Source organism: Mirounga angustirostris, unplaced genomic scaffold (genome assembly GCF_029215605.1).
Source record: "Mirounga angustirostris isolate CCGP_5_RB_7025 unplaced genomic scaffold, mMirAng1.0.hap1 SCAF_6, whole genome shotgun sequence".
NCBI lineage: Eukaryota > Metazoa > Chordata > Mammalia > Carnivora > Phocidae > Mirounga > Mirounga angustirostris.
Window position 1 is genome coordinate 140,772,791 of NW_026991714.1, and position 109,238 is coordinate 140,882,028.

Below are 109,238 nucleotides of genomic sequence, written 5' to 3' on the forward strand. Positions count from 1 at the left end.
TTGAATGTGACTGGACTCGAGATTGTTCCTTGAAAGCAGATGGTGGGGTAAGGATAAAAGGAGCGACTGCAGTTAGGGTCTCACGGTGAAGGGCACAAGGTGAGTGCTCAATCACAGTGGTAATGAGGAGGGTTTTGAAGATGACAGCGGTGGTAGGGGGACGTGCAGGATCTTGCGTAGGGGCACCGAGCAGGAGAACACGAAGCCTGGGGCTGAGGCCCCTTTGTCACAATTTTGCCCAGCGCTGGCCTTGAACCCACACCCTGAACAAGGCAGCACCATGTTGGCAGAGAGCTCAATTAGTGGAATGTAGACTCTGCAAACACCACCAAAGGCCAACTCTGCACCAGCTTCTAGAACCTGAGGAAGCAGACTTGGATTCAGTCCTGGAGGTGTGCACAATAGCAGGGAGCCCAGCACCTAGATCAACACCACCATGCCACCTGATAGTGCAAAAAGGCAAGCATGTCCCAGGACAGGGTGGTCCAGGAGCTGGAGGAGCAAGATGAGGAAGGCTCCGGGGAGCTGTTGGTTCTAGGCCCAGGTCTGCAGGAAGATGGCCTACTGAGACTGCAGGCTGGGAGGTCAGCTAGGAGGAGGAGGCCTTGCAGCTATGCAGAGAAGAGGTGATGAGGATCATATGAGGGTGGCAAGTGGAACTGAGTTACAACGGAGTGGGTGGGCCTTTTGGTTGGCCATGAGAGCCCTTCTCTTTGGTCAAGGACAGCCTGCTTCTCCTGCTCCCCAGACTGACAGAAATGGCCAAAGACTTGGGGGAAAATTATTTTAAATCAAAGAGGAAACTGAGAAAAGGTATGCGGTACAGAGGGAGGAAGCCAGTTGGGGAGAATCCTCAAGGCTGTGGACCAAATCATGAGCACTCAGCCCAGACACTGCCTTGAGTCACAGGAGACCTGGGGTGGCCTGGGTCCCACCTGCAGCTACAATGGTGGCCATATGCACCAGGGGCAGGGGAGCAGCTGATGGAGAACCCAGCTGGAGTGGGGCAAGGCCCCAGCTCTCTCCTCCCACGTCCTTTTCCTCAAATGCGTGTCCTATTATTGGATACACAGCTGGAAAAAAACTCCCAGGAAGGCAGAGAACAGCAGGTTCCAAGATGCCTGCTGTGAATTTTGGCTACTTATCAGCGTGGTTATGGGGCATCTCCTTCCTGACACCATGGGGGAGACCAAGCTCAGCCCCATAGATCTGCAACCCAAACATACCATCTCGGGAAGAAAGGGAGTTTGGGGATCTCTGTAGTTACCTGGGGGTCCATCTGCAGTGTCCGTGTGGCCCAGGCCAAATCTGGCCCACTTTCCAGATTTCAGGGACTACTTGGGGCCAGTTTGATTGGGCTTCTTTTGTTTGTTTGTTTTATTGTTTATATAACAAAAGTAGTGCAGTGGGGTGATGAAAATATGCCATATTCACATTCAGTTTATTAGCATAAAGCTCAGAGGACACTCAGTCTGGTTGGGAGCAAGGGAAAAGGCACTGAGCTAACAGTCAGGAGTCTAGTCAAGCCACCTTCCAGTCAAGGTGACCTTGAACAAGGGGTTTCTGTAGAGGCTGCTTTTAGGACCACAGGCTTCAGCAATGGAAACTTGATCAAGACACAAGGGTTCGGGGCGCCTGGGTGGCTCAGTCGTTAAGCGTCTGCTTTCAGCTCAGGTCATGGTCCCAGGGTCCTGGGATCGAGCCCCGCATCGGGCTCCCTGCTCTGCGGGAAGCCTGCTTCTCCCTCTCCTACTCCCCCTGCTTGTGTTCCCTCTCTCGCTGTGTCTCTGTCAAATAAATAAATAAAATCTTAAAAAAAAAAAAAAAAGACACAAGGGCTCACAGCGACCACTGAGCTGGATGCACACAGGCTCATTAAGCGACCCACCTCATAATAGCTATAGGCCCTAACTGACCAACTACAACCAGGCACAGTTCCTAAGATTACCAAAAAAAGGGACCATTCCATTGCTCCCCATCCCCTCTCGCTCTGCCCTATAACCGTGGCCCCTCACCACCGCCTCGTGGTAGTCAGTCTCTCCTTTGCTGTCCTGTCCTTCATTCCCTTGCAGTGTATTCAGTAAACTTTTTGTCCTGCCTTGCATGAATTCTTTCAATGCCTGCACCACTGGCCCCCACCCAATGGGGATGCCCCACATTTGGCGGTCCCCCCATCCGATCAGAGAGCCGCACCGTTTCCACCTGTCAGATGGAGGCCACAGCCCAGAGCCCTGCCTTCCTGGTACTGTTGTCTTAGGGATCTAACCAGAGAAGCAACAGCACCACAGGAGTGCAGGCTCTGTCTTGAAGTCAGGGAGCTGCGAAGTGAGCGAGGCAACCTAAGGAATGTGGCCACCGTTGGGCTGGACTCAGAGCTACCAGAAGGCTGCAAGCATGCCCCCAGGCCCTGAATGCACACGCTCTGTCCCTGGAGCCTCCGAGGACTCCAGCGGGGGCCAAGGCCCGGCCATCCTGGCTGCAAACCAGACTCACCTGCACTCACTTGGGACCTGGGAAAAGGGAGGTGGGGCGTCATCCCAGGCCCCACCCTAGCCGGGAATAATCTCAGGCCCAAGCGTTTGGTTTGTTTCTTTTTTTTTTTTTTTTAAGATTTTATTTATTTTTTTGAGAGAGAGCACAAGTAGGCAAAGAGGCAGGCAGAGGGAGAGAGAGAGAAGCAGGCTCCCCGCTGAGCAGGGAGCCCGACGTGGGGCTCGATCCCAGGACCCCGGGATCATGACCTGAGCTGAAGGCAGCCACTCAACTGACTGAGCCACCCAGGCGCCCCTGGTTTTTTTTTTTTTTTAAAGCTCTCAGGTGATTCTCACATGCAGCCTGTAAAACTCCACCATGACACAGTAGTTTCATGATAAACATGAGTCTCTGGTCAGCTCCCACGGTTCCGGGCATATACTCTTCTCTGAGAATTTATTAATTTTGTGTTTTTATTTTTTAAAGTTTATTTATTTATTTATCTGAGAGAGAGTGCATGAGCAGGGGGGAGGGGCAGAGAGAGAGGGAGGGGCAGAGAGAGAGGGAGAAGCAAGCTCCCTGCTGAGCAGGGAGCCCAATGTGGGGCTCGATCCCAGGACCCTGAGAACATGACCTGAGCCGAAGGCAGCTGCTTAACCGACTGAGCCACCCAGGCGCCCCTTGTGTTTTTATTTTGATGAGAGTCTAGTTTTTTAACCTGTTATAGAGACCAAGTTTTCTTTGTTGTAGTCATTTGCAGCAAGACCTTGGTTGCCTGAGTTGATGTGCAATGAAATGAGGTTGAGGGAATGTTCCAGGGACTTGTGAGAACCTTTAGCGAGGGTGACATCCATGCATTTATTTACTCAGGCCTGAGTATGATTTGGGTCTGAAAACGTGGGAGAGACATCCAGCTTCCCGGCTTTGAGAGCAGAGTTTGTCCCCAGACCTGGAGAGGAGGAGCATCTGCACCCTGAGAGCGGTGGAGGAGGACGGCCTGGGGGGACCTAGGGGTCTCTGGGAGCAGGGGATGCACAGCCATCCCTGACGGGGGAGGCACAGGTGCAGGAGCTCGGAAGAGGACACAAGCAGGTCCGTTCCAGAACCGTGAGCCCTTCCATCCAAACAAGTGCAGGGTGGGAAGGCAGTCTGGGGAGCAGGGGAACAGCGCTGGGCAGAGACCCCTTGGTGGCCATACTAGTCTGCTCCGGCTGCCCTCACAAAGCACCACAGACCGCGCCCTTCAACCACAGAAACTTCTGTCCCGGTTCTGGAGGCTACAGATGTTGCAGGGTTGCTTCCTCCCAGGAGCCGTGAGGGGAGAATCTGTTCATGCCTCCTTCCTTCGGGCGGTTGCCGGCACTCTTCGTGTTTCTTGGCTTGCAGAAACTGCACCCCAATCTCTGCATGTTCACGCAGCGTTCTTCCTGTGTGTCCGCGTCTTTCTGTCCAAATTTCCCCTTTTGGCAAGGACAGCAGCCTGTTGGATTAGGACTCACCCTAATTCCCTCATTTATCTCTGTCAAGATCCTATTTCCAAATAAGGTCATATTCTGAGGTCCTGGGGGTTAGGACTCCAACAAATCTTGTGGTGAGGGACATAGTTCAACCCACAACCTCGTATACCCAGCTTCGGAGTTTGGACTCTGCCAAATTCTGACCCCTGTCCACCAGATACCCCCAAGTTATTCTCTTTACATACAGCCCAAATTACATAACCAGCATACAAGTTCCTCGGTGTGCTTTTTCCTCTTCCTAGTCCTTCGATCATTTGTAATTATGTATTTACTTGTAGGCGATCAGTGCCTGTGCCCCATGGGGCCGTCAGTCCCAGTCCCATGAGGGCAGGGAAGGAGCATGCTCTGTTCACTGTTGTACCCTCAAGGCTGGAAGGGCATCCAGCATGTCGTAGCCACACACAAATGAGCATGAGTGAGCGAGAGAACACATCAAACATGCCACTGAAGGCAGCAAGGAGCCACGCACGGGATCAAAGCCCGGAGGAAGCTGGGGGAGGCACCAGGGAGGGGAGATACATCGGCCTAGAGAGAAGGGAGACCAGTTGCTGCAGGGCAGGCGGAATGCAGGGGAGGGGACAGATAAAGGTGGTGCTGAAGGAGAGGAGGAGACCAGTTTCAACAGACCTCAGGCTGTAGGAGAAGGAGGACCCAAGCCGTCCCCTTCCCCGGGCAGCTGGTCTACCAGCTGGATGGTTCCCCTAGGCCCTGACCCTGGTGCCTGCCAACATGTGGTCAAGGAATGTCTTTTCCCACAGGTGCTGGCCTTCCCTTCCTTCCCAGGGCAGACAGCTGGCAGAATGTTAGAACCTCAGAACCTCAGGCCTCCAGAGAGGAGAGGACAGGAGGGCTGTCTTGGGCCACCCTCCCAAAGAGACTGATCAGGCTCTGGGATGCTTGGGAGCACCCAGTAGGGTCGGCCCTCAGCCACTGGTGACTGTGGAAGGGGTGCCCAGCCCCCCTGGGGGGGCAACTTGGTGCAGGGACAATGTCCCTAAATTGAGAAATAAGTGCAGATATTGCCCAACCATGGCACAGAAGAGAGGGAGCCTGGGAAGAAATATTCCAACCTCTCTCTCCTCCTACCCTCTGATCTCCCTATGGTGCCTCTGGTTGGCTCAACCCAACCAGAAGGCCAAAGTCATGTAGCCTAGGGAGGCAATCCATAGAGCAGGGAAGAGATGGCAGGAGAGATCTAGAAGTTATCCAGCCCAACAACCCAGTGAGTCATTAGCTTCCAATGTCCCATTCTTTCACCCAGCAAATGTTTATTGATTATCCCATAACTACCAGATACCGTGAAAGGCTCTAGAGACAGAAATGCCTATACAGAACTTGACCCTGCCATCGAGGCAAGATCCAAACAAATAATCATGGAAATATAATTACCAACTAGGATATGTTCTATAAAAAAAAAAAAAAAAGGACAGTGATAGATGTAAAGAAGGGTCTGGTTCTGCTTTGGACATTGAAGAAGGCATCTTTGAGGATGTGACATTGAAGGGGAGCCCTGAGGGACAACTGATTTTAAGCAGGGAAAGAGTGAGGGTCATGTGTTTCAGGAAGAAACAGAATATGCAAAGACCCCGAGATGGACACTTTCAAGAGAGACAGCACATGACTGGCGTGCATGGAGTTCAGTGAGCAAGACTCAAGGTGAGGAAGGGGAGGAGAGCAAGGTCCAGGTGCCGTAAGGGCCATGGTAAGGAGTTTGGGTTTTCTCAAGAGTAATGGGCAGCCACACTGGTGCCATATCATGGGTGTCGGGCTTCCATTCAGTCTAATGTCATTCCAGGCTCCTCAGTGGGGTCCTTTATGAGTCTTGGATCTGACCTCCTCTCTAAGCTGCTGGAGACCTCCAGAGGCAGCATTAAGCTGTGGGGGTCACTGAGGCACAGGCATCCCTGTGAGGCTTCATCATCACCTTACTTGTTCCAGAAACTTCTCTGAAGCCGACTCGAGATACGGAAGTTCAGTCCTTAGATTCCCTCAGCTCTGCGCTGCTCACCTCAGAGTTCTCAGAAGGCAGTGTCACAAAAAAAAAAAAAGGAGCCATTTTTCTACACTCTTTCTAAACCTTCAGGAAATTGCTAGCAACCTCAGTGGTTCTGGGATTGGTCCAAGGGTAGGAGTGGAACGTGGAATAATTAGAACTCTCACCGAACTGCCAGTGGGACCCTTTGGGAGAGTGTTTGGCAGCATCTCCTAGAGCTAAGTATACACACACCACAGGACCGGGCAGTTCTACCCCCAGGTATAAGCTTGAGAGAAATGACTGTGTGTGTCTACCTAAAAACTGGATCCAGACTAGAAGGTTTCTAGCAGCATCGTTCATCATAGTCCCAAACTAGAAAGAACCCACATGTCCACCAATGAAAGAATGGATAACCCCACTGTGATATATTCACACAGAAATAAATCAATATAACAGAGTAATAAAAAGCTAATAAAAAGTAATTAAAAGTAATAAGGTAACCAATTAAAGTAAGTAACCAATTACTTAAACATGTAACAACATGGATGAATCTCAAAAACGGGTTGTGGGAAAGAAGCAAGACCTTAAAGTGCACACACTGTAAAATTCCATTTATAAGCAATTCTAGAACAGATCAAATGAATCCACAGTGATAGAAACAAAGCACTGGTGTGGGCGTGATGCTAAAAGATCATGAGAGAAACTTTTGCCTGCTGGAAACGTCTTATATGTTGATCTGGGCCACTAACATAGGAGGACACATCTGTCAAAGCTCATTACGCTGTCCTTTAAACTTAAGATTTCTGCACTGTGGTATATCTAAATTATACACCAATTAAAAAAAAAAAATGGCAGGGCGGCACCTGGCTGTCCTCTCAGCAGTGAAGGAAGGACCTTCTTATCTCCAGGTCAAAGTACAGCTGATACAGCTCAGAAACGGTCTTAATATAAAGACTATGTTTCTAAATAAAGCCAGAGCTGAGCTGTGTTCGTTTTCTTCTTTTGAGCATCTCGGTCGTACGGCCAAGCTGGTGGAACGTGCGGATGTGTTTATGTGATACGTGTTTGTGAGAACCGAAGTTCGAAGCACGCAGGTGCACGGCCCTAGCTAGCCTCCCCTTCCTCTCCTCTCGGGAGGCCAAAGGAGAGGGCGGGTGTAGAAGCCCCAGCCAACCCTTCTGGTGCTGCACGGTAAGTCTCGGCCCCCGTGGGGCAGCTTGGTGGGGCTGGGGCTGCCAGAGGGATGCGGCCCTGGGGGCGGCAGGTGAGGGCCCTGCGGCGGGGAGACCCAGACACTGGGGGTCTCAGAGCAGTGTGTGTGGGGGCAGGGGGAGGCCCCAGGGGGCCCAGGTGCTGGGCTTTGGGTTCCACACACTGTGTGTCCTGTCTGGGCTCGGCTACTGCCGGCCTCGAACCTGTGCCCAGGGGTGTCTGTGTGTCTATGTTTTTATCCATGTAGATGCTGCCTTCCTGGACCATCGGCCTTCTCCTGCTGGCCACCGTCAGAGGTGAGGATGCTGTTCCCCTTCTGTTGGGGAGAGAGTGACACTGCCTGGGTGGGCCTTCCGCCACCACGAATAACAGCATTATCATTATTTCAAGAAAAGCAACTGCCATCCTTCAGGGAGGCGTGACTCTGTGGCAATGGGCTTGACACGGATGATCCCAGGGAATCCTGCTCCGTCCTGTTCTTCCTGCAAAGGCTCTAGGGACGGTGAGGCAGGTGGCAGAGGTGACAGCAGCTGGGGCAGGGGGAGGGGGAGGCGGCTTCGGCAGGCCCCCCACACCCTCGGTCCCTTGAGTGGCCAAGCGCATGCCCGCAGACTAATGTCACAGAGATGACACTGTGTGACAGGCCGGCCAAATGAACCCACCCTCCCGCCCATGACCCCCACTGTCTCTCCTCACATGGTCTCTGTCTCCCCAGCTCCGATCAGTCCCTCTCCTCTGGCCTCTGTTCAGATTCAGATACAGATACCAAGGTCTACTCATCCTCAAACAGAAATAACCTCCCTTACCACCACAGTCCCTGGAGCCTCCGGCCTGCTTACTTCCCATCACCCCCACCCCCGCAGAGGCCGGCCTCACTTCGTCCCATCAGGCAGAACCCCTCACTGCCTGGCTCGGCCCCCCAAGCCCTGCTGGAGCATGCTTCCCACAACAACAGACATGGTCTCCTCGGGTCCTTACTGAGGCTTTCTTCCGCACCCAGACTCCCCCGCCTCGTCTCCTTGGCTTGTCCCCAGGTCCCCTCTGAGCCTCCCATCCCAGCCATGGAGCGAGAGCTGGCTCCCAACAGCAGTCCGGGGTGGATGGGGCTGCATCTCAGGCCTCTCTGGGCCCTCTGGTCTCCTTTGCTGGTCTGCCGCCTCCTCCTGCCCCGGACTCGGGCAGCCTCCAGAAGTCACTCCCAGGCAACCCCACCTTTCTTTCTCTGCTTTCGAGCTTCCTCCTTGCCTAGCCTCTGCCCCCCCCCTCCTGAATTCCAGGACCTCCCAGCATGCCTCAAACTCACTTGTCCCAAACCAGGCTCAGACGTCACCTCCTACCCCCATCTCCCCACCTCTGCCTTAATTTCCACTGTCATCGGGGGTTAGGACACCTGTGACCTCCCCAGGCTCCCTGCCCCTGCACTGCCCCACCCCACACCCCCGCCTCTCCCAGGCCTCCCTCCTCAGAGTCACCTACACTAGGCTCTGCAGAACACCTTCATGAAGCAGGGCCCCCACACCACTCACCGGCTCGACGCCCTCCAGCACTTCCCCACTCTCCCCCAACAGCCCAGGTGTCTTAACCTGGCCCCCAAGTCCCTGCACTGGCCACCGAGGCAAGCATTACTTTAGTCCCCCCGCTTCCCAGAGTGAATTCCCCTCCTTCGTTACTCCTTCCCTGTTACATTTCCTCTCTCTCTCAAGATGGGGTTTGACCCCGATCTGTCCCAGCTTCTCCTCAGCACCTAGCTGTAATCCCAATTAAACTTCACAGGTTCAAATCCTGGCTCCTCCGCTGGCCGTCCCCTGGGGCAGCTTACTCTGTCTCTCTGTGCCTCGGTTTCCTCATCTGTAAAATGGGTGTAATAATACAACCTCCTTCCTCACGGGGCTGTTCTGAGTCTTCAGTGGGACAATACTGGTAAAGTGCTAGCATGGTGTCTGGTGCACAGTAAACAAGTATTAACTATCACCAGTTTTTGAATGAACGGCCAGCATTTAGCACCAGCGCTTTAGGAGCTGAGGAAGCCTAAGACAGAGACCCACTGCAATCCTCCGGATTTGATTATGTCACCCTCAGTGACAATTTCTTGCGGAAATGTGCATGTTGTAGGCAGAGAAAGGAGTGACATTTATGGTTATGTGCCTTATCAGGGGCATGGGTTGAGCCCCTACTCCATATAGTATGATGCAACAATAAATCATCCCTGTTCTTTAAAAAATTCACCTTTTAGGAACAACAGGGAAAATCTGAAATAGCAGAGAATAATTTGGCGCAAAAGTGTGTGTAAAAGGATGACATGAAGTTATGTGCATTGGACAAATACCCACAAATGCCTACTGCGTGCACGGCCGGCGGTGGATGTAATGGAGAGGTCAAGGGGAATCAAGAGGCACCATGCCACAGATTTTCACATTTGGATAATTACCTGATGCTTGATGAATATACATCCAAGGCCATCTGGGAGTTTCCTGGGAGAAGTAGTTCTAAGGCAGAAGGGTCCCAGGAATTCTCAGTGATTCCCCGACTGGCCAGATGATAAGGGTTAAACATCATTAAATGTGCAATTCCCAGCACCCCATCCTAGGGAGTGAGGTGAATCAGAATCTCTGAGGGAGGAGCCTGGGATTGTGTAGACACACATAGTCACTCCCAGCCCCCAGGTGATTCCTATCACCACGGAAGTTTGGGGAACAACAGCTGGCAAAGGTGAAGACCAGTGTTGGCCATAGCCAGGCTTGGGCTCACCCTGAAGAATCCTCTTGTGTAGCTGAGAATACAGTGCTCCTTTCCAGAACCTCACAAGTGCCCTGTTCGTTGCTCTTCCTGCCCCAGGAAAGGAGATCTGTTATGGACATCTTGGCTGCTTTTCTGATGAAAAGCCATGGTGCGGGACCCTTCAGCGGCCTTTAAAGTTATTTCCCTGGGATCCCAAGGACATTGACACCCGCTTTCTCCTGTACACAAATGAAAACCCGAACAACTTCCAAGTAAGAGTGGGTGTGGAAACACTGCACGGTGGGTGGATTTGGGTGCCCACACTGGAGCTTTCACATGGTTGTCTAAAGAAAAAAATGCACTGCCTTGGAACTTTGCAGATGATGCTTCCTCGCCAGTGTTAGACCTAGAGCCAACTTAGCTCTCAGGATCACAGACCGCTATGCATAGCTTAATGAAATCTCTGGACGCCCAACCCAGAAACTAACACATCCACGCACACCCGTGCACAGACCTTCAAAAGTTTCCCAGCTGCAGTTTAGCCTGTTCCTGGGAAAGTATGAGCAGCATTTATGGAGAAGCCCAGGCCTGGCATTCCCTGGGAGGGTCTGTCTTCTTCCTGCACCAGGCAGGGGTGGGAGAGAAGCCCCTCAACGGGATGGAAATGGGGAACTATGAATCCTTCCTGAGGAGCCAGAAGACAGATAGGAAGAGGGGAAACTTAGCCACAAGAGACAAAAGGTGGGGACCCTCGGGGCACCCTTCAGTTCCCAGAAAGCCTACCAGGTGGAAGCAGGGCAGGCTTCCTGCTGGTGGTCAGAAGTGACCAAGAAGGACATGCTCAGAATCCAAGCAGCTCCCAGCTCCAGTCCCTGAGAGGTTTCAGAGAGCTGGTGTCTATCTATAGGTCCCTGAGGTCACCCACTGTGGGGTTCTAGGGGACCAACGCCCTGCTCCCAGCTCCCAACTGGGAGTCTGCTTGGACGCGGCTATGATGCTGTTTTTACTTTGTGATCCTTCTTCAGGCATTTTGCCTAGCACTTTTTTGTAATTAAACCAGCTGATCACTGCCACTGATCTAGCCACGGTCGAGGCTTCCAACTTCCAACTAGACCGCAAGACGCGCTTCATCATCCACGGCTTCATAGACAAGGGGGAAGAGAACTGGCTGATGGACATGTGCAAGGTAGGGATCCCCCCCACCCCGCACCTAGCCACTCCAGATGGAGATCAGCACCCAGCACCCAGATTCAAACCCCGCAGCCCCAGGGTCTCTGAGGCTGGGAAAGGAAATACTCAGGGAAAGAACTGTCCTTTGCAAAACCACCAAGGAAAGCCTGGATTCCCAGGGTATCCATTGTCAAGTTCTCCCAACCCAACAACTTCTGGCCAACCAGCTCCTCTTGAGGCCGAAAAGAACCAGAGTGCAATCAGAAAATTCCAGAGGTGGAGACTACAGCACATTTCCTGACATTTTTCTTTGATGCTTTATGTAAAACCCTTGGGTGACAGGAAAGCACTTAAGTTTACCTTCTAGAGCTTTGCTATCCAATAGACCATTTCTGTGCTGATGGGAATGTTCTGTATCTGCACTATCCAAATGAGGAGCTAGGGTCAGGCTAGAACACCTAGAGTATTGTTGGGAACATAAAAGCAGCACTACCCCGGGCTTCAACTATCTAGTGTAGAGGTCCACAAACTTTTCCTGTAGGGAACCAGGTGGCAGATACTTTAGCATCTGTGTTCAATTTGGGTCATATGGGTCATATGGTTTCAACTCAACTCTGTTTTAGCTCAGAAGCAGAGATAAACAGTAAGTAAACAAATGGGTGGGGCTTTTTCCAAGAAAACTTTATCTATAAAAGCAGGTGGATTTGGCCCTACCTTGATAAGTCTGCTAACCCCTGTTCTAGTAAGAGATCTTTTTGATCTGGGTGTGTCACTAAGTATCCATGAGACCTTAGACAAATCATTTAATCCATTCCGGGCCTCAGTTTCCGCATCTGTTAAGTGAGGATAAGCATACCCAGTGATAGTGATGTGGCAGAAGTGTGGACAAGTGCAAGGAATCAGGCTCTGGCACAACTAGGAGCTTGACGGGTGTGAATGCCTATCTCTGGAGTGTACAACCTGTGGCTGTTGATAAATTGGTTTCTCCCTCTTGCTTGTCTTCCCCAGAAAATGTTTAAAGTGGAGAAGGTGAACTGCATCTGTGTGGACTGGAAACGCGGGGCCAAGACACAATATACCCAAGCCGTCCACAACATTCGCGTTGTGGGAGCACAGATAGCTTTCTTCATACAAAATTTGTCGGTAAAACCCTGCCTGGGCCACATCCTGTGGGTGGCGGGCAGGGAGGAGAGAGGGGGGCACGCAAACACCACCTTCGTCGGACCTAAGACACACCCTAAGGAACCCCCCCCCTCCGCCCCCCAGCCCCGGGCTGGGGCCAGGCCTGGAAGCCCAAGGAGGGCCTTTTCTAAGGTGAAGTTGCACCTTTCCTCCCTCCTGAATTGTCCCGAAGACTCCTACTTATGGGACCCGAGGCAAATTAACCTCTCTGAGGCTCAGTTTCCCCTTCTGAAAGAAAGCCTTCCCTGTATGCTCTTCTGGGGACTCCAGAGCACGCTGGGCTGCCAGCTACTCTCAGGCCAGATGAGTCTTCATTCTCAGACAGCCCAGGACGGAAGGCCCCTTACAGCCTTCTGGAAGGTCTATTCTGGAGAATCCCAGAGCCAGGCCCACTACCCACGCTCTCCCAGGGATCGGGGAGGTGGCCCCGCGGCGGGGTGCGGGTGGCAGCAGGCAGCGCACGGCGGTCCCCGCCCGGGAAGCCTGCAGTTGACTCGGTGGCCGCTGGTCAGCACTGTCGCCCCGCGCACAAGCCGGCCCGCGGGCCACGCAGACTGCCGGGCCGGGTCGCGCGGTCGCAGGCGGTGTCCTGATCCGGGGGGTCGGGGGGAGGGGAGATCGGGGCGGGGGGGGGGGAGATCGGGGGCGGGGCTCCTCGCGAGTTTCCAGCCCGAGTCCCGTCCCCATCCCGAGCCCCGCGCCCGCGCGCATCCCCTGCCCCCCACAGCCCCGCCGGCGGGACCTGACGCGCCATCCGTCCGCAGACCGTGCTGGGCTACAGCCCGGAGGACGTGCACCTCATCGGCCACAGCCTGGGCGCGCACGCGGCGGCCGAGGCGGGCAGGAGGCTGGGCGGCCACGCGGGCAGGATCACAGGTGCGCAGCGCGCGGCCCCGACCGGGTGCGCGCGGCCGGGGCGAGACGGGAGCGCGGCCCGCGCAGGGGCCCCGGCCGCGCGCACCCCTCCCCCGCCAGCGGGAGTGGGGGGTAGGTGGTGCCCCCCCTGGAATCAGAAGGTAACTGTCCGTGTTTTCATGTGTATTAGAAAATACCTGATTGTAAATAAAAATACATTTATTTTTTAAAAAGAAAACTATAACTAGAATATTAAGCACCTGACTTCAGGGTTATTATTGCAGGAGTAATATAATAATAATAATAAAACTGATTTTTTAAAATTAATTCATCCGTTCCACAAATACGTGTGCTGTGCCATGCACAGGCAGAGAATGAGAAGTGGCCACCTGAAACCTGCCACATCGGAGGTGCTCAGTAAATACTGAATAAATGAATGAGTCACTTGGCAGAAATGAACGCATATAAGACAGACACGGACAACTACTTATTTTGTGCCGGCAAATCAGCATGTGGCTTTGGCAAACAGTTCAATTCACAATGTAATGAATGTCTCCTTTGCTCGGGGTGCTGTGCTGGTGTCGGGGGAGGGATAAGGGGATCGTAGTTCATGTTTCTGTAGAGGTTTTCAGTTTGCAAAGTCCTTTCTCTTCCACCTTTTCATGGGGGTTTCACAATAACCCTGTAAGAGAGTGGTTGTTATTCCCACCATCCGGACAAGGAAACTGAAGCTCAGAGCGGACAGGTGTTTGACCTTGAGCAGAAAACCAGGGCTAAATATAGGTGCCTGAGTCCCGGGTGCCGGTGGGTTCCACCCTCTGCCTCTCTTCAAAGATGAAGCGGCCACAGCGCATTTCAGGAGATCCACAGTCTAGTCCAGGAGGCAGACGATTAAGTAGGCAAGTCAATTCAGAGCCAAATTAATTAAACACAAAATAATCCTATACAAGGTTGGTGGTGTGCGCTGAGAAAGGAGAGGCTAAGTTTTCCCTGAGGAGGTGGTGTTTGAGCCCGGTCTTGGAGAGAAGAGATTTATTAGGGGAGGATGTGGGGAAGTGAGCAGCGGGTGGGGGTAGCGTAAGCAGCCGGAGGGGACAGACAGTGTGGGGACAGGAGACTGAGTGGAGCTGGGCAAGGCCAGGGAGCTTGCAGTCTTGGAGAGCTGTGGTCGAATAGTAACAGGTGAAGGTAAAAAGGACAAAGGAGATGAGGGGGCAAGGGGGCCCCCTAGATCCTGCTCAGAGTCAGGCACTGGGGACTTCTGGATGTTTGTTGACAGTCAGTGACCCCACTTCTGGCCTTTCTATCTCAACTTCTCTCTCCTGAGCAGACCGGGAGCTACAGACCCAATTCCCCAAGTCACGGCTGCTGAGGTCTGGGACTCTTGGCCCAGGAATCCCCATGGATTTTGTGGGTAGAGGGTTTAGAGCCTGGTTCGTCTTAGAGTGTGGCCTAACTACTCACCTCCCCCATTTCAGGACTGGACCCCGCACAGCCATGCTTCCAGGGCACGTCTGAGGAGGTTCGGCTGGACCCATCTGATGCCATGTTTGTGGATGTGATTCACACGGATTCTGCTCCCATCATCCCCTTCCTAGGTGGGTTCCCCACTGCACCTCCTGGTGACCAGGTGTGACTGATGCGAGTGGGTCCAGGTGCACCTCACACGCATACCACGAGGCTAACCACAGGACTACCTCAGGCACCAGCCACAAACAGGCAGGACGGTGCCAGTGGGATCGAACTGCCTGCTGGCCCAGGTAGAACCAAAAACACTTCTACAGCCTGAAAGGCTGTCATCAGTCTTCAAATCTTTAGTCCTTTCAATCTGCCAATATCCAGAGGGACAGTTAAAATTCTTATTGATGTTTGACTTGTACCGGCAAAATGCAAAAGTTAATTTTTGAAATTTTTTTTTTTTACTTCTTTTGTCAAAGCTATGGTTACTAACAGTTTGTTTTGTTGGAGATGAAATATATCCTTTTATCTAGTTCTTCTAAAGTCAATGTTCTTTTTTCATTATATTCTTATACAACCACTCACAAAACGTGCCAGTGAAAGCATGTTTTTAATGAAAATTATATCATTTATTGAGTGTTTACCATGCGCTGCTTTGAACATTTTGTATACGTCAGCTCATTAATCGTAACAACCCTAAAAAGTGGGTATTATTATTGCGATTTCACTGCCAGAGGGAAGGAGGCTCCACAAGGTCAAGGCCAAGTAATTGCCCAACATGGACAGAGCCTATAGGTAGAACCAGGTTGTGATCACAGGTCTATATGCTTCAAAAACCAAAACTCCTACCATTGTGCTGGGCTCTCAGTATAGCAACATAATGGAATGTGTCTCAGCATAACAATATAACATAGAAGTAAAAATTTTTAAATGAATACGGTAATAAAAATTGCACTAGTCCTGATATGTATCTGCTGGTACATAGTGGTGTCAGGGCATGACGGTACCGCTCAGGGTCTCCCCAAGACAGACAGACGGACAGACACACATATACATACAATACACCTGTGTGCATGCTCGCCCAGAGCCCACCTTCCCCCTCATCTCTCTTCCTGTGTGCTCTCTTCCCTTCTTGAAGTCTGGCCAAGTGCCCATTTCTGAGCACTTTCTGCAGAGCCACAGACAGGGTGGCTAGGCCGAGGAGAGAATTTGCCAAGAAGGTTCTCGCTGTGGCTGGAAGGAGCTGAACGCTGTCTGTGACCACAGCCTACCATTGGGACCACTCACCTCCCTGCTCCCCTCTGCTTACAATATTTCAGGTTTTGGAATGAGCCAAAAGGTGGGCCATCTGGATTTCTATCCAAACGGAGGAAAGCAAATGCCTGGATGTCAGAAAAATATCCTTTCAACCATCGTTGACATAAATGGCCTATGGGAAGGTACGTAAGTTAGAGAAGCAAGACAGCTGCTGTTCCACTTGGGGAGAAACGGTGCGTGCTCTGTGCCAGGCATTTCCACAACAATGACATGAGATCTTTACTCTCATCAGCCCCATTTTACAGATGAGGAAACTGGGTCAGTACAGTTACAAAACTTGCCCAAGGCTACCCTAGATTTAAGCCCAACTTCTGGCTGCAGAGCCCCGACCTTGTGCCCCTTCCTGCACCGTCGTCCACTTGTCAGGATGCTGAGGCAGGAGGGGACCAGCCCACTGGCAAAGACCCAGCTTGGGCTTTGGCCCTCCGTCCTCCGTGCCTGTTCTTTGAAGGACTGCTCGCTGGGTATAAACAAAGATCTGAGCGGCTTAGACTTTCTTGCCATTTGCTCTGGTCAGGTTCTAGGTACAGAAAGGAGCTGAGCTGGTAGGAAGACAAAGAGGGGGACGTGCTCTGCAGGTTTGGGGAGAGTGTGCTGGAAGCAGGAGGCCTGGGCTCTGGGGGATGAGCCTTGTGTGGACTTCTGTTCATCTGAGAAGGTGGGCTCAGTGCCCCGAATAGGAGGTGACCTAAAGCATCATCTGGGCTCGCTGCCCTTGTTCTGACCTCCGGCTACTCTTGTCGCCCAGCCCTGAAACCGGGCTTCACTGTCCTCCCTGAGAGTGGAGGCTTTGAGTCTGTGATCATTTCATTTTAGGATTTATTTGTCTGAGCTGGGAGTTCCCCGAAGCCAGGGAATGTGTCGGGGACCTCCCAGACGCACCGGGGTCTAGCCCGAAGCAAGCATCCGTGCAAGTCCGTTACACGGGGCTCAGTGACCTTCGGTGGCATTTTTATATTTTATATAGCATCAACATTTATATATGTTGATGTTAAAGAACAGGGTTGCTGAAGCCACAGGCGATATCCACTGACAGTACATGGTGCTTTAACCTCCTCTGGGCTCCGCGCCAGGTTACTCCGGGGAAGACGCAGCTGTTCTGCTCCCTGGGAGCCCACCAGAGTCACAGGGAGGGCTGCCCCCTCCCGGAAGTGCCGAGCAGGCCACACATAATGGGAGCCCAGGTTTAATTAAAAAGGCCGTTTAGAGTGAAGAAGCCCATGAACACTGGAGTGTGTGTGGACTGTGTGGAGCTCCTAGTTACCCAGGCTGAGCAGAGGACAGTGCAAGTTACTTGCTCCTGTAGGATGGGATCCCAGGGCAGCAGTTTCGGATGAAAGAAACAGTTCCGTTTGAAACAAGTTCTGTTGTCTGGAGATGAGCGTTGGTGTGGGGCACACGGAACCAGCTTCTGCAGGAAGTTTCTGGGCTGGGGGGCATGTAGAGCCCAGAGCTGTGGGGAGCTAATCCCACTTCTGCTTCCCAGTGTGCCTTTCTCCCTGGGCAGGGAATGAAGCCACCAGACCCCCGCCCCCGAAGGGACCCCCAGCTACGTCTGCTGTTGCCGGGGATCACTTCATAGGAAGTTTTGTACCCAGTAGCTGGAGAAGTGAAAAAACAATTTTCCAAACAAGAGGGCTTTGGGTTAAAGAAAAAAATGGTGAATAAAATGCAGTGACAGAGTGGCCAGAGGCCACAGTAATCGCACTGTCCATTGCTTTTACCTTGTGCCTGGAATAGTAGGAAAGAAAGAGTTCTCAGCCTGGAGCCAAAGACATGGGTAAGCCTGCTTCACTCAAAAGGCCTGTCCGGCGTGTCCAGCTCGCAAACTGAGGCCCAGCCTGCAGGCAGAACGCAACCCCCAGCAGTATGTGATTGGCCTTCACAGTGACTATTTAAAAGTTGGAACATACTGCTCTCATGTGAGCATGGAAAGATTTTCATGGAAAAGTCAAGATGCTAGCTACTCGTGAAAAATCAGAACAAGTAATCTGGGCCTTTACCATGCGATGACTGGCTGGGCTGTGTAGGGTCCCCTTAAAGGCTATTGCTATCCCCACCCCACCCCACCCTCTCTCTCTGCATATACATGTCTCACTGCCCCCTGCATGGCCCCCAGCCCCTACCATTCCTTCACATTACATGCCCGGCCCCAGATTTCCTCCTCGCGCCTACGTATGTCCAAGTCAGTCACAGGTATTTCAGACACTCATCTTGGAGGGGATTCCTCGATCAGTCAGAGTGGTTCAGCCTTCAAAAGTGAAATGCGTCCTGTGAGCTCCGGTGGCCTTTGCTTCCTCAGGGACCCGAGACTTTGTGGCTTGCAATCACCTAAGGAGCTACAAGTATTACTCAAGTAGCATCCTCAACCCCGACGGCTTCCTGGGCTACCCGTGCGCCTCCTACAATGAGTTTCAGGAGGTAGGTCACACCAGGGCTGGGGGAAGATGCTGGTGGCCCTGTGGGCAGTGGGGGTTTTGTCCCTGTGGCTTGGCACAGAGCAGATCTGTAACCTCATGAGGAACGGGAGGAGGGACCGGCCATGCTGAGCCTCAGGGAGACCTTCTCCCAGAAGCAGGGTGGGACCTGACCACTGGGCTTTCCCTAGATCCCAACTTTTTGTTCTAGAAGATTCCCAATCTACACAGGAGCCAAAAGAAGGATGCACCAATTGTTAACATGCAAATGTGTGCATATGTATAGTTTTCTTCTAAATTATGTGAAAGCAAACTCAAGACTTTACTCATAAATACATCCATCTCCTGAGAACAAGGTCATTCTCCTCTAGAACAATGTTTAAGAAAGTTAACATTGATACACTAATATTTTCTAATATATAGTCCATATTCAAACTTCTCCAAATATCCAAACAATGTCGTCTAGAGCTCTTTCTTTTTCTTTCTTTCATTCGCCCTCTCTCTCTTCCTCCTTCCCTTTCTTCTCTTCTCTGCCTCTCTCTCTCCCTTCCTTTCTTCCCTTCTTTTTCCTGCATTGCATTTTTTTTTAATCTCCTTTAATTTCTCTCTCTCTTTTTTTGTTTTTGAGAGAGAGAGAGTGCACATGCGCAGGCAGGGAGGGGATAGAGGGAGAGAGAATCTTAAGCAGGCTCCACACCCAGCATGGAGTCCGACGTGGGGCTCAATCTCACGACCCTGAGATCATGCCCTGAGCTAAAACCAAGAGTCGGACACTCAACTGATAAGCTACCCAGGACCCCCCTTTTTAGGCTCCTTTAATCCAGAACAGCTCTCCATCTTTCATTGGTCTTCCAAGACATTGACAGTTATGAGGATTCCAGACCAAGTGTTTCGTAGAATAGCCCACAATCTGAATTTGTCTGGTTATTTCTTCGTGATTCACCGGGTGTTATCGAGTCCTCAGTGTATCACAACCAGAGACATTGGCATTCATTTAGTGACACTTTGTCTTATTATTTGATGACTTGCAGTTTGATTACTTGTTTAAGATTAAAAAAATCTGCCAGATTTCTCCACTCTAGAAGTCCCATTTCCCCTAAGTGATCTCTGAGGTGATACTGTTCTGAAACAACAAACCAGTGCGAAGGGTTGAGCTTCTTACCCGAATCAATTAGCACTTTGGAGTTGCAAACGTTTAAGGCTTCAAAATATTTTTTTCTCAAAAGTAAAAACAAAAATATATTTATACTCACACGTTTTCCTTTCAAAATTGATTTCGACCTTAACGTTCTTGGGTTGAACTAAGATCAGAAGGGCATCATGTTCAATCCCCAGGGTCTGTGAGTATTCGTTGTGCAGCCTTGGCCATGCTGGTTATTGCTGGGGCATGGATAATAATATACCCAGCCTCCAGCACGTGTCTTGTGCTTTCCAAATCGCAAAATAGCTCTGCATATCATGGAAGATGGATTTGGTGAGAGCAAAGAACAGAAGACCAGTGACACTGTACTATAAAATGTTAGTCTGATCTGAACAGAGCAAACCACCTCCTCCATCCCCAACTAATGAGCTACCATTTGGGAAACATCACACAGGGATCAATTATATAATTCACATTAAAGTGAAGATGGTCATAGACCTTCTCTTCCTCTGCTCTTTTGAAGTAACTTATTTGTCCCATTTATTCCTCCTGGAAGATGTCTTGCATTTCCCTTCCATATTTTAATATTATTGCTTCCTGGATATGACTTGTCTACGCAACTATACTCCAAGTTTTCTGGGTACTTCTTTGGGTACATAGCAGGGCTTCATACAGTTCTGTGCATGATTCTGAGGATGAATGCATGGATGTATGGGTAGATGAATGCATGCATGTCAGTGAAGGGGTGGAAGGATGGATGGACGGTTCAATGGGCAGGTAGATGAGAGGATGGATGGGGGATAGATGGGTGCATGGGTAGATAAATAGGAAGATGGATGGGAAGATGAGTGATTCCACGAGTGACTGAGTGAGTCGGTCAAACAAGCAGTTTGTCAGTCACTAACAAGCAAATTATGTTTTCTTTTACCAGAATAGCTGTTTCCCTTGTCCAGCTGAAGGATGCCCCCAAATGGGGCACTACTCTGACCAATTTCTGGGGAAAACCAGTGCTGTGGGACAAACCTTTTTCCTGAACACAGGAGACAGTGGTAACTTTACTCGTAAGTTTCCATTTTACTCATTTAAAAACTCTTGCAAATAATTTGGAAGGTGTATCAGCCTAATTAGTCAGGACCCCTGCTAGCAACTGACAGAAACTCAACTCCAACCGGCTTAGCTGTAATAGAAGGTCATTATTTAACCAATAATCCTGATCAACGGAATGAAGTGCAGTGATTGGCACAGGCTGGTCACATTTTCACCCACCCTGGTACCAGAAAGGGTGAATCCATTAACAGAAGAAGAGGGTCATGTGGGCAAAGCCACTGTAAGTCAAGAGGTCATGCCTGTGATTATCTGCCATACAGATAATGTAGTCTCCCTACACAATCACGCATATATGCACGTGCACATGCACACGCACAAACACACACACACATAGTGTTTGTGTTGTTGTTTTGCCCAGCTTCTCACCAAAAACGTACAAGATAGTAAAATCATCAAGATTCATTTGTCATAAGTAATAATACATGGTGGCTAAATAGAAGAGTGTTATTTTCCAAGGGAGTGATAAATTTAAAAATATGTACGTATAGCACTTTACAAAACACTTGTCATGTAATCCTTACAATAGTTAGGATGGAAGATAGCAGTTTGGCAGTATCTATAATGTCTCATGTGCATATTTCTTCAACCCAGTCATTCCACCTATCAGACGTACCTTAGGGCAATGCTTGCATAAGAAGGTGCGCTCAAGGATGTTCACTGCAGCACTGTTTTTTTTGTTTTGTTTTGTTTGTTAAGATTTTATTTATTTATTTGAGAGAGAGAATGAGAGAGAGAGAGCACATGAGAGGGGGAAGGGTCAGAGGGAGAAGCAGACTCCCTGCCGAGCAGGGAGCCCAATGCGGGACTCGATCCCGGGACTCCAGGATCATGACCTGAGCCGAAGGCAGTCACTTAACCGACTGAGCCACCCAGGCGCCCTGGAGCACTGTTTTTAATACCAAAAGTTTAGTGAGGAGAAACCTAGATGCCCACCAACTGGTAAACAACCAATCCTGTATTAACCATTAAAAGCAAGGAGATAGTTCTATGTACTGAAGAGAAAAATCCTCTATAGTAAGTGAAAAGGCAAATGACCAAAAAACCATGTATCCCACAACATGTATCAGTCAGGGTCCCAACAGGAGAGAAAACTCATCGAAGAGGCTCAAATGAAGAGACTTTATTGAAGGGTCTACTTTGAGAGGTGTGGGCAAGGTTAAAGGAACAAACAAGGGACGCTGAGGCACCCAGAATCTGGTGGCTGTGGGGCTCCTGGAATGACACGTTATCATAGAGGGGGGAGTTACTGCCAGACATCCGGTACTAGAGCCAGGAGACAGCAGGGGAGCATGAGAGATGGGTCCCCCTCTTTCCTCCTGTCTTCTGATTTCCTGCACACATCTCTTACCAGCTGAACTCAACTGAACACCAGTGGCAAGATCCCTGGTGGGGGTGGCCTTCCAGAACACGGGGTAGGAGAGAGAAGGGTGGTAAATCAGTCTGGGATGAGGATGGGTGGAGACAATAGAGAATAATGGTGCATCCTATTTGTGGAAGGGGAAAAAAGCCTGGGTATTCTTTTATAAACTTATCTGTGTGTGTGTGAATGCTCAGAGAAAGCTCTAGATTAGGGTTTCTCTATCTTGGCACCACTGACATTTCAGGCTGGGGATTCCAAGCTAGGAGCAAGAATCCTTCCATGGGATGATTTTTTTTGTTTCAACAAGATTAGTTCATTGAACTGATTATATGTCTTTGGACAGGTTGGAGATACAGGGTATCGGTCACACTGGCTGGAAAAAAGAAAACGAGTGGGTACTTCAGGATTGCTTTGTATGGAAGTAACGGAAACTCAAAACAATATGAAATTTTCAAGTAAGTTTGATGGTAAAGTGAAATGGTCAGACTTTTCATCACAGAGTATTCATAAGAGATTGGGTATAAAATGATTTATAAATCTGACCATCTACTCTATAGAGAACCATTGAATCCTAGAATGTCAGAGCTGGAGGAAAATCTTAGCGTCTGATCCAGTCATCCCATTTTACAGATGAGAAGAGTGAGGCCCAGAGGGGGAATTCACTATTTAAAATCAAATACGTGCTAACTTCTTTTGGAATGTCCAATTCTGACTTCGGTTTTATTGATATCGACTTCTCCTTCGGTGACGCACGTTTATGTGGCAATTCCCCCAACACGTGCCCTCTCCACCCCCCAAAACAGGCATCCCTAGCTTCTTGTTGCTGTGGTGGTAGCCTCAGCACCTAGCTTTTGCTGGGCAGATGAGGTGCTTGGTAAATATGTGTTGGATGAACTGTAACTGTGCTGTAAAATTATATTCTGTTTTTTGTACTTTTACATAGTGCTTTTCAAGTTAAAGCTCTTTGACAACTTTCTGTGCCCCATATGAAATCCTAACAGAAGACCTCTGCTGAGCCACATGCATCTTTAAACATAAGACATTGCGGGGCGCCTGGGTGGCTCAGTAGTTAAGCGTCTGCCTTCGGCTCAGGTCATGATCCCAGGGTCCTGGAGTTGAGTCCCGCATCGGGCTCCCTGCTCCGCGAGAGGCCTGCTTCTCCCTCTCCCACTCCCCCTGCTTGTGTTCCCTCTCTCGCTGTGTCTCTCTCTATCAAATAAATAAATATAATCTTAAAAAAATAAAAAAATAAAGATAAGACATTGCATTAGTTAGTCTTGTAGCGTAATTATAGGGTTAATATGCCTCCCCAAATATTTGATTTCCCCTAAGGACAAATTAAGACAGTAGAAATCTAGAGTCCTATATTTTTTGGCAGATGTGTGCTTCACAAATACATTTGTGTTTTAGCAGCCCCTGGATGAACATGAAGTCGTTCAAGGTATTTGCAGAAAACCTACAACGGCATTGTTTAGGGAAACATTCGATTGCTATCATGCTTTGTATTCATATATCCAGCTGATATAACATTCTATGTCTGTGTTTTCAGAGGATCCCTCAAACCACATGCAAGTCATATGCGTGACATTGACATGGACCTCAATGTTGGAAAAATCCAGAAGGTTAAGTTCCTCTGGAACAACCATGTGATAAATCTTTTCCGGCCCAAGCTGGGGGCTTCGCAAATCACAGTGCAAAGCGGTGAAAATGGGACTGAGTGCGTATCTCTTATTCCACCTACATCTTAGTATCTATACTTACCTATCAAGCTATCTATACATCCATCCATCCATCCAGTCATCCACTTACCCATCTATGTAACTATTTACCCGTCCATTCATCCATCCCTTTCTGTCCATCCACTTAACCTACTCACCTATCCATTTATCCATCAGCCATCTATCCAGTCTTCTGGTCATCCAGACATTATCTACTCATCTATTCATCTCAACTCCCCATCTGTCCATCTGATTTACTTTGAAAAATCAAATATCATTTTCCTTACGCCAGATTCAACTTGGCAGGAGCAAGGCATCAGTTATTTGAGAAACAGGCAAACATGAGACTGTTTTATCTCAAACACTAAGGAAAACACCTAGGCAGAACTTGAAGGAAATCGCTAAGTTAATTCCAGTTGGGGTGCAGTTATTAATGTAAACTGGTTTGTTTGGAGACTATGGCATGAAAAGGATAGAAACTGGGTTGAGATCTCACTCACAGGGGCATTCTCTTCTCATTCAAGGGAACAGAATCTTACTTGGTTGGGGCTGGGAGAGGATATAACTGTATTTAAAATAAGAAGGCCACCTTCAAAGAAGATCCTCATAAATAACAGGCTGTTAGGGTCTGAAGGAAACCTAGATAACCCCCTCAACTGCTCTCATTTTAAGATGAGGAAAGTGAGATATGGCGAGTCGGGCAACTTGTTTAAGATCACAGAGGGAAGCTAGAGAGAAGAATACTAAACCTCAAAATGTGTTTGAAAACACACATCAAGACCTTGCTCAGCAGCATCATTTAACTGTGCTGGCTGTCAACCATACTATTCCCAATTCCTCCGCATGTTGTTGGAAGGATCAGATGTCACTCTGGCTGTGTCCTTCCTTTGTATACTCAAGAGCAGAGCAGAAGCATAAAGCGTAGCCCAGACTTGGGCCCCAGGTCCTCTGACAGCCAGTCTGGTCCTCCTGCCATGGGGCCTGTCCTGCTCACACAGCCAGACGTGGAGCTGAGGATCTGGCAGGCCTGGTGGTGGGATGAATTGTGAAACTGTCTGGATTTCAGAGTCATGAGGTAGGGGTTGGGTGGAGTCATTGTTTTCAAGTACAGTAGGGCCCACACACAATATTTTGCAAGTACCAAAGTCATCCCCTCACATAAGGGATCCCTCATCAAGGAGCTACATTCTGAAGCTGAGCCCTGAGGGAGGGCTGGGTGGTCAACCATCCTCCCCTAGCCAGAGATACCACCAGGGCTGGAAGAGGCCAGGGGTGCCCTGCATCTCATGTCTGGGTACCTGCCCCACCCAACCAGGCTTCACGCCTCAGGAGTGACAACACTTCCCAGTCTTTTTTTTGTTTGTTTTTTAGCATCTTTATTGAGAGATCATTCCCATACCATACAATTCACCCATGTAAAGTATGTAATTCAGTGACTTCTAATATATTCACTGAGTTTACAATCATTTCTGCAATTTTAGAACATTTCCTTACCCCAAAAGGAAACCCCACACCCATTAGCCATCACCCGCTCATCTCCCTATCCCTTTGCCCAGCCCTAGGCAACCACGAGTCTATTTTCTGTCTCTGTAGATTTTCCTGCTCTGGACATTCCATACACATGGAGCCAGATAATATCTAGTCCTCTGTGCCTGGCTTTTTTCATAGCACAATGTCTGCAAGGCTCCTCCATGTGGTAGCCTATATCATTCCTTCTTACTCATTCCTTTTTATTGCCAAATAAGATCATACAGATAGACCACATTTTAGTTATCCATTCATCAGTTGGCAGACATTTGGGTTGTTTCCACCTTGGGGCTTTTATGAATACTGTTGCTTGTATCCAAGTTTTCATGTGGACATACGTTTTCATTTCTCTTGGGTATATAGGAGCAGAATGGCTGGGTCGTAGGAGAACTTTAGGTTTCACTTTTAGAAGAACTGCCAGCCTGTTTTTCCAGAGTGGCTGCCACATTTTATGTTCCCAGAAGTAGTGTATGAAGAACATTCATGATCTTGACTCAATAGGGAAAGTCCCCTCTGAGCAGGCTAGGGTGCCCCTGGGAACGCATTGCCAGGCCCACAGCTGCAGGCCCATCAGAGACTCTTATTTTGGGAAAAAAAGAAAGAAAAAAAAAAAATCCTTGGTCTAACACAGCTGATTCACTCCCAGCTCATTAAGAAGCTACAGGAGAGGAGGATGTTGTTTGAGTGGTTTTGCTTAGTAAGAATCACCTGGACTCTGCTTGGTGTAGCAGAGCCTTTCGGTCAAAGAGATCTGAATTCCAGGGGGCTGGCTAACTGCTGTTTGCTCATCTGAGGTCCCATTTCCATAAGCAAATGAGTCTCATGCTGAAAATGCTTTCTTCCACAGGTCTAATTTTTGTAGCAGTGACGTGGTCCAAGAAGATGTTTTACAATCTCTTTACCCTTGTTAAAAACGTGGTCATCTCTCTTGTATCTTTGCTGTAATAAATTTTTTAATGCCCTCGGTTTGACGTTGAGGTGTTCAATTTGGCATTCTCTGTGTTCTGGGGTCACATTTCAGAAATGATTTGTGGGACTGGAGCCAAGTTTAATCAGAGGTAATGCCTGAAAGCTCCCACCGGCTCTCCCCTGCCACCATCTCTCTCTTTCAGGGCACATTGTGGGGCCTGTTCAAATGTATTTTATTTCCTTAGGCAACGAATTTCTCTCATATTTGATAAAGTCATCATTGCTCCCACGTGTTGCCCACCCAGCTTTTAACATGCTAGGGGAAGAAGTGGACCCCATGCAAGAACAGCCTCTAGCAGGACTCAGATCAGTCATTATTTAGATTAAAGCCTGTCCGTGGCATGAAGGAAGAGGGGCTTAAAAAAATTAATACATGCACGTGGTGCAAAATGCAAAAGATCCAGAAGAATATTCTTACACAAGGTATGTCTCTGTCCACCCTCACCCTCCAAGTCTCTGGTTCCTCTTCCCAGAGACAACCAGAGTTGTTTGTTTGGGGTTTTTTTCCCAGAAATATTCAACTTGTACACTCATGGGTGGCCGTCTCACACAGCCAGCCCCAGCCCCACCGTTTTTATTTCAGACAAATGGTAGCAATAGGTACCATCCTCACTTTGCTTTTTGCACTATCAATAAATTGGATATTATTCTCTAATGGTACAGAAAAGAGCCTCTTCATCCTTCCTACAGCTTCATAGATTCCACTGAGGAGTGTTTGTGGTGTGGTTGTCTCTGCTAATGGACATAGAAGTGTTTTCCAAAATTTCCCATTATGAATATTCACGCAACCACTCTCCTTTATGACTGTTTTACATTGTAAAAATTTGTCCAATAAATGTTTCAGATAGATTTCCTTTGGTCAGGATTGCCAGATTGCCTTCTGTAGCCAATATACCAACCCACACTCCAACCAACCTCATGGCGTGGCCGGCCCATGCCAAATTGCCAGCCTTATAGGCCAAGAAGCCAAATACTGGTAATTTCATTCGGCTCCTTCTTTTTTTTTTTTTTTTTAAAGATTTTATTTATTTATTTATTTGACAGAGAGAGACACAGCGAGAGAGGGAACACAAGTAGGGAGAGTGGGAGAGGGAGAAGCAGGCTTCCCACCGAGCAGGGAGCCCAATGTGGGGCTCGATCCCAGGACCCTGGGATCATGACCTGAGCCGAAGGCAGACGCTCAACGACTGAGCCACCCAGGCGCCCCTCATTCGGCTCCTTCTAACAGAAGGGGGCTTCGCACCTTTTCCAGCACAGTGAATTGTCTAATCATTTTTTAATTTGGTAGGTTAAAGTGTTGTTCCCTAAATTGTAATTTGTGTTTGTTTTACTATGAGGGTGAACATCTTTTCCGTGTTTAATGGCCCTTTGTCTTTCTCTGTAAATCATCCAAATTGTTTGCCAAGTGTAGGCATTTTTTTCATCTCATTTTTACTTTAAAGAGCACTTTAAAATTAAGAAAACTGGAATATTCTGTCAAATGCAAATATTTTCCCCAAGTTATCCTTCTCCCTGGGAGGAAATGGTAAGTGAGTCGAAGGGCCTGGACCCAGCTCCTACCTGGAAAGTTCTGCAGGTGCCGTAATCCAAGGGGCTGCCCAGAAGGATCAAGCCACCTGAACTCACACTAGGTTAAGGCCAGGTGGTTGAACCAGGCCCAGGTCTCCTGCTTTCCCTCCCAAGCCAGATACGGGCCTGTATGGTCTTCTTCCGAGGCCGCTGAGCAGGCAGAGTCTGTGCCCAGGTCCTGGGGTTCTCGGTGCCACCCAGGCAGAGCAGTGGGGGCCTGTGTGGAACTCAGCCCTTCCGGCCTGGCCTTCTGCCCACACGTGGCCTCCCACGCCCCCTGGCCAGCCTGCCCACTTGTTCCCGGGACCCTAGTGACAGGTAGCAGATGTTACTTTCGGGGCCTGAGGCATGGTGGCATGGGGTACAGGAGTTGGGCAGGAGTTGGAGTATTTACTGTTCGAGTCTTAGAATCCAGAAACGGCTCCAATTAGCAATTCTGGGACTGGCGTCATGACAGAGCACTGCAGGTGATTCATCCCGAGATTCCAAGAATGAGAGCAGAAGGAGCTCTCCCTCCCCTCTCCAGGGATGCCTCGAATTTCTAGCAGAACAGCAGTGCTCGAGCTCAGCACCCGGGAGGGTTTCTTTACTAGCCTTTTCTCTTTGTATTTTCGACATTCTTTTCTTGAAACCCTATCCAGCATTTAAAATCTTGCCCTAATGTGGTGAAATAGGTCCATATCTGAGACCTATGAGGCTCCCTAGATCTTAATAAAGCTACAAATTCTAGAACAGAGGTTCTCAGCCCTGGCTGTATATCAGAATTGACCAGGTAGCTTTAAAAGAAACCCCACGTCCAGGCCACACCCTAGGCGAGTTAGAATTTCTGGGGTGGAGCCCAACACCAGTACCCTGAAAGCTCCCCTGGAGATGAACAGTCAGGGTTGAGAACTACTATGTATGTTCCCTTCTAGGGGTGCATAAGGACACTTGCTAATCTTTTACCACTTCTCACCTGGTGATATTGGGCTGTGCAGGAGGGCAGAGGTGACTTCGAATCCTAGTGTCCTGTCTTTCTACCCAAACTACCTGGGCTGGTTACTTCCTACCTCCAACCTCAGTGCTTCCCCGGGAATAACAGTAGCCCTCCGGTACAGGGTGGATGGGACGATGAAACAAGATAAACCATGCAAAACCCTCAGTGCAGTGCCTGACGCTTGACAGACAGCCAATAAATGAAGCAGGACAAGCAGGCGGGCCTGAGTTATTCACAGAGACACCACGACCAAGATTGTAGACAAGTGCAGCCTCGGAAAAGGTATTTGAAGTGGAGACAACAGAGAATTAGTATCCAGCATACATAATAAAAAGGACAGCCCAATAGAAAAATGGACAAAGGGACCGAGCAGGCAACGCACAAAGGAGGATCCGAATAATAAATATTTGAGTTACCAGGGCGCCTAGGTTGTGCAGTAGGTTGAGCGGTTGAGCGTTGGACTTAGTTTCGGCTCAGGTCATGATCTCAGGCTCCTGAGATTGAGCTCCACATGGCGTTCCGTGCTCAGTGCAGAGTGTGCTTGTCCCCCTCCCTCCCCCTGTGCTCTCTCTCTTGAATAAATTAAAATAAAGTCTTTAAAAAATTTTAAAAATTAAAAAAACAAATGTTTGAGTTACCTTTGCCAGTAATGAGCAGAATATAAATGAAATTAACAACATGACATTTGTACCCATCAGACATTTTTAGCAATAAAAAAGAAATGAAGGGTCCATATATAGCAATATGGGTAGGTCCCCCAAATGTCCTGTTGGGGAGAAAAGCAAATGTTGGGAAGATACCATTTAGATACAGAAATTACCATTTATGTACATTATTATTCCCCAAATACTGCTACCTGCTGCATATGCACTACAAAATATCAAGACATGGGCATTCAGAATCCTTCCTTTTTTTTTTTTTTTTTTTTAATTTATGAAAGAGAGAGGGAAAGCACGGGCAGGGTGGAGGGCTGGGGAAGAGGAAGAAGCAGGCTCCCCACTAGCAGGGAGCTCAATGAGGGGCTCGATCCCAGGATCCTGGGATCATGACCTGAGCCGAAGGCAGATGCTTAACCGACGGAGCCACCCAGGTGCCCCCCAGAATCCTTATCAATAATGTCATTTATTTTTTGTTACAATAGGATGTAAAGCAAATATGACAAAAAGTTCATCTTTGCTAATTCCACATGGTGGTCACAGAGGTGTTTGTCAATGCTATTTTTTATAGTTTTAATTTTGTATCCAATTTTAAAAGAAAAAGGAGAGAATTAGAGGTTTACAATATTTTGGAGTTCAGAACCTGTGGCTGATAGGAGGGGTTGCCGGTGAGAGGTGACTGAGTGGTTTCTGGGACCCCAAGATGGTTCCATGTCTGTATTTGCATTCAAATCCTGATTTATCAGCCACTGTTCCCGAGACACACAGCAAGAGCCTCCCTCCCTCCCTCCTGCATCTGTCACATCAAAACCCTCCATCTTCAGCCTCTGACAGTCTTGCTACTCGTCCCCAGTGTCACGCCCATCATGCCTGGACCAAATGGCACTACCGAGGAGGACAAAACCCAGGACCTGGGCAATAGCCTGCCAGAGACAGCAGAGACCACAGTTGGAAAGACAGCTTTATTTCTTAGCATTTACCTGCCCCCGGCACAAGCCACGAAATTACTACGAAGATCTCACTGAATCAAGATGTAATGGTAAGAAAAGTGCGATACAAAGCCCTCCATTAAGAACCAGGCGTCTTCATCTTGTCTTCTCAGCCTCCGTGGGGGAAAAATAATGAATACTTTACAAAGCTATTTCGTAACATGTTATGTTAAATGAACAACAAATTACTTTTTCTTTTACTAGCTTTTAATGCTAATAGTCCCATTTATTCCTGACCTTCAGATATATGAGCTATTTTAAATGACAACGTAAAGAGTTCTTGTTTGAAAACGCAAGCTACTTTAGACTGCATATTACTCCTTCTAAGTATAGCGTATGGCAACATCACACATTTATATCTAACTGGTATATATTTCAGTTGACATTTATTGTTCTCCTGCATATGTGTCAAATTTCTTAATGATGACTCCGACAAAAGCATAGAGCTTGGTATATATAAATTACATTTGCTACCATATAATCAGTGTTATCTATTAGAATGCTATTTGTGACAAATCATGTTCAAAATAAAAATTGAATTGATTTGTCTGTTATTTTAACATTGTGCCGCTCACAGCAAGCCTTTGATTGAATCTTAAACACTTTAATGTTCTATTTTTGTTTCAGGCAGATCAGAAATGGGGTTTGCACCATTCTCAAAGCTAAAACAATCTGTAAAACAACAAAATCAAATTTCAAAAAGCATCTTTGTTTTCCAGCCACAGGAGTAAATTTGGTGAAGCTATCGTGACAGGGTCCACAACTTGGCGGCCAAAGCCTCACACGCACATTTAATTTCTGTGCATCTATTTTCATCTAAATTAGATTTTAGCTGTAATGCAGAGTATGAAAAGCCTCGGCCAGGCCTTTGTCTCTACATTTTCTGTCGACCCATTGCAGGATTCCTCCCAGCTAATCTGAGCTCCACATCACCTCGCCCTGCTCTGTTTTGGCAGTGGATCTGGATGATGGTCTGTGTCCTGGGAGCACGGCGGTTCCATTTCCCAGAGCCCCCAAAGGGGTCTCTCTTAAGAGGGCACCTGCTTGACCCAAATTACTTATGAGATGCATCACTTATGACTAGCTCCTGGCTAGCATCATCCCCTTGGGTTAACTCGTTGTTTAGGGCAGGGGTTGGCAAATGAGGGCCCGTGGGCCACCTGTGTTTTTAAGGCCCTCCAGCAAAGAAGAATTGTCACATTTAAAAATTTTTTTTTACGAAAATCAAAAGGAGAATACTATTCCGTGATGCATGAAAATTATATGAACTTAACATTTTAATGCCTATAAATAAAGTTTGATGGGAACCCAGCCACACTTGTTCATTTACATATTGTCTGAAGCTTCTTTCCTGCTAAGATGGCAGAACTGAGTATTTGCGACAAAGACCAGATGGCCCAGAAGCCTAAAAAATTGACTATCTGGCCCTTTAGAGAGAAAGTCTTCAAACCTTGTTTTAGAAGGAAGGGCCTTAGTAATTTATGCTTTTATTAAAAGGGTTGTCACCCTCAGGGCGGGAGGCTGAGGGAGCGTTCAAATAAAACGCCGCGTTCGCGACAATCGATTTCATAGAAAGCTTTATAGACGCATTGGCTGAAAGGTCCTCAAAATGTTAGATAAAAGAAGTTAGATAAAATGAGGGAAAAAAGGACAACCAAGGAAATAAAAAAACCCCAACCTTCACCAAGCCACAGATGTGATCAATGTGTATACAAATTATAAAATAAGTCCAAAATACCCTCAGACAAATGGATTGAAAAATAAGCAATCACCAATTGTGTTGAGTTTAAGCAAATGGGAGTGGCTTTGGGTCAAATGGCATTAAGCCAGAGGTCTGTTAGCACCTGCCAGTCACCCAGACCCTGGAGCCAGGGTCTGAGATGATGGAAGGCAGGGAGTGCCTCAGCCAGATGGAGAGGCCTGGGGAGAGTTGCCCTTGGTGTGACCTTCAGGAGAACACATACCAGAAACAAGGCCTAAAGGAACTTGGGGCTGGGTGTTCGGCCCGTTCAGGTCATGGAATGCCTGGTGCCCCTTCCTGATGGTACCCCTGGCTGGTTGGGGAAGGTGGGGTATATGCTCCCTCTCAGCCTTTGGAGAATCCAAATAAATCTGGTTTGAATCCAGATATGAACACAGGCTTTTGTGGGGGACACATGAGCCTCCTTTGGGGGAGCCTATTGTTGGAAGACTAATGGAGGCTGGTGTACCCCATTCTCTTCCCCCCCCCCCCAAGGCCACCTCCATCAGCAGAGAAAGAGGCTTTCAGGGGAGGGCAGGTGGGGACTCTGCCTGCTGGGTCTTCCCATCTAATGCTGGCTCACATTGTAGAGTGCTGATTCTGGGCTGCGCAGCAGGGGAAACTTTGGGTATTTGTTGGGGGAGAAGTAATTTGCTTGAGGAACTCAGAGGCCTTTGGGAAAAGAGCCAAGACCCCAGCTCTTGAAACTCTTGGGGTGGGAGAGAGTCTGATGAGCAAGGCCTAGAATAGGGCAGGGAGATGAGGGCCTCCAGTCTCTGGCCTTAATCCAACCTCTCAACTTCTGCTTTTGGTGGTGGTGTTCCTTTCTAGAGCCTTCAGCTCAGTTAAGGGTAGCCTCTGAGTCTTGGGCCAGCAAAATGCCAGGCCCTTTGTGTGCATGATTTATTTAATCTTCTCAAATAACCTCACGACAAGGCATCATCATTGTATAACAGGAAACTGGGGCTCAGAGTGGGTGAGATTCTCACACCAAATCACACAGCAGTCCCATGGCACAAACCAGTGTGAGCCCCCACCCCCAGCACCTAGCTCTCAACATCCTGAACCCCATCATACCAACTCTGTCGCTTTAGTGTACTTGCGGGTTTCTCATTAATCCTCTCATCTCTGACCTCAGACTGCCTGGGTTCAAGTCTGGGTCTGCCATTTACTGGCTGTGTGACCCTGAGCAAAGTGCCTCAGTTGGTTCATCCATAAGACGAAAATGTTCATAATAAAGAATACTAATTAAATAAGCTATTCCAGGTAAAGGACTTAGACCAGAGCCTGACATAAGCAAGCACATTAGCAGCTGCTGCTGGTTTTATTATTGGTCAGTGATGCCTGATCTGCCTCCCTCCTGGGGTAGAATCCCTGGAAGAAACGTACGGCAGTAAAGAGCACTTCATTAGTGGCCGGGGGTCCTGGGTGCGGGACCGTTTTGTGTTAATGATTCACAGTGTGGGCTCAGAGACATAACGCCCCCATCCCCAACCCATGTTGGCAACATTCCTGGGTCCCTCTGCCCCAGTTGGTAATTGACAATAACAATATTTCCTGAGCACCTGGGGGCCAGATTTACCTGCCTAATCTCTCTATTCTCATAACCAACTGGGCCCTGAGTGAGCTGTTTTGTTATCTTCATTTTACAAAGTAGGAACTTGAGGCTCAGAGAGGTTAAGGAAAGCGTCCAGAGTCACACAGCCAGAAAAAACAGAGTTGAGATCCGAACTCAGGGAGTCTGCCCCCTGGCCACAGGCTTCACAGCGGTGCTGGAGCAAGTTAAAGCCGTGACTGAGATCCTGTTTAGAGGCAGCCCATCACGACTCCGTGGGATGGGGAGTCAGCACAAGCAACCGGACATGCCCTCCCAACAGCCTGCCCCCGGGGCATTCTCACCCAGGAAGATAAAGAAGTGACCGCAAAAGAGCACTTCAATGCTAGGGAAGCCAAAGTATCCCCGACAAAAGACCCCGTTGTCATAAGCAAATGCACAAACCCTCACCCTCAGTTTGTTTCTTCACGTCTCCAGATCCAGGGACATTTGTCTTATCAGGTAATGGAATTGTTTTTAGTGGCAAGAATGAGCTCATTACGGATGCAGCTTGTGCTAATAATGATAATGTGGTCGGCAGTGAAACCACCCCTCTGCTTCCCCTGACAGACGACGCTCCAGAAATTACAGGCTAGGGAGAAACAGCCCCGGTAAAGATTAAGGAAAAGAATTACAGTGGGGGACCGCTTCCACAAAAGGAGTTGCAGATTTGCACATTGAACTTGGTGATCTTAATCACGAAGTTGTGGAAGAATTAGATACTACGAAACCATTTTTAATGGCGTTATTCAATTTTGTTACCTCTGTCACTGGGTCGCTATTTTTTGCTTTTGTTTTACAGTTCAAGCCAATTTTCAAAGGCAGTACCAACTGATTTAGTCGGTGACTTAAACACTGATGCACAATAGGATCCCATGGATAAGATCAAGATGAGAGCTCCTTTCAAGGAAGCATTTCCATCCTGGCCACCCCTCAATTTCACAGGTAAAGAGCTCAACAACCTTGAGTCCAGAGCAGTCATCTACAAATTCTGTGGGTTTGGGAGAGGCGGCCAGGCAGAAACGGCTTCCCCCCCTCCCTCTAACGAGGGGCAAGCAGAGCCATGGCGGGCTGGACCACCTGTCCCGGGCGGGGGACCCATCTATCTCCTGCTTTCCTTAAGGATGGATGCGGGGGTGGGGCGGGGTGGGGGGGAGTCAATCTCCCAGGTCTTAACAAAGTTGGAAAAAAATCTTAACTATATTCACTGAGGTTTGTCCCAGCCCTTTGAACAAGATGCCAGCTACCTTCTACTAAGACATGGCTTTTTTCCTGTAAACATATGATCTCAAGAAGATTAAAATACCTAAAATAAAGATTTTTTTTTTAAGATAACATCTTTTTTCGTGATTATGAAAACAATACCTATGGGCTGTGGAAAACTGGAAAGCACTCAAACAAGAAAATAAAAATAACTAATGATATACCGTCATCCAAATAACCACAGGTAGCATTATGGGCTAGCATCCTCTCCGCTCCCCTCACTGTTTTAAAAATGAAAAACATGATCATAGTGTGTGTGTGTGGGTACACATGGGTTTGCTGTTATTGCACAGTTTTATGGCCTGTTTTTCATGTCCTATATTATAAATATTTGTCCATAAAGGTATTCTTCTATCACATTATTGTTTGGTAATGGGGATAGATTGTAATCCCAAGTCCTGTGGGGTTTGGGTTGCTGCTTTGTTTTGTATGACAATCCCCCTGTACACACATCCTTGGTTGTTCCCCTGGACGAGGAAACCTATCTGGGCCGGGGCCCCTCTGGCTGTCTGGTGAAATATGCAGGCCTCTTCTCACAATAAACATTTTTAAATGCAGAAAGCAAAATACATGACATTACAAGGGAAACTAATTATATTGAACTATGATCAAAGCATTAAATAGGATAATTTTATGAACTAATGTATTTCTTTGTACATAGATTGAATAGCAATATGTTAGGGTGTAGATATAGTCACTCTAATAACTACATAATTATAAAGTAGTGATCAACACTAACATTATGTTAAGCTGTATGTAACAAAAGTCATGGTACGACCGGACCCCGGCTTCTATTAGGCCAAGGTGACAGGTACGGCTGTGGTTTGTTGCGTAAATGAAGGGAATACTAAATCACACTTGGAGGTTTGTAAAAACAAAGAGGTAACTCTTTTCTCATCAAAGTTCTTTATACTCATCGGAGTTAAAGATTTGACACCTGATTTTTCTGCCCAGGGGACCCCAGTGAAAATTCCCACCCTGCGCAAGACTCCCAGGAGTGGAGGGTGCTGTATTGTTTCAGCTCTGCCCATTATTGAGCCTTTGGATGCCTGCAATGGTCTCTCAGCTCCGGGAGCTGCATCTGATGTCTTCTGAGGGCCAGTGGATGCAGAGCGAGGGCAGAGAGAGTGCCTGTTAGTGGCAACAAGTATTAGCCAGCGCTATGGGCCGAATTGTGTCCCCACAAAACGCCACGTTGAAGTCCTAACGCCCAGTACCTCAGACTAGGACTTCTTTGGAAAGGGGCTCATTGCAGGTATAATGAGCTAAGTTTAGACACGCTCATCCTGGAAAAGGGTGGACCCTAATCCAGGGTGACTGGCGTCCTTATAAGAAGGATGTGAAGACACAGAGACACAGAGGGGACGTCATGTGACCATAAAGACAGGGATTGTAGTTATGCCCCAAGGAAGGCCGAGGATTGCCAGCAAGCCACCAGGAGCTGGAGAGAGGCAAGGAAGGATTAAGCTTCTGAGGAAGCATGGCCCTACTAACACCTTGAATTTGGATTTCTAGCTTCCAGAACACTTCTGTGTTCTAGCAATATGCCTCTGTTGTCTTCTGGCGTCCAGGTTGAGGTACTGTTACAGCATTTGAATCGTGAAGCAAATGCGTCTCATGTCTGCCAGTTGGGGTCTCCTGAGGAGGGGGACTCTGAAACACCAGGGTGGGGTAGGCATGGCATTGTGCCAGCGCTGGGAACTGCCACGTCAGGACCCAAGACGGCTGACAGGGACCGCTGGTTAGAGGGCGGGGCTAGGGCTACCTAAGAGCCTCACCCAGGTGCCCAATGCTACCTCAGGGTAAGGAAGAGAGCGGCCTCACCCTGGCTCTTCTCCAGGTCAGCATAACCTAGAAACCCGTCCCCCATAAAAACCTTCAGCATGCTGAGAAGTATCCTCTTTATTCCCACACAATGAAAGATCTTTATCATTGATGACACGCTATTGCCAAACAGACAGGGTGCAGGTGGCCACTGAAAGGATTCTTAGGTTTTGAAATTTCCCTAGTGCCTGTTGGGTGTGGGTGAGGGGCTGGTTCTCATGCAAGAATGGTGAGCTTCTGAGTCCCCCTTTAAGTTCACCTCTCCCTGGGAGGCTGTCTGCATCAGCTTTCTGCATGCTTTGCTGAGGACAGTGGCTCGAGATAAATCTTCCCGTTGCACGACATATTTGTCCTTTGGGCACAGCCACACGTCACTGGAGGTCCGGGGTCCTCTGTCAGCAGTCTTCCGTGGCCAAGACAGCTCCCACCTGGAAGAGAAACCATCCTGACCAGTTGCAGGCCGATGGCCCAGCTAAACCAGGAAGCTACTGTAAACATTTCATCCCCTTTTTAAAAGTAGTGGGAAAGAAAGAAAGAGCACTCCCTTACCTGGGAGAGAAAAATCCAGATACTTGGGCAGCAGCCCTCCATGCTGCAAAACTTCTGGAGAAGGGGCAGGAGGAGGTTGTGTGGACCCATCTCCATATATTCTAAAGGACAAAAGTCATAGGCTTACTCCTCTTTTTAATAATAAAGAGAAGAAGTTTAATCTATGTAGGTCCTGTGTGAGCACAGCAGGTTACTTTCTAGTCCTGACGATTTATCCTAAACTTAAAGGATTATCATATCTCCATTTTGCAGAAGGGAAAACTGAGGCCAAAGAGCCGCCCTCTGCAGGGCCATACCATGCCCCTCCCTCAGTGCCCTCGGGCCTTAGGTTGCCGCCAGGACAGGTGGCCCTGTGGGTTTTTACACCCGGCTTCTTCCCTGCGAACCAGCAAAGGCCACAAGCAGGGCTTCTGGAGAATGCTAGGTGAGGTGGGATGGGGAGTGGAGGGTGCCTGCTTACCGTGAAGGCCCTGCTATTACCAACAAGGCCCCTTCTGTACAACAAACCAAACAAAAAAGCAGCCCTAGAGCTGGGATGGGGTATCTGCGAACCCCCTGGCCCAGCATCTGCTCTGGCCCTGGTTCTTGTCACCTGCAGCTGCGCCCCACGCCGGACTCACCCCTCAAATGGCTTCAGGTGTGCCCTCTTGGCCTGCTCCACGATGCCCAGGAAGTCCCTGTAGCAGTTTCTGGCCATGACAGCATATCGCGTGGCACAGCCCAATTCGGTGACCCTGGCTCTTGGGAGGTAGCCAGCCCAGCCAGGGATCGGGGGCTCCTGGAAAGGTTTCTTTATGTTTTTGCATTCTGTAAAAAGATACCATGCTTCCTGAGGGCTTTGAGAAGCCACACAGGGGGTGGTGGTCCCCAGGCAGCTGGCACCCCAACAGTTACCCAGCGAACCCCTAGGCTTCTAGAGGCCCTAAGATCAGCTACCCCTGGTTGGTTGATTCTGTGTGCCAGGCACCTTGGTAGGGGCTTTACCAACACCCTCTGAGTTCCTGCTCTCACGCACTTTGAGGGGCTGACACCATTATTGCCTCTACCTATGGAACAGGACACTGAGACTAAGGTCTTTAAGAAGAGGTTAAGAGAGTCTTGGCCAAGGTCACATGACAAGGAAGTGGTAGGGCCAGGCTTCAAACCTGCGTCTGAGTCTCAAGTTCTTTCTCTTCAACAGATCCTGCTCCTCTCTCAGATTAATAAAAAAGCTTCACACATTGCTCTTTTTCAGTCTACAGAAAAGAAGCAGGAGAAGCACCCAGGTCAGAAGAAAATACATCAGACTGAGCCCCAGGCATCTGCCTTCAGGTCATGAAATTGACCTGGCGGAATTTCCCACCGGTGAGATGAAAGACCCTGCCCGCCTACCTCCTCCAGGGGCTGTCAGAACAGAATCAGGCCACTGAGTCCCAGAATTTCAGAGCTGGAAGGCACCGTGGGGAACATCTAGTCCAACCTTCCCTGCACTTGGATGAAGGAACTATAACCCAGAGAGGGGAAGCGATGTGCCCTAGGTCACACAGCAAATAGTCACAGAGCTGGGCTAAATCTCAAACTCTTAGGCAGATGTTCTTTGTTATGGTTCAGAAAACTTTAAAGCCCAATAAACATGTGAGTCAGCCGCCCCAGACAACTATAGTAATAGTAATAAAGACAGTTCTGGGGGCGCCTGGGTGGCTCAGTCGTTAAGCATCTGCCTTCGGCTCAGGTCATGATCCCAGGGTCCTGGGATCGAGCCCCGCATCGGGCTCCCTGTTCGGGGGGAGGCCTGCTTCTCCTTCTCCCTCTCCCACTCCCCCTGCTTGTGTTCCCTCTCTCGCTGTGTCTCTCTCTGTCAAATAAATCAATAAAATCTTTAAAAAAAAAAAAAAAAGACAGTTCTGGAGTCCATTACTTTTCCTATAAGACTTTAGACCTTAAAAAACGGTCCAGGGCAAATCATCGTGGTGATTAGCCTTATAGAATCACATCGTCAGTTGTTTTTGTCATTGTTATTGTGGTTGTTATTCAGTGCCTGCCAGAGCTGGGTTCCAGCTGAGGTCTGACCTCAGATGAGGACCACTGCCTCTGCAGACTCACTTGCCCCATCTCTAAAATGGGAATAATAGTATCAACGTCGTGAAATAATGGTGCCCGGCGCAGAGAAAGCAACCCCAAAGCGTACATACTGAGACAGCAGGTGCGGTCTGAACGTTCATGGCCACCTGCAGGGGGGAAGGGGGGTCCCCGTTTGCAGCCCCCTCTGGCCTGACCAGGACCGTGTCCCTCTCTCCCAGGAGATGTTTCTTTCTCATCCTATGAAACCAAGCCCTTCCACCTTGCACCACACCGCCTGGGGATGCAGACGTGGGTTGGAGTCCGTGCTCCTGGGGCGGCTCAGCGGGCTTGCAGGGCCCTGCACTTGGGCCCCAGGAGAAGGGGACTGGTTTCCGGGGGACCTGTACCCAGACTCAGGGGGTGGTATTGCCGATAGTATTGATGTAGCGCCCGCAGGACGGTCTGCTCGGAGCAGACGGGCTTCAGCCTCCGGGCAGTGGCCGTCGAGCAGCGAAATTCCTCCATCTGGTTTTTATAGTGCTGTGTGCTCTCCTGGAAGATCTTCAGACAGTGGGCCATGTTGTCCTTACTGGTGGCTTGCTGGCAGCTAAGGTAGGGCACGAAACCTGCAAGAGCCAACAAATTGCAGCCTTCAGCGAGGCTGTCGGAACCTCCAGAAGCTCCCGAGAATCTCAGCCCACGCGTTGGCATTTCTTCCTTGGCCGACAACACTGCGTTTTCCCAAAGGCCATTAATTCAAGCAGGGCTGCTGTTTGCGCTGCACTGGGCCCTCCCAAGGCCACAAAAAGAAAATGACCTTGGAGCTGGGGAGGGAAGGCCCATTTCAACAAAGACGATGACAGTAATATTCTTTGATAGCAAAGCCCCTGATGTCAGTCTGAACAGCAAATGGGGAAAGCATTTAATGGGCCAAAATGATAGTCTGAGGAGTAATTGAAATTATTCATCTTTTTAGAGAGAAAGCTTATTTTCCTTGACACTTCCCAAATGCAATTTGGGATCTCTTTTTGTTGGACTATCGGGAAATTGCGGGCTTATTAAAAGCTGAGACCTATTACACAAAAAAAGGTAAATTCATTATCTCTGGGGCCGACCCCCTAGAACAATTTTTTACCATTTCCCACAAAATAACATATAATCATTACAATTAGTATGGGTAAAACACAAGTATTTATTTAAACTGGAGGCTGAATCCCAGGGCCTACACTATGGTCACAATAAACTATTTTTTGAAAGAACAAAATGAAGAAAAATTGGTTAAGAACTTGGTTTTCAAGGGCTAAATAAATAAATACCCCTCGCTCATTACTGAAGCCCAACATTGTGCCTGTGTCCCTAAAGAAAACCTGACTTCAGAGTCAAAAAGCAACGACCCTGCCTCCCACACCCTACAAGCAGCCACCTCTCGAAGAATCTAATTACTCGACTATTCTCGAAGTCCTCCCCCCACCAGCCAGGCTCCTCAACCCTGGGGCAATTAAAAGATACCCTCGTGTTGCGAGGGGTGATCGTAGAAACCAAAGGGTCCTGCCACCAGGACCTACTGGGGCCTGGAAAAATTTTATGTAATTGTATATATGCACACACACAGAGGAATTCAAGCTACCTTCGAGAAGTCTTACTAAGGGCCAGGACGATCTTAGGAGAAATCTATCATTATCCCGTGGAGAGGGTTAAAGTTGTGTCTCTCGAATAGATATGTCCAAGTCCAAACCCCTGGGTCCCATGAATGTGACCTTACCCGGAAATAGGGTCTTTGCACACGTCATTAAGGATCTGGGAATGAGATTATCCTTGACTGGGGATGGGCCCTAAATCCAACCGTCTCTGCCTTGGTCCACTGTCTACATCTGGCCGGCTGGCTGGGCCAGGACAGGCACTTTTGATTTTTAGGACACTTGTTGAAAGCACTCCGTTATAAGAGAAGGGAGAGGGCGATCTGAGAAAGAGACACAGAGGTGCAGGGCAGAAGGCCGCATGAAGAGCCATGTGAAGACAGGGGCAGAGAGTGGAGCCATGTGGGCCACAAAGCCACGGAACAGCTGAGGCCACGAGAAACTGGAAGAGGCAAGGAAGGACCCTCCTCTAGAGCCTTCGGAGAGAGCATGGCCCTAGCAACACCTGGGTTTCAGACTGCTTGCCTCCAGAACTGTGAGAGAATAAACATCTGTTGTTTTAAAGAGCAGCCCTAAGAAACTAATACGCCCATTTAATAGACATTTTTACTTACCACAGAAAGTAAGCAGCTCTTACAATCACATACATCGAGGCCGAGCAGGGACTGAAACCTCGGTTTGGTAACAACTCAAAGCTTGTTCTCTTAACTAACCAGTAGGACCAGGGGTGAGGCTGGGCGACCTTGGAATAGTCCCCGTGCCTCTCCTCTCCTAAGAATACCTTATGTGAGAGCTGAGGGCCCATGAGGACCACCTGGTTTGTCACAGAGATGTGACTTAATAAGTTCTCAGTAGCCCAAAAGTCCGAGGAGGAGAATCTTTAGGTAGGGTGGCCAACTGTTTGCCACGGACTTAGGGGTTTCCTGGGACTGAGGACTTTCCAGACAAACCGGGGCACTTGATCACTCTCCCTCTAGGGGACCCAGGAAGGAATGGGACCCTAAGAACAGCCCTCGTGCAAGACTTGAGAAAGCTCAACTTGGGAAAAAGGACAGGGCCTCGGCTTATTCATTGTGTCTATCCCTTATCTTGGCCCCGAAACCCTGAATACATATTAAGTGCTTCCTGCATACCAGGCCATGTCCTGCAAGATCTGGCCTAAGTTCTATCTCTCCACTCGTCAGAACTCAGTTATCAGCCATCTTCAGCAAGGGAGGCTTTAACAAGTGTATTAAAAAGCTAAAGTGCCCATAATGCCCAACCAGTCAGAAAGACAGGGACGGTGACCAGGACCAGGCACATCCCCAGGGCACACCACCACTTACCACTGTAGCCTGGTGTGATGGGCAGATGTCTCATGAAGGTCTCGGAAGACTCCATGATTTCGCTCGCTGTTAACGAAGGGAAGAGGGAATGAAACGATCTCATCCAATGTCCCTGCCTCAAAACTCACTGTGTGTGTGCTGGAGCCCTTGGGAGTAGAATGACCCCAGCAGGGGGCTGGGACAGAGAGGAGCACCTCCACCTTCACGCAGAACCGGAAGACACTGTTGGCGTCAGTTATAAAAACAAGGGGCGTTCACCTTTTACACGAACTTAGATACAGGTGTGCAGATCCCCGTCCACGAGCGTCTCCCCTCCTGGGACCTCCTCCACCCACCCAGCCTTCCAGCCAGCGAGCCAGCCTGCCCACCGTCATGAACTGTACACACAGAGGCCAGCAACTATGATGAGGTTAGGAATGTAAAGACGAGCGGGACCCAGAAGCCCCCCTGTGAAGCCCCTGACCCTCAGAAGAAGGAAGAGATGAAGCACTCCCACCCCCAGAGCCTTTCTTTCTCCAGGGGGAACAGGTCGCACTGGGGATGTCTCCTGCCCCCCCCCACACACACACCCCCACCTCCACCACTGTCAGGACAACGGGCAGTGTCTGGAGACATTTTTGGTTGTTATGACAAGGGGATGGGGTGCTATCTAATGAGTTAGAGGCCAAGGATGCTGCTAAACATCCTACAAGACAGAGGGCAGCCCCACAAAGAAGAATTAGAATAGTTCTGGCTGGAAGGGCTCAGAAGTCCCCAGAGGTCGGCATGGAGTCCAAGATGGGTGAGCAGAGGGTGGGGGGGGGGGGGTGGATCACCTGACATCGGGTTTATGTGGCTGCTGCATCCCCAGCCAGAACCCGTCCCCCTTCCAGGATGGCTTCCGGTCCCCCCCAAAGGGACAGGTCCTGCATCTGGGCATCTGTTGATGCTGCTGCCAAGCCAGTTCATCTCTCAAAAGTGAGGCCTTGGGGGCCACGACCGGTGGTCTCAGGGGTGGTGGGGAGGGCCACGGTCCACGTTCAGTCCGCAGTGCTGGGAACTATAAACACGCTCAGACACAGAGCGCTCGCTCCGGCGCAGCTGACGCGGACCCGCACTCCTGTTCCATCCTCCGTGCCCTAAGGGTCAGTTCCCGTTTGAGTCCCCCGTTTATAGAGGAGAAAAAGAAGGCACGGAGAGGCTAACTTGCTTAAGGGTTCTCCCAGCCAAGGAGGTATGAACGGACGGACGACATCTAATTCTGAGGGCAGCATTATGTTATCCAAAGGCGTGGCCCTGGGGAGGGGGCTCAGTCCGGTGAGGGTGGGTGGCAGCCTGGGCAGCGGCCTGGAGGAGGTGAAATCCGAGGGGAGGAGCGTGGAGAGGACGTGTGCTGGGGGTGGGGGCCCGGAGGGGTCGGTAAGCTCCACCCCAGCCCCCCCCCCCCCCCCCCCGCCTCCTGTCCCGGGGCAGCCGCACTCCCGCGTCCTCACCTGGGCCCGCCGGCCAGGACCTCTGCCAGCCCGGCCTCCAGCCCTCCAGGTCTCCCGGCCTCCGCCCGCGCTCCTGGCCTTTGTGCGCTCACCCCGCCCCGGGGGGAGGGGAGGGGAGGGGCCCGGACCCGCCCCGCTGCCCCTCCCCCTCGCTCCCCCGCCCGCACTGGACCGGAGCCCGCCCCCCCAAGGGCCAGGGGGCTTGGGGCAACCCTAGTCCATGTGGGGGCGCTTCCCCTTGCTGCCCGCTCAGCGTCAGCCCCAGGCGTGAAGTGCAGGGGTTTGCCCAACCAATACTAGGCCTCTGAAGCTGTTCTCCGTACATGGTCTCCCCCCACTTGGGCCCTCTGGGTTTGGGAACTGGGGGGAGCCCTACGCGAGAGGATCTAGGTCAAAGTCGCCTTTTCTGCTGTCGACCCTGGGGCGGCCTGGGGCGGGGGGAGGGGAGGTAAGAGGGTTGGCAACCGGCCTTCCTCCCGGATTCAGGGCGGTGTGAGGGGCTGGCAGGGGGGCGGCAAGCAGCCCGGGAGGGAAGGAGAGGCCCGTGTGGGTGGTGACTTCCCTTCACACCCCTGCCCCCCCCCCAGTCCTCTGTCTTCAGATGGTGGGGACAGGGAGGGGGATGGAAAGGGGCCAATGAGCCAAAATGAAGAGGGGGGTGCCAGGGAAGTGGAGCCAGACCATTTTCTAATCATCCTCATTTGATGGGAGCTACAGGGGACCTGAGGCTTCCTCTCCCTGGATTGAAACCAGGATGCCCACTGAGTGACCGGGACAGCAGGAATGAGGGCCTTTCCAGACAGCTAGTCCCAGTGGGGCCCTGTACTCCAAACAACTGAAACCTGATCACCCCAGGGCACTACTTTCCCACAGATTTGTTTGTGTCACTGCCTCTCCCAGCCTTACCTGCCTCTCTACTTCCAGGGAGCTGAAATTCAGATGAAGACTGGTGAAGCTGCCCACTTAGGAAGAACCCCTTTGAGTCCCCTTCAGTGTCCTTAGGACTCCACTACAGACTCTCTGGAAGCTTCTAAAGCCAGCTCTGGAGGGTGACCCAGACATAGAGGCTGGAATAAACTCAAGATGAAGCAGCCAGCGGGCCATGCCTGCTAGGATGGGAGGGCTAGGCACCAGGCCTCGGCCCTTCCGCGTTGTCTTCAACCACCTGCATCTGGGTCTGGTGCAGTTGTCTGCCCCCACCCAGGCTCATCTGCCTTCTGTCTGCCTAGACCACTTTCTGTAGCTTGGAGGAAAAAGGGGCTCAGGAACATGGATGGAGCCTTAGTTCCCAGCAAACAAAGGAGCCAGTCTTGTTGGAACTAAAGTTACTTTTAAAAAGCTTTTAACACTTGAGAAAAGACCTGAAACTCAATCTCCATCTGAGTGAGATGGGGCAGAGGGGGAAGTCAGCAATGATGTATCTATAATTCCATTCACAAAATCATAGTGCAAAAAAAAAAATTGGGGCCACACGAGATCCAGAGTTTTTGCTTTATTAGACGTCTGTGAAGACAGAGTTTGCAGAGTTGTGAACAGCTGTGAAGTTTGCAGAGTTGTGAACAGCTGTGAAGTTCTGTGGAGTGTGAATTTATCTTGTAGTGAACAAGACCCCAGTGGCTGATATTTTAGAATAAAGTTCCATGTTCCAAGCAGATGAGAGGTGTGACGTAACGGACAACAACTTTTATACGAGTCATCCACTTAGTCATTTCCCAGCATAAATATGCAGCTTACTCACAGCTACTTCAACTCTACAGTGTGAAATTTGATCTTCGACTAATAATGCATTTGGACCTGTTTATATTGGCGCATGCGATTCTTTGCCACCCTGGCAATTAACCAGACCTAGACTCTAAAAGCTAAACTTGATCTAAATAACATCCTAGGGGGCGGGCAGGCTCTGCAATCTGGACTCAATCATAATCCAGACTCAATCTGGACTCAATCTTCAACTCTGCGTGAGTGCCTGTATGTCTCCTTCTCTCTCCTATCTTGTCTGTCTGTGACTTGTCTGTCATTCAGCATTTACTAATGCCTGCTGTGTAGAGAGAGGGCAGTTAGAAAGGCGATCCTTTGACAGGTCTGCTTCCAAAACATGAACATCAGATAATACTCCAGGGACAGCTGAGTAATGGTCAAGAGAACAGGCCTTTTAGAAACTTTCTAAGATTAGAAAATGTGTCCACGTGTATCTTCCAGTGTTCTCATTCTACAGTATTTCCGGGGGCAGGAGGGAGAGGAGGGATGGATTGGGGGCTTCCCTTTAAGAAGCTCGACTATTGGGGCTGCATTTCTGGGGCCAGAAGAAAGTCCGGTAAAGTTATCACCCCTCTCCATCACCTGCTTGCCAACAGCGCAGAATTCAACCAACTCGCTAAAGAGAAATCAGACAAGGAGACAGCCTCAGTGCAAGGTGGGAAAGGTCTTACATTAGCCAAAAAAAAAAAAAAAAAAAAGACTTCACTAAATTACTCACACTTACACTTAATCGAGTGGAACAGCTGGATTTGTGCCCCACTTGATTCCTTCCTGGAACCCTCTTGTGCAGACAACACGGCACATGGGGACCACATCTCGCCATTAGAGTGACCCAACTCTGCCCCACAAGAAGCTGACAACCCTGCAGGGACGCAGAGAGTTTTTGTAGGTCATCCTGCACAGTCAGGTGGCGTACAGAACCAGAATGTTCAGCTCTCAAAGACTGGACAGGAGAATCGATACATGATTATGCTCCTTTCAATGTAAACTGTGAGCTTCTGGGAAGGATGTGAGTGAAGCAAGGTCTGACGAAGCTGTTGATCCAGCTGTTGTCCCTTTTTTTTTTTCCAGAGTATTCGGAGCCTCCGCACCTCTGACTCTTGCTCAGTCTCGCATACATAGTCCATAAGCTTAGTATCGGGTACAAATGGATAAGTAAGCGCAATTAAAAAATGAAGCCATGGGAAATTAAAGGCAGCAATGTCATCAACAAAATTCAAAGAGCATTTTCCTTTTGTTTTTTTTTTTTTTAACAAAGCACATTGTAGAAATAAAGATTCTGTACAATATTCTAATACTGTATGTACATAAAATTATATTACTTATAACTAAATTGAGAAGTCTTATTTGCAGAGTATGGCTGGCAACACCAAAGAAAGACCCAGAACACTTAGCTTTTGAAGCAGAGCAGGCAGCAAGAGAACCCCAGCAAACACACCTCTGTGCCTGGATGCGCAATCCTGCTACGAAGTTAAGTTACATGACTAGCATTCTCTAGGTCAGTGGTTTGTTCGTGTTTCACATTCTAGCAGGGAATTCTGCAGCAGGCGGTGTGGAAAGACATGTTCAAATGAAACTGGAAATGCTATTTCGAATCTGCATATTGGCTATGGTAATGGGTTTGTGAATCCAGCTTGCCTTGAAGTGAGTCCCTTAGCTCATCCTCCCTTCGTTTATTATGCATGCCTCCAAGGATTTCAAATAGGAATGAGTTCCAGCAGAGACACCAGTTGGTTCCTCATCTGTTCTTAGGGTCCCTTTCTTCCGACCTTCCTCCTTTGCAGGCTATTCCTGTGAGGGCTAAAAGCGCCACCCCCAAGCCTGGTGGAGCCCCAGCCCCACTCACAAAGGGCAGAGTGTGGGACCCCGGTTCTTCACTTGAAAATCCCTCTCCCCAAGGGGGAGCCTGCAGGCGCTGGTGTGTGCTTCAGCTTCCAACAAAACCTCAAGTTAGGAGTTCTCAGATTCCCATGGAACCAGAGTCCCCCGTGGTGTCTACTGAAAATGCAAATGCTGGTCCCCTCCTCCCCCACCAAGACCCAAATTCAATTTGTAAAAGGAACAGGATCCAGAAACCTGCTTTTAAGAGGCACCCAGGCAGTTCTCACAAGGGGATCCACAGATCAGCTTTGAACCGACCTGGCTGAATTCATCAAGTACAAATCTATGAATTCCTTTTAGATACGCCTAAAAAACTGAAGATTTTAGCGAAACATTTCATAGTACAGATTCTCTACCCACGTATCACCAATGTATTCTTTTTGAAATGTGGGAATGCGGGGCCAAAACTCTTTGGGAGATGAGGGGGAGAAGGGAGTTAATTTATAATAGGGACGCTTGTCAAGGTGAGGGGCTGTTCCAGATTCCCGGGCTTGGTGATGTGAACAAGGCAAACTGCAAGCCCATTTCCTCACACAGAAGCCTACTAAGGTTAACTTGAGTTATTTTATGAATTCAGAAATCAGGATCTGGCATCCGGGGAATGATGTCCCAGCGTATGATTTGGGATAAGTCAGCAGCGCCTAAACCACCCACTTCGCTCGAAGCCAGCTTTCACCTGCTGAAAAGTGAGGGCATCAGCTCTCCCACTCACTCGAATCCTAGTAGATTAGCTCAGGCGATAGTTACTCCTCACTGAAGCTATTCAGAATTGAAATTATGAGAACCTAAAATAGTGCCCAGCGTGGGCAGGCCTCTCCCACCAGCTGCACATGCTCCCAGCTCCCACTGAATCACCGCTTTTAATCACATGATGATGAAAAGAAATTAACTGCAGATGGACAGCATTTTATATTGACTGCCATCCAAAAAAACGTAAAAAGAAAAGTCTCAAATAGATCAGGGCATCCTAACAGAGATCCGTTCAAAGCAAGCTGAATCGCCGCTGCAGAAACAGACTGACTCCCTTGTCGGGTGGCTGTCTCACCACTGGGCACCTATGAAAACTAGCTGCTCTTCCAGGATCCTCAGATTTCTTATTCCCAAACCTCCGACAGTTTTTTCTGATTCCTGTGTGTCCTCAAAAATCCCTGTTTCTAGCCCTAGTCGTTCCCATCTTCCCTGCTGAAATTCAGGTGGGCGATGCTGAAGGTCAAGGACAGAGAAAGAAGAGTCAGGGTTGAGGTCAGCAGATGCAGGGGAACAGAGTCCAGGGGTGGGGGCGGGGTTCGCAGGCGGCGGGGCGGGTCTGTTAGTAATTTAAGAAGTCAATCCCAACCTTGACGCTCTTCGAGGTGGCTATGTCGATGGCCGTGGCCTTGATCTCTGTGTCCCCGAACTGCATGAGGGTCTGGATCTCCCTCCGGGCGGGCACGGCTGTGCTGCTGGTCCCTGTGAGATCCAGGCGGAGCGTGCCGCACTTCTTCACCCCCGGGTCGGTGATGAAGCTCACGTCGTCGTGCTCGCAGCTGTAGATGTTGATGACGATGACCAGCTGGGAAGGCTTGGCCGGGGTGTAGCTACGCTTGACCAGCTCCCCCAGGGCCACCGACTGGTCGGCGGAGATGAACTTATCAAAGACATCGGTGCACCAGCGAGTACCGTCCTTCACCAGCAGCTTCTCGGGTGGGTGCTTGCCCTCCACATAGCGGTTCAGCACGCCCACCCCATATGTGAGCGGCGACCGGCGCACCTTGATGACCGCGGGGTCCAGGCCGAAGAGGACGGCGCCCTTGAGGATGGTGAGGCCCACGTCCTGGGGGATGATGATGCGGCACTTGTCGCCGAAGGCAGCCTGGACCGCTTGCTGCAGGAGGGGCGCCTCCGCAAAGCCTCCCACCAGGAAGAGGAACTTGACAGTGGACACTTCAGGCTTCTGAAACAGGTCCCCTGAAAACAAAGAGGAAGGGACAGCGTTCTGTCACCAAAAGCCAGCCGCCAAGGGGGACCGGTGGCCTTGAAGACGTGGGGAACAGACATGGCTGAGCTGGTTGGGCAGAATTTTCGTAGAGCTGGTCTTTAAAAGAAAGGGGTTTGCACACCAGTATGCTCAGGAATAAAAACCAAAGCTGCTGGTAAGTAGACTCTCATTTTTACGGCTAGATGGTGATGGTTCTAAGTAGTAATTTGTTAGGCATAAAGGAAGACTGCTAACGTTCTCCAAGCCTGTGGACCTGTTAAGTCAGTCAAGGCAGGCTGTTCTAAAAACTGTCCTGTGGGGCACCTGGGTGGCTCAGTCGGTTAAGCGACTGCCTTCGGCTCAGGTCATGATCCCGGAGTCCCTGGATAGAGTCCCGCATCGGGCTCCCTGCTCGGCAGGGAGTCTGCTTCTCCCTCCGACCCTCCTCCCTCTCCTGCTCTCTGTCTCTCATTCTCTCTGTCTCAAATAAATAAATAAAATCTTTAAAAAAAAAATTTTTTTTAATAAAATAAATAAATAAATAAAAAATAAAAACTGTCCTGTGGTTTTCAAAGGGGTTCTGATTTGGTAGGTGTGGAGTGGGAAGTGGATGGGGGGCCGGGATACTGAGAAAGGTCCCCAGTGAGTCTACCGCGTGTCCCCAGTGAGGGCCACTGAGGTAGCATAGTAACCTCATGGCCGGATTCTGTTTGCCCCCTCGCAGGAGACCTTTCTTTGGTCCACGTAACTGTCCCTCCTCCACAGCAGAGGTTATGGCTCCTAGTGCATCCTGATGAAGCAAAGACTATACATTCCCTAGGCCCTGTCACTCCAGGAGAATATTACTGCAGAGCTCCCAGCATCCTGACTTTGGAAGTCAAACTCAAGGCCCAGGTGAAGACAGGCTCTGGGCTGCTTTATAGTACCTGAAGGCAAGGATCTGGAGAGCCCATGCCCAGAAAGCTCCCCCATACATGCCCAGGCCCTGTCTGCTCCTGCCCAGGCCCCGACCTGTGGCTCCCAGCCCCAGACCCCCTGCCAACCTGACTTCACACACACTACCTAGTGATACCAGAAAATTCAGTCCCCATTCCTGGCTCTGCCCTACTGAGTGGCCGAGCCCTGGCTGATACTTACGGAGATGCTCAATGATGCTGTCAATGGTTGGCTTAAAAAGAGCATTCATGGCATCTGGACTCATCCTCAGCATCCCTTGTGAGGACCACTTCACGAAATCCACGCTGTGGGGGGTGTGGCACAGAGAGAAATAAGCACTGAGTGTGTGAACGGTACCCAGTCTATGTGCACAGAGATGGGCCCTGTCAGAAGAGCTGTCACACTGGAGTGGGCAGAAGGGTTCAAAAGTCCTTGGAAATATCCTCAACTGCCAGAACCTGGACCCTTAGGTGCTCAAAAGCTAAGACACAGCCTCTTCTGTTTCTCTTTGCTTTGGGCTATGGCCCTTGGGATGGTGGAAGCCAAAGTCTAGTGCAAAATATAGGGAAAGAATTAAAGGGACCTTTCTCGTTTGAATGACATTTTTTAATGGCACAATAGTCCGATTCGAGTCCATTAAAGGCTCATGTGACCTGTCCAATGTGCTACTGCATAAGGCTACAAGCCTGGATGCTCAGGTGCGTTTCCTTCAGCCCTGCAGGCACCTGTCCCATGACCGTGTCGAGCCTAAGCCTACCAGGATGCCCCTTTCTCTGTCAAAGGCATAGAACGTCCAAAGCAATGGCATGGAACAGAAAGAGCACTGGACAGAGATTCAGGATCACTGGGCTCCAGGGTGGCCTCCACCACTCAGAGGCTGCGGGACTTTGGGGCAAGTTGGGCTGCGTTTTCTCTGAGCCCCAGTCTCTTGTCTGGAAATCAAGGATAGCACAACTTGTCTTACCTCCCTCGCAGGGGTTGTTGTGAAGATGAAGTTACATACCACGTCTGTGAAAACACTTTGGAAACTTTCTGGCACTAAAGGAATGCCGGGGACTGTTTACTGCAGCATGTACCCCGCCCATTCTCAAGTTCAAAGAGGCCAAGCAAATAGTGTCTCTGTCCCTGAAGCAAAGCATGCACCAGCTGCTTCCTAGCATCACATTCTAGATGCTGCCAGGGCTGCCCGACCAGGCGGTCTTTCTGTGGCCTTGGCCAAAGGACAATGTGGGATGGTGTGGATTGACCCAGTGGCTGGCTGTGGCCAGTCTCTCCAGAAGGAGAGTGGACCAGCCCCAGAACTGTGTGAGCAGGACTTGGGGTTCAACTCGGAGCAAGCACCTCTGGAGGGGAGCTGGTGGACAGAGAGAACATGAGCCTGGTAAGAGTCTGGCCAGGACCCTGCTCCAAGGGCAAGAAGAGCTAAAATCATATCTACTTTGTTTCCCTTATACAGAACCCAAGCTTTTTAGAGAAATGGCTGATTGCAGGTCTGGGATAGGGAATATAGAAGACGAGCCAGGAGCATCTTCTCTAACCAGAAGTCAGACCAAAACGTCAAATCAATGGGACTCGGGAGCCAACTTGAAGAGGCTCCTACTGGCCAAGATGGGGCATTTTGACTCTCAATCAGGATACAACCGCCATGGTTTAAAATACATCAAATATGCCTATATCTGTGAAATCTTAATGATACTCCCCTTGAGTCCCCACAAAAGAAAAAAAAATGCATTTGTCACTTAGGAGAATGCTAGGAAATCAACAATATTTCTTAACAAAAAATTTATAAATGAAAGGAAAGAACCAAGCATTTGTCTTGTCTTTCCTATATGAACTGTACTTCAGGGCAACCAAACCACTGAGGAGAAGAGTTTCTCTCTCCAGAAGCATGTAGCTAACAAATGCAGATGGAGTGAGAGACTAAGGGGCCACTCCTTAGCATAACGGACCTAGGCAACAACCCTCCAAGGCTGCTAGCATCTCAGAAGAAGCAACCAGCAAACAGCATGTGCTCCCTGATGTGAAGCAAGGGGGAAATATTACCCCCGCCCCGCCCATGTAGTGGGCTTGCCAAAAACTTAAACTTGACTCTGACCAAACATCCAGCTCAATCTGCCGATTTGTAAGAAAATACCAGGGGGCTGAACATGTTACATGGGCGTGCAATGAGCAAAAACCCCAGACTGGAGGAAACGCTATGGGACAATCAGCTTTATCATCTAATAAACCATAAGGAAAAAAACAAGAGGGGGACCTATATATTAAGTGGGATGTAGGGGCAGGGGCAGATCAGAGAATTGCTGTGTATAGCCATCTTTTGGATATTAATGCAAACTGAAAAAAAATTGTAAGACAATGGGAGAGATTTTAATGTTAACTGGGTATTTGAGGACATTGAAGAATGACTCATTTTAAGTGTGCTCGTGATAACAGTGTCAGGGTTATGATTTTAAATTTATCCCCCTTAAAGATACATACTGACATATTTATGGATTAGATGAGGATCAGATTTGCTTTAAAATGCTTGGGGGAGGTTACGTGAGGATTTAGGTTGGCCAGGAACTGACAGTTGTTGCAGCTGAATAATGAGGCTCATTTTGCCCAGAAGATGTTTGAAATTTTCCACTCTAAAAAGACTTTGAGAAACCTATGATTTTTGTCTATTAATTTTGTAATTCAGCTTTAAAACAGCTTCCAAATGTTCATTTTGCAACAAGCTGAACTACAAACACTTGCCTGCAGCCAAGAGACTCAGACTAGCAGGAAACCCAGAATCCCATGGGATTCATTCAACAAATATTTACTGAGCACCTTCTATGTCTGTACCAGAATCTGTTGTAGATACTGGTACAAAACACACAAAATTCCCTGCTTTCACAAAGCTTATAATTATTAGTACATAATAAAAGCTAACACAAAAATAGTACTTTCCAGGTCCCCGGCATTGTGCTAAGTGCCTAACATAGGAATTCACGTCATCCTCACGACAACCCTTTGAGGTAAGTGGAAACATCATCTCCATTTTCCAGATGCAAAACTGAGGAACAGAGAAGTTGAGTCACTTGCCCCAGGTCACACAGCTTCTCTGTAGGACTGGAAGTCAGAGTCCACACCCTCTTCTTCCTTCCCATCAACGTGACCCACCCTCTAGAATGACCTAAGCCATTGGTGAGTCCGACTCACTTGCTCTTCCTCAAGGCATGCTCCACGCTGTGCCCACGGAACTTCTTGTAGTAGTCAATGAAGGAGAAGGGCAGGGTGATGTTCAGTGGGTTTGTTCGGTCCGGGGCTGCTGCCCTTTTACGAGACTCAAATGCAATCATTAAGTCAACCCAGGCCGCGGGACGCTTGATTTTGAATTGTTCGATAAAATCCTCTCCGAATATTTTACACAGAAGTTTTTCAAATTCATAATCTACTCCTAAGGATCCATAGGGTCCACCTGGGTCAAGAACAAAAGGAGAGACCCCCCCATGTCAGAAATTGCCAGAAACTGAATCCAAACTCTGAGAAACAGCCTACCCTGTGTTCTTCTCAGAAACATCAAGTAGAGTGACTTAGACCCAGTTAGCAGATTGTAGCTCTAAATTTTTACTTATGCTTTAAAACCCTTAGGTTCTTCTGGGTGGAGAAACTTTTTCCTACAGAATCACCTGTCAACAAGCTGTTTAAATTCAATTACATTTTATTTTATTTTTAAAAGATTTTATTTTTAAGGCATCACTACACCCAACATGGGGCTCAAACTCACAACCCCAAGATGGAAAGTCACATGCTCTACCAACTGAGCCAGCCAGGCACCCCACAAAATCACTTTCATCTTAAATAAAATGGATACATATAACTAAGTATGAGCAACATAGTATTCCCACCCAAGAAATCTAAGGACAGGGTCTGAAAATCAGCAGGCCCACCTAGACCCCGTGATCTGTTAATGACTCATCATCCCACCCCCACTGAGGGAGAGAGCCTGTCGCTTGCTTTGGCAACTTTGATCCAAGACCAGGTGGCCTGAAACCTCCCTAGAAAGCTTAACCAGAGCATGAAACCACAGGTGACAATCAGATCTTTCCAGAACTTTCAGAAAAAGATTCCCTTGTCTAGGATCTAAAACAGGCTCATTTTATGCCAAAACCCAAGTTACAGTCATTTGTGTTTTAAAGAACATTTAAATGCATTCTGCTCCTCAGTTCCACACAGGAACCCTCTCGGGCCTAAAATCCCACGTGCTGGTAGCAACCGAGAGAAGGAAGTACCAAGAGAAATCTGACATGAGAGAAACGGCTCGGGAATGAGAAAATCAGCCATGCAGGGGCTCACCTGTTGCTTTATACAGTTCTTTCAGGTGTCCCTCCGGTAACCGTATCTGATGGACGGTCAGGTCTACGGTGCCCCCGCCACTGTCCACGACCACATACTTGTCACCTGGGACAAAGACAGCCATCTTTTACACAGACCGCTTGTCAGCCCCATCGTGAAACAAGCTGGGGGGTGACGACTTGGTATACCCAACAACACCCATCAACCCTTCTCATTAGCACGATGGTTTTGCAAATTAGCTGCACAGCCAAGTTATTCGTGACTGAAGAGAATGCAGTAATGTCTGCCCAGGAGTGCCAGTTAGCATGGATGGTAAAGAACCCGGAGGAGTGGATCTGTAAGACAGAAGCTGTCCTGTGACACTCAGCTGCGTCGCTGGCACGTACAAGGGGACAACTTCCTGCCAAGGTTTATAGCGCCGTAAAATGACCTGCTGTTTAACACAAGACTTACCCCGGAACTGGGGAGCTCCAATTCCCACTTTTCTTCTAAAGAGTCTGTATGGTTTTATAACATGCAAAGTTATAGCTCCGAAAGAGCTCTCCTTGAGTGGGTGGTCTTTAAAAACCACCTGATTCTGAACATTTTCCACACGTGCCAAAGGAACCAACAGGAATGCATTTTTGCCAACAATATAGAATAAATCCAGCAAGGGCAAAGGACATTCAAGGACGCTACCTTCCTCCAGCTCGGACCAGATTTCTCCTATGACATTCTCCACCAAAAAGGTCCGACTCTGCCGATTACGCCGTATGTGCTCCTTAGCTAGTGGCCGACAGAAAGAAAATGACGGGTAAGAAAGCACGAACAAGTGGGCAGATCATCTGCAGTCCGTGGAGGCAACAGCATGAGGAGGTTTAGGGACAGAACATTTAGCAACACTTGACCAAAAGGATTACATAAATACAACATTGGGAAACACAAAGCCAGACCGGTTCCACCAGCCTCCATCTCTTCATTGCATGGCAGCCTGGCCTGCGCCCTGCTGGAAAACTCGCCTTGGAGAAGAAGCAGCCCTTCCCCCGGTGACACTTCTTAGGGGTTACTAAATGCACCAGATTCCTGGCTTTGCTGTCCCGGGGAGGAACTTGTCTGCCAAGAAGCTTGCAGTGCACTTGGTTAAATTTCACCAATTTCACCTCAAGGAACCAGATCTGTCTGATGCCAGGAATGTCGGGGATGTTTTCCTAATCTGGATCCCGGATGAAAGGGACTGGAGCCATTTCCCGACCCAGGGGAAGCCAGTATGCTCTTCAGCCACAAGGCGGCGCTTCAGCCACAGGGCGGGCCCTCGGAACCTCGCGAAGCCCTGGCCGCCTTTCTGCTAACGCTGGGGAGCAACGCGGCTGTGGCTCAGGCCACTTAGTGGCTGTGAGGCTTTGTGTGGGGCGACTGCATCCCTCACAGGCCGCCCGCAGCCCTGGGAGGCAGACAGGGCACAGATCATCGTCCTTGTGTTCAGAGGAGGGAGGAAACCAGGTCGGACGAGGTTAAGGGGCTTGCAGTTCCCACGACTCTGTCTTGCAGCTCCACATCCACCCTTGGACCACAGGCCCTCATGCCTTTGAGATTCAACAACTTACAGTGACAAAGCAGAACACGAACGTTAAGAGATGAGAAAGGTGCTGCGAGAGGGTATCTGGGGATCAGCAGGGCACAGCCAAGGTGCCCATTGGGGCAAATCACGTAACCCCTCTGGGCCTCAGTTTCCACATCCATAAAATGGGGATAATAACACTTGGCCTAAGTTCCTCACAGGCAGAGCAGGGACTGGTTCTCTGATTTTATCTCAGCACCCAGTGTGATGCCCAGCACACAGGAGGTGATAATGAAGGCAAAGCACCAACTATGAGACTCGGTACCCAACAAATGATCACTGCAATGAACAATTTAGAGCAACGCCTGATTTTACAGATAAAGGTTCTGTCCACTGCTCTGCTGCCCCATCCCACAACCTTGCCTCCCCCGCCACCACCAATTTTTCTAGTTCCTAAAAACTGGTGCTGCTGACTTTGAATTGCCCTACAAATCCATCTGTTGCTGGTCATCCACTTAAGGACCCTTGACCCTCTACCCTCTTCTAGCAAGGAGCACCGTGTTTGCAAAACAGTGTCTTCTCTGGGGATTAGAACAGCAAGAGCCGTCAGCTCTTAAATTCTTCGGGCCTTGGCGTTCAGTGATGAGGCCGTCTTGATTAAAGAGTTTCTGCAGGCCTGGGAGGGGTCCTCAAACTCAGGGCCTCTCTCCTGTTCCCAGCACTGGCTCCAGATGAACTTCTATTGCAGACCTTATAATGGGCATTTGGTTTGCTAAAACAATCTAGATGTCATTTATAAAAAAATGATCAAGCCAGACTAATAAAACATGTTCTGAGCTCTCAAAAAAAAATTACCATGTTTTTAGGCAAATTAAGCCCAAGATTATAAAAAGGGGATCCTTTACTGATCTCATGAAATCCTTTTGGTGCAAAATAATATGGACAGCAACCCTGTGATGCCGGAGGCAGAGGCCAGCCCCGTTCCCCTCAGTAGTGTCCACTGGGCGTCCGTCATGGAGGAGCATCAGAGGGCAGAGAACAGCCCGGGGGGCTCAGGGCCCTAATTCCAACCAGGGAGCTCCTGGTTAAGGGCCCTGCCAGGCCTCCCCAGGCAGCGCCCCCTCCTTCTGGGAGACAGGCCGTAACTGTAAAAGAAGGCTGAGCTAGAACCCCTGCTTCTCTGCCCCTCTGAGGGGTCATGGCCAACCGTGGGAGGATTTCAAAAACCAAAAAGACCTTCGGAGCGCAAGACGAGAGCAAATTCCACAAGGCACAGGACACAGACATGGAGCAGTGTGGAGGCAGACAGGATAAGTTAAAGGAAAGGAACCCCAAAACTGAGCTCTCGGGGAAGGCAAGCATTCAAAAACAGTTTCCCCTTCAAATGTGAGTGTTACACTTAGGACGTATTAAGAAAAGCTGCACTACGATTAGCTAGTTCTGACCTGAGTGTGTGTGTGTGAACCAGTAAGAGCACGCACGTAAGGCAGGAAGCCCAGTCGGTCGTGTGTCTCTTTTCCCATGAAAACGATGAAGATAATTTAAATAAATATGTCATTCTGAGTATTTAAAACATTAATACATTTGATTTAGTTAGCAGGAAGGCTAGCCTTGCCATACTCCGGTGGAGGCCAAGCATTGCCCAAAAAAAGGCAAATCAAGTTGAAAGGCAACAGCTTCCATTTGCCCGGGTGAGTCAGGCGTGAGGTGCTAGCCCTCAGCCCCGGCAGCCTGGGGACCAGACCAGCGAACTCTCTGCCACTGCCTTATGGCTGAGGTTCACCGACTCCTCCGTCTCCGGTTGAAAATGCAGAGTGGCGACCTCTGGGGCAGTGTGACCGGGTGAAGAGGAAGAGGAGAATTCTGGAGGAGAGGACGCAGGGCCGTGCGAAGGCGGAGCCAGGGCCCCTTTGCCGTGGGAGAGTGCAGACACAGGCCTCAGGTGTGGGGACCCAGGAAAAGTTGGACCCAGGCTGTCGGGGGAACAGGGGGCGGTAGTTCCCGCTAATGTTCTCCCTCCTCCTCCTCCTCCTCCTCCTGGGCCTTCCAGGATGGGGTGGGCACGGGGATGGGTGGCTTTCTGCCCCGAGGTCTCCTCTGGGAACAGCACCCCCAGCACTCCCATCAGTGCCTGTGCTCACTCACGTTGGTAGCTCTGACCCTGACCTAGGGTGTCTGCACCACTCATAGAGCCCCAGATAGAAGGGAAAACAGATCTGAGGACCGAAACTGTGACCAACTTGCATACAGGTGAATGTTAAAGAGGAAAAGTTCCTGGGGCGCCTGGGTGGCTCAGTCATTAAGCATCTGCCTTCGGCTCAGGTCATGATCCCAGAGTCCTAGGATCGAGCCCCTCATCGGGCTCCCTGCTCCGCGGGGAGCCTGCTTCTCCCTCTCCCACTCCCCCTGCTTGTGTTCCCTCTCTCGCTGTGTCTCTCTCTGTCAAATAAATAAAATCTTAAAAAAAAAAAAGAAGAGGAAAAGTTCCTTAACGCCCATCCTGGCTCCCCCTAGGCAGTACTATGTCCCACAGCTAAATGCGCATCAGCCGGGTCAGGAAGACTCAGCCCCGTTCATCTGTATTTTCAACTCTGCCAGGTTCACGGCTAAGACACATAATGAGCTAACCACACACAAAGCGGCCCCAGTGAGTGAGTCAGCAGTAAATCAACAGTCTTAATGGAGGAATTAATAACAGGCAAGTGGGATTAGATTAAGAATCAGTTAATGAACAAGAAAAATTAAGAGCCTAGTAAAATGTAAGGCCAAGAGCTGCTCTCAAGGCCACTGTCAGGTACTTAGAGAGAAGCACCCTCCCCCAGCCCAAGGCACACGGGCGGGCAGGTGATAACCCTGGGGTAACTACTGCAGAGTCTCTGAGGGGCCCTGGGGAGGCCAGGTCGAGGGGCCGAGGACAGAGGTGCTTACAGCTGACCTCTCTGGGGGCATCTTGATTCTTCATTACGGTGCTAAGGATCTTTCAGTAATCAGGGCCAAGAACCATGCAGGGGTGGGAGGGGAGCGAGCAGGGAGGGGAGAGAGAGAGCAGGAGGTACCCTGTGCAAACCCAGCTCCCACTGTGTCACTGGAGCTGTACCCGTTGACCGCGGCCTTGCTGCTCAGCTCGATCATCTGGTGCAGCCGCAGCTTCCGGCAGTAGATGGAGGCCGCCTCGGGCTCCAAGGCAATGATGAGCTGCTCGGCGGTCTCGGGGGAGGCCAGGCCTGCCTGGAAGACAGAGGCAGGACCACTCTGAGGACACACACGCCTTGCGCTGACGCCCTCCAGGAAGGGACACTTGTGCTCTGCCTGTCTGGGAAATTCCCTCCACAGACCCCTGCAGGGATTACATTCAGTGGTGATGGGGAGCTGAGCCCCAGGCCGGGTCCCCAAACACTGCGGAGGAGCCAAAGAAAATGTGTGGGTGCCTTTGGGAGATGCAAGGCTCTCTGGGCCCTGCGGCCTCTTTCATTTGGGACTTGCTTGGCCCAGAACTGAGCAGTATGAAGAGGGAAATGCCCCAAACTCTGAAAACTGTCAGAAGATGGAAGGCAGGTGGTCTGTTTCTGGTTACGATCTAAAGGCAGACCCCAATCTTTGGTGGCCCAGGAAACAAATGGGCCATCCCTGGACCTCAGCTACGTGAGCATCGGATTTGGCTGTCTGGGAATCTGACGTGTCTCCAGCACACCAAGGAGGGCTCCGGGGCTCTGGGAGAAAGCTCTCCTGGAATCCCACACAGTCTCATGCTTTCTAGAATATGGGTCAAAAGGCAGCTGACAGTTACTTTATTCAAAGCCGTTACCCCTTTAATAGCAGACATGCTTCTGCTCTGTGACATCTGGCCTATTCCAGTCACAGCCCCTTACAAGAGCCGGCCAAGGGGCTCTGGGACCACCCTTTGGAGGGCACATGGAGACCTGAGCCTGGCATGGCCTCTACCAGGTCCCTGCCCACTTCCCGTGGCCTAGGAACTAAAGCGTGAGGCCTTGCTTGCTCGCTGAAGCCGTTCAAGCCCCGAGGGTTTCCTGGTCGCCAGCATGACGGGACAGAGACACGCTGTGTCCTTCACCACTGTGTTTGCTTTGTTGCTATTCCCTAGGGAACTTCGGGGTGCTGCCCTCGCACCATACCCACTTCGGAGGAGACTCTGGTTCTACACCAAGCCCATAAGGTGTAGTGGACTCATCTTGTAGATCAGGGTGAACAGTCTGCCTAATGTCACACATGTACGTACAGTGACCTCTCTAGAGTCACAGCCTAGAGTCACAGATGGAAGGGGCTTAGAAGATTCAGTTATTGGACAAGGAAGGGAGAGGGTTCCAGTTAGAATATTAAAAATGCAAAGGCCCTTCTTGGCCTTTTGTACAACACCTTCACTTTATGCAGAAAGAAACAAAGGCTCAGAGAGGTAGGGTGACCAATGGTCCTGGGTTTCCTGGGACATGGACTCTCAGTGCTGAAACCCGGACAGTCTCAGGCTCAAATGTATCCATCCTGTATGTGGCCGAGCAAGCCCAGACCCAGTCTCAAGCCTCGAAGACCAGCTCTTTAATTGGTTCTTGGTTCTCCTGCTCTCGTTGACTTCAGGTACCAGGGTGGGACCCAGGCCTTTCGGCTTGGACGAAACTCCCAGGGTGTCTCTAATGCTCCTCCTTCTGCTGGTTTCAAGGTACGATCTCTTTACCCAGTAAATCCAGGACAGCACTAGATGGTATCCCACCTCTAATTGCATGTAGACAATTCTCCGTAATAACCGTACCCCCAAATGAACCAGTTAACCGTGTCTTAATGAGAAACCATTGGCAGGCAGGTGACTTAAATCTCCCCCCTGCCGATACCAGATGCCTCACAAGTGGTAGAACCCCTTCTAGAAGACTGACTTTACAAAACCTACACCATCCACAGAAAAACTGCCTCCTTACTGCTTTGTGCCTTCAGCTGTTAACCAACTACACATGGGCAGCATCTATGCCCATCAGTTTGGTCCCTGGGTGCAGAAGGCCTGCATGCCCATCAACAGGCCACTGACCCAGATGCATAACAAGATTTCCCACTACTCCCAACCCAAGGGACTAAAAGTCCCTCTCCCCCAGCCTCCCACAGGGTCACTTAGACATCCTTAGCGCCAAGACAGCTGACGCTGCAGTGCCCAATGACAGGGAACAAGGTTTACAGACCTAAGTGTCACCAGGAAAGTTGAAACCTCTGAACCTTAAGCCCCAGGATCCCAGAAGAAATCCAACATAAAACCAAGAGGAGCCCCCTTCTAAAGGACCGCTCTCGAAGACTGACTTTCCCTCCTTCGTGGGTTTGTAAAGTCAAGGGCCTCCTAGAATAGAAGCTAGCAGGTCCAGCTTTCCAGAAAATGGTGTGAGGAAGAAGGAAAAGCTAGCAGCAAAGAAACAACCAGGCCAAACTGTTTAAGATGCTTTTCCAAAGTTCAGAAGGGAAAATAGCCCAGGAGGAGGGGCGAGGAATGCAGAGCGCCAGGGCCGTGCCAGGGCCATTGGGAAGGAGGAAAGGCTCACTACTGCCCTGTGTCCCACTAGGATGTCCACCGGCCCGGCAGTCTCCCTCCACGTGGCCAGGAAGAGCACCGGCCGGCCTGGACCCAGCAGTGGGGGACAGGAGGGAACAAGAAGAAAAACTCAATGCCTTCATCCCTCTCCACACCTTCCCTGAGACCGTGAGCAGCCCCTCTGAGGTAGACATGAAGTATCGGGGGGCCGGGGGGGCTCAGTCAGTTGTGTTCAACTCTTGGTTTCGGCTCAGGTCATGGTCTCAAGGTCCTGAGACCGAGCCCCGAGTCAGGCTCTGTGCTCAGCAGGGAGTCTCCTGGAGATTCTCTCTCTCCCCTTCCCTCTGGTCCTCCCCCTGAGCTCCCGTTCTCTCTCTCTCTCTCTCTCTCTCAAATAAATAAATAAATAAATAAACAAATAAATAAATAAATCTTTAAAAAAAAAAAAAAACAGATGTGAAGTATTTAAATAGAAAGCCAAATCAGGAATTCCAGAGAAGCGAAGAGCATTGAGTACAGTTACACAACTTGAGGTATGTGATTTACACAATCCAGCTTCCCCCTGGGATGCTCCCGAATCCTGAAGACATGAAAGACACACAGGCTGCCCCAAAATGCCCCAAACAGCATGGCTACACCCCTCAGGGGAGGCCTTTCATCTGTCCCTCCCCAGCTGGGTTGGCCTCAGCCCTGAAGCAAAAACTTTGACCCATTTCCACAGAGGGTTCCCCATGGTACCCAGGAGAGGATGCAGATGGGGAGCAGGGGGGCAGAGGACCTCCAACCAGCAAGGGTGGGGAGTGGGGAAGGTAAGCTCAGTGAGAGGCCCAGGACAAGCTAACCACACTCCTTTCCTCGAACCAGCCCCCATCCTGCTCCCCAGAGAGAGTGAGGGGCCATGTCCCAATAGCAACTCCCATGAGGGCCATAGTGGAGAGCTGAAGGATTGAGGCAAGAGGCAGCGGGCTCTGCCAGGTTCCCTCTCCCCAGGAGGGGTCCCAGAGCTGCTTATGGACTCCAAGAAAAAGAGGAAATGCAAAAGCATCTGCCAGATGCTCAAAAACTCAGATGTCTTTATCTCTGGGCAGGAGGACCCAGTGCCTGGAAGGGTAGGCTTTCTGCATAAACACTTGCAGTCCTTCTCAACAGAAGCCCACAGCCTGGCAACTGTCAGGAGCCCTGGGATCAGGCCTGGGCCCACCAGAGCAGGGGAGCACTCACTGCTTTGGCTAGTTCTGCCTCTGAAGCTGGTACCTTGCAGCCGCTGTTCCACGTAAGCTCTCCCTCCCCTGCGCCCCGGCTGGCCAAGCACTTAGCCTATTCCATCTCCAACTACAGATCATGCAGACGCGCCGAGCCTCTCCTGCAAGATGCCCCTTTCCAAGGTCAGCACATAGCAGGTGCTCGGGGGGTAGCTGCTGAGTGCATGAACCCGCCATCCCTCCAGGCAGCCTTCATTCTGTGATTTCCTGGCCCTTGTCTCCAGAACACGAATGAGAGCCTATTGCTGACATGACCTGGGGAGGCTACCAACAGAAAGGGTCTGCACCAAGAATGCACTATCCCATTTGAGTCCTCCAGGAACCTGGGACAGCGGGAGTACCACCATAGCCCCTCTGAGAGCCCTGCTTCCTGGTCCCGAGCCCCACTTGGGAGGAGCAGAAAATCACACTCGAGGAGGTTGGGGACGTGGGCCCTGATATCGACTCGTCTGCCCCTCAGCCCTGCTGTCAGCCAGGGAAGCCGTCCAGGGACGCGTGCACAGCCGTGAAGGTGGCCAGACGGGGGGACGCTCTGCGGGGCGCACGTCCAGCCGCCTGGGGCTACAGCTGCACCAGGTCTGGGTGTCAGCCACCGTAGTCCCCCCCACCCCCCGATGTGATTATTTTTCACTGCAGTACCAGCTGTTAACTCCACGTCAGGGGAGATCATCCTCCGTGAGGGATTATCTTTTATTTGACAGGTTTCCAGAACCCACTAGAGTTACACGTTTCCGGCAAACCACCTCTAGAAATCAACTGGACTATCTCCTACCCATAATGACTATCCCTCAAGACTCAGTGGAACTGTCGCCCATTCTAGATGTTTCCTGAAGGCCTCAGAAGAGGGATCAGCTCTTCTTCCTGCTACGGGCTATTCAGCGAATGCTCTGAGAGGGTCTAACGGGGCCCTGAGGCCATGAATTATAAAACATAGAGATTGAACCTACTTTTTCAACAAGCATTTGACACAAGAGGAGTTTTTGGAGTTTCACAGATAAAACTGTATCCATAAAGTGCTCTGCAGCCCCCACCAACCTCAGCACTGAATCCCAGACTTCTGAGTGGAGGCCCCAGAACCAGCCCCTCCAGGCTTGCTTCTTCCATGAGAGATGCTGCCCAGAGCCTCATCTCTTGCTCTGCATCCAGGTCTCTTCCCCCTCCACCAGGCCAGTGGAGGAATGAAGCTCAGCCCCTATCTGACTGTGCCGTGAACTTGGGCTCACAGGGCCGCCAACAGGCCTGAAGGAGGGACTCCATTTCCTGCATGCAAGCAGGGGAGATGTGACCAGTTTCCTAGCTGCCCTGACAGAGTACCATCCTACCTCATCCTTCCAGCTCTTCCTTCTGAAGCCAGGCTGATGGGCAGCACTCTGGGTGCAAGGGATGGTGGGCATCCTCAGATCTCAGAAGCTGGCTGACCCAAGAACTATGTTTTGTGCTCAGGTTCTGTATTAGCATTCTCCAGAGAAACAGAACCAGTAGGATGTATGTAAACACAGAAAGAGATTTACTGTAAAGGATTGGCTCACACCATTATGGAGACTGACAAGTCCCAAGATCTACAGTCAGCAAGCTGGGGAACCATGAGAGCTTATGGGATAGTTCCCTTGCCAGCAGCCTCAAGACCCAGGAAGAGCTGTTTCAGACTAAGTCCAAAGGGAGGAGAAAAACAATGTTCCAGTTTGAAGGCAGGTGGGCAGTAGGAATCCCCTCTTACTCTAGGGAGTTTTGTTCTAGTCTGGCCTTCAACTGATTGCATGAGGCCCACCCGCCTTAGGGAGGGCAATCTCTTTATTTAGTCAGTCAATTTAAATGTTAATCTCATTCAAAAATACCCTCACAGCAAACACTCAGGATGATGTTTGACCAAATATCTCAGTACCCCTTGGCCCAGTTGAGTTTACACATAAAATTAACTATCAGAGGTACACATTTTTCTTATTCTGTACAATTAATGGAGGATGAGGAGAGAGAATTGAAGAGATACTAATTCTGGCCACGCTTCATTTCCATGTCGTCATGGGGACTCTTCCAGAAGACGAGCTAAAAGATACCATAGACTAGTCGGCAAACTGTTGTGCCCCACAACTCCCTCTGCCCCTCTCTCTGAAGTACAAAAGGCTGCGATGAGCCACTCAGCTATGAGCAACCTGAGAGTGGGGCCTCATCTTGGTACACAGGATATGAATCTAGCACCTACATGTCCCAGCACACAGACGACCCCAGTATGGGTTTGTTTAGTGAATAAATGAAGGAGTAAACCAAGAATGATTGAATGGCCCCTGCCATCTTGAAAGCCGTTCAGTGACTAAACTCGACACAAGTATCAAATCAGAATTACAAAGAGCCAAAAATTAAGCTGCACAAACGCCACACCCATCAGAAGTTACCCAACAACCAAAGGATGGGGCAGTCTGCAGAGTATCTCTGGGCTTCACAAAGAAAAGTGCCCACGTCCATAAATGCTGGTTACATTCACCCCTCTGAGGTGCCATTTTGATTCTGCCAAACCCTGGAGGGCACCACACCTCCATCTGCCTGGTTTCCTCCTCGACCCAAGAACGAGGGGCCTCCCCGCCAGGCCCCACTTCTCAGAGAGGCAGTCCTTAGGAAGAGCGAGCCCGAGGCTCCAACGGCCCTGACAAATCTCCCAGTCCTTGCACCTCTTTCTGTTTCAGGCTAAAATAAGAACTGACCCTTTTCCGGGTCACATGTTTGTTGCTGCAGTTTTCCTGTGGGAAAACAAGAGTCAAAGCCCTGAATCCTGAGTCTCCTTCCTGTGCAAAGTCAGAACGCTGGCTGTGTCTCCACAGACAGCCGTGTCCCAGCGTCCCGTCTTTGGATGCTGCCTGAAGGCTGGCACTGAGGACAAGCTCCAGGATGCCCAGGGCTTCTGTGGACAGCAAAACTGCATTTGGGTTTCTTCCTTTTTAAAGAAGTTGCCTCTTTCTGGAACTTCCACCTTCTTCCTTCATCCCTATAAAAACAAATCTATTTTTGGCAGCTACGTAGACTGAGCCAGATTCTCACGCTGAAGGGGAGAGCAGAGGAGAGCCTGCAGCAGAGGGAAGAAGGGGAAGTGGGGAGATTGGGGGTGGGGGTGGAGCAGGGACATTGCTCTCCCTGGAACTCTACCTGTCACCTGGGGTAAAGCTCCAAGTGGTGAGTACAATTCATGACACCAAGGTAACCATGGCCATTTTGCTGCATTTGGTACTCAGGGTTGATTGGTAGGTATTTTGAAAGGAAAGTTCATACCTATGGCTACAAACTCAACATCAGAGACATGTCCCCCAGGAGCAGTGGCTGTCCCCTGGGAGGTGTGGCTTCGGGCAAGGGAACATATATTACGTCATACATATATATGACTTTCCCCAGCCCAGCTCAGGTTGAAGGCTCTGGAAACTGACTCTCATTGCACAGAGTGGGCCCAGGCCCCAGGGTGGCCTTTCATTAACCCAAGGGATTAAGTACAGCGGGAGCCAGCTCTGACCTTGGGGTCAGAATGGCAGGTCAGCACGGCCAGCCATTCTTGCCATGGAGTCAGACCCTCGTGGAAGCCCCGTCATGGCACACGTGGCCTGCGGACAGTGTGAGGCTTGGCGGCCATGAGGGTCCATGGTACCAGGGATGCCCCCAACGCCCAGGAGGAATGGGCTGGCCACTGGCACTAGAATGTTCTATCCATGGCGCCATGCTGACTGGCACACTCCTCAGCCATGCCACTGCCCTCATCCAGGTGTCTGCCACCACACGGGTCTGGTGGCCTCACCACCCCCTGACCCTTGTGCTCCCGTGTTACTCACAAGGTGACACGTGCAGAAGATCATTCTATCTCCCTTATGACCCAGCTGTACAGATGCAGATTTCAACCTCTATACCAAGCTGCTGTGCTTGGTCACAGCCACTGGCTTTCTCTTTATTCCTTTCTTCTTCAAACATTCTTATTGCCTAAGCTTTTTCCTGAGGGTCCATTCACCCACGGCAAAATGTCTCTGTACCCCAGTTTGCAATCCTAGCCCTGGGGAACTTACGGTGTAGAAGGTATAATGCCAGAAAGAAAATTGAGCCCAGCCCAACCCTTATGGACCTGACCCCCATTCCTCCCCCAGGAGGAAGGCTTCATGTCCCCTGGGCAGTGGGAGACCCCTCACTGCCTCCCAGGGAGGCCTGTGAGTGCTGGAGACACCTGAGTGGGGTGACAGTCACCCCCATGGGCATCCTGGGCCGCCACCCGCCCCACCCCCACACTCACCTGATAGGCAGCTTGTCTCATGAACTGCTTGGCGGGCTGTTTCCAAATGGCAGGCACTGTGATGACCCATCTGACATCAGAGTTCTCGAACTCCGACCCCGCCTGGTCACTCAGCTCCTAAAGCCAAGGGAAATGCAGCAGGTCAAGAGGAAACAGCTGGTCCTCCTACAGCTTCACGGAGAATTCCAGGCTTCCTGGCCATGAACTCTTGGGGCATCTACTCTACAGCCTCCTGAACTTACTAGTGTCAGGGAGCAAGGGTCTGTTTCCTGATTATTCCACAAGCAGGGAGCTCTGCTCCTTTCACTCACTGAACGTGACTGCAAGCAGGAAGCAGGCAGGTCAGAGGCCTTTGGCCACTTCTGAGTCATGTGACAGGGCAAGTAACAGCCTCCCAGGCCTCAGTTTCCTCATCTGCACAATGGGGATAATAATACCTAGCTCACACTGTTGTTGGGAGGAGTGATAATTTTCTGAGAGCTACATTTACTGGGAGCTTACTCTGTGTTAAGCACTTTGCATACCTCATCTCCATTAGTTCCAGGATCCCACTAGGAAGGGATGATAACTATGTGTCTTTTCTACAGATGGGAACCTGAGTCCTAGATACGTGCAGTACCTTCTGATGACTGCACATCTGGAAAGTGACAGAGCCAAAATTTGGACCCAGACCCAGTTATATCTTAACTCTAAAGGCCAAGGTCTTAACTAAGTTGTTACATGTGGTTCATATCTAGAACAGGGCCTGCCCCATAGCACTGCTTAACACCTGGTGGCAGTTGTTGTCAGAGTTGTCACTGTCCTCTGCCTTATGGCAAGGTCAGCACCTCAGGGCAGTTCTCCTAGCAGGACGGGAGGGATATGAACATGACCCAAGCAAGAACTATGCTGCCCTTAGCTTTTGGTTAAGATTAAAACCACATCAGCAGGAACCACACAGATAAAAGGGATTGGCAGAAGCATCAGAGGTTCACACCAAGTCCATGCAGACAAAATACGTCTCTAGAATAGTTCTCAGACTCAGTATTCCCATCTGTAAAATGGGGAGAATAACAGTAATGCTCTGTGTTTCTGGGGAGATTGAGAACACCTGGAAGAAGCTCGCCCAGAGAAGACCTCTGATAAAGCTTGCTTCTTCCTGCCCTTCCCCTCCAGTTGCCACATTCACCAGACAAATCTGAAATCAAACCTAAACATGCACCAACGCGCATCTGCATCGGAGTCAGTTCTGGGGACAGGTTTCAGAAGATTAACAGGCTGGCAATCTGTTTCTTCTGATAGGTATCTCATTTCCTCTCTTGTTTCAGTAGATACCTTGGGACGGAGCTACCATGTCACGGAATTAACTTCCTATGTGATCAGTCCGTAAACCCTTTTTTTTGCCCTTTAAAAATTTTTTTTTATTTCTAATTGTGACAATAACCCATAATGTAAAATCTACCACATGAACCTTTTTAAAGCACATAGCTCAGCAGTGTTAAGTACGTCTAGTATACTTTTTTTTTAAACATGTTTTTAAAAACACCTCTGCGTGAAACAGCGGGGTTTGTTTTGTTTTGTTTTTATCATGTTTTATTTCCTTGCAGGTCTGCATTGGGCTTTAAAGGCAGGCAAGTAGTGATGTGTGTTGGGAAGTGTTCTAAGCAGGCCGCCGAGCACCATCCAGGCTATTTTAAACTCTTTAAACAGGAAAAGGCTCAAAAGGTGAATGATGGGCTTCCCTGACCGTAGGGAAGGTTGTTTAAAGCTGTTTGTTCACCAGTGGATAGAGTACAGCTTAGAAGGTAAAGGACCCTGCCATTAATTAAACATCTCAGTATGTCAGGCCCTTTTCACTTGCTTTCCTTCATGAACGATGAGCCTGCTTCCTGCCTGTGATTCCTGAGATACGATACTTTAGTAGATACTCTATTTTGCTTATCCTGGTCCAACGTGCAACAGTCCCCTCCTCTGAACCCATCTGTCCTTCCAATACCAGCCAGCCCTCTCGTGGAGGGCCCGGTGCTCATAAATCTCCTCAGAAAGCTTTTCTTCATGGAATTTCTTTATAGCATGCTCCCTGCTGGGAGAATGTGCAACCAGGTTCCCAAAGCTCTTGGCTGAGCTGACATGTTCGAAACCACACACCCTCCTACACTCCCTGTTGGCCCTCTGCCCCCCTCCATCTCTCCCCTCCCCTTCTGAGATGGGCTGTTCACTCTTTTCCCCTTGACCAACCTGAAACACAAGCCAATGTCATGGACTTTCTCAGGTCCTAAATTTTCCCCAGATCCCCATGCCTCTTCCTCCTAATCCAAAGGCCCTGCAGTCATGGGCCTCCCTCTGCTCCTTCACCTTTCTCCAGATGGCTACAGACACGATAGGCAGACAGTCCTTCATTGGCTGTCTGGGCTACCAGGTGCTGAGCCCATGCCTCTGAGATCCCTGCTCTTCGGGCTGACAGAGGTCCACATCTCTGTGCCTCCTAGTCCGCTTTGTTGCCGCCTAGAATCATGTGCTCTCCTTTACACTCCGTCTCCCTCCTACTCCTTCCTTCTGTCCTCTCCCCTCTCCGTCCCCCACCGCCGGTGGAAGAATTACTTCCCAGAATCTACTTCTTCCCTCCGCCCTGGCCCCCTCTTTCTTCTTGGTTTTCACGTTCCCCAAGTGACCCCCCACTCTCCGAGTCTCAGAGCCCTCAGAAACACCTGCTTCAGGATCTGAGTCCACTGTTTCCATAGGGCTTTCCTCCACCCTGCAGGCCCTGGGGATGCTGTGGTCTCCCTCCCTCAAATGTTATCTCTGTGGCCATGGCATTCCCCTATTAGAAATCCTTGGATGGCTCCCCGTGACCCAAGGAGTTCATTAGCTTGGCATTTGAGGCTTTGCAAGATCTCGACCCAAGCTTGCTGTTCCCACTCGATCCCACAGCCCTGCCCTTCTCTCAACCCAAACTGCCCGCTTTCCAGAGCTGTCTGCTGTGTTTCCTTTCCCCTGCAATCATCTTGTGCCATTCTACCAGCTCAAAACACCCACCCTTCCAGCTGCTGCCAGTGAGAGGCCCCTGATGCACCTCCACCAGGGAGCCTTCCCTACTGCAGCCCATTGGGCAGAACCTCTGTCTTCACCAAACACCAAACACCCACAATGACCCCCTCACAACACCAATCTGTTGACTACATACTCCTTCACACTCTGTTGATTTCAATGCTGCCAGAACTATCTGGCACACAAAAAGTACTCCAAAAAGAAGAAGGAGGAGGAGAAGAAGAGGAATAGGAAGAAGAAGAAGAAGGAGAAGGAGGAGGAGGAGGAGGTGCTTGAATGGATGAAAGCAGTATTACATTCTCATGTCTTTGTTTCCCTCAGGCCCTATTTCTAGAACTCTATTCTATTTCTAGAGTTCACTAAATTTCTTGTAGTGATCATATAATACCAAATACTTCTAAAGTTCCCAATTCTTTTTGGATAAAGCTCAGTACACAAGGTTCTTTATGCATCTGACTCACACCCACTCATCACCATGCCCATGGACAGAGACACCAAGTGGACAGCTGTATTCCACTTAGAAATTAGCCAATTCTTCCCCATCCAGGGCCATCTCTGCCCAAACTTTGCAACAGTCATCCAAGCGGCTCACTCAGGCACCAGCTTCTCCCCTGGGGCCTGGGGGGACAGGGAGAAGGGATGACAGCAACCATTTGCCAGGAGTTTACTGTGCCCAGCTCTGAGGGAGGTGCCTCATGTCTGGTAAAACAACCCACAAGGTACACGACCTGCCCCACTCTTCTGGTTAGGAATGTGGGTATCAGAGAAATTAAGCACCTCACCTGAGACCCCACAGCTGCCGCACATGTCTTCTGCCTATCTTTTTTACTGAGATGTAATTCACATCTCATAAAATTCTCCTTTTTCAAGCATACAATTCAGTGGTTTTAGTATATTCACAAGGTTGTGCAACCACCACACTCTCTAATTCCGTCACCCCAAAGAGAAGCCCCATTCCTATAAGCAGTCACTCCTGTGCCCTCCCCCAGCCCCGGACACCTGCCAATCCACCTCCTCTCTCTGGGGATTCACCTACTGTGGACATTTCTTACAATGGAATCACACAGGATTGGCTGGCTTCTTTCACTCAGAGTAACGTTTTCAAGGTTTCTCCATGTGGTTGCAGGCGTCCGTGAGTCACTCCTTTCTATGGCTGACTAATATCTCCTTGTAGGGATAGACTCACTTAGTAACCCATCCATCCATTGATGGACGTTCATGTTGTTTCCCCTTTTTAGTTATTACAAATACTGCTGCTGTAGACGCTCATAGACGGGTTTTCATGTGAATATGCGTTTTCATCTCTCTTGGATATATGCTGAGGAGTGGAATCACTGGGTCATGTGGTAGCCCTGTGTTTAACCTTTGAGGAACTCTCAGACTTTTCCACGGCGGCTGCCCCACTTTCCATTCCTGCCAGCAGGGCATGAGGGTGCATCCTGCTTTCTGAATGTAAGTCCTACGCTTCGTCCCTGGAGGCCGTGCCTGCTCGCCTGGCTGGCAGGTGCGCCTCCCCCTGCCCCAGGGCCCTGGCACGTGTCCTACCTTCAGCGCCTGCTCCTTGAAGTATTGCAGGGCGTACGCGAAGATTTCAAGGGCTTTGATTTTCTTGCCGTTTGCTGCCGTTAGGTCTGTATCCATGGTGAGGTCCTGATGGGGGAGAGGAAGGAACAGTAAGATGAGGGAGGAGAGACATACCTTGTGGCTTTGGGAACTGCTACTTGGAGATCTGGGGAAGCCAGTGAACCACATTTCTGTTTCCTGATATTTGGTAGACTGGGATAGTGTGTCTTCCACTATCTCCCACTAAGGGGCCTGGCAGCATTGTCCCCTTATTGTGTCAGGGGCCCTGGCTGTTTCCTTCAGCCTCTACCTCTCACTTTTCCCTCCCTCCCTCCCTCTCATTCTCTCTTCCCTGGATCCTCACGAAGCGGAGGTTTCAGGGAGGCGACAGAGCCCAGGAGAAGAGAAAGGAAGCAAGCACCATTGCTGATGCAGTTGACATACTATTTCCACACCCAGACACACATGGTCACCCTCGGGAGCCTCCAGCAGAGGCCTAAAGCATCACGCCAACTCGCTGACGTGCATGATGCTAAACAGACATGAAGCCTTCATTCCCCGATGAGCTGCCAACCGAGTCGCCAAAATAGAAGAGCTCCTATTTTAAGACCTGTGCTTAATCCTCTTGGGAGTGCAGCATCACCACCTCCCTTCCTCCGCCAGTAGCTAAAGCAGTCCGGTCCCTTGGGTGCAGGATGCCTGTGAGACACTGGCTGGACTGGGGTCATTCAAAAATGACAAGAAAAGTGCTCACAGGGTGGCGATGGGCAGAGAGTGGGAGCGAACATCAGGAGGAAGCCCCCAAGGCAGCCCGAACCCAGAGGCTCATTACTACCAGGGGGGAAAAAAAATCAGCCTCCGGATTGATCCAGCTGGCTAATGAGGCTTGTGGTTAGAGTTCGAAGGGGCACAAAGCTACTAAAGTGGCCTCGTGGAGCCTGTCGGCTGTCCTGACGCATCGGCACAAGCCCCCCCTTCCCAACCAGCCACCCCACCCCCAGTGCTCAACAAAAACACCCCAGATTTGGGGGCAGGGCAACTCCCAGGTTCAGAAAGGGGACCAACCACCAGGAAGCCAGAGGGTCAGAACTGAAAAAACTCAAAACGGAAGAAATTCCCGTGTTCCACCCCACAAGACTGCTGTTGGGCGGTGACCGCCATCAGGTGAAACGGGGAGGATGCATTTCTAGCAGGAACCTGTCTGCTTCACAGAGAGCCACGCTGATGCACACAGGGCCTCGGAGGCAGGGTGCTGGCTGCAGGGTCTCCATTAACATGGGTTTTGTCATCTGCAAGCACGTTAACAGCAGACAAATGAAAGCAATAACCATAGGAGCGAGCAACTGACTAGAACTTAGTACCAGCACAGCTCTAAGAGCTTTAGGTATTTTGATTCCTTTAATCCTTACACCATCCCCACAAAGAAGGCCCTGGAGTGTCTCTATTCCACACAGGGCCCAGAAAGGTTAAGTCACTTGGATTAAGCATCTTGCAAGTTTTAGAGGTAGGATTTAAATCTAGGCCATCTGGTCCCAGGGTCCATGGTCTTAAACACCCATTGCCGTCCTGAATCTCTAAGTACCAAAAATTAAAGAAAATCTGTGGGATGTAATGCTCACACTGAAAAAAAATCCTATCCTGTGATCCAAACTTTTCCATGAATCTTGGGAGAAGGGCCTAGCTGATGTAGACAGCTTACAGAACACTGCATGCTGGGAGTTGAGCCTCCAATAAATTGGGCACCTGATTTCCTGAGCTACCACTTCCCCACACAGGTTTACTTCTAAACTTGTTAGCTAATCGCCACTGCCCTGGGTCCCCCAATTGCCCCCGGCCCCCAAGGCCTGCCTTCAGAATCCCCGGATCTCCCAACAACCCAGCAACTGCAGAGGGATCTCCTGGCATAGCAGGGAGCCCCCAGCCCCCTCGGCCGGGGCTCCAGCCAGTGTCCACTCTGACCGGTCAGTTGCCAAGGCACACACGTTGTTAAATATTCTGAATATCTCCCTGCCCATGTGTGTATCAGAAAGTGCCGTGTATTCCGCAAAAGTGTTGTGTGCTCCAGGTTGCTTCTAAAATCAAGGCAAATGGATGTTACTTTCTACTCAGGAGAAGCCTGAGGGTTTCCTGGGTTGGGAAGACCTCGGGGCTGGAGGAACCTTGGCTCTCCAATGCGGAGGACTTGGGGCCAGGGAGAGGCTCGCTTACCCCCGTGGTATGCAGCTTCATCTTGAACTTCTCCAGGTACAGCCACTGCTTGGCCTCGTTGGGATCCAGATCATGGTAGAAGTCCCTGGCGGCATACCCAAAGCTGTGGAATTTCCTCTCCGGAGTCAACAAGATAGTGGTCGGAGTCTTCTGGTTGGACACCCCAGGGTCGCCCCCTTCCCATCGCCTGACATCAAGGAAAGGCAGAGGTTATGAGAACCTTCCTTCATAATCCTAGTTCAGGCGGCACTGACTGGAGCACCTACTGTGTGCACGATTCTTACGGATGTGGGTGCTCACGGGAGCCGCGACAGGTGCACTCTGGTTCTGTTGGTTGAGTGGTGATCAGAGACCCGACTTCAGTCAGAGAGAAGAAGGAAAGGGGCAAGCACCAGGGTCTTGCTCAGGAACGAGGTCTGCTTTGACCATCCACTCCATGTTCACTAAGCACCTACTGTGTGCCGGGTGCTGGCGACACAGACACGAAACCTTTATGTCTCTGCCTTCAAATAACTCACAACCTAGGAGGTTATGTCTTTTTGTGGGGGGCGGGGTCTTTTTTTTAATTTGCAAGCCCTCAAAACAAATGTATAGCTGACTTGTGTCCTCTCTAAGACAAGGTAGGGTATAAACAAATACATAAATACCTGCCTTATCACATGGGAACGAGGGACCCAAGAAATGCCCTAGGGGTCAGAGAAGGCAGAGGTGCCGGATGGTAGGGCAAGGGGAGGAATGCAGGGCTAAGGAGAGACTCGAAGGACTGACACAGAGCTGCCAGGATCTTGAAGGATGGAAGGGCACTGCAGGCTGCTCAGAGGTAGGAGAACATGGGGTTTGTGCGGGGATGCTAAGTGATTGGCTTGGGTGGAGAAGGAGTGTATAAATGGGAAGTGTGAGAAACAAGATTGGGAAGGTGTATGGAACCAGGCTGAAGAGAACCCTGGGAAGGGAGAGAATTAATGAGTGAGTAACGGGAGGCCACTAAAGGTTGGAGGGCAGGGGCATGGCAGAATCAGAGCTGGGGTTGACCAGAGCACACTGAACTAGACAGGAAGCCAGGAGGCTGAGGAGGAGCCTCAGGCCTCATCTGGGAGCAGAGGCAAGGGGCCTTAAACAAGGGCAGAGGAAAGGGATGGAGGAGGATGAGCCATCCCGAGGGAGAACCAAGCCAAATGGCCATGGTGTGAGCAGGAGCCAAGGCACCAGAGGCCCCCACTTGGGAGCCCAGAGGAGAAAGCCCCCTTCCCAGAAACCTGGAGCCCTGGTTAACCAAGGAGACTGCAGGGAACGAGGGAACTCCAGGTGAACCTGCTGGCACTGAACTCCCAGGAGGGGGCTGGAGATGGAAGCCTGGGGTTCACAGGAGAGATCCAGGAGGAGAGACAGACTTGGGTGCCTCCATACCAGGGTGACAGCCATGGTGACAAGGAGGCAGGAGAGCCCTGATGGGAACAGGGAGGTGGGAAAGGACTATTCCTGCAAGGCTGAGTGCTGAAGAGGCCCCAGAAGAGGAGAGAGGTGAGTATGGACAGATTAGCGGAGACCATGGGAGTCCATCCTGGAGCTCATGGGGGGGTAAGGGAGTGGGGCAGGGAGTAGGTGGAGCCCCAGGGAAGCTTCCTTCCTTCTCTTAGGTAGAAAGGAGAATAGGAAGGAGAGTGAAGAAGGCAAGTGACTTGGTGCCTCCCCTCCTCTGGAAGAGAGGAGAAGCCGCATCTGCCAAGACGGCCAGGATGCTCTCCTCTCCCAGGTTCTGACTCTGCAGCACGCTCCCGTACTGCCACTAGCCACGGGACCACCACGAGAAGCCTCTGGTGGCGACACGTTGTACTAGAGGAAGCACGCCTCTCCCTGGCCTCCTGGGAGGGTGGCTGAGCTCACCTGCTCCCAACATAGCACCATTAAGCTTCGGTGGGACCAATCACAATCCAGGTGGAGAGCCAACCTGGATTTGCCACACAGCTGGGTCTGGAATCATCCCTGACAGGTTCCCCAGTCAAGCTTCATCAAGATGCAGGCTTCTACCCAGGGAGCCAAAGTCCCCATGATGAGTGCACTGAGACCAGGGATGCTCACCACCCCAGACGCCGGGCACCTGGGCACTCCCCACATGACCGCTCACAAATGGACTTTCTGTTCCCATTAACAACTGACATTTTCACTAGGCGATGAACCTCCTGAGTTATTTCCCTTCCAATTTTTATTCCTTCATTCCTATTAAAATACATACAAAAAAATTGAATTTTCTCAACCATAATTGTGTCAGTCTGTATCAAGGTTAACATGTTCTGATTGAACTAAAATCCAGGTAGGGCCTCCCTCCAAACTCTCTACAAGAACAGAGATGATCTCTCTAGAGGCCTGAGCGCTGCTGATACTGTGTGGATCCCTCCCAAGCAATCTCAGTGTTATGTCTGCTCTTCATTTTTTTTTTTTTTTCAATTTCACTGCAAGACGATCCCTTTGAAATAACATTTCTCAAAACAACTATGGAGAAGTCTAGCTTTTTACAGCATGCTCTTCTCCCTTCGGGGTTTCCATCCCTGGGGACGGCAGAGCAGACCTCGCAGCAGGTATCTAGCTACCCAGATGCAGAATCCTGGTGGCGACTAGACAAGAGGGCTCTGCTGTCATCGGGGCTCTCTACCAGAACTGGCTTTCCATTATTTCCTGAAGATATGACACCCAAGGGGCTCTGGAGCCTCTTAGGACATCCAAGCCAAGATTGGGGTGGGGGGGTCACTTTTATTATGACTTATGTTTTAAGCAGCATACTGCAAAAATGCGTAAGATCTTACTCTGGGAGCCATAACTAAATTCCACAGTTGCCAGGTAAAGGAGTTGCAAAACCCATCACAATCTATCTTCAGAGCCGTCCTTGGATTTGGAAAATCAGAGTGATAAACGCCTGGCCCCCCAAAGCTTTGAGGGGCCACAGACTCTGCGGGAGAGCCCCGCACCAGAGCTGGAGCCCGCGTGGGGGCCAGGGTAGACCAGAGTCCTCGCAGACAGCCCGTCACGCGTGGATGGGGAGGACAAGAGGGCGGTTTTAGGCTGCTGTGTGCATGGCGGGGCGAGATGGAGGAGGGCAGCAGTGTCCTGAGCACAGAGTGTGTCCCAAGAGACCCCGGGCAACTTCAGGGTGACCCTGAAATTCACCCCACTCTGCTTTCTGGTTACTCTCACTTAAGGGCTAGCACCTTCCCTGCTTACACTTTACTATGTACTAAGCTTGGCAGGAAATCTCATTTCATACGCACACACACTCTGTGAGACAGACATTGCCACTACCTCCATTTCACAGATGAGGAAACTGAGGTTTAGGAGGTCCAGCAGTTGCATAAGGTCACACAGTACGTGGCCGAGCTGACGCCTGGACCTCCTCCAGCACAAATACCCTACACGTCAGTACCTCTTCCCCGGGATGCATGCTAGAATAACCCAGGCCAGGTTTCAAGCACACTGTCCAGGCCCTTCCCCAGACCCACTGAGTCAGAATTAAAGCAATGCTTTTACAGACCAGGAACCTGGAGCCCAGAGATGAGAATGGTTTACCCAAAAGGGGCACAGGGGGTTTGGGCTGAGCTGGGCCAGAATCTAGGACCCGCCTACTAAATGCCATTCACCCGCTTCTTAAACGAACCCCCTCCCCTCCCCCAGGGCCCTCCTCCAAGTCTCCACAGGTACAGTGACTGGTGCCCACACACGGCCCTCCGCACCCACAGCACTCACCTCATCACGTGGATACATTCTGGCTCCTTGGCGAAGCTGTAGGCATAGCCACTGGACGTGGTTCCAAAGTCAATGGCCACCACCACCAGAAACATCTGCTGCTCTGAGACGTTTGGGTCAGCATCATTCTGCGGGTGTTCGGAGTAAGGCATGAGGGGTGGGTGGGGGTGGCCGAGCCTGGCCTTCCCGCCTGCCCAGCTGTGCACCCCCTACAGACAGAACTCTGGCTCAAGTGTGCCGCGTGGTGAGCCCTACGGAGAGGCCAGGCCAGCCTCAGCCCCCACATGGTGGCTCAAGGAGAAATGGAGGGCCAGGCTGCCAGCGAGAAGGCACCTGCCCACAGCCTGCCCCCGCCTTTATCAACTGCTTATGAACACGACTAATTGTGGAAAGTCCATCCAGTCTGGAAGCCCAGTGGTTCCTCGAGTGACACAATCCTTCCCTCACCGCCCTCCCCGAACTCCTGTGCAGACACTGTCCAGAATGCCTTACCAGCTGTGGCCCTGCCACAGCCCCAGTGACCACTCCACCTGCTCAGGCATGTTGTGAGTGGGAGGAGGGCTCTGCATGCCAGGGGCCCTGGCCATGCGATCCTACCAAGTCCTGTCCCTTCAGGGGCCAGAGCCTTTCCTCAACATCAGGCAAGTGAGTCAGGCCATTCCAGGTTTCCAAACCTTTGTTTGTTTGTTTGTTTGTTTGTTTGTTAAGCAGTATAGACTTTTTTTTATATCCACAGAACTTCACATTATAAACCAATCAATGTCGGGCTTGAAGTGTACTGCTTAGAGCAGGGGGTGAGAGCCCAATCCATCTGGCCTCTCCTCACGCTGCCCCCCACTCCCCACACACCCCGAGGTTACCCCGAAGCTCCTACAGGGACCCCTCAGGGCGCCGTCTGGAAACCCGCAGTGTGAGGACCAGGCCAGAGGAGGCCAGCCTCCCAGTCTCCCAGGACTGATGGAGTTCCGGGACACTGAGTGAGGTGAAACCCAGCCAGTTCCAGGAAAACCAGGACAAGCTGGTGCCCCCTCCTGCAAAGCCACCCCTCCCCGGGGACTTTTCTCTGGTCGGCTATGTGTAAATCCCTTGAACAGCTGCCCCACAAAAAATCCATCTTCTCATTGAGGGGTAGGGTGGGAACAAATGCCCAGTCTGCAGCCCCCTCCCCATCCAGGCCTTCTCTCCCGGGCCAGCTGATGCAGAAGCCAGCCCAGCCACAGGCTTGCAGACCGGGCAGTTAACTGCAGTCAAAAAGCCGCTGCATTTCACCGATGCCCCGGCCAGAGGTGGCTGCTCCCTTCCAAAGGGACGCCTCGCTGTCTCTGGGCCCTCAGCCTCCAAATGCACCTGCTAATGCACCCAAGCCAACAGCTCCGGAAGCACCAGCCACACCACAAAAAGCCTTCTCAGGCCGAGGGTGGGGAAGGGGCTTGGTGGGCTCACAGGACTAGTCCCGGGACCATGTACTCCCCACCCACGAAGGTGAGGGGCTGCCCAGCAGCCTGGCTCGTGAGAGCAGATCCAGAAAGCAAAGATCGTCAGCACATAGATACACATTTCTTACCACGATATGGGAAGGGGACAGCGGCGTGATTCCTGTGTCCCCCAGACTCCGGACTGGAGAGGAATATGCAGACGTGGGGGCTGTTTCTGAAAGGAAAGACAGAGGCCCTCCTTAGAAGCAGTGTGGGCTGAGCCTGGGGGCAGGAATGAGCCGTGGGGCTTCCTGCTATGGGCAGGTGCTGCTGTCGCCTGGAAGCCTGAACCCCGCCACACACGTAGTCTGTCTGTTCTGGCACTCCCTTGTGTTTGGTATTTAGAACGACCAAATGAAACACTCTTTCTCTCCCCGTGACCACCAGGCCTCTCACTACGTCCCACCCAACTCCCACTTCGCAGAGACACTGCCCGATCCCCACATGCCTCACCTCCAGGCTTGTGCTCTCTAAAGGGCCAGACCCTCACCTGGGCACCATGATGGACCAGAGGAACCTGTAGCCACCTGAGCAAATGTTTGTGTGCATTTTTTTGGAAGATATTCCAGGTTCCTTGCCCTACCCTACAGATCAACAAGCCCTATTATAGGAAAAAAGGACAAGAATACAGCTTCCAGAAAGAACTTCCTTGCTTAGTGGACACATCACCTCCTCCCTCCCTCTGGCAGAAGGCTGCATCACAATGTGGGAAACTCCTCTCTCTTCAGTGATCCTGATGGCTCTTGACATCCAGTAAGAAAAACCATGGCAGAAAGTCAGGTAGCTCAGCATCCCCGGACCCCGCGCCTCGGGCCCCACAACAGACATGAGGTCAAACCAGAGAAGAGCCAATAGCAAAGCTGCCTGAACATCATTGTATCGATTGCCCTGCTAATCTCACAGTTACGCAGGCGCTGACATTTGTCCTGACACCTTGCCAGGACCCGGTGGCCCTCCCCCAGGAATGAGCACCCAGGGAGAAGTCACACTGTCCCCGCTGGAAGCTCCACGCTGGCCTCCCTGCCCACCGCCCAGGACTGGCAGGGCCGGCAAGCAGCGGAGCACCGACGGTGAGTGACCCTGGGCACCCACAAATCCCGGGCGCTGACTGGGATGCTCTGCAAATACAGCTCCATCTAGCACACAGCCTACTACCTGGTAGGAAGGAATGGGTAGTTTGCTAAAACACACCGGTGGTCAAGGAAACCCAGAGGGTGCAACGTGACTGAGAAAGGCCTGTCTGCTTCTAAGGGAGTATAGCAGTGGCCCCATCTGCCCCTGCTGCCACATCGCTTTGGTTAATCCCACACACTTACTGGTTTTTGTGTTTTCCTGCTCGATGAGAACTCAAATAGCATCATTACCCTGGGTGCCAAATGGGCTGAGGGAATGAAATGAATCACGAAAGGGTGATTGTGAGCCTTTGAATCTGCACAGCCACCCCCACTCTCTGTAGGCATCTGGACTCCCTCCTCCTGGAAAGGCTCTAGTTCCAACCCCTGGGAGAAACACGGAGAGGCGAGTCCGTACAGAGGTCCGAAACCAACTTGCTGGGCAAAGGACTTCACCAGACATTTCTCCAAAGAAGACACACAAATGGCCAATAAGCATGTGGAAAGATGTTTAACATCATTAGTTATTAGAGAAATGCAAATCAAAACCACAATGAGTTACGGCTTCACACCCACTAAGATGGTGGCTATAAAAAAAAAAAGAAAGAAAGAACAGATGTTGGCAAGAATATGGAGACACTGGAACCCTTGTAGATATCCGGTGGGAGTGCAAAATGGTACAGCTGCTATGGAAAACAGTTTAGTGCTTCCTCAAAAAGTCAAATATAGAATTACCATATGACCCAGCAATTCCATGCCTAGGCGTCTACCCAAAAGAACTGAAAAGAGGGATTCAGACACTTGTATGTGCACGTTCACTGTGATATTATTCATAATAACCAAAAAGTGGACACAGGCCAAGTCTCCATCAACAGATGAGTAAACAAAATGTGGTGTGTCCATACAATGGAATATTACTCAGCTGTAAAAAGGAAAGAAGTTCTTTTACACGCTACCATATGGATGAACCTAGAGAACAATACGCCAAGTAAAATGAGCTGGACACAAAAGGACAAGTATTGTATAATCCCACGTACATGAAATATCTAAAATAGGCAAGTTCATAGAGACAGAAAGTAGATTAGAGGTTTCCAGGGGCTGGGAGGGAGGAGGAAGGAATGGGAATGCTGAGTTTCTATTCTGAGTGAGGTCAAGGGTCTGGAAATAGTAGTGATGGTGGTTGCACAACACTGTGAATGCAATTAATGCTCCTGATCTGTACACTTAAAAATGATCAAAAGGGCAAATTTTATGTTATATATACTTTATCAAAATATGAAATTTTTCCTTAAAAAAACTCAACTTGCTCATCTTAGAGGGAGAGCAATTTCTGATTCCTAGGAGCACCCATGGCTTGGTGCTCTTGAAAAGAGAACAGAGACGTAAGCCCAGCTCCTGGCCCAGCCTGCTGAAGTCCACTCTCTTTGCGAATCTCCCAGCTAAGGGCACCCCCTTCCATAAAGTAGGGGGAGTCCAGCCTCTCTGCCAGGGAGCCCAGCCAGATGGTCTTTCCCACCTGTTGGCAAGAAGTCTGCCCTGCCCACGGCCCCTTGGGCAGCCTGCAGAGAGATGCCATCCAGCAGTGGGAGCCACCTTCCCTCCACCTGCTACCTGCAAGGCCCACGGCCATGTGTCCACATTTGCACAGAAGGTCTTGGAAGACACCAAATGTCTAATTGCCCAGTAAATCTGGTGTTGGCAATTAGCAAACAAGCTATTATCTGCAGACAAACCATCCACCCTGCTGTCTGCTTGGTTCTAATTATCCCATCACTCAGCTCTTCTCAGAGCACGTCCCACTGACTCGCAAAAGAGCATGTGTTGGGCCACACGTTGAACACATGCCTTGGGCCCCCAGAGGACTCCAGGATATGTGAGGACAAGAACCAAGGATTTTCTTGATTCTCTCTGTCCCTCCCTCACCCAATCCCTTGCTGATCACTTAGCCAGGCCTAGAGGCAATTAACCCTCATGGACTTCCTCCATCAGAAGTAAAAATGCAGCTGTACCATGTGATACTTTAAAACTGATTTGCATAGAAGCATGGAGGAGTAACATTTTTATAGATGCATGCATATCATACACACCCACATCTAGAGCTCTACATATCCCAAATCAAAGATAACTCACCAGTTAAGGTGTACCAATCCCGCACAGGAATACACAGAGCCAGGACTGACAACTTTGTTCTATTAGCTAACTATTTAGGATGTCCAAGTGGTGCTCAAAAATTCATAGGGGAAACAATATGGAAAAGGCTATTTCAGGCCCTGAAGGGTATGGGCAATTTCTAGCATGCTAATCATCTCAACCAAGCCAGAGAGCTCTCATTCAATAGGTAATTAATTAGGAATAAACACAATGGGGTCAATGGAATATTATCTATTGATCTATGGATATTTGACAGATCTGAGATAATAGACAACAGAAAAAAGTTGATATATGGAATTTCTATATGCACAAGGTACCTACTGCGTGTCCTGCCTAGCTACCGACCGCTTCCACATCGGCCATAATCCACAGTAAGAAATAACAACTGTCACTAACTGTGGACAATGAAAGCCAATACAGTAACATCTGCCCCGTGAATACACCCACCTACATGATATTCCAGTTCAAGGACAGAGGGCCTGAGCACATGGGGGATGGACAAACAAGGCAAAGTGAAAGGCCCAACAAGGATAGACATTTTTAGAGTGCAGGCTTGGGGGCCAGAAAGGAAGCTGATGGAAATTGAACTGAGACCCATGAGTGGCAAATCAGAGATTAAAGAAAAATACTCCACCAGAAAGTGTCATCAAGGGCAGAGCTGAGGGACCTGGGAGTTCTAAGAAATACCTACTCCACTGTTCCAGCTACATTAAATAGACACTCACAGCATCTTCCATGTCCAGCCCTATGTCCCCCTGAAGTGTGGTAACACAGAGGGATCTCATGATTTCACATCACAGAATCAGAAAAACACCGAACATTTCAAGAATGCAAACAATCAGCCACAGAACCATGGTCAAGCTGAGGAGAAAGAGACCCTGAAGCGTTCTAGTAAACCAACAGAAAACAACTGTCCGGTCTCCTTTGTTATTCATTTCAGATAATTTTACATCACTTCTGTCTTGTGTATTTACTATGCAGTTGGGTTTCTTTTTTAGTTTGTGGGAATATAAAAATAATTTGATACGGATTTTTCTAGGTTCACTCAACCCAGAACCCACCTTCCAACACATTCTTCAACCAAGTCACTTTTAGAATAATTTTTGCAGCAAAGAGGGGTATTGAAAATATCTTTGAATCGAAGTAGAGGATATAAATAAGTAAAAGTCCGACTCAACCAACAAGTCTCCTGCCACAGGATTTTTTTTTAGAACCCCAAACCAGATAATGGAGGCGAAACTAGTTGAACTTACTAGGTTAATACTCATCACTCGCCTTAGGGTTGTGAGAATTAAGACAGGTTTCGTCCGGGCTCCTGTTATAAAATGCCAGACATGTGAAAATCAGACACGTTTTTATTTGCTCCTGGTTCTAATGGCTTTAATCAAAGCAGAGGTTCTTAAAATAAAAAAACACTCTTGATAAGAAACGTCAAAGCCAGCCGTAATTCATGAACTTGCTTGTCGTTCTCTGCTGGAGACATTAGTCAGCAAATGGCCGTGAGCACAGAATTGTAGACTTTCTGAGATACATAAAACTGATCCTGCTCCATAAATACAACATTTTAAAAAAATGAAGACAGAACCCTTGGGCTGACTTTCTCCCACAAGGCTCTAGCCTCATGTGAAATGACAAGTGGTCTCAACAATGGTGACGCCCCAGCTTTTCCGAATAGGCCTTCTTTCCAGCTGTCAGATTTATGTATCTATCAAATAAATGGTGGATTTCAAAAGGATTTTTAAGGTCTGGTCCTTATGATTTAAAAAATGCAATATATATTTTCATTTCTTTCCCCTCCTAGCTGTGAGATAACAGGTATTTGCTGACAATTGCCTAAAATCAGGCTATTTGAGAAAAGCTCTCCCTTTCTCTCTCTCTCCTTATATGCCTTCCCTGCACTGTCATCTTTGAAAATTGATCAGCTCAAGGTCATGTGTAGGTTACGGGCAAAAATCTTTTAAGAAGGAAAATAAAAAATTTTTATTACCCTATAACAGGCTTCATGGCTAGCTGAACTAATGCATTATTACTGTAAGCTGAACTTCCATTTCAGTAAATAATTTATGGGTTTTTTTTTTTTTTTTTAATCACCATGGTTGATGTCCAGAGTAAATGGAAATTTTATTGGCGTGAACTGGAAGGCCCTTCTGGCTACAAAGAACACCAAGTGTAAAATAGCTGCTCTCCAGATGCTAAATAATAATTATGGAAATAAGTATTTATAGTGGCAGAAGCCACAGCACCAAGCCTAGCTGAGAGTGGGGGGCCGCACCAGGCCCATCCTGACACTGGGCAGCATCTTCCAGTTATCTACTCCCTGGGATGGTTCAGGAGATGAGGTGCCCCAACGAGGGAGAACTGGAACAGCTGGATTTCCTGAGAGACAGTGAGCCCCACAAGTCCCTGCAACCCCAGACCATGGTTGGGGCGGGGGTCTCACATGCACATGTGTGTCCGGACCACTGCTAGGGGAGGTGAGGAAATGGTTTCTAGACCAACAGTTCTTCCCACAACCTTCATGAATTACATCCAACAACCTCACGGCCCTGACCCCTGGAACCCAGCATTTGGAGGGGCTCCACCAGATCACCCCATACAGTATTAAGATACTTCTGTCCCCCTGGCTTCTGTTCCATGGACCTTGGGCTCATCTGAGCAGGGCTATGTTTCACTTCCTCTCTGATTCCTCAGCTCCTGACATGTCACAGGCATTCAATAAATGTTGAGTAGGCAGATGGATGGATAGATAAAAGAATGGATGGATAGATAAAAGAAGGGATAGATGGGTGGATAGATGGGTGGGTGGATAGGTGGGTGGATAGTTAGGTGGATGGACCGTTGAGTGGACGGATAAAAGGATGGATAGTTGGGTGGATAGATGGATGGGCGGATGGATGGGTAGATGGATGGGTAGACAAACAGATGGATGTTTCTATGTACACCCAAAAGTGGATTCAGTGACTATCCACAGATTTGGAGGATTACAGAGGTCTTTCCCAACAGAGGCATTGACCCCTCTCAGTCAGAATATTAGTAATACATGTGCTAAGTTACCTACCTCTAACAATGTGTGGTCAGCTCTCAAAGCACCCAGACCTGCCTCTCTCCTTAGACGTCCCCTTTGGTCAGTGCAACCACCATGGCTCCCAGCTAGAGCTCCTAGACTCCTCCCTTCCGTCTTACCGCATTCTCAAGCCAAGTCATTCCTGTGAGAGATTCTGTTTCTACTCTGACAGGTCTGGGACCACTGAAAACTTGCATTTCTAGTGAGTTCCTGTGTCATCCTGATCAGCCCCAGAGACTGACTCCTACAGCTTAAGACACTTAAGAGACATCACGACTCCAGTCATTGCAATGCACGGACCATACTGGATCGTGATTCAAATGAACAAAACAAGAGCAAATAGAGGGGGCAGAGAGGGCCACCAGCTCGGGCCGCAGAGCCCAGGGGCAGGTCTCCTCAGAACCAGGACAGCTTAGGAAGAGGAAGGGCAAAGCCAGAGTTGGCTCTTTGGCTGTTGTTCATAGAGGGATGTAAGGAAAACAAACGGCTCCCACTGATGATGCAGACTTTGGGCGGGCTGGGTAGCTGGAGAACCCGTAGGTGTGAACGTTCACCTCTCTCTGGACACACCTTCCCCCTCTGTGAAGTGGGAGGGCCTCTATCACTATGTTTCAATAAACAAAGGACATAATTCATGAGAAACCCTCTGAAATAAATAAATGCCCCACCCACCATCTGCCGCATTCCTTCCTGGGATCAGCTATTTAGGTACAATTTTGACTCCAGGCTCTTGTACAGGTTTATTCAGACTCACATTATTAATTTGAAATTATTAGAAATGTATAAACCCAGAAATCTATCAGGAAAACTCTCCTAGTCAACAATCACCGAATGTGAATTTCATGCCAAGCTCTGAGCTTTAGAGGTGTAACTCACGAAATCCTGCTGTGTGAGGGGGCTGTGAGGTGTGGTCATTCTTCCCATTCCATGGATGAGAAAAGTAAGGCCCAGAAGGTTACGAAAGAAGCCCATGCTGTCAGGATGTCGCCCAGCTGCACAGAGTTCTCCAGCTCTGAGCCTGCATGCCTGCGCTGTGCCCAATGTCATGTCTCCAACAGGTGCCACTCATGATAGATGAAGCTACAAGAGAGATGTGACCCATTTCACAGGTGAGTAAACAGCGTGAGGAAAATCAGGAGGGCACAATCACAGGGCATTGTCATGCCCCAGCTGGCTAGCTCCACCTCTGGGCTCAGAAGACTGTGGAGCTCCTCCTTCTTTAGGTTCTGAAGTCCATTAGGGCTCTGCATCTTGAAAGCCTTAATTCTTCAAATCCAAAGATCAGGGCGTGGGAGGGGCTGCTGATAACATGGGAGTTAAAGGTACAAGTTCAGGGTCAGGAAAGCTTGAGTTCAAATCCCAGGATGGCCACTTCCCAGATGCATGACTTTGGGCGAGCTACTTTATTTCTCAGAGCCTTGATTTTCTCTTCTGGAAACTGGGGGGCGGGGGGATCATGATGATGGTGATATATTTTATAGGGTCGCTCTAAGGACAGAATGAAATGATACCTATAAACCCTGGTGCATGGCAAGCACTCAGTAAATTATAGATGTTATTTATTTCATTACCATCATCATCAAATAGGTCCAACAGCTGTTGCAAAGTAGGCCATGTGTCTACACCAGGGGACAGGCCGAGTGCCCACAGATGCGCAGTCAGCTAATGCATTTCCTTTCAATGGTGCTTCCAGGCTTGTTAATCAAGGATAAAAAGACCCACTGGACAGAAACTTGGCACATGGAACCCTCAGGGAAACTCTTAGCGATGGGAACGGGGCTGTTGTTGCCACGGGTGAGAGAGACTGCCTGATCCCGACTTCACTGCTCAGCCCATCTGCTCACCCCAGCGGCACGTTCAGAAGGACAGAGGAGAATCTGGGAGGCCACCTGCCCCACTCCCACCAGGGAATGAAATGCAGGCTTTCCTGTTCTCTACAGTGAAGCACACTTCAAAACTGAACAAGTCAGTGAAAAAGCTCTGTCCCACTCCAAGGAGAAGATGCTACCTGCTTGGGCCCCGGGAAGACCCTGGCCTTCCCCAGTTTCCATCATGAACAGCCCTGGGGCAGCTCAGTCCACAGTGGTGCTTACTGTACTGAAGTTACAGACAGAGCCATTCTGGCCCGCTGGTCTCACACACAGTGGAATCCTTCACCTCCCGAACATTCGCCATCTGTCCCTGGGGAGAGGTGAGGGAGAGGCAGAACAGGAGGTGAGGGTGGGGGAGACAGACAGCTGAGCCTTCCTGATGAGGGAGAGCTGTACCATCTCCAGGCAGGAAGGGTGCCCTTAGCCCAGGTGTACCCCTAGCGGGGGAACCCGAGCATGAACTTCCCATTACAAACCCCTCTGGAGAGTGTCTTAACAGAAGAGACACCGTGCACGGCACAAAGGCGCCTACGTTAGGGGAAGGGATGTCTCCCAAGCAGGGCTGCATCCACCCATAGGCAGGGGTGCCATTTTCATACCACAAAGGTACCACCCGAAGCCAAGAAATGAAGAGCTCTATCACCTAGAGTAGGCACCATTTTCCAATTTTTGCACCCAGAGCAGATCTTTTTCTAATTCATCTGAGAGCACTCTAAAAGGTAGCCGTGGCACTTAGTAGTCAAATGAGAAAAAATGGCTGGTAAGGCACTGAGTTCCCCATCACTAGAGGGGTTCAACCACTCAATTGTAGAAGAGGAACAGAGGGTCGGAGAAACCGGGGGTAGGTGGGAACTAGACTGTATAGATTCATGCATTCTGCCTAGATTCACTATGCACTTACTACCCATCAGGAGCTGCGTGGAGGCTGTGTTGCAATGTGGTGAAGCCCAGGGGAGGGCTGGTCCAAATCCCAGCTCAGTTACTTACTGGCCTTGGTGGATCCTGCTGTGTCTACCCACAATCCATTTTGTTCTTCTTAACTAAACCTCCATTTTACATGACTATCATGGAGGCGGCGGAGGGGGACCTTTCCCCAGACCCAGGGCTGATCCCGGATGATTGAAACCGATCATGGCAAACCCCCTCCCCTTACCAACGACAGAAGTGGGAATGGGTGTGTGACTCAGTGTGGGCCCATGGAGCATGAAGGAAAGTCACCTGGGGGCTTCTGGGAAAGAAATATTCTTACTCTAAAGCCAGTGCCCTGAGGAAGAGCCCGTGGGCACCATCTTGCCACCAGCCTGAGATGCAGATACCACCGAAAGAACCTCCATCTGTTCCTGATGGGGTCCGTGAGCTGCCAAATCAACCTGCTTTGGGGCTTGCTGGGCTTCTGGACTTTCTATTCAGAGTTATAATTAATTTCCTTTTTCTGGAAACAAGACAAAGTCAGGTTTTCCATGCTTTGCTGCTAAAAACTGATTCATAGCTGTGCGACCTTAAACAAGTGACTAAACTTCTCTGTGGCTCTGTTTTCTGTCTGTATTAAAGAGGATAATAATAGCTCTTACCTCTCAGGGTTGATAAGGATTAAATAAGAATGCTGCAGGCAAAGATCTTAACAAGTGTAGCTATTATTATTTATACGGTGGCTCATTTTATCCTTACAAACAAACGTAGAAAGTAAGTCGTTATTAGCCCCATTTGACAGCGAAGGAAACCATGGCACAGAGAGGTTAAGCATCTTCCTGAAATCACACAGTAGTGAGTGCCTGCCCCAATGCCTGAGCTCCTTCGCTCCATCACACTCCAGCCGCGAGGTTCCAGGACTCCGTGACTGGCCAGAGTCTGCACCCGGGGCAGCTGGTGACACTGCACAGCGAGGAATGAGAGCTGCGAGGTTGGGGGGGAATCGAGGAGGGCCTGCAAACAGGCACGAGCTTCTTTTCAGAGTGATGAAAATATTCTGGAATTTGACAGTGGTGATGGTTGCACAACCTTGCAGATGTCCTAAGAGCCACCAAATTGTATACTTTAAAATGGTAGATTTTATGGTAAGTTAGTTTTTTTATGATATGTGAATCTCAATTAAAAAAAAAAAAATCAAAGAGCTGCTGGAAACCACCCTGTAAGGAAAACTGTCCCCCGTCCCGCCGGTACTCAGGAGCACAGCCTTCCTCCCTGGAAGTAGACGTTAGTCACCCTCCCCCCCACACACACACACCCTGGCCACCACTCCCTCCCGCCCTCCCTCCATCCCTGGGCAGCCGCCAACCTCTCCCCTGACACCCTGCTCTTTGGCAGCATGTGAACCCGGGCCCAGGGCAGGGCTGGCGCCCCAGCCACCAGCTGTGTTTTCCCTTTCCCCCCAGATGCTCCGAAGCTGCGGGCTGGACCAAACCGAAGGCCACGCTCCATCCTGATGGAGAGCCGCTCTCAGACGACTTGTCGGGGCTCCCCCCGCAGACAGGCAGGCTCGAGGTGTTCTGGAATCCATGCTAGAAGATGCCCAATAACCTGTGGCCGGAACTAGCCCTCAGCTGAAGTCACCGCCCCATCTTGTCAGGAGGGCAAACTGCATCAGCCTTGGATCATTGTTCTGTGTAACTACTTATATGTGCCGTCACCACTGAGCGAGGGTCCTGGGGCTGGTAGGTGTTCAGGAACCTGCCTGAGAAGTTGCTGCTTCCAGAAGATAGAGAAAAAGAGAAGGCAAGTGTGTGAACCATCCACTGTAGCCCGGACAGGGGGGCTTCCAAGGGGGTGACTCATAGGAGGAGCTCCCCAGGATGCTGGACACCCCCAGGAACCAAATGCCCTCTCGGCACTGGTGGCCCGGCTCTGTACCCAGAACATTGCTCACATGGTGGCCAAATATTTCCATGTTAGCAGGAAGGACAGAAAGTCCTTTCCAAGACTTTTAAAGACTTTTTAAGTTTAAAATCCCTCATTCTTACTCTTTTTATACAAAACCTTCAATGAGGGATTGGCATTCATACAAAGAAAGAATTAGTAAACTGGGTTAAGATATTAACTTTAAATTTTGCTAAGTTAAGCAGGCATGGCAAAATTTCAAGAGAAACTCCCTCTTGAAAGGATTTAAAATAGAATATCTACATCCAGAGCTAGAGAGGGAGATCAAAACAAAGAAAGAAAACCAATGAACAATTCCCCCAGGACCAAATTTGCTCAAAGTCTTTTCCCAGGGAGTAGAAAGGCCATGCAAAGGTACTTTCTGGGGAATGAGGCTGACTTCCTCAGGCGAGTCCACGGAGCAAGGGCCAGACTCCGAGCCACGGGACCCAGAGTGTCTCCCAAAGCATCTCAAGGCCCACCTGAGACCAAGCAGCTTTGATGAGGGGAGTAGAGCCTTAATACACTATATGAATATACTCCATGCATCCCCAGGAAATGCTGCACACTCTGTGTTTAGGAGCCACAGGGAGGCCACGCAGATGGTCCCAGCTGCGCACACACCCCAGAGCGTGTGTGTCGCATGTGCACGAGTGGGCACACAGCCTCCAGGACCCCTGTCCCAGCCACTGCAGTGCCCGGGTGGGTCAGAACTGAGGCCCAGGGAATGGGACTTCGCACCCCCGCACACACCATCTGGAGAGGGCCAACTGCCCAAGCTGGGGACTAGGAAGGACCACTGGGGCATCTGTAAGCCCAGGTGGTCTGTCTGTGGCTTTTTATTACCGTTGTCCCACAGGCCTGTCCCTCCCAGGATGCAGGCCTGCCTGCTTCATTAAGCCCAACCATGTGCACGGCAGCTTCTCTGACACTTCATTGTTATCTTTAACAGCTCCTTCTGGAACTCAATTAATCAACAGCCATCTCCTCTGCAGAGCAGAATGCTCCAGACACAGAGTGACCGGCCTGACTCACGGCAGGCACACCCCCACTGAGACGGAATGTCCGAGCGCAGAGCAGTGACCTCCCCCTCTGGCCGGTGACTCACGGAAGTGACCACAGGAATGCTCCCGACAGGAAAAGTGGGAGCTGGTGACAGGGACACCTGGACAGGTCGCCTCCCTGCCTCTCTCTCCCCACAGACCCAGTCTAGAAGGTCTTGACGATGTGGACACAACGTTGAGGACATTCTGGGTTAGTGAACAAGAAGATTCTAGAAGCCAAATATGCAGTGGGGAATTTCTACCCAAGCTGAACACATCCCTGCCCTAGGACCCAGCAACTCCATGACTAAGATTCTACTCAAGAGAAGGGAGCGTATACAGGCGTCCACAAAAAAGATCTGTTCCAGAATATTCACAGCAGCTTTTTTTTCATAATCACCAAAAACTGGAAGCAATCCAAACATCCATCAATAAAAGAATGGATGAACCAGGTGTGGTATCACCGTAAGATGAAGCAGGACTCTGCAGGGCAATCACTTCAGCATTACCTGGGAAGTTCATCCACTAGGGTGCACGTGAAACAGCGCCCCCGTCCCCCTCAAACCCTGCATGTCTGTCCGTGCTCTCCTTTGCCCCATCCCCATTGGGCTGCCATGAGTCTTGTCCAGAGGACATGTCTCACATGCATATTTAATTCATGAGAATCCAACTCTGAATTATCAGGCCAAAACAGGGTGAATGATTTCAATTCAAACATTGTAATTAAGAAAACTGTAAAATTCTATTTGCACTCTTTATTAGACACTGGGGTAAGTGCCACAGGGGCATTGGGGTACGGGAGGCAGTCCCAGGGTGGTGATGCTTGACTGGCATCTTCAAGGGCAAGTTTGCTGAGTGAACAAGACGGGGAGAGAACACCAGGCAAAGGGAACAGCATGGGCAAAGGCAGAGAGCTGTGGAGAGAGTCCCGGAGGGCCCCACACTCTGCCTCCAGGCTGCTCCCCTGGAATCATGTCACAACCACCAATTTCATCAGGTTACTCTAAGCCTCAAGCACCTACCGTGGCTCTCTATTGCCCTGCCTATCAGATCTAGCTTGTTAACCCATCAGACGCCTCCCTTAGCCCCTCACCGCTGCCCCATCATTACTGTCCCCACAAACCCCTGCACCAGCTGGACTGTTCTCTGCCATCTGGGAAGCCATCTGCCACCCCCAGGCCTGGCTCAAGCACCCGTCGGCAGGGAGAAAAGGCCCCATTGTCCTTCCCCCACCCACTCCGCCACCGCTGTCATTCCCATGGGAGGAGCTGACCCTCACAACTGCTCTCCAACCCGCCACAGCCCCGGGCTACTCTTCCAGGGTTGGGGATGGGATTGAAAACCTGAAGTTGGCCGGGCCTGGGAAGACACCCGTTCCACCCTCACCAGCTCTGCCACAGACAGAACTGTGTCCTGGGCCTCAGTTTCCACAGCTGCAAAGTGGGTAACAACTATTGCCCCTCACAGGGCTGTGTGAAGATACAAGGGAAGACCTGTAAGAAAATTCCAGCTCTGAGCTGGGTCCAGAGCAGGTGCTCAAGAAGCACAGGCTCTTCTGCTGTCCCAAGACCCAGAGCACCCATGTGCTGGCTGAGGATTTCTACCTGAATCTCCACCAAAGGGCCACGAAGCCCCTGCCTGGACCAGAGGAGGCCCGCACCATCACGACGCACCCCCAGAAACCACTGCAGGCCAACGGGGTGACCACCAACCCCCAGTCCCGAGGCTGGTCAGGCTGACTCATGCTGTCCTTCACAGCCCCACAATTTCCACCCAAGCTGAACGCATCCCTGCCCTGGGACCCCGCAATGCCACAACCCGGATTCTACACGTGAGAAGTGAGTGTACATATGCATCCACAAAAAGATCTGTTCCAGAATGTTTACAGCAGTTTTTTCGTCAGCTCCCAAAACTAGAAATGATCCAAACATCCATCAGTAGAATGGAGGAACCAAGTGTGGTATAGCCTGACCAGGAAACAGTACTCAGCAATAAAAAGGGAACAAAGTATCAATACACTCAACAATATGAATGAACCTCAGAAGCACTGTGTTGAGTAAAAGACCCCGGACCTGAAGGAAGATTCCATCCATGTGAAGTTCAAGAACAGGTAGGTACATCTGAAGCGAAAGATGTCGGAACAGTGGTTCCTCACAGGGTGGGTAGATAGAGCCTGGGACAAGGCACAAAGGAATGTCCTGGAGTGATAAAAATATCCTGTATCTTGCTTGGTGCAGTGGTGACACAGTGTATCAGCTTCCTATTGCTGCTAAAATAATTTATTACAAACACAGTGACTTAAAACCAGAGAGTTCTGGAGTTCTCCTGGTTCTGGAGGTCTCAAGTCTGAAATGGGTCTCACTGGGCTAAATTCAAGGGGCTAGCCGGGCCGTGTTCCTTCTGGAGACTCCGGAAGAAAAGCCCTTTCCTTGCCTTTTCCAGCTTCTCGAGGACATCTGCAGTCCTTGGCTTGGGTCCCCTTCCTCTGTCTTCAAAGCCAGCAACAGAGCATCTTCCAATCCCCCTCTGTCTCTGACTGTCCTTCACTTAGAAGGACCCTTGGGATGACACTGGGCCCACACAGATAATTCAGGATAATCTCCTCTTCCCAGGACCCGTGATTTCATCACATCTGCAAAGTCCCTCTGCCATGCAAGGTAACATACCGTGAATGTTCCAGGGGAGTAGGACATGGACATCTTCAGAGGGCATTCTTCGGCCTCCCACACATGGTATGCACGCATGTGGACATTCATCACTTCAGGTGCAGGCTTCACAGCCCGAAGCTTCACTGTTCGTCAGTTATACTCATCACCACAACTCTAAAGAGCACACGGGGCAGGCTGTGGGTGTCACTTCCCAAGAACGGCTTTGCAGGGACCCCCTCACTTGATCCCTAATCCACCCTGCACCATTGCCCTGCTCTACAGGAACTGAGGTGCAGGTGAGTGAAAACCTCTCCTGCAGCTGGAAGGACACAAGGCTCTTCTGAGTCCAAGTCTGAGGACTCCCAAGCCCAGCTCCTCGAGGTCACCGAAGACCCCTCCTACGGGAGTCAGGACAGTGGCACCAAGGAGAAGGGGTTTCCTTTAATGCCCCCCTTTTACTGCGATGTGGGTACAAGAGTTTCCCCCTAACTCTGCTCTAAGAAAAACAACGGGACCAGGGGAATGAGAAAAGAAAAGTCGAGGTAGGGACGGTGGAGCTAGGGACACTAAACCAGAGAGCCCCGCCTGGTCTGGAGGGGCGGAGACCCAGACTTTCCTGGTAGATCTCCCATGCATTGCAAGTATAGTGAAGGCAATGAAAGGCGTGAGCACTCGTTTATCTGCAGGTCCCCCTGCCCGCCCCCGCCGCTTGCCACCTGGCACAGCCCACACTGCCCCTCCCCCCTGCCCCTCCAGGCCCACCAGTGAGCACCAGCCTCGCCCCTGCAGGGCATGGGGCACTCGCGCTGAGCCTGCTGGAAAGAAATAAGACTGCTCCTGTGAGAAGGAACCTGACAGCTCCTGGGGCAAGACCACGGAGGCAGCTATAATGAGGCGTCCTGCCTGCAGCCAGTGCCCCTTCCAGATGGGACCAAAGGCGCTGCTCTAGCAGGGAGCCGCTCCCACTACCTCCACTCCTCCCTGCAAGGAGAAGGGTTGGGGCTTCCAGGCCTATTCGCCATTTTGCCAGATGTCCACCTGGGGGCCCCTGACCACACCCCAATATCTGGGGCCTGGATCACCTTTATCCAGGTTCTAGCAGAGCTCTGGGGGAGCAGCCATGGCCAGGAGCACCCCAGCCAAGAACCTCAGGAGCTCTGGGAAGAGATGGTGAGGACTACTCTCCAGCACCCCCAACACACACTTGCACAGAGCCCTGCCTTGGTGAGTGCCCAACCCATCCTGCTCCCAGGGTGTTTGGTACAAGGGAAGCAAGGCTACTTGGGGGTGGCTTTCTTGCAGCTGGGGACAAAGGATATGAGGGAGCGTGACAGAAGTGATCCAGGACAAAAATTTTTGAAGAACCCACACTTTGGCCTCAGAAACCAGCAGGCCCACCACCCACTCTCTCCCTGTGGGACCTTAAGCAAGGACCATAAACTTTCGAGCCTCTGTGTTCTCATTCATAAAAGGAGGGTAGCACCCACTACCTCGTGGTGCTAGGTTTCACGAAAGCCCATCTATTAGCTTTGTCTCGCTATGCCTGGCAAGTCTGGAATTTCTGAACACCAAGGGATTAACGGGCATGGTGACGTTGACTCTGGGCTTGGGGTCCCGGCTGTCCCTTCTTTTCTTCTTTTGGATGCTATTTTCCTTGATGGACATGTAATGGTTTTGTCATGAGAAGCAGAGTTATCTTTTTTTCACCCAGTACCTACCCAGAACAACTGCATGGGGCAGAGGAGGTGGTTGGGTGGGGTGGGGTGCTCAGAGGTTGGCTTCCACACATCACTTCCTGCAGCCTTCCTGGGGGTCCTGCTGTCCGGCCACAGTGCTGGTCCTGCCCGAGGCCCCTGCCTGCTCCTCTGTTTCCTGCACCAGGACCCCAGTGATCACCCAGTGATCAGCTCCCAGTGATCACCCAGCTCCCACCTCCTGGGGGCCAGCTCTCTGCTAGGCCAATCTCCCCAGCAGCCCCGTGGAGTGGGCTTTATTCCTTAGCTCCATCCTACAGATGAGGAAACACAGCCCCATAGCAAGTACAACACAGAGCTGAAACTGGAACTCAGGACCTGAGCTCATCCTGTAGTCCCATACAGCCTCCCAACAGGGAGCAGAGCTCAGGGACCCTGCCTGGAAGGGGGTCTAGAACTGCCTTGGCCTCAGCCTCCTCCAAGACCAGGAGGGGAGCTACATTTTATGGGTGTCGCTTCTGGCTTCAATACTCAACCCTCCCCGCCCCCCCACAATGTCCCCAAATGTTCTCTGCCTGAAGTGGGCCATCCTGGTGCTGAGACAGAAAATTTGCCACCCTGCAGGGTCGGGAGGGAAGGGGGAGGTGCTCTGCGTGGGTTCCAGGCCTCACCCTGGGCTCCTAGGACCTGGCTCTACCCGCTGGGCTCCAACTTTTCCAACCAACACTGTCCGAGGCTTTAATCATTCACATCTGGTCAGAGCCTGGGTGTTCAGTTGCCAAATGTGAGCACGAGCCTGGAGCTGGCCATGTCCAGGAGATGACCATCTGGCCCCCTATGGGTCCTGGGCCCTGAGGCTTGGGGGAAGCGGGCAGGGAGGGTCACCTTGAGTTGTAAGCATATTCACAGATGGAAACCAATTTGCAAATTCTCTGTGAGAGTGGCACTGGCTGTGAGCTGGGGCTGGGGAATGGCACGAGAGAGGAGCTCCGAGGGCAGAAGCAGGTGAGGGGCTGCGTCCTGGGAGGGGAAATCCTGACTGCTCTTCAGTGAGTCACTGGATGATCAGGGCCATCCTTCTGCCACGATCACTGTATTTTGGGCTTCTGTGTTCGTTCTGGGGCTTATTTCAATCTCACTGCTAATACTTCATTAGAAAGGGGCCCTGCCACCCTCCTCCACACTAAGATTTTTTAGGGCCAATCCTAACAGGACGCCCACTGCCTTCTGCAGCATCTTTGTATTCTCTTCGGGCCTTACTCTACAGGAAGACATGCCCCTTCCATAACATAACTCGGTGAGGAGGGCTGTTTTCCCATATGAATATGCATTCAACACACAAGGTATAGATACAAATAATAAGCAGGACAAAGAACATTCCTACTGCTCCTCGATAAATTCCATCCTGCTGGTTCGTCGTCTTCCTTCTGGAGGACCTCAGGCTCTGGACCCCAGAATGTGACACTTTGGGATTCCACTACCGAATGTTTGGGAAGACCCAAGGAGTGCAGTGTTAGGGCAATGTCTGTGACCTGCTGAGTTCTTTGGGCTTCATTTCTGAATGAACCATACGAACCCCAAGGGAAGACCTATCAGAAGCTTCTAACATCTCTTAGTCTTTCCCTTCTTTTGTCTGTCTCTATCTCTCTCCCTCCCTCTCCATCTCTGCTACTGCCTTTCTCCCCACGAATACATACATGTGAACACATGTGTACACACACACACACACACACACACACACACCCCAGCCTCTCCTGGGACAGTTCTGATGGGACCCGGCAGCATCAGGTCTTTGCTGGGTCTCTGGCACCTCTGCTCACCACTCTCCTTCTGACCGGCCCCCAGGAGCTTGGTGCCCTCGGTCAGACAATCCCCTGCTCCCCAAATCCTTCCAGGGTGCCCCAGACACCACCAGGCACCAGCGGGGTACTGCCACCCTGATGTCCCTATCCTCAGCCCACCCCCATCCCCAGCACCCCAACCCAAACGGGCAGAGTTTGAGTTTGCTCTAAGGGACAGCATGACCGTATCCTGTCACTAGGTCACTGTGGGCTCTCAAGGTCACTGTCACTTGCTAGGCTTCTGTTTCTTCATCTGGCTGGCAGAATGCTGAAGGCCCCCATCGGCAGCCTCCAGCTGTACCCACTTCTCTCTGATCCCCAAGCCACACTAATAGCTGATAAAGACCCAAAGCTATGAGCCCTTCCCTCACATCTCCACCAATTCCACGTTCCAAGTTCCTCAGCTTACCAAGCAGTAAACCTCTGCCCCAAATTGCTGACAGAGTATTAGGAGGTTTTTAGTTTGCCAAGGACAGACACACACTGAAACTTTTTATTTATTTATTAAGCCTATCATCTGCTATTATATTTGATTTGTAGAAGAAAGGAAAATGGGACTGCATCAGATATCTGTTGCTATTAGAAACAAGAGCAACATTTCTCACAGGCTTATGTCTATTCTCTGTCTACACAGCCCTCACCTAGGAACCATCTGCTGTGAATGACTTACTCCATGACTCACACTGTAACTGCAAGAAGCAGCCGCTCCCTGACCACTGGCCAGGGCTCCCCCCCGCTGGCTCCCCCCACCCAGCAAGTGACCCCAGCCCTGGGCCAGGGCTAACAGTTCCAGGTAGTCATCATGCCTGGACCCAGGGGCCTCCCCTGGCAATCTGGGTCGGAGTGAAAAAGACAGATTGGGGAGCCCATACGGTGGGTGTGCAGGGAGGGAAGGAGAGGCTACAAGGAGGGTAAAGCAGAAGTCATAGAGACTGGGCTGAGGAGGACTCTAGGCTCCCAGCGCGTTCCCTCCTACACCCGGCACAGAGGGAGTTCTAGAAGCCATCCTGGGATCCTCTCTCTAAAATCTCCTTCTTGACTCCTTCTAGCTAGAAAACGTTTAGTTACCCGCCACTAAAAGCCCTCCTTAATGCTGTCACAGAAGATGGGCCACCACCCATGTCAAGAACGGAGGGACAATGCAAGGAAAGAGAAGAGGCTGCTCCTGGGGCAACACCACCCACAGCTCTGTTTCCTCAACAGCTTCTGTGTCCGCTTTGGGAACAGGACTCCTGACACTGGTGCTGTAAACACCTTCTTATCCCAACCGGCAGAGACATTCCCTCAAGGACAATGAGGAAAGGAAAAGAAAGGAAGGAAGTGACCAGAGGAATTTAGCCTTTAGTCCACAGAAACCTGAGGCCAACGAGGCCAGCTTGTGGCCTCCGAGGCAGCAGGCCCGAGCGCCGGCCACTCATGCACCAGCAAGCAGAAATACCAGCCCTTCTGCCATAACGCGCTGTGTTTTCCTGCAAGTCCTCACATTCTGCAACACCGCACACTAAAAATAAAAGGATTCATGGGAAAGACAGGGTTGGTGCCTATCACTCAACACTTGTAGGTCCTTGTCACTTGAGCCCTTCCCAAAACAGTCACGGCTCTAGTAACATTCGTTCACAGTGAGCCGCACTGGCCCCTGGACCCCAAGCCGCAGGGAGGCAATCGTTGGCTGGTGCTCCTCCTTTGAGCTGACAGGCCTCGGGGGGGCCTCACTTCTTACAGAGACCACGCTCACCAAAGTCAAAAAACCCTACCCCGGGTGTCACCTGCACTCGCTGTGTTCTTACGGGGTAACGCCGATCATCGGCCCCCTCGGCTTCCCCATTCAGCGTGGGGGGGAGGAAAGACACTAAAACGGCCACAGCTTGCACGAGAAGGTGCACCTGTAGACTTTCAGCATTTTTTTTTTAGTTCTTCTGTTGCTCTTTAATCTGATCTATCAAACCACAAACACACTGGGAAGAATTATGAGCCAACACGTCTACACATATACCGACATCATGCCCCCATTTATCAATCATGGAAACACATGCTGTTGACCGACAACCAACTAGTCTCTTGCCTTTTTTTTTTTAAGATTTTATTTATTTACTTAGAGAGAGCACACGTGCATGGGAGCAGGGGGAGGGGCAGAGGGAGAGAATCTCCAGCAGACTCCACACTGAGCATGGAGCCCGACTTGGAGCTCGGTTTCACAACCCTGAGATCATGACCTGAGCCAAAACCAAGAGTCGGACACTGAACCGACTGAGGCACGCAGACGCTCCCCACCCTTTTTTTTTTAAGATTTTATTTGACCAACAACGAAGTAATTTCAAGTGTAAGATACCGGAAGTTGCTTTTCAGAGAATTTGACTATGAGGAACATCTGATTGACAACGGGTGGCCTTCCTGACATCACAGTCACAGGAAGTTGTAAGAAGTGAGTGACTCTGACCTGCAGGCTGTGTTTAAACGTAAGGCAATTTTTTAAAGTTTGTACTTTTATCACTTTCGTCAAACTGACTCAGATTCAAAGCCGTCACAAATTCTCTGCAGCACCTCCCATGAAGAGGGGGATCTGCCTCTCTACGCCTTGAACCTGGTGGGCCCGTGACTTGGCTTTGACCTCCAGAATGCAGAAGTGACAGCATGCAACTTCTCAAGGGGCCTTCCTTGCTACCTCCTGCTCTGCTCCTCCTCTTGCCGCCCTGAGACCACCATGGAAAGCAGCCCAGCTGACAGCCAGCACCGACCCCATCTTGGACTTGCCAGCCCAGGGGAGCCAGCAGAGGCAAGACCAGCAGAAGAAGCAAGCGGCACAGAATCAGCACAGAATCATGAGCAAATAAAATGGTTACCGTGTTAACCCTTAAACTTCTGGGATGGTTCGTTACATAGCAAACACAAACATAATATGACATTTTGTTGACATTTCGCCAATTCTTTCATATTTTAATAGTTTTCCCCACTTGGGAGCCAATCAACCTTTTACTTAGGTCTCAGGGATTTCATAGACCCCTGAGAAGGGGCTAAACCAATCCCAAAAGTGGCTGTGTCTCCACAGACCCTACCAGGATTGATGAAAAGCCAAGGGCTAACCAACAGCCCCAGTCCCAGGAAGGTATCACGGAGCCGGCCAGAGGAATCCAACTGATGTAAAACACCAAGAAGGAACAGCTCCTAATATTCTAAACCACTCCTGAGGGAGGCTGAAGGCTCTCTAACTAATGCTCCTGATTCTAAGCAAGACCCCAATCTTTCTGGCTGTAGTACACTGAATAATAGCACCCCACCAAACACACCCCTGGCCCAATCCCCAGAACCTACAAATATGTCACCTTACATGACCAAAGGGAATTTGCAGATGCAATGACACTAAGGATCTTGAGATGGGGAGACTGTTCTGGTTATCCAGGCGGGCCTCAATAGAGGTCTTTACACGAGAGCCCTTATAAGAGGAGGCAGGAGAGGCAGAGGCAGACAGAAGGTGTGATGGTGGAGACAGAGGTTGGCGTGATGTGTTCTGAAGGTGGAAAAAGGGGCCACAAGCCAAGGAATGCAGGCAGCCTCTGGAAGCTGGAAAAGGGAGCAGAGTCTCTCCCAGAGCCTCCAAAGGAAGGCTCTGCCACCACCTTGATTTCAGCTCAGTTAGACCCACTCTGACTTCCTTCCAACCTGCAGACAATAAGTTAATACGTTTGTGTTGTTTTGTGCCACTGAGTTTGTGGTAATTTTTAGGATGGCAATAGGAAACTAATACAGCGGATAATTCCTCCTGCCTACAAGAAAGTAGCTTAAGATTCTTACTCACGATCACAATAACAGCTAATAATAACTACTAACATTAATTTAGTGTCTACTTTATGGCTGACCTTGTTCTAAGTGCTCTTCCTATATAAACTCATTTAATCCTCACAAAAACCACATGAAGAAGACTATTACAATCCATATTTGACAAATGAAAAAAACTGAGCTTTCCAGAGGTTTAGTAACTTGCCAGGGCCACAGAGCAGGTCAATGATACAGCCCAGGCTTGAACCCAGGCAGTCTAGCTCCAGATCCCACGTTTCACCCCTACAACTCCCAAATCAAACCAGCAGTGGTAACAGTCAATTCCAGCCACTGAGCGAGCACCTTCTACGGACCAGGCTCATGCTTAGCACTTGACTTATATTCTCTCATTTGATTCTCACAGCACCCCGTTGGGGTAGGATTACCACTCCTCCTTGTTTACAGAAGAAGAAATGGAGACGTGCAATGTTACACCCAGGAATTATACACAGCTGAACCCAGGAGTGTCTGAGCCCGGAGCCTGGGTTTAACCGAAACATCCTCCTGCCTCTCTTGTCCCCCTTGAGGCCCACGTGGCTGAGGAAAGGACAGAGATAAGTAGCACGACCACAGAATTTATCTTTCAAACTGGGATACCCAGAAAGTGAAAGGAGTCACTATTAGGAATTTCACCAGGATAAGAGGTATAAACCAGAACTGTCCCAGCAAACCTGGACACATGGCCACCCTCGAGATAAGGGGACTGAAACCTAGGCCCATATGCTGCAGTTCACAGTTCCCTGGTAGGGACACTGTGCAGCCCCAGCTGACATCCCTAACTGCTTGGAAATGGGTACTATTGATTATTCCCACTTTACAGATGAGAAAACTGAGGTGGGGTGGGGGGAGGGGCTAAGTGACTTGCCCAGAATCCCATGCCTGGTAAGTGGTAAAGCCAGAACTGGAATCCAGGCTGACTCTCCCTATAAAATCGCATGGAAATGTTCTCTCCTCCCCACATGGCCAACGTAAAGCAGCACATCCTAGTTCAGAGTCCCTGAGGGAGGGCCCCGTTCCCCTGGTGGGCAGAGATGTCTGTGGTGGCCCGTGGACTGGGCACTAGTTCTTGCCTGATTATACGACTTACTGGCAGGCTTTGCAAATCCACTCCCAGGTCCCCTTCTCCAGGGCGGTCCAATTCCAGAAGGTCTGGGAGTGAGAATCATAAGTACCTCCCCTCAGGTGATTCCTAAAGCATTTCTCTTCCTGTTCAAGCCCCTCTGGAGAATGACTTCCAGAAAAGAGAATGTCTTAGTCTGGTGCTCCTATATCCTTGACCTCCTCTAAAACCCTCTGGTCTCCCTCTTACCCGGAGTGCAGCCTCAGCACAAAACCTTCCAAGGCAATAGCATTTGCCTAAAGCATTTTGACTGTGTTTGAGTTGCCATACATTTTCGCTGTGGTCCCCTTCTGTTTGTGGCAAGTGACACAGGTTTCCCATTTATGGAACTGACATAAGTAAGACTCTTAAATTAAATGCATTTTTCAAAAAACAGCATATCAATTTTAAAAGTAATCACTAACTCACGGTTTCGGTGGTCAGTACGTATGGCGGAATCAGGAAGGTGAATCTCAAGTGGCTGCAGACTGAGAAAAAGTTCCCTAAGGATAAGATGTGCCCATGAAGGTTCTGCTGATAGCCCTGAGCTCTCTTCTAACATTCCCCCTCCCCCCTCCAGCTATCTCATCCTGGAGCATGTACTCAATTCCTCTGAGCCTCAGTTTCCCCTTGTGTAAAATCTCCTACTTTGTGGAGTATTTATGAAGATTAAATGACACAATACAAGCGAAGCATTTAACACAGAACTGGTGCTTACAAACTCTGCTGACTCAGTCTAGCACCAGGGAATGAACCGTGTCGGATGCTCCTGCCCTCTACCCCTCTCATGCTGAGGTCCCAAGTCTGAAGTCCAGATATGTAGGTAACACACGGATTCCCAAACTTGGCTGTTCACATAAAGAAGTCCTGATAGAATAGTTCTGGGAGGAGGCCTAGGCATCAAGACATTTAAAAAGTTCCCCAGGTGATTCTAATAGGCAGCCAGGATTGAGAACCAACCCCAGGGGATGTCCAGTGACCAAAAAGTGTAGCTTCTCACATTCCATGCTCCAGGACCAGCCCTCAGCCACCTTCATTCTTGCTTCCCACCAGTGGGCTCTGCAGAGATGGGGGAAAGGCACTCAAGAAGGGCTGACTTCGTGTTTGCCAGGAAAGAGGTGTTCACCACTTCCAGGGTCTTGCTTCAGGGCCTGAACATACTCCCCACACAGACCCAAGTCAGAAAAACCCGAGCAGAATCTGCCCTCCTTCTAATGCCTACAAAGAAAGCAGATTAGCTGGACCCGCCATCATGCCACACAAGGCAATGGCCATCCCAAGGAGCATCTGGGAGGTAGAGACAGGAAGGCCAACTCTCCCTTCCTCCAATGGGGAAAGAACTTGATAAATTCCAGCCCCCCTGATATCTGCACTGTTCCCACAACAGACCGAGGCAGGCGTCATGTGCCCCTTGCCCAGACCAGCAAGGTAAAGCTTAGCTGGAGTCGACATGCACTTTGGGCTCCAAAGCCACATTGCCCCTTTACCACCCCCACCCCCCGCACCTGTTACTGCCCATCTCGGGATGGATTAGGAGTCATTTCCAATAAAGGGGGGCAGCAAGGATTTGCAGAATCCACAGCGGTGGGGTCAGTGTCAGTTCTTGGTCCCCTCTCTGACACCCCCCACCCCCGCTCCCCTGGCGATGCCCAGACATGCTGCAGGTGGAAGGCGCTCGCTCCCAGCCACATGCCGCTCATTCATTAAAGCGCCTTGTTCCTCCCTGCTATTCTAATTATGTGCAACAATAATAAAGAAGCTTTCTCCCTTACCAGAGGCCTACTTATGCAATGAGAGAGCATTCTGCCCGCACAATACTGAGTCATCACCCAAACCCTTGTTGGAATCAAGGTCGCATCTCTTCAAGGATTGACTGAGCCCTGCCTACCCCCCTTCAGCTTCCACCCACTCCTGAGCATCCACGTTTCTAGAAGCACCACTTCGCTGCAGAGTGGGCAGGATGAAGATGCCATTCCCCACTGCTGTGTTCCCTTGTGGATTACTGACTGATATTCATTTGACGCACAGGGAGGTGTTTATTGAGCACCTACTATGTGCCCTCACTAAGAGTATGGAAATGAAAGACACAGTCCCTGCCCATGTTGGGAGAAAAGGCAAGAGAAAAGTCCAAGCTTTTAGGGTCAACGACTGATTCATATCCCAACTCAAGCATTCATTGGCTCTGTGATTTGATCCCTTGGCCGGGCAAACTACCAAATTTCTCAAAAGCCTCGTTGCCTCATCGGCGAAATGGGGTAATAATAACCAAACCTCATAGGGCTGTCAGAGGAGTCGATGGAATATACACATACAAAGTTGGAACATTGTAAGCGCTCAGTGAACACTAGTTGAGATTACCAACGATCAGTACCAAAGGCTTTGGGGCACAAAGGCCAGATAGATCTCATCAAGATAGATGAGTCTATGAAGGCTTCCTGAGAAGTGATAACGTGCGCTGAGTTTTGAAGGATAAGCTGGAGTTTGCTAGAGAAAGGGAGGATGTTCCTGGTCGGGGGGAACAGCATGAGGGCTAAAGGAGATCACAGGGCTCTGGGAAACGGGACACTGTGTGGGGAGCACGCACAGAGCGGCAGGGGACACAGCTGCAGACGCACACATGGACGTGAAAGTGGGTCCATGGCCAGAGCCCTCACCAGGCACGTGCTCAGAGAGGCGGGGCAGCCTGCTCACCTCCCACCCACCCTTCACTCAAGCCCACTTCCGGCTGTGCCGTGTGGGCCTGCCAGGTCCCTCCCTGGTGGAGTCGGGGTAACAGGACCCTCTGTCAGCCATTCATTCAATCACAATTGTGAGCAGGGCCAACTGAAATAATTCAGTATTTTCCCATTTCAGCATAAATGGAGTCCTCAGAATCTCACCTCCAAAGCCCAACGCAATGCTTCCAGAGGCACCCCCAACATGGGCAAACCTCCTGACCTGCTGTTCCTCTCCCTAACGCCATCCCCGCCCTGGAACAAATTACTAGATGTCCGCCGCCCATGCCTACCCCTGACTCGGGTCACCGTAAGAGCTAGCCCGGCCTGAACCATCCCATGTCCTCCCCACCCCGTTCATCTCATCCTTCTAGGGCTCCCTGTGGCCAACCAAGGCAGGTCTTGGTGGGGACAGGACTGAAGGTCATCTCAGCTTTTGCTGTCCAAAGCTCTAAAGATGAAAAGTGGTCCTTTGTAAATTAACGGAAATGTTCTATTAAGGAAACACACACACAAAAGGAATAGTAATGAAGTGCCGTGTACCATCAGCCAGCTTCCACAACTACCAACTTTCTGCCATTCTTGTCTCATGAGTAACTCTGCCCACACCCCACCTCCACTTGCTCTGTTGGGAAACATGCTATGGCCAGCCTTCCTGGCCCACACCACCATCCAGGGCTCTCACTGCCCACAAGTCCCAACACAGTTTGATCTCTCCACACTCATCCTTTGGCACCAAAAACATCCTTGAAATAATCCCCTGAAGAACACCATTTTTATGTTCCTCATAGAGTAGTCATCACTGGCCACACCCACAGGGGCTACATAGGATGGCGGCAAAGGGCCAGAGGCCTGGAATCAGATGGCCTGAGTCCAAATCAATACTTGCTAGATGTGTGACCTTGGATAGGTCGTTCAATTTACATTTAGATTTCCTACCTAGGGGAAAGGGCAATGCTGGTAACAGATCTGTTGTTGAGGCTTTAACAAATGCTCCTTGCCCAGCACAGAATATTCAGTGAGGAAATCTGAGACATAGATGTGTTAGATGATGGGTGAGCAGGCTCTGCTCCCGTGAGATACTATTAATATGTCTCATTTTAGAGATGAAGGGATGGGAACCAAGAGAGAATCAGCAAGTTGCCAGGGACAGCCTGCTCTGTGTCCCAAGTCCATGTGTTGGATATTCTCACAGGCTGCCTTGAACTGCTGATCACTGGAAGTGAAGAAACACTCTAGGATAGATAGACGCGAACAGTGGCAGGTGGCCCAGCACCACCCAGCATGTGTTTCCCCATCCTGGATGGGGAGCTCTCCCAGCCTGAGGACAGACAACCACCCAGTGCCTCTGTGTGCCTGTGTGTGTGTGTGTGTGTGTGTCTAGGGTAGGGGTGCTGAATTTGATTTTACAAGACAAATGGTGTGGGGGAAGCATATTCCTGCTCACTCTTCTGATTTCACACACCCTATGGCCAACCTTGCATTTGATCCAGCCATCCGCTGTTTATCATCCCAGCATGAGAGGCAAGAAACTTAAGCTTTAGAAATTCTTAGCAAATCTGATGTGCCTCCCTATCATCCTACATTTTCTTTCCAATTTAAAGAAAGGGGGGGGGCAATGAATCGATCCAGTTGCTGAGTGATATCCAGACAATGCCGCCAGCCCACTGCCCCCGTTTGCCAGCTGGGGAAGGGCAGAGGCGGGGGCAGATTTGGATGCGCGTTTGGGCCCGGCCTGGGCTCTGGCCTGGGCTCTCCAAGGCCCCTCCCAAGAGTGAACCCTGTCAGGATGCCCCCTCCCCCCCGCACTCCCCCACTACTGCAGTGCCGCGTGGGGAGGCACCTCCCAGATCTGCAGGAACAATGGGCTGGGGAGGGGGCAGGTGCCGCTCAGAGCGCAGCAGAGGGCAGGGGCCGCGGCCACAGACTGCACGACTGCAAGCACCCCACCCATGGTGGCTGCGCAGCCACCTGACTCAGTTTCCCCAGCTTTGAGGTGCCCGCAGATCTTTTCCTGGATGAATTTCCCTTACGTCCCAGACATTTTAATTTCATCCTCGCCAGGCTCATCCTGCCGCTCGCCGGAAGCCACTGGGCTACGCTCCCCTCCAGCGGCTGCTACTGCTAAAGCCCCTCAGGTCAGGGACGCGCGGCATCTCCGTGCGCCCAACTTTCCCCACTTGGGACCCACGATCCTGGTCAGGCCGTCCCCTCCGCTGGCGAAACCATGATTTATAGCCCTGGGCTCCAAAAGCTGCTCCTCCTCTTCCCCTGACTCCCGGGTCCTCCTCTCGGTCCTTACCCGGCACCCTCGCCCCATCTGAGCCCTAACCACGCTCCCCAAAGAAAGCGGCCATGGCCCATTTGCAGAACGCGAGCGTCCGTCCTCCGCACAGGGCGCCACCTTCCTCTCCCCTGCCCGGGCAAGGAGGGGACAGCCGAGCCCCCGCCGCTTCGCCCCTCCACGGCCCGCAGAACCCTGGGGATGGGCGGGGCGGGCAGTGCGCGCTGCAATTCCGCCCGGAGCTGCAGCACCCACGGCCCGCACGTACGTCCGACCTCGGCAGGGCGAGGGGACAGCTCCAAACCCTCGATTTGCCCCCAGGGTCCCACCCGCGCCTCGCTGAGTCACGGAAATGAGCCGCTGGGGATACGGGGCCACCCGGCGGCCGGCCCTTTACTCGGCCAGCGCGGGCGTCCCCGCACAGTGCGCGGGGGATGGACACGGGGGGGTTGGTTCTCACCCGTACTCACCAGGGGCCCCGCAGGAGGCGCCACCCCGGGACCGGACGGCCAGGGCGCCTGGGCGGGGGCTGCGGTCCCCGCCGCAGTGTCCGCACCCCGGCCGGGAGCGCAGCACGTGACCGGCGGGCCGAATCGGGTCCCCCGGACGCCCTGCTCCGCCGCGGCGCTGACCCTGGCCCTCCCGGCTGGGGCAAGCTGTTGAGGGGTGCGCGCCCACTTTCCCGCGGCCGGAGAGGGAGCTGCGGGGCGCCGGGCCGAGCGCGCCTCAGCCCTCCCCGGCCCGCCCCGCCGCAGCCGCAGGACCCGCGCCCCGCGCTCACCTCGGGGCCCCGCGTCGCCGTCGCCGGCCTCCTTGTCCGCCATGGTCGCGCAGCCCCGGCCCGCGAGAGGAAGCTCCGGCGCAGCCCCTGTGCCCGTGCGGGTCCCCGTCCGCGTCCTCGGCGGCGCTCGGGCCGGGTCTGAGGCGCCGGGCAGCGGGAGCACTGCTGTGACGCGGCCGCCGCCGCAGCCCGGACTCCTCCCCGCGCTCCTCCCGGGCCCGCCCCGCGCCCCGCCCCGCGGAGCCCGGCCGGCTGGGGGAGGCCGGGGAAGGCCGGCGCGGGGCCGGGCTCGGCGTCGGCCCGCCACCACCTCCCCCCGGGCCCGTCGCTCCGGGGCTCGCCCCCGAGCCGGCCGCCGCCGAGGAAGGGGTGCGGCAGGGGCTCGGCGGCTCGCCAGCCGGCCGGACGCCGGCGCACTGAAGGCGCAGTGCTCGGCGAGCGGCGGCGACTGGATTTCAGGTCCCCTCGGCCCCGCCGCGCGTCCGCCCCGCGGAATAGCCCGGGGCCGAAGCCCCGCAGCAGGCACCGCACGGAAACCGCACTCTCCCGCGGAAGCCCGCCCCACTCTCCACCCACCCATTTCGCTCCCCCAGGGCCCCAGGGGAGCGGGCAAGGGCCACGCAAAGGAGGAACCCGGCGCGGCCAGGACTCAGGCCGCAGACCGAGGACCTGCGCGAGGGGCCTCGTTCCGGGCACTGCCGCGGGCGGCTGCCTCCAGGTTGCCTGCGGGACTGCATGGCAACTCGGGACCCCGGGGGGCGCCTGTCGCGGAGGCTGCGACGCGCCTTCCATATATGGGCTCCCAAGGCGGCCCTCGTTAAAAGTCTGAGAATAACGGCATTAATAATGCAGAGCTTCGGTCAGCGATTCATCCTCCCGGTCCTCTGGCTCTGCCACACACGCGCGCGCCATTGGCACCTGTTCGCGATTGGCCAGGTGGCTTCTGGGTCCTCTGTGCAAGAAGGCAACGAGGTTGGTGATAGGACTCTAATGACCACCGTTACTGGGCCCTTCCCTTATGCCTGGCCCTATGCTAAGTGCTCAAGAGCCTTATCTCATTTGCTCTGCATAGCTCTAAGAGGTGG

General features: G+C 50.6%; 3 protein-coding genes across 7 annotated transcripts; 1 reads left to right on the plus strand and 2 right to left on the minus strand.

Annotated features, from left to right (window-relative positions):
- The first annotated feature begins 7,387 nt into the window (after positions 1-7,387).
- Positions 7,388-27,634, plus strand: LOC123845563 (pancreatic lipase-related protein 2-like). Its single transcript, XM_045876305.3, has 12 exons — positions 7,388-7,472; positions 10,012-10,166; positions 10,955-11,080; positions 12,073-12,207; positions 13,011-13,122; positions 14,580-14,699; positions 15,879-15,998; positions 18,179-18,297; positions 20,366-20,495; positions 22,245-22,356; positions 23,451-23,618; positions 25,994-27,634. Exons 1-12 carry the CDS (start codon positions 7,424-7,426, stop codon positions 26,055-26,057), a joined length of 1,410 nt encoding a protein of 469 aa, XP_045732261.1. The 5' UTR covers positions 7,388-7,423; the 3' UTR covers positions 26,058-27,634.
- Positions 27,635-36,706: 9,072 nt separating this feature from the next.
- On the minus strand, positions 36,707-48,846 carry SPMIP5 (sperm microtubule inner protein 5). Of its 5 annotated transcripts, none has more exons than XM_064595313.1 (6): positions 48,726-48,846; positions 42,279-42,344; positions 39,724-39,942; positions 37,897-38,083; positions 37,277-37,377; positions 36,707-37,155 (listed from the first exon to the last, which is right to left on the minus strand). In XM_064595313.1, exons 2-6 carry the CDS (start codon positions 42,331-42,333, stop codon positions 37,010-37,012), a joined length of 708 nt encoding a protein of 235 aa, XP_064451383.1. In that variant the 5' UTR covers positions 42,334-42,344; positions 48,726-48,846; the 3' UTR covers positions 36,707-37,009. The 5 variants fall into 5 exon arrangements, with proteins under 5 accessions (XP_064451383.1, XP_045734888.2, XP_064451381.1 ...); XM_045878932.2 differs by lacking the exon at positions 48,726-48,846 and adding an exon at positions 43,094-43,677; XM_064595311.1 differs by lacking the exon at positions 48,726-48,846 and adding an exon at positions 46,233-46,473 and having other exon boundaries at positions 36,709-37,155.
- HSPA12A (heat shock protein family A (Hsp70) member 12A) lies at positions 46,584-108,348 on the minus strand. Its single transcript, XM_045878936.3, has 12 exons — positions 108,154-108,348; positions 79,275-79,360; positions 77,711-77,838; positions 73,976-74,162; positions 71,750-71,854; positions 67,178-67,294; positions 59,196-59,367; positions 55,281-55,367; positions 54,603-54,707; positions 53,466-53,724; positions 50,484-50,587; positions 46,584-49,336 (listed from the first exon to the last, which is right to left on the minus strand). The coding sequence occupies exons 1-12, from the start codon at positions 108,194-108,196 to the stop codon at positions 48,699-48,701; spliced, it is 2,031 nt and encodes a 676-aa protein (XP_045734892.2). The 5' UTR covers positions 108,197-108,348; the 3' UTR covers positions 46,584-48,698.
- Positions 108,349-109,238: the final 890 nt, after the last annotated feature.

What these genes read in the sequence shown, in the direction of transcription:
- LOC123845563 (XM_045876305.3), top strand. Translation starts at nt 7,424, where the DNA reads ATGCTGCCTTCCTGGACCATCGGCCTTCTCCTGCTGGCCACCGTCAGA. An exon ending in CCACGCGGGCAGGATCACAG is followed by an intron (nt 13,123 to 14,579) that starts GTGCGCAGCGCG and finishes CCCCCATTTCAG; the next exon opens with GACTGGACCCCGCACAGCCA. An exon ending in AGCGGTGAAAATGGGACTGA is followed by an intron (nt 23,619 to 25,993) that starts GTGCGTATCTCT and finishes TTTCTTCCACAG; the next exon opens with GTCTAATTTTTGTAGCAGTG.
- HSPA12A (XM_045878936.3), bottom strand. Translation starts at nt 108,196, where the DNA reads ATGGCGGACAAGGAGGCCGGCGACGGCGACGCGGGGCCCCGAG. An exon ending in GGGAGCTGGGTTTGCACAGG is followed by an intron (nt 55,368 to 59,195) that starts GTACCTCCTGCT and finishes GTCGGCCACTAG; the next exon opens with CTAAGGAGCACATACGGCGT. An exon ending in CATGCCTTGAGGAAGAGCAA is followed by an intron (nt 50,588 to 53,465) that starts GTGAGTCGGACT and finishes CACCCCCCACAG; the next exon opens with CGTGGATTTCGTGAAGTGGT.
- SPMIP5 (XM_045878932.2), bottom strand. Translation starts at nt 43,226, where the DNA reads ATGAACTGGCTTGGCAGCAGCATCAACAGATGCCCAGATGCAGGACCT. An exon ending in CCACATAAACCCGATGTCAG is followed by an intron (nt 42,345 to 43,093) that starts GTGATCCACCCC and finishes CTTCGTTAACAG; the next exon opens with CGAGCGAAATCATGGAGTCT. An exon ending in CATCACACCAGGCTACAGTG is followed by an intron (nt 39,943 to 42,278) that starts GTAAGTGGTGGT and finishes TGGCTCTTGCAG; the next exon opens with GTTTCGTGCCCTACCTTAGC.